Below are 144,179 nucleotides of genomic sequence, written 5' to 3' on the forward strand. Positions count from 1 at the left end.
ACTAGACAATGTTATAACTTTTGTTTTTCACCATCAAACAAAGTTAAGGAACCCAAGAGGAGAAGAATCGTCTATCACATTTACCTAGGTATGTGCCTTTTCTGCTGCTTTTCCTTCACTTTTGACGTTTCAGCTTTCCTTCTGGTGTCATTTCTCATCCAGAAACCACAGAACTGGTGACAGTGAAGTCTCGTGTGTTTTTCACCTAAGAATGTCCTTATTTCATCTTCATTCCTGAAGGATTTTTTTTATTGGACATAGAATTGTGTGTTGACAGTTTTTTTTAAATGTTCCATTTCCTTCTGGAGAGATCTGTGACTCTTTGAATCATGTTCTCCTATAAGTAAAATGTTGTTTTTCTCTGGTTGCTTTAAATGTTGCTTTTTCTTCTTTGCTTTTCATCAGTTTAATAATGATGTGTCTGGGCATGTATTCTTTGGGTTTATCTTGTTTGGGGTTTCTTGGACTTTTTGTGTCTGTGGGATTATGCCTTTTTACAAAATTGGCAGGGTTTTTAGCCATTGTTTCTTTATACATTTTCTATGCACCGTATCCTTTCTAAGACTTCTATGATAAGATTGTCAGACTATTTGGTATTTTCCCACCAGCTGATGATATTCTGTTCTTTTTCACCTTTAATTTTTTTCTCTGTGAAGGAAATGGCAAACCACTCCAATATTCTTGCCTGGAGAATCCCATGGACAGAGGAGCCTGGTGGGCCACAGTCCACGGGTCACAAAGAGTCGGACATGACTGAAAGACTTCACTTCCTTATTTTTCAGATTTTATAATTTCTATTGATTTATACTGAAGTTCACTGACTCTTTCCTCTGTCATCTCTATTCTGCTATTGAGTCCTATCCTGTGATGTTTTTACACTGGTTGTAGTCTTTTTTCCATTCTAAGATTTCCTTTTGGTTCTTCTTTATATCTTTTACTTCTTTTCTGAGATTTTTAATCTCCTCATTCATTTTAAGAATATTTCCTCCTATGTATTGGGGTTCTTTTATAATAGTTGCTTTAAATTCTGTGTTATCTAAGTATTGGCTTCTGTTAGCTGTCTTTTCCCGTACAAATCGAGATTTTCCCAATTCTCCATATGTGTTGAGTAATTTTTAATTGTTTCATGAACATTTGGATGATTATAAGACTTTAGATTTTGTCTATTTTTTTTTTAAATCAGAGCCTACCAGATTGAGTTCCACCCAGTCTTCCATGGGTTATGGTTCTAAAATAAGTCTTGTTTTCCAAGATTTCAGATATGAGCCTATGTACGCCACCCAATAACCAGTCTGAAACCTGGGCAATGGTCTATTTTGTAGCTCTCAGATTTTATGGTGTGCTATTCGAGGTCAGATCTATTCTTGTGCGTCTCAGGGGTGAGTCCAGAAGTTCACAAACAACTTTACGGTCGCTTTCCCTAGCGCTTCCTTCTCTCTGGTACTTTCCAGTTCCCAGGGGCTTCAACTTTCTGGCCCCTTAGCCAAAAAGCTGGTGCTCTACTTAGCCTGCTCTTCTATGCATTTCCCACAGCTGCATGTGTGTCCAGGCACAGAAATGGGAGGGCAAAAAGGACAAAATGCATTGGGAGTTTGCTCCACTCTTGGGCCCACAGCTCTTCTGATCAAAGGGAAGATCCTTCTCCCTCAGTTTTAGGATCCTTTGAGCTTTCATGCCCCTGGCATGACAGGATGGCTGGAGGTCTGGGGCACAAGAGAATGGAGAAAAGAAAAACAAAACAGGGGATTTCTCCACCACTTCTCAGTACTAGGAGACATGCTTCCTGCTCCCTAAGGCAGGACCTGAATGGGACTCTATAGGTATGTGTGCACGCTCAGTCACTTGTGTCTGACTCTTTGTGACTCTGTGGACTGAAGCCCACCAGGCTCCTCGGTTCCTGGCATTTCCCAGGCGAGAATACTGGAGTGGGTAGCTTCCTGACCTAGGGATCAAACCCGTGTCTCCTGCATCCCCTGCACAGCAGTAGGGTCTTCACCACTGAGTCACTGGGGAAGCCCCCTCTACTGGTACCAATGCCCATCTCTGGGTTTAGAGCTGTACTGAATCTAGGCTGGGGGTGTTCCAGAGGGGGGATAAATGGTAACTCATCAAGAGTTTGGGGATATTTCAGATTCTGTCTTTTTATAGTCTCTAAACTACCATTTGCTATTCAGACAGAGTAGAATGTGCTTCATTCCACACTGCCCCCCAGTTGGAGCCCAACGTGTTTTATCTCATGCACTTACTTACAACTTAAGATCCATAGGCCTCTTTAGCTTCCAAAGAGGTGCCTGGCTTAGTAAGGACTTTTAGTCAAAAGGGACAGACATATCAACAATGACTTGCAAATCAGCATTGTGCATGCTCAAGGGGAGTGGCCAGGACCTTTGGGAGCCCTTGGAGAGCACCTAGGCTAGTTTGGGACCAGGAAAAGCTTCCCAGTGAGCAGGGGAAGAACAGTGTTCTCAGCAAATGGAAAGTCACACTCATGAGCCAAAAAAGAATCAGAGCGTGGAAAGTGTCGGTCATGGTGCGTAGTTTCAAACGGCCAGGACCTGAACTTCCCTTGGCTTTTGAGACCACGGCAGAAGAGAATCACATTGTTTCATTAAACAGCATTGGTAGACTATTAAATTCAATGAAACTCTAAGTCCATTGGAAGCTGTCATCTTAATAATATCCATGAGAGAGGCCAGTTCTAAGTCTCCATCGCAGCTCTATACATAGACTCTGCTGTGTAGGCATTTCACATTTCAATAAAGAATCCATTCATTTTGTATGCTTGGCAACAAACTCTGTGGTGGGTATGTATACCTTTGAATAGCTATTTTAAGTTGCTGTTTCAGAGATCAAAAATTTGGTGAGGGAAAGCAAAATAGAAAAATTAAGAATGCAAAAGAACAAAAGGAGCCAAAGGAGAAAATTCCATCTTTTCATTAGTATAGACTAGAAGAACAACCACAAATAACAGATACAATCAGTATAATGCATTTCTCTGAGCTTTTTGAAAAATTCATATTTGTCGGAGCTGAGGATAGAGGAAGGAAATAAATATGATGAAGCAGAGGAAGTGTGCTAAGAAATAAAAAAGGAACTAGATTCCCAAGGTAGGTAAATCCAGCATGCAATAACACGGATTCAAATCCCCAAGAAAAACATAACACAGGCCTGTGATACGATATTCAGTGAGTTTGCCACAGAGACTGGGCTGAATCTGACCTCAGGCTTAGAGTTCATTTCACTACCATGCAACAGCAGGATATATTTGGGGGGAGGGCAGAGAAAGGACCTGTATTCATACTAGAGAGTTTGTTTTTTAACACAAGCTATGTCAAACCTAGACAGCGTATTAAAAAGCAGAGACATCACTTTGCCGACAAAGGTCCATCTACTCAAAGCTATGGTTTTTCCAGCAGTCATGTATTGATGTGAGAGCTGGATCATAAAGAAGGCTGAGGGCAGAAGAATTGATGCCTTCAAACTGTGGTGTTGGAGAAGACCCTTGAGTGTCCCTTGGATAGCAAGGAGATCAAACCAGTCAATCCTAAAGGAAATCAACCCTGAGTATTCATTGAAAGTGTTAGAGGAAACCCACTGACTGAAACCGCCCACGCTGACCAGGCACCACAATTATCATTTGCATGAGTTGTTTTATGACAGGAGGTCCTGGTAAGGGGCATGGAACTAATAAGCTACCACCAACCAGAAGAGTTCAGGAAAAGTCAAAAGGTGACACCAATGTGTCCAATCACCTCCCAGAATCCTTCTGGCTGGCATCCATTTTGGCTGAGCAATGCGTGGGCCACCAGGAAGGACTTTGAATCAGAATGCTTGGCCAAAGACAACCCAGAAACTAATCCCATCACCATAAAACCCGAGACTGCGAGCCACATGGCAGAGCAGTTCCCCTGGGTTCCCTTACCCTGCTGCTCTCCACCAGGGCTCCCCTTTCCAATAAAATATCTTGCTTTGTCAGTGTCTCCTTGGACAATTCATTTCTGAGTGTTAGATGAGAGCCCACTTTTGGGCCCTAGAAGGGATCCCCCTTCCTGCAACAAATGGTGACTCTGACAGGGACTCTTCTTCACTATGACTGACATCCTGACCACTCAGGGTACTCAGGGACCAGCTTGCCTGCTGATGGACCAGACCCAGTGACTGCAACTGGGACCCTTTTGTCCCTGGTCTCCTCCTGATGCAGACAACTGGCCAGAATGCCCTGACTGGGTAAGGAACAAGAGATTTTATTGACCTCTCTCCCCTCCTCTTTCTTTTCCTTAACCCTTCCTATCCTTCCCCTTTTTTCTAGCCCCCCAGTCCTGGATGCAGGAATCTGGTCAAAGGGCCTCAGCTGAGCTAATCACCTCCTCTTGGCAGAGAACTCGAATTCTGGTTCTGTTCTGGTTTCTCTTAGGACTGAGTTCCAGTCCTCCCTTCTCTGGAGGCCTAGAGTAAAGTTCCATAATGCCTGGGTTCTGCAGCTGGCAGGAGATGCCTGTAACATGCCTTTTGCCCCCCTCTCCCATCTCCTCCCCCTTCTTCTTTCAACCTGACTTCCTTTCCTCGCTTTGAAATCTTTGAAGACCCGAGATGTTTTCATTTACTCCATTAGTACTTGAATCTGAAGTTCTGTGTCTCTTAGGTGTTCTCAGAGACTGTAACCTTGTATTAAGAGAGGCTCTGATGAGGACTGCCAGGTCTGTGTGTGTGTTTATACTCTGTGTTCTGTGTTGTGATTTGCGATGGCCATTTTGCTTGTGTGGCCACCATTTGGTTTAGACCTGCTGCCATTTTGTTAGAGCTTGATTTTCTTTCCCTGTGCCTTGAGACCAGGGCCCTCAGGAACACTTATCTAGACCATCTCTAACTGCTGCGACTGAGGAAGAATGGAAAGCAGGCTTAAAAAATTTTATTGATTCCAACTATTATTTATAAACGAATGAATTTTACATTGTAATATCTAATTCATGACTAAGCTTAGAAAATGAAGCTAGATCTTCATTGTGTCTGTCTATATACATGTATGTCTCAGTATTTCTTTGTCTCTGGATGATATTTTTGAGATTAATTTGTAAATGAGCTCTATTTAATTGGCTTAAAGAAAAGTAAGTGCTTACAAATCAAATAATTCTAAATTAAACAATGAGTTCCAGGTTCATGTGAACTGGGAAATATTCAGTATTAAATTAAACCTGGCAACAGAGACATGTCTTTAGAACCATCAATAAGTATAATACTTCTGTTGTACCTAGGTTTACTAGAGGTCAAATAAGACTGTATTCTGTTACCAATCTGTCAACAAGAAATGTACCTCATTGTAGAAAATACTTTAGGGAAACTAAGATGTGTTTTCAGTAGAAGAAGGTATGGAAAAAATACTGAAAAGAGTTATGCATGATAAGGATTTTCTAAAATTGGATTACAATTAGTAGGATAAATGGATTTTCTTAGGAATGACACAACCATAGGAAAACTGGTTAGAGCTAACTAGGTCAAAGATGGTAGAGTCATTTTCACTAGACATTAAGCCTCAGTATATACACTCATTGTGACATAACAGCAAGCTAAATGATATACCCATCAGCACTGACTAAGTCTAACTAAATTGACTAAATGGTCTAAACCCTTTTGATTGATTTTTTTTGACAAAACTTCCTAAATCGAATTCTGTTGAAGTTCTTTCGACCTCTAGCTAACTTTGGGATACTTCAGAGGGCCCCTGAAACATCCCAAAGAGAGATATTAAGCTAATTATGCTTATCCGGTTGGTTAAATTACATGGGAAATATTATCAAATGAGTGATAAGTCCTCTCAGGTTATAATGTATGGTAAATATTACTAATATAGACATCCTAAAAATTTTATGGAATTCCTAACATTCTAATATGTCCTAGTATTCTAATGGGAAACCTGATGACTTCACAAAAGGTAACAAAAGGACTGAATGAACCAGTGAATATGCTTATAATTTTAACAGTTTCTATCTGAAAAAAATTACAGGTTTGAATCTGTGTTTTCCAAGAGTAGGGAAAACCTTCCCATCAAACTAATTTTGCGAGTAATTTGGTAAACATACACTATAAACAAATTAAAACAATTATATTTTCTATCTGACTCCTCCAGAGACTGGAAACTCTTTGGTTTCCAGTAACTTTGTCAGATGAGTTAGGAAGGTTATTTCATTAACAGGTACAGAAATCTCAAGGAATTTTTGAGAACTTGAAAAGGGAGGAATTCACTCTGTTAGGCAAAATCTGTGATAAGCCTTGGCATGACTTTCCTAGCCCTGGAAGGTTTTATTCTCAAAGTTCAGTCTGTGACTCTATAAAAGTTTCAGCAAAGCAAAAAGATCTATGATCAATTATGGTTATATAAAAGAGGAGATAAAAAGTTAGCTTAAAGCTCAACATTCAGTAAACTAAGATCATGGCATCCGGTCCCATCACCTCATGGCAAATAGATGGCGAAACAGTGGAAACAGTGTTAGACTTTATTTTGGGGGGCTCCAAAATCACTGCAGTTGGTGATTGCAGCCATGAAATTAAAAGACGCTTACTCCTTGGAAGGAAAGTTATGACCAACCTAGATAGCATATTAAAAAACAGAGACATTACTTTGTCAACAAAGGTCCATCTAGTCAAGGCTATGGTTTTTCCAGTGGTCATGTATGGATGTGAGAGTTGGACTATAAAGAAAGCCGAGCACCAAAGAATTGATGCTTTTGAACTGTGGTGTTGGAGGAGACTCTTGAGAGTCCTTTGGACTGCAAGGAGATCCAACCAGTCCATCCTAAAGGACATCAGTCCTGGGTGTTCACTGGAAGGCCTGATGCTGAAGCTGAAACTCCAATACTTTGGCCACCTGATGCAAAGAGCTGACTCATTGGAAAAGACCCTGATGCTGGGAAAGACTAGGGGCAGGAGAAGGGGATGACAGAGGATGAGATGGATGGATGGCATCACATACAGACATGGGTTTGGGTGGACTCTGGGAGCTGGTGATGGACAGGGAGACCTGGTGTGCTGCAGTTCATGGGGTTGCAAAGAGTTGGACATGACTGTGACTGAACTGAACTGAACTGAAATCATCAGGCCAAGTTTATTGAGACCAGACCTATATCACAAACAGTCTTAATTTGGTTATATTTGGTAAAAATGACAGTGATTTTAGGGAGAAAAGGGTGTTTCAATGAATGTTAAATCCCAGTTTGTTAATGGAGGTCTGTATCTAGTAAGACTCATTTCCTGGATAGTTCTTTGCTGTTATGTGATATTAATGTAAAATTTAATCGAATTCTTAAAGAACACCCTAAGTTTGTTTCTGAAGCTTATCAGTAATCTATCTTTGGATAAAGATCAGATGCCTCATGACCTGCAACCAGGACTGGAAAAAGACACAATTTAAGGAACTGTCTCCAACCTGGATGGAAGGACCTTTTTATCAAGTACTCTTAAGTGGTTCATGCACAGTGAAATTGAAGGGAAACTGACTCATAGATTAATTCCAACTTCCAAAGGCCCCTACACTGGACTGGTCTATAGAGAGGACAGCTGACCTGATCTCATCTTAAAGTGGTACTCAAACAGAGGAGAAATTGCACTACACCAGGATGAGAAGAATCTGACATTAGAGGCAGACAGCTTGCCCAAGATGCTGGACCTGATTTGTATGATCACTTATAATGTTTTCTTGACTTCTTAGACCTTTGCATATAAATCAAATGCTTTTCTATCATAGGCCTGATCCTATGCTAGTTTTAGAAATCAATCCAATTGTTGGGTCTGTGGCCAATTACCTGTGTCTAGTTCAGGGTTACCTTAGTACATTTCTCTACTACAAGGCTCTAACTGGTTGGCCCTGAGAAAATTTATTTTAAACAAAAATATATATAGTCATATTCAGGTCACTATTGATATTACTAGATGGGATCCCCTCACCTGGACAATTGGTAATGCCTGTTCTGGCCCTGGTCGCAAATTTGAGTTTTCTTCTAGTACTCAAACTCAATCAGAGCAACAAGCAAAGTTTCAGCAAAGGAAAAAATCTTCCACAGTTATGGGATGGATTTATATAAAGACCAGGCTATGGTAATTTAAAGTCTCCTCTATGTTGGAAACAATTAAATCACACTAAAGATAATCAGTCTAATAACACTAGGAAACTGGGCTATGTGCCTTATAGACAGTGCCAATATATAATTTCCCTGGAAGATAAAGATTTGTACAGAATAGATTAAGTCAGATAACCTGGGATATACTGGGCTACGTCTAATGGAAGTTCTTAGCTTAAGTCTTACTTACGACTTTACTAATACTGTTGGCTATGTTATTTGTATTTTGCCTGTTTTACAGAACTGCTGTTTCTTACACTGCCAAATGTGTGACTGAGGCCTCTGATAAAATAATACATAGTTCCATATGAGATCAATGACGGTAGCAGTGTAACTCCAGATATGGGAAGAAACAACAAGTGGGAATGTTTTCCTGGACCAAGAAGCTAGTAAGACAGGTGGTCCAAATAATTTTGGGTACTGGGTACTATTTTATGGCCTAGTGCAGTAATAGTACATTGCGTGGCCTGTCAACAACATCTTTGCCTGACCTGAGAATGAACATTCTCAGCACTGTGGGATGAAATGGTCATGAAATGAGCCCCCACCCCCCACCCCGCACCCCCTGCCTCAAAATCATGGTCAAATTTATGACCAAGAAGGGGCCCTGTCAACTGAAAAGTGACACTTGCCATCTACATCTACAAAGATTAAATCATGGCCACTGCAGCTGCTGACCTTCAACACCCCTGAAAGGAGTTCAGGATTTAAATCAGGAATGAGGCACTCTGTACTCTGGGAAAAACAGGCAGAACAGGCTTTCAGATAGTTAGATCTTTTCAGGAGACAATTTTATGAGTCCCAATTCTTGCATCTTCTCATACCTAGAAAAACACTGACATTGTTAATGGTGACATCTGCTTTGGCTATTAAAAAGAATTTTACAATTAAAAGTCAAAAGAGTAACTATGGTTCAGACGTCCAAGGAAATAACTAGGTGATACTATGGGTGCAATTTCAGACTAGACCTTTTTTGCTAAACGCTTGAGTTTTCTGAGTTGTGTCAGGTTTGGATGCCACCAGACATTCTCAAAACAATGTCTGCTGGCAGCTAGTAACTGCAACCTTGCTTTTTATAAAACTAGGCAACTGGCTACGTGGCTACAAGTCTCCCCGAAGTGCCAGGTCCAGACTGAGTTTCAGGACTATTCCTCCGAAAAGAAATGAGATTTATTTTGTCTATTAAAATGCCAGTTGTCACTCATCCAACTACTTCTAATTGGGTCTGTTACACCAAAATGGCAGACCAAGAGATTGAGATTTTAATCATACAAGATTTAGATCTGGGACTTGGCACTCAGAAATACTTCCAATTCAGAGTCTATTCTCCAAGCTGAGCCAGTCCTATGCCCCATTTTGGCAGGAAGCTACCACAGTCATAGTTGCCCAGTTCCCGGAATTAAAAATGCGCACGAGTCTGCGGGGCTCTGGAGTAGAGATCTGCTCTGTGTTCTCCGTTTCTTGTCTGCAGGATATAGGCTTCATTCAGCCTCCTTGACCTTCCCTGAGCTCCAAAGGGCGGATTCAAACAATTGCTAATCAGGGAAGGGAGGGGATACAGAAACAGAGGAGGAACAATCAGATGGTGGTACAGCCTTGAGAGAGGGTCCTGGTTCCCACTGAAAGAACTACGCATAATGCTGTCTTTGAGTTCTTCTGCAGAACTGGGGCCCCCACCCAGGTGGAGGATGGTAACGTCAGAATGAGCACAAGATTCCTGGAGCACAGCCCTGATGCCTCACCACCAACCAATCAGAAGAAAGTTCCACACCCTACAACCCTCACCCCAAATGTTTCCTTCTGTTTCTGGGGCCCAGGGATGACCATCCTTTTACGCCTCCTATTTGGCCCTTTCCATTTCATCTCTGACAGGGGCCAACACTTTCAAGCTAAACTGCGTTCTTACAAGGGTGAATGCTGGTTTCAGGCACAGAATACCTCGACTTAGATCAGATAGAGAGAGACTTCTGCTCTGCTAGGCAGGCCTAAGCCCAAGCACTATATAGTCAACAAAACCAAGACCAGGAGCTGACTGTGGCTCAGATCATCAACTCCTTACTACCAAATTCAGACTTAAATTGAAGAAAGTAGGGAAAACCGCTAGACCATTCAGGGATGACCTAAATCAAATCCCTTATGATTATACAGTGGAAGTGAGAAATAGATTTAAGGGCCTAGATCTGATAGATAGAGTGCCTGATGAACTATGGACTGAGGTTTGTGACATTGTACAGGAGACAGGGATCAAGACCATCCCCATGGAAAAGAAATGCAAAAAAGCAAAATGGCTGTCTGGGGAAGCCTTACAAATAGCCGTTAAAAGAAGAGAGGCGAAAAGCAAAGGAGAAAAGGAAAGATATAAGCATCTGAATGCAGAGTTCCAAAGAATAGCAAGAAGAGATAAGAAAGCCTTCTTCAGCGATCAATGCAAAGAAATAGAGGAAAATAACAGAATGGGAAAGACTAGAGATCTCTTCAAGAAAATTAGAGATACCAAGGGAACATTTCATGCAAAGATGGGCTTGATAAAGGACAGAAATGGGAGGGACCTAAGAGAAGCAGAAGATATTAAGAAGAGGTGGCAAGAATACACAGAAGAACTGTACAAAAAAGATCTTCACGACCCAGATAATCATGATGATGTGATCACTAATCTAGAGCCAGACAACTTGGAATGTGAAGTCAAGCGGGCCTTAGAAAGCATCACTACGAACAAAGCTAGTGGAGGTGATGGAATTCCAATTGAGCTGTTTCAAATCCTGAAAGATGATGCTGTGAAAGTGCTGCACTCAGTATGTCAGCAAATTTGGAAAACTCAGCAGTGGCCACAGGACTGGAAAAGGTCAGTTTTCATTCCAATCCCAAAGAAAGGCAATGCCAAAGAATGCTCAAACTACTGAACAATTGCACTCATCTCACATGCTAGTAAAGTAATGCTCAAAATTCTCTAAGCCAGGCTTCAGCAATACGTGAACCGTGAACTCCCTGATGTTCAAGCTGGTTTTAGAAAAGGCAGAGGAACCAGAGATCAAATTGCCAACATCCGCTGGATCATGGAAAAAGCAAGAGAGTTCCAGAAAAACATCTATTTCTGCTTTATTGACTATGCCAAAGCCTTTGACTGTGTGGATCACAAGAAAATGTGGAAAATTCTGAAAGAGATGAGAATACCAGACCACCTGACCTGCCTCTTGAGAAATCTGTATGCAGGTCAGGAAGCAACAGTTAGAACTGGACATGGAACAACAGACTGGTTCCAAATAGGAAAAGGAGTGCGTCAAGGCTGTATATGGTCACCCTGCTTATTTAACTTATATGCAGAGTACATCATGAGAAACGCTGGGCTGGAAGAAGTGCAAGCTGGAATCAAGATTGCCGGGAGAAATATCAATAACCTCAGATATGCAGATGACACCACCCTTATGGCAGAAAGTGAAGAGGAGCTAAAAAGCCTCTTGACGAAAGTCAAAGAGGAGAGCGAAAAAGTTGGCTTACAGCTCAACATTCAGAAAATGAAGATCATGACATCTGGTCCCATCACTTCATGGGAAATAGATGGGGAAACAGTGGAAACAGTGTCAGACTTTATTTTGGGGGGCCCCAAAATCATTGCAGATGGTGACCGCAGCCATGAAGTTAAAAGACACTTACTCTTTGGAAGAAAAGTTATGACCAACCTAGATAGCATATTCAAAAGCAAAGACATTACTTTGCCGACTAAGGTCCATCTAGTCAAGGCTATGGTTTTTCCAGTGGTCATGTATAGATGTGAAAGTTGGACTGTGAAGAAGGCTGAGCACCGAAGAATTGATGCTTTTGAACTGTGGTGTTGGAGAAGACTCTTGAGAGTCCCTTGTACTGCACAGAGATCCAACCAGTCCATTCTGAAAGAGATCAGCCCTGGGATTTCTTTGGAAGGAATGATGCTAAAGCTGAAACTCCAGTACTTTGGCCACCTCATTCGAAGAGTTGACTCATTGGAAAAGACTCTGATGCTGGGAGAGATTGGGGGCAGGAGGAGAAGGGGACGACCGAGGATGAGATGACTGGCTGGCATCATGGACTCAATGGACGTGAGTCTGAGTGAATTCCGGGAGATGGTGATGGACAGGGAGGCCTGGCGTGCTGCGGTTCATGGGGTCACAAAGAGTCAGACATGACTGAGCGACTGAACTGAACTGAGAGAGAGACTTCTGCTCTGTTAGGCAGACCTAAGCCCAAGCACAGCAGGAAGAATTTACAGAAGAAAGAGACCTCTGCCCCAATTCCCAAGTAGTATCTTTAGCATGAAGTCTCTCGGGGGGACACTGACTGAAGCCACCCACCCTAACCAGGCACCACAGTTACCATCTGCATGAGTTATTTTATGACAGGAGGTCCTGGTAAGGAATATGGAACTAATAAGCCACCACCAACCGGAAGAGTTCAGGAAAGGTCAAAAGGTGACAACACGTGTCCAACAACCTCCCAGAATCCTTGCTGGCGTCCATCTTGACTGAGTAACGTGTGTGCCACCAGGAAGGGCTCTGAATCAGAACAACTGGCCAAAGACAACCCGGAAATTAATCCCATCACCGTAAAACCCGAGACTGTGAGCCACATGGCAAAGCAGTTCCCCTGGGTTCCCTTACCCTACTGCTCTCCACCAGGGCTCCCCTTTCCAATAAAATCTCTTGCTTTGTCAGCACATGTGTCTCCTTGGACAATTCATTTCTGAGTGTTAGACAAGAGCCCACTTTTGGGCCCTGGAAGGGGTCCCTCATCCTGCAACTAAAGGATTGACGCTGAAGTTGAAGTTCCAATACTTTGGCCACCTGATGCGAAGAGCCAACTCATTGCAAAAAACCCTGATGCTGGGAAAGATTGAGGGCAGGAGGAGAAGGGGACAACAGAGGATAAGATAGTTGGATGGCATCAGTGACTCAATGAACATGAGTTTGAGCAAAACCCAGGAAATAGTGAAGGACAGGGAAGCCTGGCGTGCTGCAGTTATGGGGTCACAAAGAGTCAGACACTACTTAGTGACTGAACAACAACAAAAAAGACAATAAAGAGATAGTTCATTTAATTTATCTTAGGAAAGCATTTGCTGTCTCTTGCATTACAATCTGCTTGAAAATGAATATAGGGAAAGAGAACACATTGGGAAACTTTCATTTAGCTACTCAACAAACTTTTACGGAGCATCTACTACACATCAAGCCTGCACTAAGCTCCAGGGGTATGTGAAGGACTGAACTGTGTGCTCCAAACTCATGTTACAGCCTCAATATTCAACATGTCAGAATGCGACTCTTATAGAGGTAAATAAGGTTAAATGAGATCATTAGGGTGGGCCCTGATACAATCTGATTGGTTCTTTAAAAGAAGAGCAGATTTGGACCCAGAGAGACACTAGGAGCATGCACACACGGGGGCAAGGTCATGCGAGGGCACAGCAAGAAGACGCCGTCTTGCAAGCCAAGCAGACAGGCCCCCAAACCAGCCCTGCCAACACTCGATCTTGGACTTCCAGCCTCCATTTGTGAGAAGGTTCTGTTGTTTAAGCCACCCTGTTTGTGGTACTTTTGGAGAAGGAAATGGCAACCCACTTCAGTACTCTTACCTGGAAAATCCCATGGATGGAGGAGTCTGGTAGGCTACAGTCCATGGGGTCACAAAGAGTCGGACACGACTGAGTGACTAATACAGGTGGGACGTGAATAGAGGTTACAGGATCAAGAGGACAAAGGATCACAACACCCAGAATATAGGGCGAGGTGATGACCAAGCCCATGGGCCCATAAACAGAGCACACAGGGAGAAAAAAACATGATTCTAGGAAATAACTAAGAGAATCAAAGAATAAACTCAACTTCAAAACTGTCAACACCACTACCTCCTCTAGAAACTGGATCCATCCTGGGCTTGGTCAGACTGAAAAATGCCATCTGAACCTGGAACTGTCCCCTTGCTGACATAAGTCTCCCAGTCAAGGGGTTTGAGATCCTCTTGCCTTCCAGGTGTAAACCAACCCCAAGCAAGTACTGTAAAAAGTGCTAACAGTTTCTATCCCTCCTCAGCCTTGAACTTTCTCATGGTGGTGCCAGTAAACAAGTTGATCTGCATGATCAATAATCTGACTGACCCCAGAACATAGAGCACAAATTCAATAAAATGAAAATCATGAAGAAAATACGAGAGCTAGGGAGTACATCCTCAAGAATATTACATACTGGGAGAATATTGGCAATTGAATACTGGGAATTCCAAAAAAGCAGAGAACAATAATATGGAGAAGCAAACTTGAAAAACAATTAGAAGAAAACAGCTAAATAAAGACCAACTTTTGGACCAGAATGTAAGTAAACTCTAAGTACCAACAACGAAAGATAAATAAAAATCACTTGAAAAGCAAAAAAAAAAAAAAGAAAGAAAGAAAGAAAGGATCAAACCTGGGCAAAATCTGGTAAATTCCCAAACTCCAACTACTAGAGAACAAAAATAAATTATTAACATAAGGGATGTTATGATGCTAAAGCTGAAATTCCAATACTTTGCCCACCTGATGCGAACAGCTGACTCACTGGAAAAGACCCTGATGCTGGGAAAGATTGAGGACAGGAGGAGAAGGGATGAGATGGTGGGATGGCATCATCAACTCAATGGATATGAGTCTGAGCAAATTCTGGGAGACAGTGAAGGACAGGGATGCCTGGCATGCTTCAGCCTATGGGGTCCCAAAGAGTCATAAACGACTTAGTGACTAAACACATAGGGAAGGGAATTTGAATGGTACTGGATCCTCCTGGAAGCAGTTGGAGCCCCCGATAGCGGAGCCAGGCTTACAGCTTTTGGGAGATAAGACTGATCCAGGATCCCTCTGCCGGCTAATATCACACACACAGGAAGCCAAGAAAAGAGACTTTGGCACTTTGCAAGGACTTAACAAATTTCTACCCATGTCCCATTTTTAAGAAAAGATTACGAGGACTCGGGATTAGGGAAAATCAAATTATCAAAAAAGACACACAGGTGAGCTTCTGATTACCAATGAGGATGGGGGCAAAATGGGTAGAAGAGCTAAAGAGAAAAGAAACAAAAAAACTTGATTCATCCAGGAAAAATAAGGAAAGTAAAAATACACAAGAAGCTTTAGCATATGGTTTAAAAAAACAAAGAGAGAGATAAGATGAAAAATAAGACCGAAGATATCAGACATCTTAATAAATGTGACTAAATCCTCCACTAAATGAAAAATATTCTGAAATAGTTTTTTAAGATAATTTTATTGACCTATTTACCATTATTTTTTGGCTTACTGATTCTCTGTTGCTGCGTCAGCTTTTCTGTACTTGCAGCTCCCAGGCTCTAGAGCACAGGATCAGTAGCTGTGGTGCTCAGGTTTTTAGTTGCTCTGCAACACGTGGGGTCTTCCTGGATCAGGGGTTGAACCTGGGTCTCCTGCATTGGCAGGCAGCTACCTGAGCTACCAGGGAGGCCCTGAAATAGTTTTAAAGCACTATTTGTTATATGCTCTTTATGAGAAACAGCCAAACAAAATTACAAAGAAAACTTGAAAAGAAAGAGATGGGAAAATATACCAGTCAAGACTAAACAAAAGACGGAGACAACCTGAAGTTCAGATAAAGTGGAATTTAAGACCAACAGCTTTAAATACGATAAAAAGCAATGTTTTATAATGATAATAGGTACAACTCAGAATGTTATAAGCCATTATATATTCTTTATGACATTATTTCTAAATATATAGGCCAAAACTTTCCCAAAATTTAAAAAAAAAAAAGTAGGATATTTTAATGGCTCTCTTCAAAATTACCAGATCAAGTTGTCCAAGTGAAGACATGGAGACACTGGGTAACCAATAAGCTGCCTGTCATCTGCAGAGAAGTTCAGACTAAATTTAGAAAACTTCTTATAAATGATTTGACAAAAACGGACTGACGAGCGTATTAGTTCAGGCTGCTATAACAGACTGGGCAGCTTAAATGACAAGCATTCATCTCTCGGTGCTCTGGAGGCTGAAGTCCAAGATGAGAGGGCCAGATGGTCAGGCTCTTGGTAAGAGCTGATTTCTCGTTGCAGGAGGGGGAGAAAGAGGCCAGGGGCTGTAGCGGGGGAGGAATAGAGAGGGAGGCCTTTTGTCTCTTATAGAGGCACTAACGCTGTTCATGAAGGCTCCATCCTCATGACCTAATCACCTCTCAAACCCCGCTCCCCGCCCCTTCCCGGCCAATTAATAGCATCACACTGGAGATGAGAGCTTCAACATATGAACTTTGGGGGGACGCAGACATTCAGTCCATAACAATTAGGCCACAAAGGAAAAGGTAAAAATAGATAAAAACATCCTGTTCAGTGTGGAAGACCAAGATGATAAGAAAGGATGACCTGCTCCAAATGGATAGAAACACAACTGTATTTTATTACATAGCTGAGCTCAAAACCGAACAGAGACCAGAACAAAAGAGGGGTGACATAGAGCAGTGAGTAGTAGCCAAAATATTAAAGCAGTCCAAGGCCTCACAGAGTCAAACACGGGTCTGGACATCCGGGCTGGGATTGGGGGGCCATGCTGGAGGGTCAGGCGAGGTGGGGAGCCAGAGGAGGCACCAGCATGGAGCCACAGGTTACCAGGAGTGATCTGTCTCCAGAGACCAAACTATTAATAGAAGAACTCTCTACCCATGGATCCAGGAAGCTTATCTCAGGCCCAGACCAGGCCATGGCTGGAAAAAGAATGACCCATGGGTAACTGGAATAAATGAATATATGACAGCTTCCTCCCGTCACGAGATCAGAACTGTCCCCACACTCATTATCGGGGTGCAGGAGCAAGACTACTTCTTGGTGCCTAACTCTTTTACCTAATTATCGACTTCGACGTGTCTATGTGTCCTGCTTCTTCACCCGAGGACATAGCTGTTGGAGAAGGAGAAACCACACTGTAACGGGTTCTTTTCAGTGTTACTCCCCGCCCTGCTCTGCTAGCTGGAGGTCAAGTGCACCCTTCAGGAGACGGCATCTAAAGATGCCACCACTCCTGCCCCTTCTGTGCTCGGCATCTCACGTTTCGGAAACTCTCAGGAGGCAGGGCTTTGGGGACAGAAGAGCTGGGGCCTGCAGAATATATTCTTTGAACCTCAGTTTCCTCATTTGAAAATGGGAATGATAAGAGCTATTTTCGAAGATTATCATGAGAATCAAATGAGATACGTAGAATAACTATAATAAACAAATGAACGCTATCATTATTATTATTTAGATATAAATAGGTTCCTTGGTTTGAAGTAAAAATTGCCCCCGAGGATTTATTTTTGGTTTACATAGCTTGTTAAAATTCTTTTTTACTGCCAAATTTTAGTCCATTGTATGGATGTATCACATGATATTTATTCATTCATCAGTTGAATGACATTTGGGTTGTTTCTACTTTTTGGTTATTATGACTAATGCTGCTATGAACATTTGTGCACAAGTTTCTGTGTGGACATAAGTTTTTCAGTTCTCTTGGGTAGATTCCTACAGATAGGGTTGCTGAGTTATATGTATGTATGTATATGGTATATGGTATGCTATGGGGCTTCCCTCATAGCTCAGTTGGTAAAGAATCTACCTGCAATGCAGGAGACCCTGGTTCGATTCCTGGGTCAGGAAGATCCCCTGGAGAAGGGATAGGCTACCCACTCCAGTATTCTTGGGCTTCCCTTGTGGCTCAGCTGGTAAAGAATCTGCTGGCAATGCGAGAGACCTGGGTTCATCCCATGGGTTGGGAAGATCCTCTGGAGAAGGGAAAGGCTACCCATTCCAGTATTGCGGCCTGGAGAATTCTATGGACTATGGCTAATTTTTGAGGAACTGCCAGACTCTTTTCCAAAGCAGCTGCAGCAGCTTAAATTCCCACCATCAGTGTATGAGGGTTCCAATTTCTCCATGTCAGTAGGACACTTTAACCAAGGCACAGCTGAATTACAGAAAATAGGATATTCAGCATCCCCAGATCTTTCCTGGAGAGCATCACAAGTTGATAAGGATCTGCTTCCCTTTTATTTGTATAAATTGAAGCAGAAACAGTAAAGTTCGATCAAAGTCTTCCTCCTAAATTGTGCAGATTCCAGGCAAGGCAAGCACCCTCCTCTGTGATTCCATTTTCTCTCCCAGAAATGAAGACAGAGGCAGAAGCAGCTCATTAAAGTACCTGTTTAGTCCAACACAGTAGAAAATATGGTAAGAAAACGGTAGAAAACAGTTAAGAAATGCAGGTTCAAACCTAAGATTAGAACATGTTAACAAGGCTTCCTGTGACATACAGCCAGATCTTCTGCAAGTCTGCTTGAGCAACGAAGGAAGCTTCTTGGTTCCCAGGAGAGAGGTTTTTCTTATTCCCTTTCTAGGACTAAGAAAGCAAACACCAGGGAAGTAAGCTGGAGAGCCAAGGTGGCTATAGCCGAAGGGAGGTAACAAAACGCCTAGTTAAGTGATGTCTCCAACTGGTTTCACTAGGAAGCAAAGCAAAGGGAATAGGTCCAGACTTCTCTTAGCCAAAAAAAAAAAAACCAAAACACCCTTCATGCTCTAAACACTGTGCATCCTCGGAGACTATCACCAACCAAGGAAGCAATGGACTTTGTATGTGATGCATGGGGTCAGCCATACTTTGAACCGTATCTCTACTTGCATTGAATTGAAAGGGTTCATACAGAGAATTCTTTTGAGTGTAAAATGTAATTCCGTTGGTCACAGGCATAAAACCATCCCAGTACAGAATGACTAATCGGATGCTACACTTTTTTTCTACAGTCAACTACAGGAGGGGGGAAAAAAAAAGACACAATGGAGTATTCTTTGATGCGTTCCTTCCTCTGTGCAATTCAAAACACAAGGTGGCAGAGAAATAAAATTACAGATGCCGTAATGGAAAAAGACATGTCACTATCACGAAGCTGTATTATTCCATCCAAGAAAGAAAATAGGGGGCTAGAGAGCCTGTGCCTCTTCCTTTCAAAACCGAAACGTCATCAAAAGCAAACAGGTTCCAAAACACAACAGAGATAAAACTGGAATTTGCACCTGTGAAGACGGATGCCCCTGGGGGTGAAAGAGCCCCCCCACAACGGGTGTGCAGAAGCGTGGCATTTTGTTTTATTCGAGACACGACTATGAGGGGCTCGGACCCCAAACACTCCACAGTTGGGACCCACCGTGTGACAGGGCATCTGAGCCTTGGACCGGGGTCGGGTGAGCAGCCCCATCGCGGCGGAGGAGGAGGGTGTGGAGTCACTGAATCCTGTGTGACACCCAGGCCTGCAGGTCCGAAGCCCTCAGGAGCTGTGTGTTACCTTCTAAAGCCTGAAAGGGTGGGTCAGTGTCTCCTTGAGAGAGGGAGGAGGTTGCTTTCTTTTTATAATTTTCTTTACTTTTATATTTATTTATTTCAGTTGGAGGATAATTAGTCTACAAAATTATGATGACTTTTGCCATACATGCGTGTCCTCTCTCCTGATCCCTCCCCCACCTCCCTCCCCAAACATTCCTCCAGGCTGCCACAGAGCACCGCCTTTGGGTTCCCTGCGTCACACATCAGACTCCCACTCAGAGAGGCCTTGGTTCAGCTCAGTCGCTCAGTCATGTCCGACTCTTTGCGACCCCGTGGACTGCAGCACATCAGGCCTCCCTGCCCATCACCAACTCCAGGAATTTACTCAAACTCATGTCCATTGAGTCAGTGATCCATCCAACAATCTCATCCTCTGTCGCCCCCTTCTCCTCCCACCCTCAATCTTTCCCAGCATCACAGTCTTTTCAAATGAGTCAGTTATTCGCATCAGGTGGCCAAAGTATTGGAGTTTCAGCTTCAACATCAGTCCTTCCAATGAATATTCAGAACTGATTTCCTTTAGGATGGACTGGTTGGATCTCCTTGCAGTCCAAGGGACTCTCAAGAGTCTTCTCCAACATCACAGTTCAAAAGCATCAATTCTTCGGTGCTCAGCTTTCTTTACAGTCCAACTCTCACATCCATAAGTGACCACTGAAAAAACCATAGCTTTGACTAGACAGACCTTTGTTGACAAAGTAATGTCTCTGCTTTTTAATATGCTGTCTAGGTTGGCCATTGCTTTTCTTCCAAGGAGCAAGTGTCTTTTAACTTCATGGCTGCAGTCACCATCTGCAGTGATTTTGGAGCCCAAGAAAATAGAGGCCTAGAAAGTGAAAATGAATGTGTTAACTGCTCAGTCCCGCCCACTCTTTTGTGACCCCGTGGACTATAGCCCCCCAGGCTCCTCTGTCCATGGCTGCAGAGGCCAAGCTGGAGAATAGGATTTCAGAGGCAGAGGGGTCCAGGGGAGGTTAAGGTCCTCGTGCGAATGTGGGGAAAGGTGGCTGCTGCCCACTGGGGTGAGGGGGTAGAGCAGAGGGTGGCCAGGAACCACGTCTCTGTCTCCTCCAGGCATGATACTGGAGTGGGTGGCCATTCCCTTCTCCAGGGATCTTCCTGACCCAGGGATGGAGCCCATGTCTCCTGCATTGCAGGAAGACTCTTCACTGTCTGAGCCACCAGGGAAGCCCGCTGGCTGTTTCCTGAGAGAGGCCTAGAAGGAGATGTCAATGCCACACAAGGCGGGCCCTAGGTTTGCCTGTGTCTGTGCCTTGGGGCAGGGCAGACAGGGACCTTCCTCGGACACCCTGCCCCTTGGGTCACCTGTGTAATTCATATGATGCTTAAGCCTCTCGGGCGCTGACCTCCTTCCCTCCTGCCCTCACCCTGGAGGCTGTTGGCACAGCCTGAGTTGTTGGTTCCTCGGCTCACCTGTTCTCTCCTAGACCCTCGATGGCTCCCCTACAGAGCTCTGCCGCGACCCTGCCCCCACGCTGGCCCCACTCTGTTTAAAGGGGCCTTTCCTTGGCCCCCCACGGAAGTCATTCTCTGGCCATGGCCGAGGCCTGGCCCTCCCCAGCCCGGTCCCACCCAGCATCCCAGGACAGGTGCTCCTGTCGCCTCTGCCAGGCTCTGCCACCGCCAGGGAGGAGCCGTCACTGGCAGCTTCTCTGGCTCCTGGGCACCCTCTGCCTTAACCCCTCACCCCAGTGAGCGGCAGCCACCTTCTCCCACATCAGGACCTTAACCTCCCTTGAACCCTCCTGCCTCTGAAACCTTATTCTCCAGTTTGGCCTCTGCATCCACCAGGGTTCTCACTCCAGGATCCTATTCGTCCTGTCACTTGGAATTCCCTCCTTTTGATTCCGGCAGCACCAACTTCACCCACACCCAGTCCTACAGACCTCGCTCTCAGGTAGCCTCAGTTAAGGCTGGAAAAAATCCAGTCATCTTTTGCTCACCAAGTATTGGCTCATCATCAATTACACAAGAACTGACGAATCCTTCTCCTTTCGAGAATGACCAGAGAAACCTCTATTCAGAGAGAATCGGCGTTATGCTCTTAAAGTTGCTCTCCTAGCGGGACTTCGTCTCTTTCCTCTCGAAGTATTCATCTTCAAAAAGCGAAGCCTGGGTTCCCACAAAGACGTAAAAAGAACACGTGTCCAAGATGTATTTAACTTGTGAAAATTAGCCAATCAGAAGGATAGGAAAGACGGTGCAAAGGTCATTGGTGGAATTTCCTGACCTTTAAAAACAAAGCAGAATGTCAGAAGGATGGCTGGATCACTTGGCAGCTACTCTACCAAACTGGTGAATGCCCTAGATGCGAATAAACCATAACCTTTGTGGTTTTCGTTTCTAAGGGACAGAAATTGACAAGTTAACATGTCCCGCTACTGTGTCTTGGTTTCTCAGCTAGTAAATAGTGACAAAAGACACAGATAAATTCCCTCAAGAATTAAGTGATCCCTGGGTGAGCCTGTCCAACAATGCCCCTAGTTGACACGGGGAGGGCATGCCCTCTTGCCTTATTTCTGAGTGTTGGGTAATTTTTCTTGACCATCTCTAAAAGAAATTCTGAACTAGTTATCTCAAAATCTCCACATTTATTCCTTCTCGAATATAAGAAAAGGAAAAAAAAATCCTAAGTGCATCACTCACACTCCATTGGGCTCTTGATGACCAAACAATGGTTGTCACTTGGTGGAGTTTCCGACAGCGTGGCTCAGCAGGGGACTGGCATGCTGGCAGCACTGGCGTCACACAGATGGCCAGCAGCTCCCCCAAGACCAGTCCTGGCCAAGAGCACAGACATTGCGCGTCCCAGGGCAAGTTGTTCAGGAATGAACTCGGTAAGCTTATACTTTCATGGAGACATCATAGGATTGGAACTTCAAGGAACCTTCTGGAAAGTCTCCCCCAGATTTTCGAGGATGGATGGTGTTTCCTATATTTAGTTCTCCCAGGACTGAGCGAGCCCATAGTCAGGTCAGCCCAGGCCAGGCTCTCAACAGCCTCCCTAGCAAGGATCTCTTCTTCAAACTCTCAACCAATTCCAGGCCATTTCTTCTGCCCTCTGTGCAAATGATTTAGAAGTGATCAGTGGCTTCATCTAAAACCTCTTCACTTACTTCAGCTTTTTAAGCCCCAATTTCTTTTATGCTAAATAATCCAAACTGTTATGATCTTCTTAATTCTGTTATTAGCTGTGTTTTGCTGAGCCCTCTTGGGTGTCTCCTAAGACCTGGAAGAGCCTAATTAAGCTCCCAGGGACCATGACTTCACAAACCAGGTCTACTATCCTGTGACGTACGAGCTTTCTCGAAATCACGTTTGCAGAAAACACGGGAAAGTTGCTGTTGTGCTGTTTTGCTTGCTCTTTGTTGTTATTGGTAATATTTCGACTGTGTGCTTCAGCACATAACAACTTTTTTTTTTTTAATTAGCAATTATAGTTGGCAGAAAGAAGAAAATTAGAAATACCATCATGACACTTCTCAGGGGCAACTGCTGCCGGGAGGTTGCTGCCGGGAGGTTGGTACTTAGCACTTCAATCTTTGCTGTTCAGTCACTCTTGTCAGACTCTTTGCGACCCCGTGGACTGCAGCACGCCAGGCTCCCCTGTCCCCCACTATCTCCCGGAGTGTGCTCAAATTCATGCCCACTGAGTCAGTGACACTATCTCACCATCTCGTCCTCTGCTGCGTCCTTCTCCTTTTGCTGTCAATCTTCCCCAGCCTCAGGATCTTTTCCAATGAGTCAGCTCTTTGCATCAGTGACCAAAATACTGGAGCTTCAGCTTCAGCATCAGTCCTTCCAGTGAATAGTCAGGTCTTTTATCCCGATTTCTTAAGACGAGATCAGACCAGACTAGACTGCTCTAAAGCACCTTTTTTCATCCAGTAACAGCCGGGGTCCCACGCTCTCCTCCTGGTCGGGGCCGTCTCACTTATTTAGGGCTGTTGAGTCACCATTGCTACAACTCAGTTTAAAACAAAAGCAACTCCTAGTCTCGGAATCAGTCATAGCAGCAGGTCAAATTGGCTTAGGGGTCAAAACAAAATGAATCTACCAACACTGATTTATTTAACCCGAAGAAAAGCCAGCCCAGTAAGTGGGGAGAAACACCAGCAAACACTCAAGAAGACCTGGGCTGACATATTTATTCAAAGCCCAAACTCTCCTTAGTTCTGTCTTCTGAGTCCACCCAGGTTTACATGAGAGACCGTCTCTGGGGCACTGTGGCCCCACAGTGGGTGTTCTAGGCCGTCATGTAAGGGCCCCAACGTGAGCACCAGCAGGTCACTGCTGCTGTCCTAGACAAGCTTGCCAAATGCCTACCTGGTCCTTCTTTATGGATGATCCCCATGCTGGTTGCCCTTCTTCCAAATTGGTGCCAATCTAATGCCCTTTCTGTGCTCAGAATTATACCAGACACTGATTTTCTATTATATCCATGAGCTCTCACTGATATTATTAATCCTGGCCCATCCATGTATTTTTTGCTATCTTTGTAAAGCTGTGTCTCTTTTTTGCTACAATTCTACTTTCATGTTAAGTTTCTGTATCTAAGACACCATTTCATTTTACCTTCATTGAGATATCACTAATATTTTCTCATGCTGTTATATGTTTTTAATGGCAGCATAGTAAGTTGATAGGGCCTCCCTGGTGGCTCAGGGGTAAAGAATCCACCTGCAATACCGGAAACCCATGCAGGAGACAGAGGATGAGACGGTTGGATGGCGTCACTGACTGGATGGACATGAGTTTGAGTAAGCTTGGGGAGCTGGGGATGGACAGGGAGGCCAGGTGTGCTGCAGTCCATGGGGTCGCAAAGAGCTGAACTGACTGAACTGACACAGCTGAACGACTGAACTGAACTGATGCAGGACGTGCGGGTTCGGTCCCTGGGTCAAGAAGATCCACTGGAGAAGGAAACAGCCACCCACTCCAGTATTCTTGCCTGAAAAATCCCATGGACAGAGAAGCCTGTCAGGCTACAGTCCATGGGGTCACAAAAAGTCAGACACGAGTTAGCAACTAAGTTGATACACAATTTCTACAGTATCCTACTGTAGAACATTCAGGTGATTTTCAACATTTTGATTTTATCAAAGAACAATGTGGTGACTCTGTGCCAAGCGTGATTCAAAGCAAATGCTCACAAGTGGAATTGCTGAACCACAAGCCACGCATTTATTGGTGGTTTTTGTTACCTACTGCCAACTCACCCTTGGTAGGTCACGATTTTACATCTAACAGCTATTTTGCTGGACTCATCCTTATGCAGTTTTGACCAATCCATTCTTCCCGAGACATATGGACAACAGGGCCGTTGAAGCTGGCTCTCGGGATGGGAGGTTTCAAAGTCCAGGACACTAACTTTAGATTCACATGTTCTCTTGGAAAATTCCTCTTCGTTCATCCAACTGCAACGTTCCAGGCACCACTCCATGAGCCAGCTAGATAAAATCCACACCCCAACAGAGCTTACATTCCGTCTGAGAGGAGACAGTATGTGTGTGCTCGGTTGCTAGGACTTTTTGCGACCCCATGGACTGTAGCCCACCAGGCTCCTCTGTCCATGGGATTCTCCAGGCAAGAATACTGGAGTGGGTGGCCATTCTCTTCTTCTGGGGATCTTCCTGACCCAGGGATCGAACCTGGGTCTCCTACATTGGCAGGCAGATTCTTTACCATCTGAGCCACCAGGGAAGCCCAAACAATGTGTATATCAGATGGCAAAGTAAACACAGTGGTGAAACATATAGCAGGGGAAGGAGGAGGGGAAAGCAGGCGTGTGAACTGCATTTCAAAGAAAGGTGGTCAGGAAAGAGCCCACGGGGAAGGTGATGCTCAGCCAAGCCCTCAAGGAGAAGGGGGTGCGATGCCCCCATCAGGACTGGGCACTCCGATCGTGCACACAAGACGTGTGGTCTTGAGACAGTCGCTTAACTCCTCTGTACCTGCATTTTCTCTACATGGCGTAAGGATGTTAAGGGATCGAAAAGAATGAAGTAAGTTAATGTTCGTAAAATACGTAGAGCTGGCATACAACGGGGCTTCCCTGGTGGACCAGACAGTAAGAATCTGCCTGCTAGTGCGAGATACCTGGGTTCGGTCCCTGGGTCAGGAAGATCCCTTGGAGAAGGAAATGGCTATCCACTCGAGTGTTCTTGCCCGCCAGCAATTTCATGACAGCTTTGCTTGAAACACTGTAAATTTAGACACGCCCATTAAAAGGCAAGTGGCCGCAGTTCTCTGCAGTCACACAAGACACCTGATATAACATAAGAGATCAATGAACTAGAGCTCCATGACAGGGCACAAGATGACACTGTTGAAGGAAAAAAAACATGTTGCTGAAGCCTCCATATCCAGTCAGTTCGTTAAAACTCTAGTTGGTTCATTCAAAATCCACAAAGCAGTATTATGAAATTATGATAATATATGTACATATGGGATTTCCTGGTGGCTCAGAGGGTAAAGACTTCACCTGCAATGCAGGAGACCAGGGTTCAATCCCTGGGTCAGAAAGATACCCTGGAGAAGTGAATGGCTACCCATTCCACTATTCTTGCCCGGAAAATCCCACTGACAGAGGGTCCTGGCAGGCTACAGTCTACGGGGCCACAGAGTCGGACACAACTGAGCAACTGTGTACATATATATACATATATATATAGTAAAACATAAAAGATGGATATAACTGATACACACTGACTTGAGAATGATGGCTACTTCTCGGGAAGGAAGGAATAGATGAAAAGAGATACAAAAAAAAAAAAAAAAGGACTTCAACTACATCTAATATTTTATTTCTTGAAAATAAAGACCTGAAAGAAATATAGCAAAAATACATCTGTTCAATCTGAGTGATAATGACCTCAAGTCTGTTATAGTATCTTCTGTTCTTTTAGGGATGTTTGAATTTTTTTAAAGTAGACTATTTCTAGTGTATCAGTCCATGTACAAGTTTTAAGAAAGCAAGCAGCATATGGATGGTGCCATAAAGTGAGGGCAATCATGACTAGAGCATCATATTTCATGGCAATGGAGATTCAACCCAGAACCATCATGGGATGAGGAGGGATGAGGGAGCGTTAAGTAAACAGAGACTCCCTAGCCGTTTTGCAGATCAGACTATGTAACTCATTCCACATTATTATATTTACACTTGGAAAGAAATAAGTGGAAGGGCTTCTCTGGTGGTCGCGTGGTTAAGAATCCACCTACCAATGCAGGAGGCACGGGTTTGATCCCTGGTCCGGGAAGATCCCACATGCCTCTGAGCAACTAAGCCTGTGCACCCCAACTACTGAGCCTGCGCTCCAGGGCTCGGGAGCCGCGGCTGCTGAAGCCCTCACAATCTAGAGCCTGCGCTCCACAATAAGAGAAGCCACCACAATGAGAGGCCTGTGCACCACAGCTAGAGAGGACGTATTGGGGGGATAAGGGATAAGGGATAAGGCAAGCTCCCTGCTTGCCACAAGTAGAGCAAACCTGCACACAGCCACAAAGACCCAGTGCAGCCATAAATAAGTATATATATATATATTTTTTTTAATAAAGAAATAAACAGAAGAGGAACAAGCTTTCACAACACTGGCTATAATTGCCTACTTTACAAAATTAGCACCTTTAAAACTTGCGCTCTTGCTTTGTGAACAAATTTTTGCAATTGTTTTAAAGGTAATTAAAACGTATTTGATTCGGAGCATGTGATGAAAACCCTTGAGATATCATAGAGCCCAAGGAAGGGGGCAGGGGCTGCTCTACTGCCGATCTAATTATCCCTTTTCATGGCCTTAACTAAACCCACCAAATTGCCTGCTTCTAAGGCTGAGACACAAATGGACAGTGTCCAGGCTCTTGCTGGCCACATTGCCAAACCCTTCTGCCAAGGTTCTTTTCTAAGTGTTCCTTTCAAAGAGCAGGTCCCTGGCACACGTAGATGTGTGGCACTCTAGCGGATGGGAGCTGGTGAAGGAGAATTCAAGTGTAATGAGAAGGGAAGGAAGGACAGTGAAAGATGAGCCAGACACACAGAATAAGGACAAGGGTGGGAATAAAAATCTTCAGTGCAGATAAAGTTGGAGAATTACTGGATGACCGAAGAGGTGCTCAGCAGAAAAAGCACAAACCCGCATCAAATACAGTCCATTCTCATCGTCCATGCTGATTTAGAGACTTGGAAACCTCTGTTCCTAGGGCAAATGCAGGGCTAGGCTCCTGTGAGCCTTTGGTCACAACAGCTGTGTCACCCACCCAATAAATAACCTTGCTTTATGTGTGTTTCTTTTTACTGGCATCTTCGTAGGAGTAGTGTTCATCATTCAATCATATTGCGACCCCACTTACTGTAGCCCGCCAGGCTCCTCTGTCCATGGGATTCTCCAGGCAAGAATACTGGAGTGGGTTGCCATGCCCTTCTCCAGAGGACCTTCCTGACCCAGGGATCAAACCTTGGTCTCCTGAATTGCAGGTACATTCTTTACTGTCTGAGCTACAAGGAAGTCCCTTAATGACATCTTACTTAATATATGTTGTTGATCCACATATAGGAAAAGAATTCCCCCCTAAAAAAGTGGATATACAGATACGTATGACTGACTCACTTTGTTGTATACCTGAAACTAATACAACATTGTAAGTCAACTATATGCCAATAAAAGTTAAAAATATTGGACAAAGCCAACAGCACCATAATTTGGGCCTAAGCAAAGCCACCCTAACACATACATTTTTTTCCATAAGGCACATCCCAGCCTTTTTGTGCTTAGGGACACTAGACAGCATTTCTGCATTAATGGTGGATGGAGGGGACATTTGACACAGCAAAAGCACCAACAAAAAGCAGGTAAACGCAAGAATCACAACACTAAATTGACTGAGGAAGACACTTATTCACAGCATAAGAGCTGAAACAAGAAGTCACTTGTTCATCCTTGCCTGGGAACAGACACACTGAGAGACTCAAAATTTAAATTCACAAACAGAATCTTTGAATAATGAACCCCCTTCTCACCTCCCTCCCCGTCCATTCCTCCAGGTTGTCACAGAGCACCATCTCGGGGTTCCCTGTGTCATACATCAAACTCCCACTCAGAGAGGCCTCGGTTCAGTTCAGTTGCTCAGTCGTGTCTGACTCTTTGCGACGCCATGGACTGCAGCATGCCAGGCCTCCCTGTCCATCACCAACTCCCGGAGTTCACTCAGACTCACGTCCATTGAGTCAGTGATGCCATCCAGCCATCTCATCCTCTGTCGTCCCCTTCGCCTCCTGCCTTCAATCTTTCCCAGCATCAGGGTCTTTTCCAAGGAGTCAGTTATTCGCATTAGGTAGCCAAAGTATTGGAGCTTCAGCTTCAGCATTGGTCCTATAAATGAATATTCAGGATTGATTTCCTTCAGGATTGACTGGTTTGATCTCCTTGCAGTCCAAGGGACTCTCAAGAGTCTTCTCCAACACAATAGTTCAAAAAGTATCAATTCTTTGGCACTCAGCTTTCTAGGGAGAAGGCAATGGCAACCCACTCTAGTACTCTTACCTGGAGAATCCCAGGGACAGAGGAGCCTGGTGGGCTGTCGTCTATGGGGTTGCACAGAGTTGGACATGACTGAAGTGACTTAGCAGCAGCAGCTTTCTTCATGGTCCAACTCTCACATCCATACATGACTACTGGAAAAACCATAGCTTTGACTAGACGGACCTTGGGTGGCAGTTAATAGTAGCAGTTGCCCTCCATCCAAAAAGCAAAATCTCATCTTCCACAGAGGTACATACACTTTGGGACCCACAGGGACACACAGTGCTCCATCCAAGTCAGATCAATATGAGTTTATGGACACAGTGGAGTCTCCCACTTGGCATGGAGAGCTCAAGAACCCATTTTGTATTAATACAATCCTCACTTCTGGCATTATCCACTGGACAATGCATCCTTGTCTTTTCCACTCACAAGGCAACCACAGCTTAGGGTTAAATCTCCAGGAAATGAAGTGAAATCCCAATTCCTGCCTCAGAAGGGGCAAGCTTAGCCCCAAGTGTTCTGGAGAAAGCGGTTCAATTGCAACATGCAGATGACAACTCTGCTCCCTTGCAGCACCCAAAGGTCTTGAGGACTCTGGACACTTGGTCTGGCTTCAGGAGCTCAAGTTTTGCTGATCTTCCTGTTGGGTCAAGAGGAGCTGGAAGCATACCAGGTTATCAAGCTATTGCTGCTGGTACTATAAACAAGAAATCAACCCTGTATTCATCGGAAGGACTGATGCTGAAGCTGAAGTTCCAATACTTTGGCCATCTGATGCAAAGAGCTGACTCATTGGAAGAGACTCTGATGCTGGGAAAGGCTGAAGGCAAAAAGAGATGGGGGCGGCAGAGGATGAGATGGTTCGATAGCATCACTGACTCAGTGGAAGTGAATCTGAGCAAACTCCGAGATAGTGAAGGAGAGAGGAGCCTGGTGGGCTGCAGTCCGTGGGGTCACAGAGAGTTGGACACGACTTAGTGACTGAACAACCATAAATTTAGAGGCTGATTTAGGTAGTCATGGGGCAGCTCTCCCAAAACCAGACCTCACCACCACCCAGGGACTTGCTGGTCACACCATTTTCCTCCCATGGACTAACGGGATGCCTCATTATTTGTGTTTGGGTCTAAGTCACGTGCCTTAAAGCTTTGTTCTCAGAGCAAAAAAGAATGCTGGCAATTTAAGTGCAGCCAACGGCCTTGCTGGCCTCGGAGTCTCCGTTGGCTGTTTCCCCGTGGTCAGGTACAGCTCCTATTCTGTCTAGAATTAGAGCGACAGCCCCACCGAACCCCCTGGCAGGCTACGGGAACAACAGTCATCCTTACCCGAAGACGAAGAGTGTGCCAAAGAAGAGGCCTCTGAGAAACTCTCCCCATCTCTGCATCCCACCAGTCAGCAGGTTGTCAAGTTGCGGACAGAACACCCCAAGCCCCAGCAGACTGGGCAGTGGGACCTGGGCCGGGGCTGGACAGACTTGGAAGGACTCTTCAAAAGCAGCTCGTGCAATGGAGGCTGGAAGAAGAGACTGTCTGTGATCACACAGCCCGTGCGGGTCTCTAAGCCCAAGTGCTCTGCTCATCCCACTACTGCGTTTGCGTTTTCTCCACAGTGACAAGTCTCGCCAACAGGCCTGGACACGTGCCGCCACCGGCACACCAGCCTGTTCCCAGGCCCACTGTCCACTGCTGGAGGACACCCGGAAACCTTGCTCAGCCCTCCTGGCACTTCTCCGTGAGGAACTGGTAGAATCATTCGTTTCTCACCGAAGTGTGGGCGGGGGACTGGCCCATCGGGAGGCTCATTGCCTAAGAATACGTGCAGGACTCATTCTTGGCTCTTGGAAGTGGTCCCTCAGTTCGAGAGACCCTTGGCAGCCATGAAAGGCCTCTCCACCAGCTGATGGCAACTCGGAGACTCCCTCAATCTGCAGGGTGTCCCGCACCCCACGCCTCTCTTGCCATCGCACCACACCTGCCCACTCCCACGTGTTTCCAAAACACATTTTTGGCACCTTCCATCTCCACCACCCCTGCTCCACACGAGACGTCCCCTACCTGCTCAAAGGCCATCTTTGCTGGAACCACCCCCCCCCCACCTCCCCTCCACCCGCACTGCCACCCAGGACTAAGGAATCCAGTTCTTTAGCAGTTTGCATCTCATATCAGGGTGGAATAGTTTCCACCTTCCCCGATCTGTGAGAGCCTCGAGGTTAGGGTCACGGCCCACTCATCTTCGTATCCTGCCCAGGGCAGCGCCTGCCCTGTGCGTCGCCCATACACACACCCCTGAGGGAATGTGGAGAGGAAAAAGCTCTGTGGGAAATGACAGACGAGTTTGGAAAAAACAGGACAAAGGGAGGCCTGGTCTCCAGGGTATGCACTAACTTGCTTCTAGTGTTCTCAGGACTTCCCTTTGAAGACCTGAGATTAAAAACAGGTCGCAGGAGTCCCAGCTCCACTCTCCCCTCCTGCAGTGATGAAGCCAGGGGCCTTGGTCTGGTGGTGGGATGAGAAGGGCCCGGGGCGGAGGTCATTCAGAGCACAGTCTGGGCTGCAGGGACTGGCAGTGTCCACCTCTGGACAGGTGTGGTGTGCCCAAAATGGATGTTCAAATGACCAGCCCCAACTCTAGTGCTAATCACCTCGGGGTGTGCATGCGCGCGTGCTTGGCTGCTGTTGTCTGACCCCATGGACTGTAGCCCACCAGGCTCCTCTGTCCATGGAATCTTTCAGGGTTGCTATTTCTTCTCCAGGGGATCTTCCCCACCCAGGAAATGAACCTGCATCTCCTGTATTGCAGGCAGATTCTTAACCTGCTGAGCCTTCAGGTCGCCTCGGAGGAGTCACTTTTCTTAGCACTTGGGTGCCCCATCTGCAAAATGGGTATAATATGCACGTTAGGGCGCTGAGGAGGGTAAGGGAATAATACCCACACTGAGCTTTTGCTGAAGCTGTGTGTTGTGTCCCTCAGGTGTGTCAGGGTGGATGGATCACTGCTCTTCTGGAGTAGCTCACGCTTCCAACACTCCTCTTATCATCAGCATTTCACCTTAACACAAACCTGGTCTTTCGGCAAAAGGCTCGCTTGGGCTCAGTGGTTCTTCCTTGCGGACACTTCAGGGTACAGGACTTGATTGTCTCAAGGTCAGATGCTTGCCCAGTGCTTCCCTGACTCATGTCTCTGCGAAGCAGCTTCCAGGGCACAGCTGGGACTAGCTTTCTGGCCTACAGTCTCCCTCTCATTCTCCACCTTCCTGAGCCCACCTCGTGCAAAGAAAACAAAAAACAGTGCTTCTAGAAGTTCAATCCTGTTCAAAGTGGACCAAGAACAGGGTGACAAGTGTGAGAAAGAGGCCCCCAGAGGCAGCGCTCCAGAACTGTGGAGTCACCCCCAGGCCTGGCTTCTTTGGCTTCTGCGGTTCACTTCAGATGGCAGACTCCTATCCCTTTGCGTTTATTCTTGAGGGTGTGCTGTCAGCCTCCCAGATCTGGCCCCTGACTCCTCATCACACCCCCTCAGCTCAGAGGTCCAGGTGTCTGCAGGCGCTGCGCCCTCTGCCAGAACCACATCACGCGACTAGCTCCATATGCAGCGGGTCTCAGCGCCCCCCGCCCCCTCCCACCCACATCCTCTACCCTTTCCCTTCACGGCAGCACCCAGTTCTCTGCCTTCCCAACCATCAGCCCCCCAGGACTGTCTTTTTCACTGCTCCGTCCCCAGCACGCTGCAAGTCACCATCCACTGAAGGGGGTGGGCCACTCAAATGTCGCCCTCACCCACCACCCACGTGAACAGGAGGACCCCCCACCCCCAGCCCGGGGACAACCTGCACACGAGCCCTGCTGCAACAGGCAAGGGCCGCCCTCAGCGCTGAGAGTCCAGCTATGAATCAGCGCCTGGGAGGCGGGGGGGCGGCGGCGGGGAAGGGACAGTGGCTTCATTCCAGAGCTTCCCAGGAGGGGAGCTGCCACGCGCACAGCTGTCCTACTTAGCCAGCCTCCTTCCGAACACTCTCTAAACTGCGCCACGAGATTCCACACACCCGATGACCTGGACTGCCCAACAGCGTCCATCCATCTTCCTGGGGACCAGCAAGAGCAGGAGACGGAAGTGGCAGTGCCACCTCCAGGCCCCGAGGGTGGCCGCTTAACACCTGCGTGGCGCGTAGCATACGCTCAGCCCAGACACCCAGGTGCCTTGTTTATAACCCGAGAGGACAACCTCCACGCTACCAGAGGGATAAGACGACACGCCATCAGGGTCCCCAGCTCAAGATCTGAGCGGTCACTCGAAGTTGTGGGGGTCAAGGTCAAACCTCCTGGGAGTCTTGTTTCCTCATCCAGATAACAAGGGTACTGCTGCTCTATCACCGAGCTGAAGAGGCTAAATGAGGCACACACTGTGTGTGCAGCATGAAGCACACACGTAACAAACACCCTCTAGGAAAACGCAAGCTTGCACCTCGGTCATTAGCATCTGAGCGAAACTGCATCGAGACCCAGACGGTTTGGTAGAGAATCTGTGCTCCCTCCAGTCTTGGCTGAGCGCCTGCGCTTTCAGGAAATTCCTAATAAAACAGGAAGTAGCCCATTTTTCCAGATAATCTCTACTTTATCCCTTTTATTTCCAGTGTCCAGTTCTTAATGACCCTTTTTACTGAACTATTGCTCTTCAAAGAGACTTTCTTATAGCTTTTTATGCCTCTGGAGGAAGTGGAAGTTGGATGCTGTCAGGGCTCTTAAGAGAAAGGCACGTGAGGAATCCGATGATCCAGGGCAGCATCACTGAGGGCGGCAGCCCCAGGCGAGTTCAGAGCTGGGCGAGTCAGGCACCTGTTTGCTCATCTGCCAATGCTTCAGCGTCACTGCGGTTAGAAGAGGCAGAGGCCCAGTTCCCGCCCTCTCCACCCCTAACAGGATCTGTCTGTATAATCAGTACAACCGGAAATCCACCTTGGTAACTGGAGCTTCTCCCAACAACCTAGGTGCAGAAGCTTTGGGTTGCGGGCAGACACCCTGTGCAGGGCCCTGCTCTGTGAAGATCGAAAGGCTGGGCAACTTCTTCCAATGCACCAGCCGCTGGGAGGAGATAAGAGAGACTCTTTCATCTTCACCCATCCTCACTCGCCACGGAAGGTATCCCACTGCCAGGGAACCTGGGGCCTCAGCTTGCCAGGCCTGGGGCAGAGACCAAGGAAGTCAAAGTGTGAGTTGCTAATACATGTTCCACTCTTTGCGACCCCAGGGACTCTAGCCGGCCAGGCCCCTCAGTCCATGGGATTCTCCAGGCAAGAATACTGGAGTGGGTCGCCATTTCCTTCTCCAGGGGATCCTTCCTGACCCAGGGCTTGAACCTGGTCTCCTGTGTTGCAAGTGAATTTTTTGCCATCTGAGTCACCAGGGACGTACATGCAACTTGGTGAAGGAGAATTCTCACACTGGGGTGTAAATCCAGGCTCAGAGAAAGATTCTCTGGAACTGGCCAGATGTGAAATCTCAGTTGGTCTCCTGATCGGTTTTCTGGTGGGTTCAGAGAAGCGGTTGAGGCAAATTAGAGCACGCCTGCTGTGTTCTCGCCTGTCATTTGCCTCCCTGCCAGAGAAGTCAGAATGCTGGACGCTGACTTCATTTGCTTCCGAGTTCTACTAAAGCTAACCACATAGAATATACAGGACACCCAGGTAAATCTGAATGTCAAATAGACACAAATAGACAATGCATCATTTTTTTTTTTTGGTATAAGTGTATTACCATGTAATATTGGGGGCATACTTAATGTGAAAGCGGACTTGTCATTTAGCTGAAATTCACATTTAATTGGCCATCCTGCATTTTTATTTGCTAAGTAAATTAATTCAATCAATTTCAAGCAAAGACTGGTTGCTTCTAAGTCTCAAAGTATAACATTTCAAAAACCCAACTTCTCCTCTGCCAACACAGAGAAACTCTTTGAGCTTGTGTTTTTATTTCCAGGATTTTTTTTTTAAGGTCTATAAAGTATCAAATAAAAACAACAACAACGAAAAAGATGCATCTTCTAATAAGTGCCACAGAATTAAGAGTTCAGCGTGCCACGCCACAGGCAGTGGCACCAGCTAGCACTTCAGGCATCTCCAACTCAACAGCAATCAGCCTCCAGGTCATCAGAGCGGCGGGGAAAAGCGACGGGGTGCAGAATTCAGAGGTGACGACTTCCCCAAAGAGGTCTGCAGGGCTGAGGGGTGGGGAGCGGGCAGTGCTAGTGGCAGAGGAATGACAGGACGCAGTGCCACCGCCAACTGCCACATGGCACGCGCCCCTTCACCAAGAGCAGCGCCCACCGCAAGGACGAGGAAAGGAGCAGGCACTGCCCAGGGGTCAAGGAGCAGACGCACCCCACCTGCCCACACCCCGGCTTCTCCCAGGCTTGAACCTGGGCTCCTCCCAACACTGCCAGCAGTCTGGGCAGACTGGAGCTGTGTGTGAGGCCTCAGCTGGTGCACGGTGCCGTGGAGGACCAAGAGGCCAAGGGTCTTTTAAAAAATCACACAATTTCACTCAGATCGAAAGTGACGCATATAATACAGTGGTCTTAAAATTTTATTTTGCATGGGTATATACAGTGTGAATAACGACCATGCAATCCAAAGTAGTTTTTATAAGCTTTGCTCTTCAAACTGGGGTTAGTGTTGCTGTTGGGCAGGAAGTCCTCACTGACAAATTATACTCATGAAGTGCAAGCGAGGAGGACGTGCTGGTGCCAAAGATTACCAAGCGGCCCTAAGGAAGTCGGCCCCCAGTTCTCACAGCAAAGAGGACCAAGAGCTAAAAGTACCTCGGGAAAATCCAACAGCGCCAATAGCATCCTCAGATATAAAGATCAAGCCTGTAAATTATCTATCTGTGGCGCTCAAAAGTGAGAGAATTAAACAGAAGGCTAAAGTGTGGTGTGCCTTCTCACTTCCTCTTCTTGGTGGAATACAGCTTTTCTTCAAGTGGCACCGGGACGATCCCTTCACATTCTTTCACTTCCTGGGTCAGAGGGTGTTTTACAACATTTGGTCTAATCACGTCAATGTCTCGAGACAAGTGCTCCATTATGCTTTCAACAGTTGCTGTTGGTGCATAAAAGTCCACCAAGAAGTACCTGCAATAAAACAAACATGCGTGAACGGGCTGCATTCTGAAATACAGCGATTTCACTATCTTGGTCGATGTTTTCATTTTACTTTTCCCCACATAAAGACATCAACTACCCACAAACACAAATATCCATCTTTGTCACAACAGAAACTGCCAGCGGACCAGTTAAACACAAGTGCAGCAGCATGCCAGACCTCCCTTTCTGATTCACTCTACTGAATTTTCCAAACCGTGAGTTGACACTTTCTGTGAAAACATCTACAAGTCTTCTAATTTTCCAAAGAATTTTACAAGTGACTTGATGCACCTATGAGAACCATGAGCCATATTCACAAACAAGGAGAATGATTAAGAGAGGCCTAGGACTCATCATTCGGTACCTTCAAGAACTGACAAGGAACAAAAAGAAAACAACTTGAATCTTGTGGTGAGACAAAATAATTTAACATTTATCTACTCAGACCAGACTAACAGATAAGGATCTCTTACAGCTCACTGGTCTTAAAAGATCAATAAAACTTTATCAGTGGCTGTCTGCACGCAGACACAAAGGGAGACGCGCCCCTATCCCCTGCCCACCCTGCCCCTCAGTTCTAAAAATTTAAGCCTCCCTTGTGCTGTTTAGTTTGGGCCACAGTGCTGTTAAAGGGACAGTTTTCAGGGCGGTCTTTCAGAATTCTTCAGTGTTCCAGCTGGCTAAGATGACCTCTGACATCACTTACTTGGTTCCGGCCACACTCTCCTCCCAGGCATATTCCTATCAGAGGTCTCTGCAGGCGCTGTGCCTCTGCCGGAAATGCTCTTCGCCCAGGTCCACACAGCCCGCCCCTCACTTTCATCGCATCTCGGTCCAAGGGTCACCTTGGCAGAGAGGCCTGCTGGCCCACCCGCCGACCTTGGTCGCTCTCCCCTCCCTTTCTTGAGGCTGTGGTTCTGTTACCCCTGCTGACAGTGTGTGTGTTTACAGTCGGCCTCACTGCACTAAAACAGAATGGCCCTAGGAAGGACTTTGTCACTATACCCCCAGCACCCTGAACACAGGCTAACACTCATCAGATCCACAGAAATATCTCACCGTGATGTGTGAGCCTGAAGGGTGGAATTCTCACAGAAAGCAGGAAAGACCAAACTGAAAATGAACAAACTCAGCAAGGAAGAAAGTTATTAGACAAACTATGGCACTTTGTGTAATTCTACAAACTCAGCATTCAAAACTCCTAAGAAAACTTCCTAACTTCGCGTGTGACCATTCACAAGCCTAGTGGGAAAGTCAATCAAGTAAAAATAATTAAAAGTTAAAGAACAGAAAAACATATATCATGCAAAAACACTAATCAAAAGGAAGTTCAAGTGGCTACGGTAATATCAGACCAAGGAGACTCTGAACAACAACAAAAAATTATCAGGGGAAAAAGGAGACAATACAGAAAGATGGGTACACCAAGAAGACACAACAATCCCACACGTGCACGTGGAGATAGCAGCTCCCACACAGTAAGCAAAAGCTAACGGACGAAGAAAAGAGACAAACCCACAACTAGAGCTGGAAACTGCTACCATGCGTCTCAGTGACTGACAGATCGAGTCAGATACAGAAAGAGCAAGCGCACCCTCAACCAACTGGATCTGATATTTATTGAACCCTCCACCCAACAACAACAAGATATTACACATACTTGTTCTCAGGGCGTATAAAACATTTACTAAGGATGACCATTTTCTGGGCCATAAAATGAGTCTCAGTAAATCTAAAGGGACTTGAGTCATGCAGAAGATCTTGAGAAAAATCCCCCAAATACTTGGAAACTAAACACACATCTAAACAACCTATGGGTCAAAGAAGAAATCAAAAGGAAAATTACCAAGTACTTTGACTGAATGAAAATAAAACAACACATGAAAATTTGGAGAATGCCACTAAAGTAGTGTTAGCAATAAATTTACAGCACTACACATCTAGCCAAGAAAAGAATAAAGATCGCAAATGAATGACTTCAGCTTCCACCTTGAGAAAATGGAAAAAGAAGAGCAAATTAAATACAAAGTAGGACCAAAAAAGAAAATAAAAATGAAATAAAAATCAGAGCAGAAACCTCTGAAACACGAAAGAGAACATTAGTGAAACCAAACACTAGCTCACTGAGAAGATCGATAAAACTGATAAAACTCCAATCAGATTGATTAGGAAAAAGAGTTAAGATACAAATCACTGATATTTGGGAATAAGAAAGGTAAAATAACTACAAAGTTTACAGATACTGAAAGGATGATAAATGAATATCATAAAAAAATTTTACAATAAACTTGATGACCTAGCTGAAATTTCTTGAAGAAATACTATCAAAACTCACTCAAGAAGAAACAGATGACCTGACCAGCCCTATATCTATCAAAGAAATTAAATTTGTAGTTTAAAATCTTCCCATAAAGATTACAGGCACAAATGGTTTCACTGGTGAGCTCCACCAAATATTTAAGAAAAAAATATCAATTCGAACACAAACTTATCTGTGAAGCAGGAAAACACTTTTGAACTTGTCCTAAGAAGTCAGCATTACCCTGGAACCAAGATCAGACATACACTTTTTTAAAAAGAAAAGAAAAACAGACCAGTGTCTCTCATAAACATAAATGAAAAAATTCTAAATAAAACTCTAGTAAATTGACTACTATAATAAATAAAAAGAACAATACATCCCAACCAAGTAGGATTTAGTTCGAGGCAAGATTGGCTTAAACATCTGAACATGAATGACATCAATCATATTAACAAGCTAAAAAGCCATGTGATCACTCCAACAGATGCAAAAAGGATTTAGCAAAACCCTATATCCATTCCTGATAAAACCATCAGCATACTACAGAAAGATGGAGTCTTCTATGACCTTCTATAGAGCATCTGTGGAAAACCCCACATCCAACATCATACTAATTGGTCAAAGTCTAGGTGCCTTCCCCCTAAGAAAGCGAACAAGCAAAAATGTCTACTCTCAGTGCTTCCATCCAACATTTTACTGAAGTGCGAAAGAGTAAAAGCCATCTAGATCAATAAGGAAAAAGTGAAACCAACTTTTTGCAGATGTCACAATTGTGTATACAGAAAAATCTGAAGCTTATAAAAAAGATGTCAAAACTCTAGTTTAGCAAGAAACAAGATCAATAAACAAAAATCAACTGTATTTCTATATTCTAGCAACAAATAACCAGACCTTGAAATTATAAATGAAATATTTAGCAATAAATCTGACAAAAGATGTGCAAGACTTCTACACTAAAATTACAAAACACTGCTGAAAGAAGTTAAAGAAAATCTACATAAATGGAGAGGTAAACTTCGCTCATAGGTAGTCAGTTCAGTTCAGTCACTCAGTAGTGTCCAACTCTTTGCGACCCCGTGAACTGCAGCACCCCAGGCCTCCGACTCTCCATCACCAACTCCCGGACTTCACTCAAACTCACGTCCATCAAGTCGGTGATGCCATCCAGCCATCTCATCCTCTGTCGTCCCCTTCTCCTCTTGCCCCTAATCCCTCCCAGCATCAGAGTCTTTTCCAATGAATCAACTCTTCACATGAGGTGGCCAAAGTATTGGAGCTTCAGCTTTAGCATCAGTCCTACCAAAGAACACCCAGGGCTGATCTCCTTCAGAATGGACTGGTTGGATCTCCTTGCAGTCCAAGGGACTCTCAAGAGTCTTCTCCAACACCACAGTTCAAAAGCATCAATTCTTTGGCACTCAGCCTTCTTCACAGTCCAACTGTCACATCCATACATGACCACAGGAAAAACCACAGCCTTGACTAGAAGGACCTTTGTTGGCAAAGTAATGTCTCTGCTTTTGAATATGCTATCTAGGTTGGTCATAACTTTCCAAGGAGTAAGCGTCTTTTAATGTCATGGCTGCAATCACCATCTGCAGAGATTCTGGAGGCCCCAAAAATAAAGTCTGACACTGTTTCCACTGTTTCCCCATCTATTTCCCATGAAGTGATGGGACCAGATGCCATGATCTTAGTCTTCTGAATGTTGAGCTTTAAGCCAACTTTTTCACTCTCTTCTTTCACTTTCATCAAGAGGCTTTTTAGTTCCTCTTCACTTTCTGCCATAAGGGTGGTGTCATCTGCATATCTGAGGTTATTTATATTTCTCCCGGCAATCTTGATTCCAGCTCGCGCTTCTTCCAGCCCTGCGTTTCTCATGATCTACTCTGCATATAAGTTAAATAAGCAGGGTGACCATATACAGCCTTGACGTACTCCTTTTTCTATTTGGAACCAGTCTGTTGTTCCATGTCCAGTTCTAACTGTTGCTTCCTGACCTGCATACAGATTTCTCAAAAGGCAGGTTAGGTGGTCTGGTATTCCCATCTCTTTCAGAATTTTCCAGTTTATTGTGAACCACACAGTCAAAGGCTTTGGCAGAGTCAATAAAGATGTTTTTCTGGAACTCCCTTGCTTTTTCAATGATCCAGCGAATGCTGGCAATTTTGCCTTTCTTAAAACCACCTTGAGTATCTGGAAGTTCAGGGTTCATGTATTGCTGAAGCCTGGCTTGGAGAATTTTGAGCATTACTTTACTAGCATGTGAGATGAGTGCAATTGTGCAGTAGTTTGAGTATTCTTTGGCATTGCCTTTCTTTGGGATTGGAATGAAAACTGACCTTTTTCAGTCCTGTGGCCACTGCTGAGTTTTCCAAATTTGCTGGCATATTGAGTGCAGCACTTTCACAGCATCATCTTTCAGCATTTGAAACAGCTCAATTGGAATTCCATCACCTCCACTAGCTTTGTTCGTAGTGATGCTTCCTAAGGCCAGTTTGACTTCACATTCCAGGATGTCTGGCTCTAGGTGAGTGATCACACCATTGTGATTATCTTGGTCGTGAAGATCTGTTTTGTACAGTTCTGTGTATCCTTGCCACCTCTTCTTAATATCTTCTGCTTCTGTTAGGTGCCTCCCATTTCTGTCTTCTATCAAGCCCATCTTTGCATGAAATGTTCCCTTGGTATCTCTAATTTTCTTGAAGAGATCTCTAGTCTTTCCCATTCTGTTATTTTCCTCTATTTCTTTGCATTGATTGCTGAAGAAAGCTTTCTTATCTCTTCTTGCTATTCTTTGGAACTCTGCATTCAGATGCTTATATCTTTCCTTTTCTCCTTTGCTTTTTGCTTCTCTTCTTTTCACAGCTATTTTTAAGGCCTCCCCAGACAGCCATTTTGCTTTTTTGCATTTCTTTTCCATGGGGATGGTCTTGATCCCTGTCTCCTGTACAATGCATGAACCTCAGTCCATAGTTCATCAGACACTCTATCTATCAGATCCAGGCCCTTTAAATCTATTTCTCCCTTCCACTGTATAATCATAAGGGATTTGATTTAGGTCATACCTGAATGGTTTAGTGGTTTTCCCTACTTTCTTCAATTTAAGTCTGAATTTGGCAATAAGGAGTTCATGATCTGAGCCATAGTCAGCTCCTGGTCTTGTTTTTGCTGACTGTATAGAGCTTCTCCATCTTTGGCTGCAAAGAATATGATCAATCTGATTTCGGTATTGACCATCTGGTGATATCCATGTGTAGAGTCTTCTCTTGCGTTGTTGGAAGAGGGTGTTTGCTATGACCAGTGCGTTCTCTTGGCAAAACTCTATTAGCCTTTGACCTGCTTCATTCTGTATTCCAAGGCCAAATTTGCCTGTTACTCCAGGTGTTTCTTGACTTTCTACTTTTGCATTCCAGTCCCCTATAATGAAAAGGACATCTTTTTTGGGTGTTAGTTCTAAAAGATTCAATTTATTTAGATGTCTATTCTCCCAAACTGATCTAAAGAGCCAAATATATCCCAGTCAAAATCCTAAGACATTTTTGTTAGAAATTTACAACTGATTCTTAAGTTCATACGGAAATTCAAAAGACCAAGAACAGCCAACACAACTTTGATAAAGAATAAAGTTGAAGGACTAACATTACCTGATTTCAAGACTTACTATGAAACTATGGTAATCAAGGCAGTACGGTATCTGCATACAGATAAGACAAACAGATCAACAGAAAAGAGTTCGGAATTAAATCCATACACGTAAGTATATTGATTTGTGACAAAGGTGCCAAGGCAACTCAAAAAATAAAGGACAGTCCCTTTCAACAAAAGGTACAGGAACAATTTGATATTCACAGGCCAAAAAATGAACTCTTTGATCCATACTTGTACCATATACAAAAATTAACTCAAAACAGAACACAGATCTAAACATAAAACATAACGTTATAAAACTAGAAGAGAACCTGAGACAAAATCCTTGTGATCCTGCATTAAGCAAAGATTATTTAGACAAGACACCAAAAGCACAATTTCCATAAAAGAAAAATTTGACATTTTAGGCCTTGTCAAAATTAAAAACTGCTCTTTGAAAGAGACTCTTTAAGAGAGTGGAAAGATAAGCCATACACTGGGACTTGCAAATCTCATATTTGATAGAGGGCTTATTTCTAGAATATTAAAACCTCTCCAAGTTTAATTTAAACCTATTTCTAAAACTATTCTAAAAATGCACCGAAAATTTAAAGAAGCATTTCGCTGAAGATATACAATGGCAAAGAAGTGCATGAGAAGATGCTTAACATCATTACTCATCAGAGAAATACAAACGAGAATGGCCCAATGGACAAACCACAAAGAATGACCTATTAGAATGACCACAGCAAGTGCTGGTGAGCATACAGAGGAACTGACACTTTCATACACTGCCAGTGGGAATGCAGAAGGCTATGACTGACTTCGGAAAACAGTTTGGCATCCTCTTAAAAAATAAAACATTTATCTGCCATTATGATCAAGCCATTCCATTCCGAGATTTACATTCCTAGATAAGCCCAAAGAACAACTTGTATATCGATGTTTATAGCAGCTTAACTTTTAACAACCCCAAGCTAGAAATAACACAAATATTCATTAAGATGTAAACTGATAAGCAAACTGTGGTATATCCATAAAGTGGCATACTACTCAGCAATAAAAAGGAATAAACTATAAATAGATACCCGTGATGAATCTCATAATAATTTTGCAGAGTAAAAAAAACTACATCTTGATTGTGGAGATTTCATGGGTTTATACGTACGTGCAGTCCACTGTGTGTCATTTCTCTCTCTATAAAGCTGTTGAGTCAAGATTTGTTGAATGACTTGATGCAGAGTGGTGGGGGAGTGATTACAGCTGATGAAGATACCAAGTGTTTTTCAAGAAATGAAATATTAATAAAAACACCAATTCCTCCACTACCTGGGCAAACTTCCTGAAGCACTGCGTTGCACTTTTGCTCAATGAGGAGACCCCCATTTGGGCTAACTCTGAACGTTACACACCAACCTGGCTGCACTTTCCAAGGTTTAGCTCTACTTGGTTATTTCTACTACACATAGCAGGCACTAGTACTGCAATCACCCAACTAAAGAACTGTTCGTTTGTTCAACGGCTAATTACAGATTACTTATCTTGGTAAACCTCTGAATTAGAGCCTAAAAAATAAGCGCGGAAAGAGTTAGTCGCTCAGTCGTGTCCGACTCTCCGCGACCCCATAGACTGAGCCCATCAAGCTCCTCTGTCCATGGGATTCCCCAGGCAAGAATACTGGAGTGGGGGGCCATTTCCTTCTCCAGGGGATCTTCCTGACCCAGGGATCGAACCTGGATCTCTTGCATCGCAGGTGGATCCTTTACCATCTGAGCCACCAGGGAAGCCCAAAGTAAGTGTAATCCACCTTAAATTACCTTCTCCTTGTCCACCCCCAGCACATCACCCACTCCTCCAACCCCCAAATAATTATGCCACCTGGAGGCCAGGGCTGGGGACTCACTCACTCGGCGTGGCCTCCAGCACCTCTTCCCTTGTGATCCATTCGTTCCTTCATCCTGTAGTCATTAGAATGCCGTGGGTGAGCTGTGACCTCACCCTCTGTCGGTCAATATCCCACCGTGCTTAATTCTACAGCAGGGAGTTTTACTTTAAATACATACGCATCCTCTCTGAGCTCCCTTTTGCTCAGGGTCCCCTAGAAGTGTCCTCTTTTTGCTTTGCTCCACTTAAAGCCCTGATGGCCTGCTAAGTGCACTGTGAACTGCCATCTCCTATATGGGGGTAATCTATGGAGGGATATGCTTATGAGCAAGGGACTGACAGGCTCTGAGCACACAGCAACCCCCACAGCTACCACGACCAGCTCCCTAGTGTCCCAAGTTCCCTCCCTCCAGAAAAGTACACAGGGGTCTCTTGCGCTAGTGAGTTAAGCCTACCCTTCCTTATGGTCAAGTCATTCAAATACCATATCTGGGGTTTGGAAGTATCGTTTTCTTCTGTTTTCCATTCTACTAGGCATTTCTGTGGGCTTGCCTCCAAGTCTAAACAGTTTCTGAGAGAGAGTGTGTTTACAACAGCCAGCGACCAGCCCAGCCGCCACCAGTCACTTCTCATGCAGGCCTCCTGGGCAGGGCTCCCCGTCCACCGGCACTCGTCAGATAATGCCGAGAAATAACCCCAGCCTTTGGATGCCACTCTGTGATAAGGGGAAAGAGGATCCCCAAGGATGGAAACCAGAGGCCAGATGGATCAGAAACCTCTCATTTCACAAACGGAAAGGAAAACGTCTCAGGTAGAACTTTCTTTTGAACAGCTCCTGAAGAAGAGGGAGGAAGGAGACGCTCCACTTGGCGTGGCAACTCAGGGAGTGTGAGGAGTGGAAGCGTGCTGGGGTCGGCTGGGGCCCACGAGCCTCTCCCCAGCAACAACCGGCGCTCCAGCCGCTTTCAACGTGGTTTCCTACGCCATACCCTCCTTTGAATTTCACATCAATTAAGTCATTCGTTCAAAGTCACTCAGCTTACTAAGTGGCCACTGCCAGAATTCTAACAGCCACTGAGAGCTTTGGAACCTGAGGGTTACAGAGTCAGAGGACGGAAGGGCTGGAGGGGACCACGGAGACGATGCAGTCCAACCCCTGCCGCTGCTTTCCAGAGAGCTGAGCTGCACTGGGCCACAGGGTGAGAGGCAGGCTCCAGAGCCCCAAGGCTCCCCCTCAGTCCAAACTACAGCAGCCAGCCTTTTGGAGGGTTCTCAAGGATAAAGAAAAGCCCAAGAAAAAGGCCTGGAGAGCCTAAGCTTGGCTTTGTGGGGCAGGGGGGAGGCTCTGTGACTTCCAAACCCCCCAGCCTTCACCTTCTTTTTACCTATTCTGCCTTCCCTCTCCCAGTCACACGCGCCCAGCAATCAACTCGACAAAAGCACTGGCCAAGATGCAAATGGGCTTGTGCCCACAACCACAGCTCACTCATTTCACGCTTATCACCCTGCTGATCTACGCCCGGGGCCCACGTGGGCAAAGACAGCTTCCACTCCCATGCTCCTTATTACATCATGGAAATTTCCACTAAAAGGAAACACCACCACCACAGGGAAGGGGAAGCGCGGCTCACAGACAGGCAGGTCTTACTGTAGTCAACACTCCTGGGCCAGAGCTGAACCCCTGATCTCCACCGTCTCCCCCTGACCCCACACCCTAGGAACCAAGGTGCCCCTCCCCACCACAAGGGAGCCAAGCCAGGGTCCAGAACAATCTCTGTCTGTCTTAGCGGTCCAAGCTCATAAATCAACAGTCTAATGTGGCTTCTCCACACAGGGGTGTCCTGACCAGTTCTTGGTGGCTGCCAGGACACACTCTTTTTCTCACTGATTTGTCTCGGGCAAACTTAACCTATCAGTAACCATCGATGATGGGCAAAGCTCAGCAGACTAAAAGATGAGGCACTCATGGCCTCGACCTGAGTCTAGCTGGGGACAGAAGTCAAAGGACGGCTGTCTGGCGGAGACCCAGTCTTCCACAGCCCGTGCACGTATTCCTGTCCTGCCGAAGGCTGTGGAAGGAACGCAGCGGTCATGGACACTGAATCCTGGCTGCTGGGGTTTCTAACCACAGGGCACCTGAGGAATGACCGTGGGACTTTCTATCCGTGAGGATGTGAGGCTCAGCAACAGCCTACTCGGGCTTGTAGGCCTGGGCCACTCCTGATGCCTGCAAGGATCCTTCTCCCATGAAAGCACAGGTCCAGGACAGACCTGTAGAGATGGGAGTGTGGCTGACAAAATGACCTCAGCATGCCCTACCTCCCACTGAAATCCGCCATGGAGAGGCCATTCTGAAATTCAGATGAGAAGCTGTTCTCGTTGTTCAGTTGTTTAGTCATATCCGTCTCTTTGCGACCCCATGGACTATAGCATGCCAGGCTTCCCTGTCCTTCACCATCTCCCAGAGTTTGCTCACACTCATGGCCATTGAGTCAACGATGCCATCCAACCATCTCATCCCGTCATCCTCTTCTACCCTAATCTTTCCCAGCATCAGAGTCTTTTCCAATGAGCTGGGGTGTTTGCATCAGGTGGCCAAAGTATTGGAGCTTCAGCTTCAGGGCTGTTCTGAGGAAGACACCAAAAGAGGGGCTCCGTGTCTCCAGAGAATCTTTGCCCCTCCTTTACCCACAATGAGATTATCCATGTGGGCCGCCTGCCCTAAACCAGCTAGGCAGAGTCAGAACGCAGACCCCCAACGTCACATCACGTGGTGACTCTTTCGTCACCTCCATCCTCACGATAAGCTCCTCACTCAAGGAAGTTCAGAATTATGACTGTAACTGCCCAGCCTACATGGGCCCCAAAGCTGACATTTCACTAAGGGGGAAAAAGAGAAATCAAGATCTCCAAATAGCTAGTTCTCCCTTCTCCCCATTTACTCCAATCAGTGATTAAATCAATAAAATGAACGGATCACTTTGGAAAAATCCAGTGTAGTAATCTTAAGTCTAATCATAGTGCATAGTCCCAGCATCTTCAACCATGCGTTCAGTGGCACCAGGGAAATGGTTCTGTGTATCAGGGAGGCAGGTAAGTACTGCCCTTGCCTTCAACACAAAACCCGGTGGTGCTGGCACTTCAACGTGTGTTTTTCCCACGTGTGGTTCTAATTATAGGATCACTTTATCCGCGAGGCAGACACGAGTTTCATCCCAGCATCTCGCCTTTCTACAGAAAAGCACTAGGGTTTCATGCGGCACCAACTCTGCAAGACATAGAAGCCAGGAGATGACTGATATCAGGCAGGGAGAGAAAGGGGCTTCACTGGTGGCTCAGACGGTAGAGAATCTGTCTGAAATGCAGGAGACCTGGGTTCAATCTCTGGGTTGGGAAGATCCCCTGGAGAAGGGAATGGCTACCCACTCCAGGATTCTGGCCTGGAGAATCCCATGGATAGAGGAGCCTGGTGGGCTAGAGTCTATGGGGTCACAAAGAGTCAGATATGAGTGAATGACTAACACTTTCACTTTCAAGGAGAGAAAAGGCAAAAAAAAAGTCTAGTACAAGAGTTTATTTCTCATCACAGAGTCCCATGTTCCAAAGCTGGAGAAACGGGGGAGCTGTCTCGTGGGCAGAACTGCCCACGTCATCTTGAAGGTGATAATTCACCCTCTTGTGTATTTCTGAAGACACTCACTACAAAGCTCTCCACTACGAAACCCCACAGAGACCGGAGAAGACCCCATCAACAAGGGCTTCCCCAGGACGGGCTGAGCCCAGTGCCACCAGGATGCTCCAGCCCAGCCCAGTTTCTCGAGGGAGCCAGCAGCCCCAAGCATCCTTTCGGCTCCTCCTCTCTATGCCACGAGCCCGGGGACCACTCATTCGCCTCCTGACACAAGGCTCAGCTGGCAGCCAGGCCCTAGCCCACCCAAGGGGCGCAGGGAAGAAACATGCCTTCCTGCCATGTCCTGTATGGAAAGGGTGTATTTGGTTTTCATTTCACTTTTGTCTTCACCCTGCATTTACAAGTTTTCCATAAAAAGTGCCTGCTTGAATGTGAGTTACGTTCTTTGTCTGTCTCTCTCAGACACAGCCACACACGCGCTCACTGCCTCCCGCCCTCCACCCCCGGCAGACGAGTGGAAATTTCCACTGAAGCGCGCAGCCGCTCACAGCAAGTGGGGTGGGCAAGGGGGCGGGGGGAGGAGAGGGCTCTGCAGCCTAGCCGTGCAGCATCGTCAAGCCTTTCTGAAGAGAAGAAACAGATCCAAGTGAACAGCACTGCCTAGACTGCACGGGTTAAACCTTGCCGGATTCAGGCTTCCCTGAGGCAGTGGACTATTCGCCTTCAAACAATCCTCTGCGTGGAAAAGCCCCCATTTCTTTTGATGTCTACTGGGTCTCGTACATTTGAAAAACCACTAAACCTGCTGCAGAATGCTTACACATCTTGGGACACTGCCACCGAAAAAGAGAGCGAGACCAGAGCAGTCCTGCCTTGAAACCCCGTCATGAAGCACCTACACGCAAGAACGGGGTCAGGATGCTGGCCTGGGCCTGATGCTGGCAGCAAAGCGCAAGAACAAGGAAACATTAGCAAGCGGGAAAACTACAGGGGAGAATCAATCTCGAGAGAGAGAGAGGGTGCCAGCGCTCCTGGAGGACGCTGCAGACACATCTGGGGAGCAAGTCAGTAAAATTCCACTGATTCACCATAGAGCCAGTTATTTTTATCGTTCTGCTTACCCGTAAATAGAAGGGCATCTTATATGTAGGCCAGCAGATCTCTGCTGTAAGCACCTACTCACCTTTTACAGCAGATGAGAACAGAGAAAGAAGGGACAAAACAGGCCAGAAAAACCTCCTTCACTACTTAAGCATTCATATACACACGTGTTCTGGAGTCAGCCCAGTGGCACTGCAGGAAAATCAGACGCGTAGAGGACAGTCAAAGCCGGCAGGGGCGTTGCGGGGAGGGGGGTTCTTTTACACACGAGCTGAGGCCCGATGCTGCCATTCGGACCAGGGTTTCTTCTAAGGTTCCCTCTCCTGCATGAGGAATCGCTCTGAGTCTCAGTCCAGCCCCATCTAGTGGAAAGAGAGCCTTAGGCCAGGCCATGTGGCCCGGGAGGAAGACGCCATGAGGCTGCAGGCGGAGGGTGGCGGGTGCACGCTGCGCCTCGGTGCGGGGCCTGCCTCTTCTGAACAAGGGTCTAAACGAGCAAGTACGCCCGTGGCTCCCTTCCGAGCATGTCACGCTGGACCCTTTTAGACACCAAGGAACACGGGTAAGAATTTTCCACAACACCAAATTTGCATTTCCCAGAAAGTCGACACGAGTACCAAAGTGAGCGTGTGAAGGCACGAAGCAAAGAGAATCTGCACCCCCTGCCCCCACCCCCCGAGACCCAGGCAAAGCCCGAGCTGGGACTAAATCCCAGGCCTTCTTGGACCTTCCCCACCCAGCTCCTAACCCAGCTCCTAACCACGCTCCCTCCAGGGGTTTCCAGACACTGCCTGGTGAAACAGGGCTGGGGGGCTGGGGGCTGGTGACTGAGGCTGGAAGCGGCCATCTAGAAAGCTGGTCCAGGAGACCCAAACTCCCCAACCATCCCAACCTGCCCAAACAGTGACAGGGCGTCTAGTCAACACCTCCCAGTTCCTAATTTCACATCACCAGGGGACAAAAGTGATGCGTCCAACTCTACTGACCCTCAGAGATGATGAGTTTAAAAGTAAGTTCCTATGGATCAGCCTAGGGAACTTAACCATCAAGTTGTTCCAGTGAGAAAACAGGTCCCCAGTTATAAACAAAAAACACAAATTCCTGGAATGTAACCTGCTCCCAAAGTCAGGACTAAGTTAGTATTTGGAATACAATGATTACATTTTGGGCATAAACTGGTAATAGATTTGATATAATAATAAACACCGGGTACCAGCTCCTCCTTTTGGAACACTTTCGAAATCACCTACAAAAGCCTACCTCTCCCACCTAAGCACTCTCTCATTCTTCTTTCAGGCCTACTTGGCATGTGTGCAGCAGGGGTGCGGAACTGGGGGAAGGAGGTGAGGGTGGCAGGCGATCACTCAGCATGAGGGAAGTAACTGGAAGAGGGACGGCTGGCAGGCAGCCTGGCCGGGAGGACCTTCCATGCCGAGCCCCTGCCCCAACGCAACGCTGGTGCCCACGTTAGCAACAGGCAGGCAAGTCCTCAATTCAACTGAAAACTCCCTGAGATGGGGAACCATGACGATCACAAGAACCATCCTGAGACCTAGGGAGACCACTAGGGTGTATCACTTCTCCCCACAAAATGTAAAGGCAACAAGCCCTAAGACCCGCAGCACCACAACACAAAGTGGATCCTCGGGGGCACCAGGGCTCCCTCGTCAACCAGCCAAAAACCTGGCTCTCACACACCAACTTCAGGGTTCAAATCAGCACGTGCGTGCTCCGTTGCGCCTGACTCTTTGTGACCCCACGGACTGTAGCCTGCTCGGCTCCTCTGTCCACGCTATTTCCCAAGCAAGAATGCTGGAGTGGGTGTCACGGCTTCCTCCTGGAGATCTTCCCAACCCAGGATCAAGCCTGCGTCTCCTGCACCTCCTGCACTGACAGGCAGGTTCCCTACCACCGCGCCACAGGGCCCCACGAAAGCGGCAGACGCCGTTCACAGCCTCCAGGGCTGTCTGGAGAGAGACTTACGCTGATAACACATGTAACCGACAAGTCTGCTCTGTCTCTTCTCAACCACATCCTGAAAGCGAGCCTTGACTGTACCTCACACACCCTGGCACAAGGTCTGCTAAGCACACGTCTGTAATGCCTCCTCTGGCTATGCCAGTGCACAGGAAGAACTCTCCAAGTGAACACCGTGCCCACTGCAAGTGTCGCTGGGGTCAAGCACTATGGTAGGGCTGGCTGCAGCCAAGAGCACAGCAGACCGAAATGAAGCTCCCCACTACAGACACCTGGCACGTCGCTCAATTCTAAATCTCCGACCCGGGGAATCCAGACGACACAAGCCCCCCATCTCATTGCCAAGAGCCACTGTGAAGAGTATCAGTGAGTGTTACAAAAACAAAAGAGACGCAGTCAAGTAAAACTGAAACACGGAGGCACCTTACGGAGGAGACTCTTGCCATTTACACACTAAGGTATGTTGTCAGCCTCCAGGAGGATTAGATCATGCGAGGCTTCCCCGCTTTTTTTAAACAAACAAACCAACCTAGTGACATGTGGAATCTCAGCTCCCCAACTAAGGATCACACCCGCGCCCCCTGCACTAGAGACACTGTCTTAACCACCGGACCAGCAGGGAAGCCCCTGCCTCCCCCACCCCCTTTCTTTAAGGCTCCCCATATCTGACTGATCACACACAGCCTCCATTTTTTTGGTGGAGTTTATCTGTATCACTAGAATTTCAGAGACCTCACCTTGAAAAATATTACCTCAGACAATTAAACCCAACATACTGCTTTGTCCTCAGCAAAGCAAGCTTAAAAAACACGAACCGCCCCGCCTTCCCCCAACTGGAGCTGGGCAACGCCTTTCTGTGGAGATGTGAAACAGACACGGTCTGATACACGTTAAGGATGCTACTTCTCCTTTCCTGAGGAGTTTGAAAGTAAAAACAAACAAACAAACACCCCCACCCCCAACAATAAAGTCCTTAACTGTAAATGACCATGTGACCCCAGAGTCCTCAGGGGGCACAGGCACCTTGACAGGAACCCGGGATGTGGAGCCGCTGTTGTCAGCAGCTCTGGCTTAATTTCAGGTGAGCTCTTTTCAGAGCTGAATTTATTGTACCCATGAAGGAGACAGAGAACCACCCTACCCCAGCACGGCACACAGAGGCCAGGAAACTGAGTCAGTGCAGTGGTTCTCAAAGTGTGCTCTGCAGCACCCTGAGAAATGCAAATTCTAGGATGCTGGCTGCACCAGCCCTCAACAAGGTCAGAATCCTCTACGTGGAAAGGGGTTTGTGCTGTGCCTAGCTGCTCAGTCTTGTTAAGACTCTTTGCGACCCCATGGACTCTAGCCCACCAGGCTCCTCTGTCTGTGGGAACTCTCCAGGCAAGAATACTGGAATGGGTTGCCATGCCCTCCTCAACAAGGTCAGAATCCTCTACGTGGAAAGGGGTCGGAGGAAAGCATTCCTACTGTACATTCCTGCAAGTAAATAAGGAGGAAACTGGCTTCTCTCCCTGTTCAGTACCTCTCACCACAGAACCTCACTAGTAAGTCTTGGCCAAGTTTTATCGGCTTCTCTTAAAAAAAAGTGGGGGGTGGGGTGGCGGCAATAGGCAAAAGGATTCATAGCCTGGCTATTAAGACCAAACTCCTTTTCGGTTAAGCTAAAAAAAAAATTCACACACACAATCTCCATCGCTCACTGCTGTTATGATGGTGGAGAGGAATAAGCCACTGTGCATTTCCTGTTGCCTAGCAACGCCTCAGGCACGCTCTTCAGAGGTGCTCTCCAGAAGCTGAACACTAGCACAGAACAAGGGGAAGCAATCAAAAGATGGCACGTGCCGTCCGTGCCACATCTTGGCAGAAGGTTTACAGGTGAGGAAGAACACCCGGGGAGAGATGAGGCTCCGCCTGGGCCCGTCACACGCAGCGCACCTGCACAAGGCCACGACATGACGCGCAGCGTGTCCCACAGAGTGAATCTTTCGAGGTCATCTCATTCCACCTCTGTGGCAGCACGGACGGGAGAACGACCACCTGAGTTCCTTCCAGAGAAGCTGAGTGGCCTGGTCTAGGCCACACAGCTGGGAGAGCCAGAATCAGGTCTAGTCCAGAGAAGCTAAAAACTGATTCCCATGTCTCCATCAACCTACTTCTAGAAAACGCAACAATGTAAGACTCCTCCTCCAAACCAGAAACCAGGGGCATAACTTTAGAGACGCGTCAAAGCAATCCAACAAACAAATTGACCTCAGACAATTTCTCCAAGATAGTTACTGCTGCAAAATCGAATCCTTGACATGTTTGAGGAACTTGCTATGTAAGGAAAAAAAAAAATCCCATTACAAAATATTGTGATTAAAATTGGCTGGAGTAGGTAAGACCATTCTTCTATTGGGGATTTTAAGCTCTGGTTATATACATCGGTATTAAGAAGCGCATCTCACTTGCTATCTGCAACCTTCGTAATTACAAAGGAAGCGCTGAGTAGGTGGACAGCACATCACTCAATGAGGTGTTTTAAAGGCAAAAATTAAAGAACCGTCCGGGGAAGACAGTGCTTACGCTGACAACAAAGGGGTCCCACAATCAAAAGCTTATGAACGTCTTTTCCCTGGCATGGCCTCTTTTGGGGCTCTGGTTAGTTCATTGTGGGTGAGCGTACATGCATCCCATTTGCAACAGAACACTTCTGGGGTACACAACCTGCATGCCACCCAGCACAATGGGGTGGGACTGTGAGCGTCTGGTCACCTCTGAGATGAGCTCCACAGTGCTCCTGACGGGGCCCGTCAGAAGCACAGGTCTAGTGGCCCGCGGAGGACTTACCCTCCCCTGGTGTGTTGCTGACTGTGGGCCGACATCTTATAGGGGAGCGTGCGCTCACCCAGGCTCTCCAGGCTCCTCACCACAGCCCCTCTGTCCATCAGGGCTTCCAGAGTCCGCTTCAAGGCCGCAGCGGTCTCAGGCTGGGTTTTGTTTTGGTTTTTAAAAAGAAGAAGAAGGAAAAAAAAAACACATGAGAATCAGTGTAAGGAGCAGAATGATTAAAGTCTGGTCAGTTCCGATCATAACAGCTCTATTGGAAGGGATCTTTGGGTAAAATCAACAGAAACTATTTCTGGCTAACTTAAAGTTTTTTTGTTTTTTTTTTTTTTTTAAAGAGAGAAAGACACATTTATTGGAAGGATACGAATAGCTCACAGATACGGAGGAAAATCTGGAGAGGCAGGCCTCGGAGAGTTCAGGGACCACAGCAGCTCCAGGGGTCTGGGAGGCAGGGACTAACCAGTGGCTTCTTCAGAGCACCTTGGCCAGGGTGAGTCAGCACCAGTCACTGCCAGTCCTTGCAGCCCAGGACTCAATATTCAAACTCCGGGGAAAGGGCATCCTCTCGGCAGGACGCTTGGACTGGCCGTCCCACCAGAACCATAGACAGCCAGTGGGGAAAGGGGCTGTCTCCCAAAGAAAAAGTAAGAGACTGTAAACCAAAATGGGGAAAGGATGAGTAAGACCCAATCTCTGCCCGCATGGAGCTTACAATCTAATGAAGATATGAACACCAAAAACCCACGTTAAGAAGGCCAGAGGGCAAGACGCAGGAAGTGACACGGGGCCCAGAGAGCTCGTGAAAAGAGAAGACACACTCGGCTGGAAGAAGGGCTCCACTGAGGAAGGAGGTCTGGACGGAAGCCCTGAGAGGTGGCCACGGGGGACGCAGGAGCACACCACGCGGGCACTGAGGAAAGCAGCAGAGACAGAAAGGAGAGAGGAGACAGCTCGGAGCCCCACCAGACACAGAAACAACTGAGACCTGCGGCCAGGACCCAAAACTGCAGCAATGGGAAGCTCCAGCATCCAGAGACAAAGAGCTTCAACACTGTGGTGAATTTCTTTTCGGGTTTCTATGCACACGTATATACCAAAAGCTTTTGAAAGAAGAAACACTTCACAGGGGTAAACTTAGGAAGGCACAACTAAATAAAGGAAGGTGGAGAATGGGGGAGAGATGAAGCCAAAGAGAGGCCCCAAACACAGTAGCTGGGAGAACAGGGTTACTGTTAACAGCTAAGGAAACAGCTGACCTCTCAAGATGCGAGCGTTCAGCTGAAAACCTCAGGGCAGGCTCTAGGGTTACACTTTAGCGTCGTCAGCAGAGAAGGGCTACCCAGGAGCAGGGAGGGCACAAGAGAGGGCATGGGGCGAGCAGGAGAGACCAACAGCACCTTGGGAAGCAGAGACACTCAGGGGCCAAGACGAGGATTCCAAGTGAGAGAAGCAAAGAGCAGCAGGAAAACCAGACCAGCCCTGTCGCAGAAACTAAGGCAACAGGCAGCTGCCAGAGAAACAGCATGGAGAAGGAAACGCCACAGTACGAGGCCCACACAGTCACTCAACAGTCTTGCCAGAAGCTGGACTGCCAAGGTTGAGACATGACGGAAAGAGGAAACACCAGAGTCTGAGGGGCAGACAAATTTGAGCAGTGGCTGAGAAGAGAAAGCAACAAGCAAGTCAGCAGTTAAAGGGGAATGAACCAGCCAAAGGATAACAAGATGGATGTTTTCATACACTGCCAACACAACGTGCTGCATAACTGCTATACGACCTGCCCAGTGTTTCACTGTTACATATATTTAATCTTCATCAGGACCAAAAACAAAGGAAGCAAAGAAGGTTTACAGATTTGGCAATTGGGCCTTTGAGAGATGCCATGACTTGGAGACCATGTGGCCGTTAACAACTGGAAGAGCCTGATGCGAAGAAAAGGAACACTGAGAAAGCTGAGTCAGAGGAAGAAGGTCCGAGGACAAGGACGTGACAGTCAGACGTGAGTGAAGGAATGCAAGCAAAGAAATCTTGAAACGCAGGAGGGAACTTCAGAAAAGGCTACCTTCCGGTGGCTTGTTTTGGATCAAATGAAAAGAAAACTGCAGAAAAAGTTTAAAGTGCACATCCTAGTAACTGAAGAAAACCCACCACATACCTGTGTAATTTCTTTCTGACAAATACTGCTAAAAAGCTGTGAAAACACTGTTAATTCAAGGTTTAGAAATAAAATTTCTACTTGAATTTCGTATTGTAGCCCACTAGGGATTTTTTTTTTAATTCCTACTAATGAAAATTATGTGTATTTACATATTTAACCAACCTTATGATAAACAGAAATTTCCTGGGAAAAAAAAGGGGGCCAAAATCTCCTTGTATTAATTAACACTGGGTAAAAATCTATGGCAATTTCTCCATAGACACTTTTGTATAGCTCTAATCAAGCGGAGCCTAAATTCTTCTCACATTTCATTAGTTCACAGACATTTCCATGTTCTGCGGAAACCTCATATCTAACAGGAGGGGAATATTTCATTTCATTAAAAATGCTATTTCTTGACTTGGTATTATATCAATTAACTTATGATAAGACAGATGAACAGTCTATACAAATTAAGAATGGGTAAGGGAAACACACACACTCTGACTAATTACAGTCTTCTGACTAGCTCCTCAAATCATAAATTTTAATTCAGCTTTTCCTGATTAGAAAGGAATATATCTCAATGCCTCTTGCCTTGTTTAAACTCCAACTGAAGAGTTTACAGTATGAAACATGGAGCACCTCTTCTGAAGTAAGAGCTTGTAAAATCAAAGATTTTCTTCTGTCCAAAAAAGGGGAAAGGCTACCTAACAAGAATGTAGCTCGGGAAAACATCAAAACACACTCTAACTTTGGCACATCAAGGTCAAATGGCCAAATGGCAGACTGCTTGAATGGCCACATTCATTTCACTGTAAATCATGTTACCAAAAGTTTAAAAAAAAAAAAAAAAGATGAAGGAGGGGTTAAAAGTCTTCTTGTTTGTGAAGAGAGTTGCTCAATTTGTCCTATATACCTGCCTCATCAACTGGAAGTCATTGGTCAGCAAACCAGGGCCTGAGGGCTAAATCTTAGCACGCAGAATTGCAAATAAAGTTTTAGTGGCCCATAGCCAGCTCAGGCGTTTTACATAGTGCCCATGGCTGCTTCCAAGCTAAAGCAGGCTTGAAGTTACAGCCAAGACTGTATGGCCTGCAAAGTGGACGCTAATCTGGCTGACCTCCGCTCCACAGTGTTACTGGGCTGAGGGGAAGTGGGTAAGACCTCAACCCGCTCTCCCTAAAATGTGCGGCAGCCAGTATGGTGAGCCTGGGCCGCTGAGCTTCAGACCACGGGTTCCCCGGGCCAGGTCCTCAGGTGGACACGCTGGGCACCAACGTGCTGAGGGACATCAGCCTCACCGCACAAGCACGCCAGAATGCAGACGGGTTTCTACAAAATCCACCACTCTCCATCCACCGGCTCCTTATCTAAGCAACCCATGAGCCCAGGCATCCAACTTGCCTCATTTGGTGAAACTCGGGAGTCTATTAAAATAAAAATGTTAGGATTCTTAAAAAAAAAAAAAAAAAAGTTCTGTTCAACAAAGCACAATGTTCAATTTGTAAAAAAAAAAAAAAAACAAACCAACAACAACGACAAAAACATGGTCTACAGGAAGCACGGGACCTTGCTGGCGTAATTCTCATTTACAAGGCTTCTGAACCCTTTAATTCCAACTATTCTAAGAGAGGTTGTGCGCACGTGCTTCTTGCAGGCTTCTCTCACCCTATCTGTAAAGCAGCTCCTTAAGACTTTCCTCCAACCCACCATATGTCAATGAAACACGGTTCTGTTACGGCACAGATTGGGAAGCCGAAAACGTTCACTTGAGAAAAAAAATATGGAAAAGAAACAGTGAATGAATGTGAATGGGAACTAGAAAAACTGAATTCCAGTCACAATTCCTTCACTAATGCTATGCAGCTCTGGATAAATGACTGAAATCTATCCATTTTAAAGCTGTGCCTCAGTCTCCCAGGTGCTAAGTTAGTGGTTCTCAACCACTTTTCTGTCTCTGCTGAGTTTCACACAAACAGTATTTCTGCCACAATTCTCAAAATATCCTGGGGGCACATAAAAGTTTCGTGTGTACGTGTGTGTTTTTACCAAGTCTTTTCTCCCAGTGTTCCTCCTTCTGATATCCTATCATCCAGAGGTGCCCATCCCAACCCCAGGCTCTCTCTGTCATTCTCCCTCCTGCCTGGAGAATCCTATGGACAGAGGAGCCTGGCAGGCTACAGCCCACGGGGCAGCAAAGAGGACACGCCTGAACGACTCTCACTCACTCCACTCATCGATTCAGTACAGCAATGCAAGATTCAGGAGAGCACGCACATTTGCCCATCCTGTACACGACTGTTGACAACAGTCCGTATCGCTAGAACAGGCGCTAGAAACGGGCTGTTAAATAAATCAGCGCACCTCCTCCCAAGGGGGCCTCTTCCCCTTACCTATTCCCAGTTTTACCCCGCACGGACACGAAGCTTCCTCTTTCTCTAAGACAGTCTGAAGCCGCTTTTCACACACAGCACAGCTCGCTGTCAGGGCAGTGACTGTAACAGCGAGGCAACATGTCAGTGTTGGTGTTTTCTGCACCTGCCTCACGTAGCGCCAAAGTGCTGCTCACACTAATACTACAGCTTAAAAGAACCCAGGGTTCACTTAATAGAAGTGAAACTAAATAGCTCACGTACTTCAGGAATAGGAAGTTCACACGGACATACTCATAAATGTTAAACTTGGACTGTTCTAATAATCTGCTGGTAAGATATAGGATTATCCAAAAAACTTACACTAAACAATACTTTAAAAAAGAAAGTTCATCCTAGACAAAATTAAAACTTAATTAAGTTAGAATTTTGAACTATTATTAATTACCGGAACTACTAGTGTTCAAGCTACTGAAAAAGACATAGGGAGAAACTTCAAATATTTACAGGGCTACTATGTAAAAGATAGACATGTTTTGATTGGGCCCTAAGATTTAGACTGGAATCAAAAGATAAAAATTACAGAGAAACAGAGCCCTGATGTATAAGAACACATTTCTGAAAATTACAGCTCCATGAAAGTGAAGCAGGCTGCCTTGTGAAGCACTGACCTTTCCATCACTCAAAATGCAAAGACATCAGGTGACCATCAGATCACTCCTTGGGCCAGGTGGAAGGCTAGACCTGTCCCAGGCAAGAATCCTGGAGTGGGTTGTCATTTCCTCTTCCAGGGGATCTTCCTGACCCAGGGATGGAACTTGCGTCTCCTGCTTCGCCCGGCTGACTCTCTAGCACTGTTGTCACCTGGGAAGCCCCCTAAAGCCCCCGCTGAGATTAAATTCCAATACTGCTCTGGCACCACTAATCATTCTGAAGGACACTATGAAGTAAAATGGCATTTTTAAAACACTCCAATTGCATGGTGGTAAGGAATACACTGACTACGAGAAAAGTCTGGTGGTGGTGCCTAGATTTATACTAAGGCAACAGCTGTTTTACCCACTGTTGTCTTTGCACCGATCCCCTGAAAAGGTCCCTGGGATGCCCAAGGCTCCTCAGATCACAATTTGAAACCTGCAGCTCTAAGGACTCTGATGGGCAATGTTGCTATAATAAACAAAGAACAAGGAGATGAGGAAAACAAAGGAAGGGCATCTCCACTTGCCATTCAGCAGCATTTTTTAAGCTAAGAGTTCACGGGAGTACCATGAGCAGCACCACAGTCAATGGCCAGTGTTTAACCAGTTAACGGCCAGTGGGATGAACATATTTTCATCCCAAAAGAGAAGCCTGTCAAAAAAACTATCTCATAAATTAGACTCTCCGGCAAACACAGCTTTGAATCAGTGGTATACGCAGCTATCACTGTAACACCCTCACGTCCCACCGGAAAACCATACAGAATAGACAGTATTTTTTTAATAACATTTATTTATTTAGCTGCACCAGGCCTTAGTGGCAGCATGTGGGATCCAGTTCCCTGACCAGGAATGGAACCTGAGCGGTCTGCACCAGGAGAGTGGAGTCTTAGCCACTGGACCACCAGAGAAATCCCCGGGAATTCACAACATTTAATGGCGTACAGCACCCACTCATATCTCACCTTTCTCACTCTACAAAGAGTAGCCCAATTCCTGGGAGCAAGGAGGATTTAGGGAAGGCAGAGCCAAGTCAGAAAACTGGCAAAACCTGTGAAAATGTAAATGTAAAAGCCTTTCCCATCTTTGTTGCACCTTAATTCCAAGGTTTGTCTCCTTAAAATAATTTCCTTGAAATTTACATTTCCAAGTAGAGATACTTGTGCCTGGAAATTCTGCATTGAGATTCTCACAACAGTTGGAAAAACAAAATCTGTGAGCACCTTCCAACAGAAGAGCCAGGTTCCAAGGAAGCTCTGTCACTGGCAGTCCTGGGTTAGAAAAGGGAGCAGACACCACTTACCTCCAGTGGGTGTGAAGGGCCAGCCCTGCCTAGCATCCACAGAGCCCAACTGTGGGTATGAGTCCATGCGAACTGTTTCATCAAATATTTTTTATGACTCAAGAAAATCTCTTTGCCCCACAATTTACTGAATCAAGAGCTGCAGTCCTCCCAGTAACTAAGAATTAAAACTGTTAAGTACAAAAGCTATTTTAAAAATCTGAATAAAATTCAGTAAGGACAAATGTAAACACTAAAAAAAAATTTTTTAATGTAAAGATATATAAATACATGCTGAAACATGATTATACGTATCTCTAATGGACTATTATACACTATATAACTTGTAGGTTAAGTGGCTAGAAAAGAGAACTTTTAAAGGTCAAAGACAGAAAACAGTTTAGAGATCTTAACTGCTCTACTACTTTGTCCATGAATCATATTTAATAGACCATTTTTTAAAAATGTAAAATAACTATGAACAAAGACTCAACAGACTTTAAAAGGCAGAGGAGAGGATGGGAGAAGAGACGGGAACCAAAACACATCAAGTGTAAGAAAGTAACAAATACTGTAACGCTGCGAAAAACGATTTCTTTTCCTGTGCCTCTGCTGTGTACTACACAAAACCAAAAATACCTCAGAATTTAAAAATATTGTTAAATACATTCACAGTTCAGACATTCCAAGTGGTCATTTAGCCATTAAAGCAAAAGCGCCCTAAGAGCTGCTGAAGAATGTGCTAAGTGAAAAAGCCTTCATGATTACAAGATTCAATGTTTCACATAATCATCTTTTATGGGAAACAATTATTGTGGAGGGGGACATCTAGAAATCTCTACTGGAGAACAACTTTAAAATAATCCTAATGGCATAAATCAGCTGTAGAAGGTGCAGACATTCACATCTGGAAATGGAGTGAGAATAAATTGGATAGATCTCCCATACATACAACACTCTGTGGGTATCAGAAATATAGGTTGAACCTTGTGAAACTGCCATTTGGGGAGGATCAAGCAGTCCAAATAGTGACTATTTCCTAAGGTTCAACCTCATATTTACCCACCCACATTCCTCTCCGAGTGACTCCCTCAGGACAAGGATTTCCAAGTCACTCATCAGGTAATCCACCTCCAAAAGAAATGCCACAGGATAAGAGACACAGAGCCCCCGCCCTTCAGAGGGCTGTGAGGGGGCTGCGCAGACACACACGAGTAACTAACAAAAGGGAAGGGGAAACACTCCTGGCGTGGGGGGGGGCGGCGCACGGTTTGAGCTGGCAGACTTCACCCAGACTCTGATGGCTGAGCACCTCTTCAAGAAGTGGGTGGAGGGTTAGCTAGGGTCCTCTCAGAGCACATGTGGGATAACAGCTCAACAAGCAGCAGGTTCTGATGGAATCTGCCTCTGGGACGGAATCCATGTGGGCACTTTACTCAGTACAGGTGGAAGCCTTGCTTTTGTCCACTCACAGCCGTTTTTTGCCTAGAACAATTAAGACTTCAGTTTCTTTGAACACACTTTTGGTAAAAACGTAAACTTTCTGGAGGGCCATTTGGCAATATGTATTAGTTTAAAATGTGTACACCTTCAATCCTACAGTCACTCCTAGGAAATTAAGAAAACTACGATACCCATGCACAAGAATTTAGCTACCAAAATACCACAAAATTATTAGGACAGTGAATAGATGGAAACATAGTTGTCCATTAATAGGAGTCTGGTTCAATAAACTATTTTCACTGACTGAACAAGTACTATGCAGCCATTAAAAAAGTGCTGACCCTAATATCCTTAAATACTGACATAAAATCATTTTAATAAAATAAATAAAAAAATCAGCATGCAGGGTCAATACACAGCTTTTTCCAGAAGAAAAAAGTACTAAAATATACATATATAGCTTCTGGATGAATATACACCTAAATTCTATTACTTTTCCTTAAGTAGTAAGATAAGAGTATTCCAGTCTCTTAACACTTCATTGTATTACCTAATTTCTCTTAAAATGAAAATGAAAAGGTGTTTTAAAAACAAACTTTTAGGATGGGGGTGAAGGGCAAATTCAGTTTTAAGAAGAATTTCTTCCCCTAAGCCTATGCCAACTGCTGTCTTCTTAGATGTCATAGTTTGTGAATTCTGTGTCAAAGCCTTGAAACTATGCGTCAACACTGGGAACTCCACCGACTCCATATCCATACACATTTTAAATATTTTAACAATCAGGCTGGTACAGATAGCTTTTCCAGGTTTACTGGAAGAGTCTTGCAAACTGTACTTCAAGCATCACGAGCGCTTACAACTGGCTGCTCTGTCTTTGGGGAATGAGAGGGAAAACTGGATCCCTGAGATCTCTGAGTCTAGAATCAGGGCAGACGGAAGAGATGCGATGGGGAAAGGCCAAGTGTGGCCTTGAAAAAGACAACAGCCAAGGAAAGCGAGAGAATGACAACAGTTAAGACGAGCTGCCCATTCGACGGCCGGGCAGCCATGACTGAGAGTCTTGAGGATCTGAGGAAAATAGAAAGAACCCAGGGAAGAATGGAAGAAAAAAAAAATCAGAGGGGTCAGTGTCCAATGACTGCCAAGTTCAGCACAGATGAACGCTGTGCCGACAGCAGAGCAACAGTGAAGTCGGGTCACGGTCCGCGGCACAGTCGAACATGTGGGTGTAAAAGGGTGAGCCACAAGACTGGCACCATGCCTTTAATTCACAAACTGGACTTACCTTAAACGCAGCGGGCGTCCAAAGGACCCCTGCAGCTAGTCTGTGCAGAGACATCAATACCAGCATTGGTGTCAAAGGTTATAAATGAATAAATTCAAAGAACAAGCAAGGAGGAAGCCGTGACTACAAGAGAGCCAGAGAATGGCTACCCACTCCAATATTCCTGCCTGGAGAATCCCATGGACAGAGGAGCCTGGTGGGCTACAGTCCATGGGGTCGCAAAGAGTCGGACACGACTGAGCGAAACACACGAAATGACTAGTTGTCGGCCATGTATGTGCCTGGGTTATCAGTAAACATGGGCTTCCCTGGTGTCTCTGACGGTAAAGAAATCTGCCTGTAATGCAGGAGACCCAAGTTCGATCCCTGGGTTGAGAAGACCCCCTGGAGAAGAGAATAGCTACCCACTCCAGAATCCCTGCCTGGAGAATCTGAACAGAGGAGCCTGGCAGGCCCCAGCACATGGTGTCAGAGTTGAACACGATTAAGCAACTAACACTTTTCTTTTCATTTACCAGTAAACGTGAGTAGTTCAACCGCAATGTAGTTTTTGTTCCTTAATAAACTTACTTGTGTCCAAGGTCTCAACTCAAAAAAGAATGTCATTCAGAGGTCACTTAGGGCCAAAGTGGGGGCTCATTTGCCCATAACCAACCATTCCCTTTGTGATTCGGGTAAGTCAAAGGAAAAGGGTGGAATCCCCAAGGCATTGCTCTAGATCTTATCAGAATCATCTGGGGAGTCTTTAAAGGGCACTCCATCTCACCCTCAGATACACTGATTCAGTTAGACTGGGGGTTCAAAAACCTTGGGCATTACAATTCTTCAGAGCGCCCCAGGTGTGAACAAAGGTGAGAATTACATTCTAGTAGCAAGCTGGCTGGCTTCTCATCACTCCAAAGATGAATGATCCTGGCTGAACTATAGTTAACAGAGGATTTTCAGCAATGCTCTCCTCCAACTTTAAGAAGCATAAAAGCTCCACTTTCCTCACAGTAATAATGGAACCCTCCCTGAATGTGAAATGACAATTTTAATAGGTGACTACTTGTGGTTAATACTACCTGAAAAGGTAGGAAAATGCCAAAATTGAAGTATCCATGTTTGCTATTCTGAGAACATTCAAAACCCACAACCCTTTTAAAGCTAGGAGATTTCCATTTCGGTCCTCCTCATTCCCCCTCCAGACGCACTTACAGATGAATAAAAGATGGGAATCAAGAAGACTGGCAGGAGTCCTGGTTACCATGGCAGCAAGCAGATGAAACGCCACAGCTCATGAAACTGATAGTAAGGCATCAGGTGGACAGCATGGAGCGGCACCTGGCTTACTGACTGCTCTCCTTCATGCACAATTCAGTGCACGGCCTCCGCCTTATATTTCAACCCGTTCAGGGAGCAGGAGGGGACGCAGCACTGGAATGACAGGGAGACCAGGGAGGTAAGAATCAGCAAAGGGCTTTGACAGTAGAGAACAAGGGTTATCAGCAGAGTCAGTTTAGCTTCTGTGAATCTTCTAAGTGTCACTGTACGTATGGGTTTAGCAAAAATATCAGCCAACTGGTTTAAGGGAAATTTTTTAAAAATACACCTCGAGAAGAGGCGGAAACGCGGGCTTTGGCAAGAGAGTCACATTTGCGTTATCTTGGTGAACAACAGACCCAAACCGTGACTATCCTGCAGTGGTGCTTAATTCAAGCAGTGGGAGGAAGGTTCTTACAGGACTACGTTGCTCTAAAGAGAAGACAAAGGGCTTACAAGCACAGAGGAATTCAAGAAATCAAAATACCCTTCAAGAGTCAGCTACTTCCAAGGAAAAGTGTGCCTCCCCTTCCCTAATCCTGCGTGTGTGTCTCACTCCACACGCATCTTGAGAGTGCCATTATTCAGGACACCCTCTTCCCCAACCACGCCCCTCCAAGTGGCTTTCTGTTCCATCGTCACCAGATGCTGGAGATCCGAAGAACCTGGCGCACAGGATGCAGTCAACAAATGTCTGATGAATAAGTGCTTCAGAGAATATGTGGAAAGACAGACGGAAGTTACCAACTGTACTTAATTCAACTAGAACGGAAAAATGGCTTCAACTAAAAAATGAAATAAAATTCAGGAGAAATAAGATCTTCATTGCAAAAAGGCAGACAGCACACACACACACACATATACACAACTGCACATTATACATAGTGTGTGTATATAAAGGCAGAGACGCATGAGAAAGTTAAGTGCATCTTGTTAGTCAAAATCAGAGATGTACAGTCAAGGAACTAGAACAAATAGGGGGAGGGCGGAAATACAGACACAGTGGGAGACTCAGAAAGATGCCTCCAAACTGCTGAAGATTCTTGGGATGCAATAAAACCAGTGGACATTTGACTCTTCCAGTGTACCAGAGAAGATTACAGCAAAACTGAGACTCCAAACACCTAAGGAAACTTCTGTTAATGAGTCAGCAAGGCCCATGTAGAGACAATAGTATTTTACAGCATGACAATAAAATCTCAAATGAGAGCCAGAAGGAATGAAATCCAAAGTTAACGGCAGGCCTCATTCTGTTCTACTTCCTTTTCCTGTCAGTCTAAAATCAGCAGCATCTACCCTGGAGCACTGCATTCAAACTTGGAGCTCATGCATAGAAGCTGTAACTCCCAAGGCAAGCAGAATCCCTCTGTTCCCACTGTGCTGCTGGTTGACAACATGTTCTTTCAGGATAAGGCAGAAACAGGCAACAGGCCCTGAAATTTCGAGCTTCAAAAGCTAAGAGAAGAGTGGATACCAGGATTCCCCAGCAAGTTGGGAGGATTCAGCAGCAGCATATTTCTCACCCTCTTAAAACCCTTTGAGAACTCCTGTTAAACAGTGTTGCTGTTAACACACAACTCTACAAGAATGAGGGAGAGGAGGGGAAACAGCAATACGATTTTAGGAAAAAGAAAGCAGGTGGAGAAAAAGCACCAGTGGGGAAAACCAAGAGTCAAACCATATTTACACTGTAGAATTCCCAAGACCTGGGGACCGGCAACACTGAGTACACCTCTGAAAATGCGGGTGAGTCAGGAACTAAAATAAAGCTGCTTCAAAGTTTATGGAGTAGCTGGACCCCTAGATGCATGTTTGGAGGCTGAGTCTCTGGAGTGGATAAAACAGAAAAATACATGGACTGGAGGGCACAGACACAGCTGTAAGAGGCGATATCACGCACACTCAGTCGTGTCTGACTCTGTGACTGTGGCGTGGACTGCAGCTCTCCAGGCCCCTCTGTCCCTGGGATTCTCCAGGCGAGGATACTGGAGTGGGTTGCCATTCCCTCCTCCAGGGGATCTTCCCGACCCGGGGACTGAGCCCACACCTCGTGTCTCCTGCACTGTCAGGCGGATTTTTTCCCCACTGTGCCAGTAAGCACTCAAGAAACAACGGGACGTGCCACAGAGAGCCCAAACTAGCCTGAAGGGACACCTGTTAGCCAAATCTGGAAACATCTGAGCAAAACAATGACAATGATGAATCATAACCTGCTAAATAAGGCAGTACATGAGTTCAAACTGATAGATAAACGGGGAGAAGAGGAAATTCTTGACTTCAGTATAGTAAAAAAAGAAAAAGAAAAATCACTGTTTTACACCACCAAAGGAATAACTTGCTAAGGCAAGAATTATCAATGGATGCCAAAACTATGGGCTAGTTTGATGAGGAATAATGAGTTATTTATGTGAACTCTGTGAAAGCCACTCAGTCGTGTCCAACTCTTTGCAACCCCATGGTCTATACAGTCCACGGAATTCTCCAGGTCAGAATACTGAAGTGGGTAGCCTTTCCCTTGTCCAGGGGATGTTCTCAACCCAGGGATCAAACCCAGGTCTCCCACATTGCAGGCGGATTCTTTACCAGCTGAGCCACAAGGGAAGCCCAAGAATACTGGAGTGGATAGCCTATTCCTTCGTCAGCGAATCTTTCCAACCCAGGAATTGAACTGGGGTCTCCTGCACTGCAGGTGATTCTTTACCAACTGAGCTATCAGGGAAGCCCAAATTAGAGTTTATCAGGGAAAGTGAAAGTTAAGTCGCTCAGTTGTGTCCAACTCTTTGCAGGCCCATGGACTGTAGCCCACCAGGCTTCTCTGTCCATGGGACTTTCCGGGCAAGAATACTGGAGTGGGTTGCCATTTCCTTCTTCAGGGGATCTTCCAGACCCAGGGATGGAACCCAGGTCTCCCACACTGCAGACAGACACTTTAACCTCTGTGCCACCAGGGAAACCCAGCGAGATAAACTCAATTATCTCCCCCACAACTTACTTATTACCAAAAGGGAAGATGTTAACTAGACAGTGGAGAGACACAGTAGGTACCACTTGAATCAAGTAAAAGTCAATGTCAGCAATAATGAGACAACACATCACACACCTCCCAATGTGAGGCTTTGTGGACCTATTATTATTGCTTATGTTGTAGTCAAAGCGTAACCAAAAATGCATAGTGAGTCAAGTCATGAGAAGAACAATCCTAAATAGGAGTGGAATTCACAAAATGACTGGCATCTAAACTTCAAAAATATCAGTACTACGAAAGACAAAAAGAACACTGAGAAACTACTGCAGACTAAAAGAGATAGACATTAAAGCTTAAGGCAATGAACTGGTTTCCAAACTTAAAAATTAAAAAAAGTTGCTATAAAAGGACATTTAACAGAGTAACATTTGAATCAAAGCTTAAATTAAAATATTGTACTACTGTTTTCAGATTTTGATAATTATTTTATGCTTATATGGGTGACTGTCCTTGTTTTAACCCCAAGTACTTAAGAGGGTTAAAGGGGAGTGAGGTCTGCAACTTATGTTTTCAAATGGTTCACGAAAGCGTCTGATGAGAGAAATGACCAAGAAGCTGCGGCCAAATGTTAACTACTATAAACCTGGATGAAAATGTTTCCTGGGTTCTTCACACTATCCTCACAATTGTCCTACAATCTGCAATTATTTCAGAATTAGAAGTGAAAACACTGAGCACATTTTTATTCACTCTGTTTTATATTCTCAGTTAATACTTGCGACTCCATGCTTACCAAGGTGAAGAGCAATGAACAGTAGGGGAACGCACTGGAACTCTTCATGAGCCAAGAGAAAAGGAACTGAGGCACAACCTCGAAGACGGACGTGTGTTCGTACTGAAAATACTCAGCCACAGAAATGTAAATTTTTCATTTTATTCAAAGTTGGTACAGAAGTGCTAACGTTCCCATAAAATAATTACTATACTTCAGTTACAGGACAAAATACCACAGAAAGGAATATACTTTGCAAGAAATGTAGTTCATCTTAAGTTTCCAAATACTTTTAAAGGCTAATGCAGCAGCTGGCAAAATAACACACAGTACACAAAGAACAGTGTATTTTACAGAGTCAGTAATGAAAACTGACAGCTCTTTAGCAGATTTGCTTCATTTTTTAAAAATAATAACACTTTTAAAAACACATTAAACCAAGATCATACATGTCTACAATTTAAAAAATCAGATTGTATACAATAGGTTAGAAGAGTCAAGTTAGAACTGTCATGTATGGTTAACAATCCTAAATCTACAATTCCAATTGTATTCCTTTCAATATGGAAGTTACCTGGTTTATACCAAATTCTACTTTCTGTTCGGAACTAAAGCGTTATACAAAGAGATGGACTTGGTAAGTCAGACCTTAAAAAAAGAAAAACACACGCTGCAGACAATGAAGGGTACACTGGAAATCAGTTTACAATTCAAGAAACTCACCAGTAACTCAACAACTTCATTTAACATCACATTTGGTCTACAATGCATAACTGACAAAACCACCCATGCACACAACACACAGCCCAGCGCAGACTGGTCTCTCACAGAACGTGTGCACAAAGCTTTAAGAGGCAGGACACTGGGAAAGACAGTTTTCAATGTAGACATCTGTTAAAAATGCATTAATACTTACATATCAAAATTACTAGACAGAAGGCAGCAGTACTCTGCTGACATTTGGCTTAAAAGTAAAGGAATGAATGAAGCAATTTCACAGGATATTAGAAAAGGAATTGGTTTTCTTCTTGAAGAAGACTACTAACTTTTGCACAGCAACTATTTTTGATATCCACCTTATCAAAAGAAAAAAAAAGGAGAAGCAGCAGCAGCAGCACTGAGAACACAGTTCATATGTGATTGCCAACATAGGTCCGGGCAACCAAAATGGAACATTCAAGCAAAGAAAGGGTAAATCCTTGCTTTCATTTCTGAACTCTGTTGGCAATCCATCAACTGAAGCAATCGTGGTGGGGAGAAGCAGGGCAACAGATTCCATACCATCATCTGACACTAATGTAATATGCCATTATTTAAAAAGAAAATAATAAAGCTTTTGCATTTTAACAACCCCACAGAAAAGTCCATGAGCAAAAAAGACTAGCTGATCTGTTTGCCACTCAAAAGAGATCTCACAGTGAAATGAGAAGGTTTTGATTGTATGTATTTACACCGTGACAGCCACGTGCACCTAGACTAACTAAAGCAATCGTTCATGGAAATTAGAAAGATATTCTGAAAGATATATCAGTGAAAGATATTCTGCCCAAGGAATCTTCAAAAGCATCCTTTAAGTTCTTAAAAACAATTGTAGATTTAAAAACAAAATTTAAAGGTACAGAGCACATTCTATATAGTATATAGAACTAACAGGTTACTACTGCTTTGCCTTATCACACATGGCTAAGCCAAAGATTTCCTCAAACCTCTCCTTTTCCCTGTATTTCTTGTTCCTCTCAACTCCACCAAAGCCTGAGGTGCTACATTCTTAAAAACTGCTGTAGGGACACAACTACTGGCTTTTTGCTGTAGGCCATACTCTCTCCCTCAAAAGTGCTCAGGTTAATTCTTCTAAACCATGTTGTAGTCCACACCAGCTTGAATCTTCATTCCACATTATTATTTAAATTGACTATCCCTAAGATAAATATATGAAACAGAGGAGAGTGGGAAAAAGGTAGTCACTTCTCTTCATTCTTAGAGTCTTCCTATCTTTTGATGTATAGGCAAGATCCAAGAGAGAGATGTATTTATTCATTGCCGATAAACAGGGACTAACTATTCAGATGAAGAAAGTGAGGAGTAAAATAAGGGCAATGCCGAGTGCAAGAAAACACATTATTTTTTCTTCCTTTGCAGGCATATTCATAGATTTCACCTAACCTAGTCTTGTAACACCACAGGCAAAAGAATACAATCAATGTGAAAAGCAAAGAGTAGTTCATCTGGCAGATGTCTCACTTTGTTTGATGCTTGTGATCCCTGGATCGAATTCTGCTCTATTAAAATGAAGGGTAGTCAGGCATATGAAAAAATAACTTCATTAAGACTATTAAACTTACACGAAGATTAAAGATTAGTATTTGCCCTATTAAAATGTGAGATTTCTCCATGTTCTCAGGGTGCTATTGACAGGAGGTAAAATTTCATACAGATTTATGATTTAAAAAAATAACCCAAAGGCTCTACAGCTTAAAGCAGAAGTTTGTCAAAATGTTCCACCCACCAGAAACCTGGAAGCCTGTTCCTGTTTCTCCAGTTCAATGGTAGGAAGAGCCCACAGGCCCCATTGCAGCTGGTAACCCCCCAGGACAATTGCAGCAGTCTTGACACTAGTATTCTCTCCTCCACCAAAGCGGTACACAGGTCCTCAGACTAAACACTGACTCTCTCGTGACAGGAGCCCCAATTCAGGTACCTCTCACTGTCCAGGCCTTGCTACCTCTCCCTGTCCAGGGCTTGCAACACTGCGGTGCTCATCCTGACAACTCCAGAGATGACCCATGGTGGGCTTTTTAGGCCGGGCACTTGTGGGATACTAAGAACACTGTCAGCCTTGTGCTTTCCACACGTGGACTTACACACACGAGGGAACATGGTTTGTGCTTTCTATAAAACTTACTTTACGCTTTTTTATCATGGAATGTGAAACTCTTGTCACATATATGTTCTCAGACATGCCTACCCAACCTACACTGGAAAATGATAAAAGTTAAAACATACTCACAGATAAGTAACCTTAATCTTTAAATAAGGATATAAAGAAAGCAAACACAGATGAATAAATAACATTTAAGCTGCAACACAAGCTAGACCTACCTGGTTCTTTGAACCTAAATAAAGGCTACATGTAAAATATGTAAATATAAATGTATTTTCTTTACTAGTCATCGCAAAATTTAAAAAGAGGAATTATGTAAGAGTTATGTATCAAGAAAGGGAAAGGTGTGAACTAGCAGATATATCAGCAACCAAAAGGCACTAATCAAAACATAAATTTCAGAAGCTGATTATATTAAGGAATACCCTACAGAATGGCCTGTGCCAGTTTGGGTCCTAAAACAAAAAAGTGAGTTATTAGTGAACACTCCACTTACAGAGGTACAGGCGACACTGATATACTGAAAAATTACCCAGACAAGTTTGTCCAGAGGCAATAAAAAAAGTAAACACTCCTTTATCCAGCAGCACTAGGGTACAAGGTGAATTTACCAGGGCAAATACAAGTCTCCAATAAAGATGTGGCTATCTACTCTCGCTCTGTGCTGTTGCCGAGACCACTGACAACTGTACTTCCCTCACTGAGAGGGTTCACTCTCTGTAAACTGTCTGGGGGGCGGGGGGCGCGTGGCTCCATTATCGGGGAAACAATTACAATCCAGGGCTTCTCTGAGGAGAAGGCACTGCACCTACACTAGCAAGAATCTGAGGCCACTGTGCTTTGTTGGATTTATTCTAGCATCCCTCTACCCAAACACACCATAAATCCAGGTAGCCAAATCGAACCTCAGAAGTCATTACGTAAATTAAGGTTACTGGTTTAAGTCAGGTCTCAGATTATGGTCCTCCCTCCAAAAAATAAAGTGCGTGAGATGAGAAATGATGCAGATATAGCAAACCTTGGTGTTTACTTCTGAACAAAAGCCTGCATGCCAATGGTTAAGGCTATTAGTTACCAGACAAATGGGGTGCTTAACCCAAAACAAAAGGCTAAACCCTATCTTTTATAAAGGATTTGAGAAGGAAACAAATACATAAAATTATATCAATTCACATAACATTCCTTTAAAGGTGAATCAGTAGTTTAAAGCCTTATTCCCAGCATTGGAGAAAGAAGTTTAAATAAAAACATTTATATGACAACATGAATAATGGTGTGAGACTCAGCACTGGCAAAGTCTATCAATAATTTTGAACCTTAGCTAAATTCTGTTCTGCAGTCAAAGTAACTGAAAGTAACTCTTCCATCAGAGGTGAGAGTTTGACCAAAAAAAACACACCAAATTAGGCGAAGTTAGCTTAATGGAGGAAAATGGGGTTTGCAGCCCTGAGTTAAGCCAACCAAGAAAACCAAGCATAGTGATTAAAAGATTACTTCTTACATAATCCAGCTTCACACCTAACTAGTACAGAAGAGTTTCTCTATATGCCAACTGACTAGGTTCCAGCTTTTTACCTTAATTGCTGCAACAAGGCTTTTTAGCATCAAAACAAACTCCATTCCTCTCTACATTGCGATACCATCATTTCCAAGGGACTGGTGTGAATTTTAACTACTTCTGCCGAGTTTTTGAAAAATGAGCTTCAAGAATAAAATTCTGATGAATTATTAGTATTAGGGCTTTTGTTATTAGTGAACACAAAGTCTGAAAATAAAACTCTGGAGCATTTACAGTTTAAGCTAATAGATATTTTAGTATATTTAAACACAACTACTATTTAGTGAATCATTCTCTGGATCCAGGCCTTCAAATCTGGGGCACAGCACCACTTGTGCACACCATGGCAATAAGCCTGAAAGTGAATTAAGCTGACAAAAGATCAAAATAGGAATATGTTAAGTGTTCAAACAAAGAATAGGTGAATAATTAAAGCAATGTGAGAGAAGACAAATCAAGGGGAAAACCAGTCTCTCTGAATGGTAGGTGGGCCAACACACAAACAGGAGTAAGTCCTATCTCTGACGTCTGCTCAGGCTAATGTCAACATTAAAAGGACAAGCAACTTAACACCCAGCTAATGAGAAATCTTATGAATACTGAAGCCTAGGGCTGCTACACCCAGGTACTTCTCAGCATCTCATCTAGTAGTTTTTCCGACTTCTTCAGAAAATCTTGTCCTGGTGGGTCTCTGTAGTCACATAATTTAACAGCAACGGTCTTTAAACATCTCTCAACCCAAACTGGGAAATGCAGAGGTGTCACTGCTAAACACCTGTGTGGTCATTTTCAGCCATCATAGCTCAGATGGAAATGACACAGGGGAGTATAGCGTAAACAAAGCAGTGCCTAACTGTCTAACAGCCAGTAACACAGCAGGTCTACAGGGTGGTGACGAATGAAAGTAACCTGCACTGCGTGATCGCTAAAGAGAGAGGATCCACAAAACTCAATATAGAGAAGATAACAATGGACTGAGAAATGCAGAGACTTAAAGGTTCTAACCACCCTGGACAAGACTTTCGAGCCCCTACTCAGGCTCAGGTTAGAGAACTGAGCAGCAACCTTCCTCCTCAATTCTTAAAATGTGAAATTTCATCAAGCAACAGGCCCCTGTTAATTACTTCATGTGCCATCCCTAAGAGTTAGGGCTTTGTGACCCAGGCCAGCCTCTTTCTGCAAAAAGACAATGGCGCCTTTGAGCGAAGTGAAAAAGAAGCCTTGGGAGATCAGACCTGCTGGACCGAGGCCAAAGGACACAGCAGCACGGCTACTGCTTGATGCTTCTCTAACCAGAGATAAGAGTGATAACCTCACTAGGAAAGACAGGCTGGGGAAAAGATTGGCTCTGCTGTTTCAAAAGCCACTTACTATCTCAGGGTAGAAGGACAAAATATTCTTCAACAGGGAAATGAGACGTCCCACAAAGGAACCCATAATCATTCTGCATGCCTGGGCAACAAGCTCTTCTCATCAGATCTTGAGACTAAGACTGCCCGAGAGGACAAAATCTAAGAACTGGGGATACCAGATGAGACAGTATTTTTCTCCACCTTTGAATACCAGTGTCCTCACTTCATTCTGACTCTTAGCTAACTATTTCAGTCAATCACTCTTAGCCAGTTCTCAACCTTAGCTTGAGCCAATAAGAAAATATATACATGTTAACGTCTAGGTATCAATGTCATCACTTAGGACCCATTTAGTGTAAAGTATGACTATTTTGCTAGCTTTACGAGAGACTATGTATCATTCCATGATCATTCTAACGAAGTAAAGACTGAAGAATGGCCCCTTGAAATGAAGCGGCAATCAGGAATTCACATACAAGCACATTATCTATTACTGGGAAGCAATAAGAAGGGCAAGCTTCAGGGACTTCAGTCTAAATAAAGTGATGTTTACACTGGCAAGAATAAACAATCCTAATGGATATGCTAATAACCATTCCTTATTTACAAACATTAGTACTCTAAACTTGGCCTACTGCTATATACACACAAGTAAGACACAAGATGATGTATGTTATGTACCATACTAAGACAACAGCAGAGAGAAGGCAGGGGGATGCTAAGACCCCAACTACTAGGAGTCAACATTAAACAAAGGTGGGGGGGGAATCCACTTAGACACTACCTATTCATTTATGCTTTTAACAGAAGGGATAAGAAGGCTGCTCAGCCAATATGTCAAACCTCACTGCTGAGTTACACAGCAATGTGTTCAAAGAAAAATTTTAATTTCTACAACTTAATGGCAATTTGAAAAATCTAAGATCCTATTATTTCCCCAAATACCAAAAGGCTGTCTCAAAAGAACAGTTCCTTTGAGAAAAGAAGAGGACAAACCACAAGTCCAGATTTGGACACCTGGCTTTCTGTTCTTCCCAACAGACTTTGTAACCTTGGATATGTCACAGCCTCGGCCTCCACTCGAGGACGGTCCTTACTTTCATTTGGCCCCCAGCTTATAAACCTTAAGAATGAAACTAAAAAAATTCCGCAAGGCACTCTAATAAGCTCTCAGAAATCATACTATTCAAACACAAATTATTTTTTCAACTACAGACTCAGTCCATCACAAAGCCTCCTGGAGATGGGAAGACATTATGTTACCTAATAATTTCTAAAAATCAACTCTGAACTAATCAAGTCCATCATAATGAACTTAGTTTACAAATACAAAAAAATTTAAAGTCATCATGACTGAGTTTTGATTCAAAATCTACAAAAGTATCTAAAAAAGTAATAATTTTCCCCTAAAGAATACAAGGTTAATAAAATCATGCAATTTAAAAAATATCAGAGGTTACAGAAAAGTCAAAGAAAGTAGATACAAAATTAGTTTCCTTCATCTGCCATGGAGGAAAAAGGACAGCATGCACAAAGAAGGACATCATGTGGAGAGCTTTTCTCAAACGTCTTTTGTACCCTGTGCTCATGAAGGGGAATCCACCCGTGAAAAATGGATTCTCTTCCAGGAACGCTGAAACTGGATACAAAGCCATGCCAAGACAGAGGATCCTACAATTACACAAGTCCTGGAATCTCCATAGGACACACTACTAAATCTGCAGAAGTTCTCTTGAATATGCTATCCACTCTACAGATAAAGACTATACTGCAACCCACCAGTGGCAAAGCATGCACTCTTTTTGAGTTTTCTGTTACTGATGGCCTGTTTGCAATGAAATATCCTCATGCTCTAAGTCACTGTAACTGTTTAAACAAAAATGCAGAGGCTGTGTACATATGTTGTCTTAAAAAAAAATTGGAAAAAACTTATGAAGGATATACATTATGATCTCAGAATGAATTTTCACTCTAAAAACTCAACTTCAATATATCACCATCTAATCAAGTGGGGCAAACCAACACAAAAGCAGAGTTAATTTTTCTTCAAATTTCCAGACATATTTTCCAAATGGATCCACTCAGGAAGGTTAACTAGTTAATAAAGAATGTTACCAAATGAAAAGAACAAAACTAGAGAATTAATGGTGTACAAGGAATCACCTGTTCAGCTTAGCTGATCAAACACTGCTTTAGGGGATGCTAATTTTCAAACTATATAAACAATCTTAACTTGGTCAGTAAATCTGGGGATCATCAGCAACGTTAACTTCATTTTCTCCCCCCCATAATCATTTACAATACAGTCATGACATACAACTTTATAAAGACAAGACTACTTATGATCATTTGAGTGCGGTTCACTTAAACTTCAGAGGAGGAAAAAAAAGAAAAGAGAAAACAAAAAACAGCTGGAACTTTTTCCCAACATTCCATATACTGGTGGTACAGGAACAGCTACAAGAAACATTCCTCTTCCTTTCTTCCAGCATACAGAATCCATAGGCTCATGCTAACAAAACGAACCTGGCAAACGAACTTGCCCTGAAACAAGTACTCCACAAGCACATGTTAGATTTTCGGTACATAATGGATTATACAATGTACAAATTCAGTTCTTTAAAATGGGAGTAGGGATTACAGAGACAGAGAAAACGTTAAAATGAGCAAGTCTTCTATTTCAGGGTAAGAAGGCCTACCAAGATTTGGCAGTGCAGACAGTGTATCTTACTCATGATACCTTAGCATATAACTCTGCTCTAAGTGCTCTATGAGAATAATTGGTCTCTCCTTACTTTGGTATGGAAAATTTTAAACCACATTTGCACAATTCAGTCTGTTTAAACAAGTTTTACTTCATTTAGGTTGAAAATTTACTTTCATCCATCTCTGGGAAAATAAAAGTCTTGCAAATAGATGATTTTTCTGCTAAGTAAAATTTGGCTAAAACCTACAGCGTAAACAATGCCTGAGAGATGCAACAGTTACATAAGTTTGCAGGGTTTTTGTTGTTGTTGTTGTTGTTGTTGTTGTTGTCCAAAGACCAGTATTTTCTTAAGTTAGTGTCTCATCATATCCTTAAAAGTTCATAAGGAGAAATAAACAAACATGAAAATTCCAAGTGAACACACAGCAAAAAGTCCAATATTGAGTATTACTTTAACTTGTGGAGGTTCTTCCAACATTTGTAAACAAACAGCCTCCTCCTCCATCAGGTCTCTGAGACTCCTCTTGCTGAGGCTCTTACTTTTAAAGCCACAAAACCAATCGATGAACTTCCAGTACCGGCTTCCGTCCTCTGCTTCTTTCTTTCTCTCTTTCTCACCCATGAGAGCTGCCTGCCCGTTGGAATACGCATCCACGGGTGTTTCTGCCTCCGAATGACCTAAGGAAGCCACTGGGTTGCCCTCCTCTCTGCAGGTCACCAACAGATTAACATCTTCCGGCTGCAGGCCCTTGATGCTGTCCTCAGACTTTCCGTTGGGGATGGCGTGGTTGATGGCCTCGCTATTCTCACTGCATCTCAGAATGCTCTTCTCTTGCATTTTGTATGGTTCATCTTTCGGGGAGCAGCTCTCCTTGACCACCAGGCTCTTCTTAGACCAAAAGGTGGTGGTGCGAATCTGTTCCTTCGTAGGAGGTGGTGTGAGAAGGCTAACAATTACAGTAATGAGTCCTGTGATCCAAAACAACGCTGTGGCCACATACATGTAATGGATGTCTTTAATGAAGACTGGCCTGTTATCAGGTTGGTCACATTCCGGGGCACGGTAGGCAAAGGCCAGTGTCAAGCGGACTGCTCCAAGGATAAAGCCTGCCATTCCACCATAGAAAGCCCCTTGTTCATTGCAGCGCTTCCAGAAAATCGCCAGAAGGAACAGGGCTGCAACTGGGGGCGTCAGGTAGTCAGCTACCTCCTGGATGTAAAGGTACATCTGGCCTCCTTGCATCTCCACGATGATGGGCACCCACGCGATGCTGATCACCACCATGAAGGCCACAAATATCCTGCCCACGATCATTAGTTCCCGGGAGCTGGCGCTCTTGCGGATGAGTTTGTACACGTCGAGGGTGAATATGGTGCTGGCGCTGTTGAAGATGGAGTCCAAGTCACTCATCAGAGCGGCGATCATCACGGCCATCATCAGGCCCCGGAGGCCCACGGGAACCAGCTTCATCACCAAGCGCGGGTAGGCAATGTTAGAGCACCCGGCTCTGCTCCCACACACCTGCATGCAGTGCTCGGGGTTGATGCAAGCTATGTCATCGGCAAACAGTATCCGGGAAATCATTCCGGGGACCACTATGATAAACATTGGCAGAAGCTTCAGGAAGCCGGCCATCAGGGTAGAGCCTTTGGCATGAGCAATGTTTTTGGCTGCTAGGACCCTCTGCACGATGACCTGGTCAGCACACCAGTACCAGACTGAAGCAGGGGTCTGCCCGAGGATGAATCCAGGCCAAGGAACGTCTTCATCTGTTGGGTTCCGCAACATTTTCAGTGCGTCTTTCTTGGGGTGGACATTACAAGAATTTGTGTTTGAAAGGTTGTACGTCAGCAAGATGGAAGTGACATTGGGTGAGGCCAACATGTACCTTCTCTTAACTTCCTCAAACCCGCCAATCTCCATCATGCTAATCACCATAAGTGTGAGTGCCCCAACGATCATGAGCAGAGCCTGCAAGGTGTCTGTGTAGATTACTGCGACAAGGCCTCCGGTGACGGTCAGCAAAGCGGTCATGCCAATGAGCAGGATGACAGACACATAGAGGTTCCAACCCAAAGACTCCTGGATAAAGAGGGCACCCGAATACAGATCCACTGAGAGCTTGGTGAAGATATAGAGAATCAGAGACAATGCTGCGAAATAGACCTGAATCCTATGGCCACCAAATCGCTTGGACAAGTATTCAGGCATGGTGTATACCCCCGACCGGATGTAAATCGGGATGAAAACCCATCCCAGAAGTTGCAAAAGCAGCAAGGCATTGAACTCCCATGCGCCCACTGCAAATCCACTTGCCGCTCCAGATCCTGCCAGCCCAATGAAGTGCTCACTCCCAATATTGCTCACAAACAGAGAGGCACCAATTGCTACCCAGGTCATAGAGCGCCCCGCCAAGAAGTATCCACTCACGGTGCTTCTATTAGATTTCCACATGGCAAAAAACCCAATGCACATGACCAGGATAAAATACAGGGCCACTATGGCAATGTCTGCTGTCTCCAGGACAGCCCTCATGTTTGGTAACTTTGCGAATAAATGCGTCCAATGACAGAAGTGTCCGACTTTTTATTTACTCATGAGTAACCCCAGCCAAGTCTGGAAACCATACGTGAACTGGACTACACAGAGCAACACAGCAGGTCAAAGTCTTTGTCCTTTGGTTTGCTGTCTTGATGGTGGTGGTTGTGATAAACTTTGAAGGAGACAGTTTAAATTTTCCTCCGCTTCTTAATTGGGATTGAGAACTTAGCTCGTCCTCTTAATCCACTCTCCACAAGACCATCAGCATTTACTCAGGGGCTGGAGGAGACATTCTGAGTTGCAGCTAAGTCTAGTGAAGCCTACTGTACCAACCCTGCAAGGCAGCAAAGACAAAAGACAAAGATTGAATTAGAGGAGGGGCTCACCAAGTGATGAGGAAACTTTCAGTCTAACAAAACGGCGCAACAAGACATTATTTAAAAAAAAAAAAATTTAAATATATATACTTTAGTTCCACAGGAAAGAGCAATCCATGCTATCACTTAATTGCAGGGAGAATATTTATCATTTTGAACTGAAAACAAAAATATACTGTCCTAAGTAAGTAGTCTAACTTCTCTGCAACCAACAACTGCCCACCGTGACACTGCCCTTTCTTCTTTTACTGTGGTAGTCTCAGACTGGAAAAGCACCGAGGTCGTAAAGCAACCTGGGGGAGGGGGACTCTAATTATTCATAATAAATAAGGTCACCTAAATGAATCTTCAGTCTTCCCAGGTGGCTCAGTGGTAAATAATCCGTCTGCCAGTGCAGGAGACACAGGTTCGATCCTTGCGTCGGGAAGATCCTCTGGAGGAGGAAATGGCACCCCACTCCAGTATTCTTGCCTGGAAAATCCCATGGACAGAGCAATCTGATGGGCTACAATCCACGGGGTCGCACAGAGTTGGACACGACTTAATGACAACAAAATCAATCTTCAGACACTGCTGCGTTCTAAGAGTAATATATTTTGTAGCTAAGTTAGGGTCCTAGATAGAACAGGTATCTACTAGGTAGTATCATCCACTCCCACACACAGTATCTAGTATTGCTTAACCTAGGTAGACTACTGTCACAAAATCTCGCTGAATTCCTACTACAAAGGTCCATCTGCGCTAGTCATCACACATTACCCTAGAAACTTGACATGGCTCCTGCCTCAAAGGGAAACCAGATGTTCCATACAAAGACAGGAACATACAATTTATAAACAACCCTAAATTTTTATTCTGCTAGCTAGAAGGAAGACACTGAAAAAAGAATTTTTTCTTGTTGAACGGTATACAAGGCAAGGAGAGGAGGGAAAAAGAGAAAAATTTTCTGGAAGACTGAAAAACAACATCATTATTGTTATATCTCCCAAACCTAAACAAAATAGACATCTGTAAGCCATTAGGGAACAAATTATTGTCAATATTAATCAGATTTTTTTCAGTCCTGGATTAAGAAAATCACCAAAAAACCGACATTTAAATTTACCTAAAATTGAGTTTATGAATATGACAGGTTTTCTCCTGGAAAAAGAGGTAAATTCTGAACCTTCAAAGTAATTATAATTGGAGCTGAGGAACAATATGAAAAACATTTTGTTATTCAACCTAACGCCTTCCACATGTTAACTCCTAAAGTGATTTCTCCTTTTGAGGTAAGGCAACCTCAGAGTGCAATGTTTTTCTATGCTTGACAAAGCAGATGCTTTTTGATGAACCTAGATTATTTTCCTGTAAAAATTAGTAGCAAAGTCATCAAGTCCTATAAATGATACTAAAGCCATCTCTTTTCAAAACAGACCACAGTACTAGTCACTTAGCAGCACACCTCTTAAGGAGCTAGAAAAAAAAGCTGAAATATAAATGCTCTACCATATTAGTTATTCAGTCTAATTAATAATAGTGCCACACAGAAATGTCTTAAACCCTTCTCTATGCCTTTTTGAAGCTTAACACACTACAACAATCATACTTAAAAAAAAGAAACTGACTAAAATCCTTCGTCCTAAAACTTGGCGTCAATAATGACTGGCATGAGTAAAACTGCCAGAAACAAAAACAAAAATACACTAAAAGCTGGGACTTGTATCACTTTATTCTTGCCAAATCCTGAAACTGGTAGTATTTCTATGACTACTTTCTCTGACCCTGAAACATTCAAGTTATTAAAAAAAAAAAAAAAAAAAAAACTGGATATTTAGGAAGAATTACCTAAATTTCAAACAAAATCTAATCAAATAACTAATAAGCAATTATTTATAAAGGGCACCTTTAGTGTTTCAGTGTAAGAATTAGGTCCTCAACTACAAACAAAACTGTAGCTGGCAGTTATGAGATTCTTCCCTGTCGTCAGCAGAGCTCCCACTGCCACCCAACATCCAGCCATACCCCTGCTAGTCTCTTCCAACTTCACACAGATAACCCTAGTTCACTGGTCCGAGGGCCATTTCAAGTGTCTCTCTTCTCAACGGCAGTCACTGGCCATCTCCTCAAGAAGAGACAAACACCCAGTATGTTTATTTTTGTTTGGAGGGAAGGTGGAGTTGGGTACGCATTGTAGTGGCCACTACAGCAGCTTATTCGTTCAAAGAACAAAGCGCTCAGACACAAAATAAGCCCTTCCTTCTCCGATCACTAGGAAGCGCTGGAAATCGACCACACAGTTTCCCATTGCCAAACATGATGCAAGTCAGACATCTAACCCATACTCTGCTCCCTGATGAACGCTTAGGCTGGTCTAACCCCTAACTTCCCGAGAACAGCAAGCGGGCCAGCTAGAGAAAAGATGTTCTTTCTGCCCAGAGCAGGAGTGGAAGGAAGAGGTAAACACTAGCTCAGGGCTTGAGTTCTCAACACTTTCTGCCTCCTCAGATCCTTCAAAAGCCACTGCCGGCAGCCCCCATGTCACAGGACACTGTGACAGTCTGTGGACGGATTTAAGATTTCTCCAATTTAAACAAAAAACATCCAAAAATCAGCACCTAGTAAAGACTGGAAAAGGAAAATAAAAATAGGTCAAATCAGTTTATAGAAAGATGTAAAATAGGACCCCCTAGACTTTAGGACTTTAGACTTTAGGACCCCATAGACTTTTAGACTTTAGGACCCCATACAATGCAGCCAAATTCATATCTAGTCATTAAGAGATTATCACAGGCTTGAACTTCAGCCTTTCAGAAAATGAACTGTGCAATTCCTAAAAATGGTCTCAAATAAAACATACAGTATGTTTTGCATATTTTTTTCTCACTCTTTTTAAAAACCAAACATTTCTACAATAAAAATATGATGAACACTATCCAGAGTTCCTTTACTGTTAGAGAGAAGCCACATGGAAAAATTTTTTCTCCAGCTGCTAAAAGGTGCCTTTAAATTTATGTTTTCGTATTTCTAGGACTAAGCTGGTTCACAGTTGAGATAAATCCCTTAAGTGAGAAATGTAGGACAAGGAATAAAGTAGGTACAGTGATGATAAGCATGTGAGCTGGGTCCTTTGTAAAAAGTGCGTTTTTAAGAAAACAATCATAATGTAAGTAATAGTCACAGAATGTATAAAGAAATAGTCCCCTAGTTATAATGGCCACTGTAATAAATTTAGCCAATTTCAATCAAACACAAGGGTGTCGTGAAACAGAGAAACTCCTGCCAACAGGAGGGGGTTTCCTTCTCAGAAAGCAGTGTTTTATTGGAAGTTCTGCACAAAATTAGAATACAATCTTGGTACATGAAAGCACTATTTCATGTACTTGGATGAACTAAATTACAACTGAAGAATTAATCCAGATAGAGAAGCATACATAAATATTTGCTGTTTGAACTAGAAAGAGTCAAATAGGAAAGACCAAATTAACATCAGCTATTAAACTTCTTCATAATATATCAAAACATAATTAGTTATAATGACCAAATCTAACATCTCTCTTCTATTATCTAGGGAGACCATACAATTTATCTTCCAAACTAGGAAGTTATTCTGGGACACTCTGTCCAGAATAGGATGTATGGTCACTCTAGAAAGAAAATCATCTGCCATAGAAACCAAAGAACAACTAAAACAATTCCTAAAGCCGTCAGGGCTCCAAGTCACAATCAACTCAATGAGGCCTGTGGACTGACAAGGAGTAGAACACAATGACTCTCAAAGTGACCAAGCCACAATCTTTTTAGCTTTGGGCTCAAAAAGGACAATCTCAACAGGCAGAATCCAGCACTGTCAAAAGTAGGCGTGCCAAGTCTTGTGCATTTTCTGACCCAACGGTTTGATAAAGAGTAAGTAACACCTAGAACGTATGTCACCTTGCCCAGTGCAACAGACAGACAGCTGTTCAGTGAATGTCACTTCACCATCTACAACTTGCACAACTGGAAGTGGTGCTATAAGCCTCTTTCAAAGTAAACTGCCAACGACACCCCGGGCATTTGAGGAGCTTCTCGTGCTGTGCTTGCTACATGTTCAGTCGCTCAGTCATGTCCGACTCTTGCGACCCCAGACTGTAGCCCGCCAGGCTCCTCTGTCCATGGGCTTCTCCAGGCAAGAATACTGGAGTGGGCTGCCATTTCATCCTCCAGGCCAACTCTTTAGGACCCCGCAGACTGTAGCCCTCCAGGCTGTTCTGTCCATGGAATTTTCTAGGCAAGAATACTGGAGTGGGTTGCCATTTCCTTCTCCAGTGCATGAAAGTGAGAGGGAAGTCACTCAGTCGGGTCTGACTCTTCGCGACCCCATGGACTGCAGCCTACCAGGCTCCTCTGCCCATGGGATTTTCCAGGTAAGAGTACTGGAGTGGGGTGCCACTGCCTTCTCCGATGTAGTCCTATAACAGTCCCTAAAACTTTTAAGGAGTCTGCCCTTAAATTTCTTTGGCAAAGTATTTCAACTATGCCTACAATCTCGTTGAGCTTTTGGAAGTATATAAGAAATGTTCGAAGCCCTGAATTAAACTCAAATGGCTTATTCTGAGGGTTTATACTTTGAGGGTTCCTAGTCCCCGTGTCCCATTACAGGGGAGGGAGGTGAGGCAGAATGAGCAGGGATTAAAGCCCCAATCCAGCAGCCTCAACCAAGCAGAACAGCTCTACTTTCAGCAAAGTACTGGTGGGAAGGGGATTAGGAGGTACGGCTTCCCAAGTAAACGAATTCTTCAAATAAAATCTTCTTCACCTAGCAAAGTTCATAAACCACCAAACTTATCACTTGATCCATATACAAAAATCCCCTGAGATGTAGTCATTTTAATTTGCTTCTACCACTGCAGAAGTGTGGCTCACAATGGGTCTTTTTGGTTTTGTTTGTTCTTCTAAAGAAGTCTCAGAGAATGAAGGCCTTTTGGGTATGGGGGCAACTTTGAAACTACCACTGGTTTCAACCTTTATTGGATGATACTAGAACATGTGTATGGAGCAAACTCCAATAACCTATTTCTTTGAGAGAAATGAAAATGTAAAATAACAGAGTTGTAGTGCCTATGGTACCGTATCATGTAATCCCAATGACTAAACATTGGTGTTAACTTTGAACGGGGAAGAGTTCAAGAGGCTCAGCGCAGTTTGCTTATGAAAAAAAAAAAAAAGATTATCATGTAAGTTATACATAATGGAGATTAAAAAATAAAAACTTGGCACTAAGTCCTGACACCTTGCAGGTACTGTGCTTAAAGTGCTGTCTTCATTACTTTAATCCTCACAATAATTGTGAGAGAAGTACAATTATTATGATATTACACACAAGAAAACTGAAACCAGTGAGGTAGTTTAACACCCCAAGATACAGTTATTTATGTTCACATCTGGATTTGTACTCCCATCTGTGTCTAAACTGCTTCTTTCACTTAATCACTACACAATACTACCTTTAATGAAAAAGAACAATTTATTAACAGAAACAATATTAAAAGATCATTCAATATCATCAAAAAGTTTTAAAATATTTGAGCTTGCAGAGAAAACACCTGAGGTGTATAAATAACAAACGCTAACAGAAGAGACTGCAAAAAGTGCATAGGATAAAGTCCAACTTAAATATCTATGTCTGATCATACATGATGGATATATATACAAAGAAAATAAAGAGATTAAAACAAAAAGAAGTCCCAGGTACAGGCTTCCTATGTAAGTAAAAACGTGCAGATCAGAAAATCCAGCTAGAAGACCAAGGTTTAACCAGTTTCTCAACCAAGACGAAGGCTTTTGCCTCTATTCTCTTTTTCAGTGTTAGAATTTAAAAATTAAGTCTCAAAGTCTATTCTACACCTGACCTTGTTACCATGGCTATACGAGTCTCAGTCATCCTTCTTTCTTCTGCTAACTTCCTTCCTCTGCTAACTTCCATCTTTAAGACATTAGATTGAAAGAGTCAGCTCTATGATCTATAAACACGAGTTCTCATAGTAAAACCTACAGACCACTTTTCTTACTGAATCAACTGTTTGTAACCACTTATCCTTTTCCCAGGGAGTATATATAATTTGGCTCATCGACTCTGAAACTATTCCACTGAATTCTTCCTCATCTCAGAGAATGTCAATTCCATCCTTACTCTTATTGCTCCAGTCAAGAATTAACAGCGATCCTTGAAGGCTTGGGCTTCCCTTGTGGCTCAGATGGTAAAGAATTCAGCTGCAATGCAGGTGATCCAGGTTCAATCCCTGGGTTGGGGAGATCCCCTGGAGAAGGGAAAGGCTCCCCACTCCAGTATTCTGGCCTAGAGAATCCTACGAACTGCAAAGACCATGGGGTTGCAAAGAGTCGGACATGACTGAGCCACTTTCACTTGAAGGCTTGCTCACTTTCCCTCCACCCACACACAATCAATCCATCAGCAAAATCTGCTGACTTTATCTCAAAAGTAGACCCACAATCAGAACAAATAATCTCAACTGCTAGCACCCTGACCATTTCCCTAACCATCTCCATCTCTCCTTATCCTGATTTATTTCTTCCCCCACAGCACGCAACACCTTCTAACATACTTTAATAAATCTTCCTTATGTTTACTGTCACCTCATTCAGTTCAGTTCAGTCGCTCAGTCGTGTCCGACTCTTTGTGACCCCATGAACTGCAGCACGCCAGGCCTCCCTGTCCATCACCAACTTCCGGAGTTCACTGAGACTCACGTCCATCGAGTCAGTGATGCCATCCAGCCATCTCATCCTCTGTCGTCCCCTTCTCCTCCTGCCCCCAATCCCTCCCAGCATCGGAGTCTTTTCCAATGAGTCAACTCTTCGCATGAGGTGGCCAAAGTACTGGAGTTTCAGCTTTAGCATCATTCCTTCCAAAGAAATCCCAGGGCTGATCTCCTTCAGAATGGGCTGGTTGGATCACCTTGCAGTCCACTCACTACCAGAATGTAAATTCCATGACAGCAGAGACTAGTCTCTCAGGTTCACAGATGTGGCTGGTCTGTCTCGAACATCATCTTACACACTATAGGGCTCAAATGTTTGTTAAATGAATCCAATATTAATGAGCAAGCACCTGATCAAGAGTGTTAAACTTCCAATAGTCTATACAGTCATCAACAACTGCGTTTTAAAGCAGTAACAGAAGGTAGATTAAAAGGCCAAGAAGTAGGTGAGCATTTCCTCCTTGAGCAAAGTGATTTGCAATCTCAAACAGCACTGGTTGAGCGTGTACAGAATGACAAGGTAAATCAGACTAGGCAAGCATGCTGCGCTCTGTTCAGATAAAAACACAATAGAAATCTGTCTGGAGCCACCATCTCATCTACCTACCTACATTCCTTCATTGTGCTAACTCCACTTCGGAACGTGTCCCAGATCTCACCTCTGCAGCCATCAACGGCCACTTCACCGAGAGCAGTGACACGTGCTTCGTGTGTTACAGCTGTTTCCATGCTGGTGTGGGCAAGCAGCACCTCCCTCAGCTCCCTCGACACAGGCCCCAGCGTCCTGCTGATGTCAACGCAGGAAGAATCTTTCCCATCTCTGCCTCTCCACTAACACTTGAAGGGTTCATTAAAAACTTACTTTAATAACTAGCACTTCCCAACTCAAGTAGGCACCACTTTTATACAACATGCACCAGATCATTTAATCCTCACAAAATCCCCCAAGAGGTAAGCATGATAACTGCTCCCAATTTACAGATGAGAAAATTTGAGGACATAGTAAAAGAATTACTAAGTAAGTCCAGAACCATCCTCTGTGAAGTAAAGATGAAGAATGTATCCTTTCACGACTCTCCCCAGGAAGATATACATAAAAAGTAGAAATAAATACAACTCAGAAAAAAAAAAAAATCTGCTAATCAATTCACAGGAAATGATGCAATCTGGGAATCATCTTCTGTAATCCCTAATGAAATAAGGTTCTGAGGCAATGGTTATGGTTGATGCTAAAAGGTGAAAACGTCTGACGGGGACTTCAGAATGGATGGATGAAGTTGACAACAGCTGCCTCCTGACATGATGCTATACCCCAGAATTCCTGCAAAAACATCAAGTAAATACAACCTGTCGACTCTGCTGGGATTCAGATTTAAGGAAGTCAATTGCAGTGACACATCTAAGACAATTTAGGACATCCGTATATGGATATCAGATGTTGAGGGATTACAGTTAGTGGCAAAAAGGCACTGGTTTTTGTTTGTTTTTAAGCCCTTACCTTTTGGATATATACTAAATATTTACAGGTGAATTTTTATATCTGCATTTGCTTTCAAGGACTCCAGCAAAAACTGATTTAGTATTTGCATGCACATACACACGTGTGTGTGTGAGCTGCTCAGCTGTGTCCAACTCTTCGTAACCCCAACTGATTCAGAATGATCAATAAATGCTAAATCCAATGGAAGACTGCTGGAGAAAAGAATATTCAGTCTCAAGTTTGTCACTCCATAAACCACTTAATGATTTCTAAAGGAAGAAAACTACATTAATAATAGAACAATCTGGTGGATATCACCCATACCAAATGACTGCGTGACATCCTCAGAGTGGGACAAACTGACCTGTCTCCTGGTATAATACTTTGATATCCCTGTGTAAAATTCCTGCCAACAATGTTTAACCTATCTCTAATCATGAGAAAGCAACTAGACAAATTCAAATCGAGGGACTCTCCAGACCAGAGGGCCTGGACTCTTCAAAGTGACAATGTCTTTAATGACAAAGAATGGTTCAAGATCTATTCAAGACCAAGGAGACTACATAACAACCAAATGCATGAACCTTGATTGAATACTGAATTAAAGAAGTAAAGGCTAACACTGGAATAAGGTAAACTTGAACACAAACTGAACATTCTGCAATTGCATTGCAGTAATGTCAAACCTGATTGTAATGGTCATGCTATGGTTAGAAAGTCCTTATTCCTAAGAAAGGCATGTCAACAATACCTGCAACAGATGGTACAGATAAAGAGCCAATAGGGCAAATTTTAATCCCTAGTTATCTAGGGGAAAAGCATACAAGTGTTAACTGAATGGTTCTTATAACTCTTCTAAATGTGTACAATTTTAAGATGAAAAAATATAAAGTACTCCAGCAAAAAATAAACGAATAAAAGGAAGGGGTGGTGGAGATAAAGCAAGAGTGGTAAACACTGATAACTGTTGAAGCTGGGTGATAGGTACAATACAGAGATTCGTTGAACGAGTTACTTCTGTGTATGAGCCCAGGTCTTAATTCTCACTTCTACAAAACAGAAAAAAACACATACTTCAAGTCAACATCATCAAAACAGATTACTATTCAAGGTAGATTACTAGGTAGAAGTCCTGTGAGAGAGAAGCAAGCATTCAACAACCACCATATACTGTCAATTCTTTCGGGAGAGGCTTGGAGACGACCTATAAAATAGAAGCCTGCTAGGCTGAATGCATGTTGATAGAATCACTCCAACAGGTCTGCCCTCATCTCTGCTCTTCTGCCCACAGCTAGTGGCCAAGGCTCGCTCCCCCACTGAAGTCTCAGCCTTGCCTGAGCACTGGAACAGAAATACCTTACGCCACACTTTGTCCCCTTATCTTGATGTTTCTCTTCACAGCACCTACTCCTCCGTCTCCCTCATTAGAATGCAAGCCCCAGGAAAGCTGCAACTTTTTCCTATAGTTTACAACACATGGTAGTGGTAGGCACTCAAAACAGATGTGAAACACTTTCTTTGATCTAAAGCAACTTTTTAGCTCTAATACTATTACAGTGGATGCAGTGATCAAAAGTTTAGCTTCTAGCTTTGAGACTGCCTTTAGAATCCTAACTTGGCACCTTACTGAGCTGTGTGGTCACGAGTACCTTTCTGCTTCAGTGTTTTCGTGTGTAAAACAGAGAATACACACGCATACACACACATATAACACACACACACACACAATACACACATCTTGCTTAAACCAGCCACTGAGGATTAGGTATTACAAGCCATAAGTTTGACAGATGTGGGGCATCCAACCATGTCAACTTGTGGTGGTTTACCTTCATGCTTTCCGTTCGTATCTTACTTGGTTTCAATTTTACGTTCCTAGAAAAACTGTTCCTAGAAGAAGAGAGGCCAAGAAGTTTCTCATTTTTCCATGAGACTGAGGCCAGAAAACGTAAACACAAGAGTCTTCCTGGTAAACCAGATTCTAACTCCCAGGAGGCCAAGTCATAAAACAGAAGATCCTGAAATTGGGATGATTCCTCAGGCAGATGCTTTTGGTTAGAAAACTTTTAAATCTTCTAATCTTCTCAAAGGTTTGGGGAATACAGGATTTTCAAGAAATAAACAACAGGACCATAAACAGGCTAACAGTTTTTGGAAGGAATGGTCGAGATCATGCCCTGAACAGAACCTAAGAAGTGAACATAAAACTGAGGCATGGTTTTGTAGATTACAAATCCAGCTGATTTTTCTCTTACATTTCAAAGACAGAACAAGTAAAATACAGAGAAATAAGATCAGAAATGCTTTCCTTGGATGTCAGAAGGCAGGAGATTTTGAAATTGTAAGTAGCTTCCAATTAATTCATCCAAATCAGGTAAAATATTTAATAAAGCAACGGGTATTAGGAGGAATTTCTTCACTTTAATCTTCTTAAACTGGATTTGCACAAACTCCTGGTCCTCAGAGAATGCCTCATAAGAACGGCATTCCTGAAACCAATCAGGCTACTCGAGTCAATGTTACAAAACTGCACTCTCATGTCACTACCAACAAAACAGAAAACAAACAGTATACTGGTACGAAAGAATGAGAATTAAAACCACCTACTACTGGGTCATGTATTTATCCTGGTTGAAGCCAACTTTTTTAAAACAACGCTTAAGTACACCTTCCCTGTAATATATGCCTGACAAAGATCCTACCTCCAAACTTAGTTGACCACCACACAGCCAAGGTGTTCTCATACTAAACTGCTGCTGCTGCTGCTAAGTCGCTTCAGTTTCCGACTCTGTGCGACCCCATAGATGGCAGCCCACCAGGCTCATAGCGATCTGGCTGTTATAGCTGCCCTTGGGTTTCTACACCTGACAAAATCAAAGCATTTTAATGGCCAAGGAGACATTTTAAACATCGAAGTCTAAACAAAGACAAAACCAGGAATTTTTTTTTTTTTTTTTTTTGGCAGCACCATGGGGCTTGTAGGATCTTCATTCCCTGGCCAGGCATAAAACCCGCACACTTGGCAGTGATAGCTCGGAGTCCTAACAACTGGATCACCAGGGAATTCAAAACCAGGAATTCTTGATGCTAGGGCAGAAACGGGCAAACGCCACTTTATGAGCATTGAGTGCTTCAGATGGAGGTTTTAAGAAGCCTCTGCTTTCACCTGCGATTCCATTTTTAAGCTCTCATCCATGTCAATCTCTACTGAAATGTTCCCAAAGTGGGTAGGGATTCCCTTAACTAGGGCACTGTAATCACAATAAAAATGATGAGGGAGATGAGTGGGAACAAGTCAACTGGACCCTGGACTTGAAAGCTAGGGAAGAACCAACTGGACCCGAGTTTATTTGCAACCTGCTGTAGAGTACCTGGAGTGGGAGTAGGGAAGCTACAAAGACACAGAGGGAAAGTCAGTCAGGGTAACGACTTGGCTTCCGTTCTATGGAAACATGAAGACTGGCCAAACGTTGTAACGTCACATCATCCCCTGATCTACACTCTGACTAGAGGAAACACCTAATTTTTTTTCATAGTAATACTATATTCCAAGGGTCATGTGTCATATAAACTAACGTGAATTTCACAGACATACCCTGAGGAAAAATGTCATCTTCTAGATAAAGCAGACTCTTTCAAGAAGCATTATTTCAAACCTGTAGGACTTCAGTACAGCAGTTGTAAACCAAACTGTACTAAAGCTTCCTTAAAATAAGCAATCACCCATATGTCTAAAGACAAAGTGGACTATGAATACCAATTTCTAACAGTTCATACTAAGTCATACCTCGGTCTTTGTTTGACTCTCTGAAGTCTGTACGCTTGGCCGAAATGGGCACACATAATCCACTAGTCCAAATAAACTGATCCTCCTTTTAAAGACCTGGATGTGTTTGCCATTTACTATTAGTCCCATTTTAAATCAATGGTCAATTAACTAGATGGGTTCTGTCAATGTGAGCGGCAATTTCTGTAGCCTAAATCCTGAAGGAGGTCCAAAGGCAATTAAGGATGTCTTTAAAGAACATCTAAAACCCATTATCTAAATCAGAAATTATAAGATGTTAGCCAAACCTGACCAACAGACACATTTCCTTAGATCCATGGTGCCTCAATACCATGGTGCAAACATCTAAAAATGTAACAAAGACAAAAAGTAACCCCCAAAAATCAACTTCCTGTAATATGGAGTTGTGGCTAAGAACAGGATAGAAAAAGACAAGCTGGCAAAACCAGGCCCGCACTCCCCATGGCAATAATACACAGTGGTAGTAGGCACCAGCACCACCAGCATGAGCAAGCATGCACACGCACGTGCACGCATGCACACACCCCTGTAGCAGCTCCACCATTTTGCCACAGGCCCACTGTCCCCTTTCAGTCTTTGAATTACAACATTACAAACTCCAACAAAATAATCTAAGCCTAATTCATACTTACCAGTTTTAACATACCAAAGTCAAGAGAATTCAACACACAACCTTTCTATTTCTCAGACAACTTTGTTAACAGTTTTCATTGACTCATGGACATATTTACTTCACACTGCCATCTCCAAACACAATGAAAATGATTTTAAAATTACCAGCATTACTATTCAATCTTCTTAGTCACATTCTTATCTCTTCATCCACTATTATACACTCACACACATTTCTCCAATCTGCTTCATAAGTGCTCAATATCCTGTATCATCTAGTATCTCATTATGGAGCTTCAGAATAAAATAATCCAGTACAAAAAAAGTCACAAATTAAGTCTGAAACAAAGTTGGGCTTAAGAGGCTGATAGTTAAATATACATCAAAATAAAATGTGCATTCTCTTATAAATGGTCTTGACGATTTGGATCATAGGTACCTCTGGCTTACAAGATAATTATTTAAAATTCAATCATGTTAATGACATATATACATTCCAGCAATATATACTATAATGCAAAATACTGTTTTAATTCCTTTATAAAATCTGTACCAATAGGAATGGAAAAAAAAAACTCTTTAAAAAATCAACTATTAAATGGAAAGATGTAGTCTTATGATACATTGCTCCATCAAAAATTAAAAGTTAGAAAAAAATAAATGAAAAGAAAAATACTAAAGGTATCACATGGCAACAGAAATCGATTAGGCTATGATCCACCAGCTCCATGTGTCGATTTTACTGAAACAGGGTCATCCCTGAAGTTTCAGCAGCAATTCGGCAAACAGCAACCAAAATTTACTTGAAGATTAAGATACTAAGCTTTCCCCTCACCTGCCTCAAATCATTTTGAGACTTACGAGCCTATCTAAAGTAATTCTTCTCTTTAGATTTGCTTTGCTTTCTCCAACCTTTTCCTCACTTAAAATACACCTAAGTCTAACTAAGTTCTAGTTATACAAGGTCAGATGAGAGACAGAGATGAAACAACGTCCAGCTTCAAATAGTTTAGTTCTTGATGAGGAATCCCAGTGCACTCAGCCTGGAAAAGGCTGACAGCTGCTGAATCAACACTGCACATGTGTCTGACAGAGAGGCTGTTCCATGCAGTGGAGTTCATTCACCAGACGCCTCACATACATTCTACATTTCACGGATGCAAAAGCTCAACGTTACTTAATTAGCATGCAAGCTATTAGGAAGCATGGCTCATGTTCACTTCTAAAACTTTCATGTTCAATTCAAAAACTTTTGAGCAAGTGCTATATGTCAGGTTTGACTCAAGTCTTGGATTCTGGTAGCTTACACAAAATTTATTTTCCGGAGTCTCTTCATTAATAAAGTGGGAATAATGGAAAATTACAATAAAGTTTAATACCTTGCCTGAGAGCACAAAGGTACCTTAATGACATACTGAACACCTACTGCCTCCAAGGTTATGTTACCAACTTATCTTCAAAGACCCTCCAACTGACGGATCACTCCCATTTCACAGACAGAAATGAGGATCCAAGAGGGTTACGATTCCTTGTAGGTAGGTGCCAGGAACCAAATCCAGGTTCATTGTCTCTAAAGCTCTTTCTGCTGCCCCACTGTCAGTTCTTTGTTTATTCCAACATAACACAACCAGGACCTTCATTTCGGATCTTTTGCTCTTCTATTTATTGAGAAAACAAAAACTGGAGCACTGACTGAAGCGGAAGCATCTGTATCCAAAACAATCATACATAACAGCATTAAGTAAAAAAGGGATTAAAGCTGCAAGAGGAAATTAAAAAAAAAAATCATACATACCTTAAACATTTTACCTACATTTAATACATAAGTGTATTTCCCAATCTTAGTATGGAGTCAAGCCCTTGAGAGAATGGGACTGATGACGTAGAGCTCCTTGCTGAAGTTCCTTCTGCTTGATCTAAACCGTTATCTATAAATCCATCATCTACCATCTCCATTCCAGTTTCACCAAAGTGCAAAGCTTTAAGGAGTCCTTGTAACACAGTCTACATAATCATCCTGGACTATTGTTATCTTCTCTCCACCACTTTATGACAGCTACATCTGATTCTACAGCCATTATTTTAGGGACTCACCTTCAGCTTGTTTTTCCAAAGAATCCAACTTGGTTTTCAGGAGAGGAAAAAAAAAGTTTGTACTCATTTCATCAGTTTACATATTTAAATTATTATAAGAGCAAGATTACCTGCCATGAAATAGTCGTGGAAACCAACACAACTTCTGGTAAGCATACAACTCCCTCAGTGCAACGTGCACTGATCCGAAAGCAACTTACTAGCACCAGAGGTCAGCATGCTGTCTCATAGTCAAGAACTGCTTTAGACTGATGGGAACAGGAAGCCCCAAGGCAGCTAAGTAAGCATCAACCTTGTGGGTAAAACAGAGCACACGTGAAACAGACCTGTCCCTCAAGCACATGTAACCTACCAAAGGGGATGTGAAACATTCACCAGTAAACTGTAACATTAACAAGAAAGCTGTCCACAGGATAAGACACAGAGAAACACCATGCAAATTCAAAGGAAAGATTACAATTCATAACAGTGCAGGTCCACAGTATTTGTTTCATACACCAACTGAGTCAAAATGAACTTGAGGTATGTTTTCTTGGAGATGATCATTCCAAGAAAAGCAGTGTCACACAGGCACCAAAGGAAATTAAAGGGAATGATATTTATAGGGATATACAGCAATTTTCTTTACTCAGGACTGTACAAAAATGGAGAATGAAAGAAATTAAAGGATAAGGTTAAAATAAAAGACTAGAGTCGTATCACAGGTGGCCTTGGATGCCAGACTTCATTCCGAGTATCTCTGAGAAAGAGCACATTTCTGAATGCGCTGTAATTTGGCAATGGTGTTGACAGTCAACTGATATGGGAAGGTGATGAAGTAATCAAAAAGGCATCACCACAATGCTCTGTAACAATGGTTTGTATTATTTCCCTAAAAATGCATCCCAATTTAACTCTTTCAAAGTATTTCAAGAACTTGTATCTCTGCACCCCAGAAAGCATATTTATAGGCATGGATTACCCTCCCCTCAGCAGTATGTTAGAGATCACCTAAGAAACTGCAAGAACCCAAGCAAGAAACCTAAGCAGCTCAGCTAGGGCAGAGAAGAGACTATATGGGAATGAGACTGCAGGAACAAAGAGTTGGATTGGTTTAGCCCCATGTGACAGAAAACAGGAGCCACAAACAGAAACAACTCAGGCAAGTTTGGGGGTAGGCAACTCATTAAGTTTGAACCAAACTGAGTTAGCAGCGCCATGGGAATATACTAGCACAGAAAAGCACCAAATGCCAGAGTTCTTGGCTTGTTACCAAAGAAAGGCAAACCATATGAAGGTCAAACCATACGAAGGCAAAGGTACAGTATAGAAAGAGGAGGGAAAGGAAGGGATCAAAGCAGAAATCCCAGGATATAGCACCGTAAGAAGTTAAGACAAATGGTCAACCTAGGAAATTATGTCTGTTTCCTCTAAATCAGGGGTCAGCAAGCTTTTTTGTTGTTGTTGTAAAGGACCAGATAATAAATATAAACAAATGAACAGGGTTATGTTCCAACATACCTGTATTTATGGACTCTGATATTTGAATTTCATATAACTTCCATAAAAACTTTTAGTTTTTTCCCAACTACTTAAAAATGTAAAATCCTTCGTTAATCCTACAGGCCACACAAATGCAGGCAACAGGTCAGATTTGGCCTGTGAGCCATACAGTTTGCCAACTGCTATTTGGAGCACAACAAGGATATTAGGACTGGATTAACTGTCTTTTTCCAAACTTCTGATGGTAGTTTTTCCTTCAGATAAATTAGTAACTTACCAGATATTCATTAAATGTTAATGACTTCTTTAAATCTGACTAATTCCTTCAATTTGATTCCCCTGAGAAAGACTAACTACATGTGTTGGCAAACAGTCCCTGTTGGTTTAGAATTGCCTTCCACTGAACAGATGCATTCCTCATGATGAACAGATAAATCCTACCTGTACTACAAATACAGTGAAGGTACTAGATGAAAAACATTACTCTAGAATTTCTTCAATGCTTTCAAACTTAAAGTTTTCCTTGGAGTGATTTTATAATCTAAAGGTTGAGAAGCTTCAATGGTAGTCTGCATTGTGAAAACATCTAGATTTTGAAAGGCAATAAACATCTGCATTGAATGTGCGAATCACAAAGAAAAAGAAGAAAGTTTGGTGCAGAAAGTCAACTTATGACCAGCAGTCTTCACACATACAAACCATGCCTGGTGAGGAAGGCTTCCTCAGCCCCCAGCCACTCCTTGTGCCTTAGCTGTAGCTCAGGGGCAGAGACAGCATTCCTTCTTGAATCGCTTGCTGCAGCAAGGAACTGGGAACCCGAGAAAACTTTAGCGCCAAGTCAAAGTACGACACTGCTTGCCCACAGGCTCAGGTCTTTCCTTACTGGGTAGCTGTTTTAAGCGATCTGATTGCAAGTAGACAAGGCACACAGGGTGGTTACTGAAGATAAAGGAACCAGCTAAGCTGTTATGGGCATGCTGGTGAGGAGGGAGGAAAAAAAAGACACAAAACAGTCATCTGACAACTAGAACAAGGATGTTTCCATTTGAACTTGTCTGCCACCACCTGACAGCAAAAGTACCACTAGTTCCTAGTTATCAAGTATTGCCAAGCAAGCCAAGCTACAATGACCTACGGGTGGCCAGTCTCATACTGAGTTCCTGGTTAGACCCTATGCCTCCAGAATTATCTAAAATGCTAACAGTTTGCGGAAACTACATTCACAAGACGCTAAACTTGGGGTACAACTCTAGAATACACTTTTGCCAGGTCTTCTAATCAAAAAAGCTTGACTGAAGAAAAATATGACAAACTCTTTCCTGCATTATCAGAAAACCTATTGCGTTGTACAATTATAGAAACTAGAATATAACTATACTTCTATTTCTAAATGTATAAAACCCAAGTCATAAACTCAGCACATCATAAAACTCTTTACTTGCAAAGAACTATTTCAATGGGCTACCTTAAAATTTTAAATATAATCTGACTTTCAATGAAATTAAATATGAAAGATACTGAACATAAACTTGTGAAATCTGTTTTAATGAAAAAGATTTTCAAAGTAGCCATCTGCTTTTACTTCTGTTTGAAAAAATATACAAGAGGATATATAAATGCTATTTTATTGTACACACCTGTATTTACTTAGAATTAAACTAAGAATTAGAACTAATTATTGTTTAAACCATTAACCTTTAAATCTTCGTGGAAAAATTCCTGAGTAGCAATGAGAAGAGTTCAGGAAAAAATATTTTCCCCGGAATTTTACAACTCTAAATATTCCAACTGGTTATCATCCTTTGGGCAAACATGATCACATGTTAAGTGTTCCTAAACTAAGTAACCAAAAAATATAAATGTTCTGCATAGATCTCTTTTTAACCTCAAAATTCCTCTTCCTGAGCCTATCCCAAATGTACAAATTTTTCTACAAAGTTCAGTTTTTCGACACAGTACAAGGCTTTAAAGTTAAAAAACTGTTGATTCCTTCTTTTACCTAGCTTAAATGAAGTGCCAATCTTTTATATCAAATTTCAAACTGAACTTAACAGACATAACCCATTTCTCAAACTCTCAAAGAGAACGGACCTCAGAAATCAGAGTCATATCTCACCCACCAAAGTCATGACCTCTCATCTCCTCTACCTACCTAAACTTCCCACAGTAAGAGGTCAGCGGGAACGTGGAGAAAACTCATCATCTCACAGGTACTTTGTTAATTTTTCAGTTGTTGGAAAATGTCTTCCAGAGGCTGGACTGAGACTGCTTGCAGTGTGTGGTCTTTCCTCTGCAGCTGTGTCCTTCCACACTACAGCCTTGAATACTGTGTTTGCAAGAAGTGAATATAACTCTCATAATGCTAATCTATGACAAGCTTCTCAAAACCTTTTTATTCTGGAGACCCTTCTACATTATGGTCTAATACTGGTCTAAGCATCCACCTTCTCAAATGGCTTTAATCATGACCTTTAGAAGTCTAATTTCACCACATCCATGACTTTACTGCATCAATTTTCAGAATTAAAGTTATCTACTTTTCGCACCAGATTATGGAAATAAGACAACTTTATATATACGTGTTTAATAAAACTCAAGCTAAATGGTACCTGCAAATAAATTTCTTCTTGGGAGGTCTGGCATCTACATTCCTAAGTGCACAGACTTGCAAGTGCAAAAAAAGCAGACTCACACTGACTCCCAACTGCAAACAGAGAAAACGTCTAAGTGACTAGTTCAATAAGCATTCATTCTGCGTATTACACCCTGAAATCTTCCAATAGGGACTCGTATAGAGACTGCTACAATGCAGTGGGGCTCCAACACAAGAAATGCTATGAAAGCCTCAACACAGTACCTGCCTCTTAAATTCAACACCTCTTCTATGCTCAATTTTAAGGACTCTGAGCTAGGGAGTCAGAGGAAATGCAAGAGTTGGAGAAGGAAAAGTAATACACCCTAAAGAGAGGAGGAATGCTCTTTAGGCCTATGGGGGTGGTTTAGTCACTAAGTCAGGTCCAGCTCTTTTGCAACCACATGGACTGTAGCCCACCAGGCTCAAACACTCTTCAGGCCTACAGAATACCCCCACCGCCCAAAAGAAACAGAAAAATCTCTCTGGGAATCTATGAAAAGACTGCAAAAATTAGTCTCAACATCCACATCTAAGAATTACCTAGAGTATTCCCTCCATTCCAAAATACATAAATGACTTGAGGGAGGTGGAAATTAAGTCATCAAAAAGGTACACCGTAAGAGACATACACATTTCAGAATCTAAAAATATAAAAGACATGCTACTTAAAATTGGAGTTACATACAATACGCTACCTATAGCAGAACCACAAAGCCACTGCATGTTAGAAAGGTTTCCCTGAAGCCTGTCAAAGCTCATCGTAGCACTTTTCATTTATTTCCCCCAAAGTATTGATCTTATTTTAGAACTCAATTTTCCCAAATTGAAAGCAAGCAGAACTTGGAAGACAGAAGTTTTGTGTTACTCAAATTGACAACCTACTCAAAAGCAAGTTTTATGAATACAAAAAAGAGAGGCTTTTTTTTTTAATCGTTTAATCTTACTTTATTTAGGTCAAGGATCTCTTCAACACAACTTCATCATCATCGTTACAATGTCCTTATCTGCAGCCATGGAGGCCTACGCCTCCAGGCAGGAGTTCACCTTGATTATCTGCAAAGCACCCCCTGCACACACACTTGCCAGGATTTCAAGAAAGGTTAACTGAATTATTTTAAACTGCACTATGTAGCTTATCTGGAATAAAAATATGTGTGCTCCACACCACAGATGATTGAATAGTGGTTGATACAGGATACAAAAAAAAAAGTATATAACATAATAAATACATTTAACATACTAGAAGCTCTGTGAACAAATGTACAGTACTCGGCAGCTATGCTAAAGACAAAGAAGAGTTCTGAATTTTCATTTCAAAGGTTTATAGAACAAACACACACTATACACATTGACTCATGATACTTGCTTTCTCCCTAAAACAAGGTGAAACAAAAGAAATTTCAATACATTTCCTAGGTTCTGATACCTCCTAACAGGGGTAAGTTAAAAGGAAGATTTTTTTTCATTGTTCCTATTCTCTTAAGCACTACATTTTAGAGCGAAGGGGGCCAAGAAAGCGGTAATACTTAAGAGGCTAAACAATGCAACCTTATCGTCTCCCAAATTCAGGAAGAACAAGCTTGAGGCCACAACAGCATGCCTGACCAGTCTCTCCAGACCTGATCCAGAGACACTGGTGCCTTCCCAGCTCACAGTGTGCAAAGAACGTAAAAATTTCCTAATCTCTGGGATTGGTAGTTTTCCAATAGCCCCAAATTTAAGTACCACCTAACTTTCTAACAGCTCGTTTTCAAAACTGACCCGAAATATAAAATGTGCCCAAGTCTCTGGCGCTGTTAAGAAGCTAGCTATGTTCTCTAAGTCCAAACATCAATATTTTGTTGTTGTTGTCGTTATCTATACCTGGAAGGGAAGGGGTGGGGGGAGAGGGGGGGAAAAAAAAAAAAAGCATACACCACACGCTACGTTACCAAATTCACAGAAGAATGGGGGTTTCGGCGACGGCTTGAGGAGCACCTGACCCAGAACAGAGAACGAAGAGCGGCTCCGGGCTGCGAGGTCCCTGTCCTTGGCCACACCATTCCCTGGAGTGGAACGGGCTTGCAGGATCGCTTAGCATCCCTCCAAATCTGAAATCCCCTACCTCAAGAGCAATCAAAAGCAGGGCGGGGGGAAGGGGGGGAAACACAAGTTTCTTCCGGAAGGCGCAAAAATAAAAAATAAAAAGTAATAAGGCCACAACTTGGATGAATGAAAACTGGGCTAAGGGCACCCGGAGTAGGACTGCCGCTGAAGTCAGAAAAAGAGAAAGTCAAAGAATTTTTTTTTTTTTAACGTGAGAGCCGGTTCTACGCGACAGTAGACCAGACACAACCGCGCGCGCACGCGCGCGCGCGCGCGCACACACACACACACACACACACACACACACACACACACACACACACACGCTTTGGAGAAGGTTTTATTGAGCACGGACGGTTCTGGGGCGGCCGGCGGGCGCTACAGTGGAAGGCGGGCGGGCCGGCGGGCGGCGGAGGCAGTCTGAGGCGAGTGGGAGGCGGCGGAGCGGGGCCGGCGACGAGGCAGCTTCGCGACGGCGGGCGCGCGGGGGGCCCCGGGCTCCGGGCCCGCGCTGGCGCGTGTCCTCCCCGCGGACCTTCTCACTGGGATCCCGAGGGCCGGCCCGCCCCCCCACCTCCCGTCGCCCGCCCGCCCGCCCGGCGAGGCCGCGTGCGAGGCACACACCCTCCCGCGCCGGCACACCCCCGCCTCCCGCGCGCACGCGGCCTCGCCGGGCCGGCGGGGGCCTCCCCCCCTCCACAAGCGCCCCCTCAAGCAAGAACGCCCGCCGCCCCGGTCCCCCCGCCTCCCCCCTCAACCTCCGGCCGCGCGGGGACTGAGGGAAGGGGCGGCGGCGGCGGCCTAGCGGGGAAGGCGGGCTCTGAGGAGAGATGAGGTGGTGGGGGAGGCGGTGGGAAGGTCACTTACCCGCTGCATGGCTTTCAGGATCAAAGCCAGCTCGTAGCGGGGCATGCCCGAATGGACGGCGCGTGGCTTCCGCACCGAGCCGGCTCCCGGGACACCGGAGGGCGGGGGTGGGCTGACCCGCGCGGAGAAGCTGACGGGCTTGACTAACCGGGCCGGAAGGCTCCCGGGCGGCGACAGCACGCTCCGGCCGCGCGAGCCCGGGCTTAAAGGCGCTGGCAGCTGCGCAGACGGGCTGCCACGCCCCCTCGGCGGGCCACACCCCCCACACGGGCGCCAGGCCACGCCCCCTCCTTAAGGCGGCCGCGCCGCGCCCCCATCGAAAAGCCCGGCTCTCAGCGGCGCGCGGCCCCCACCGGGGACCCTCCCCCGCCCCTTTCCCGCCCCACCCCAGCCCCCAGTCCCGGGGCAGGGCCCGCGCGACTGAGCGGAGATGCGCCGCGGGGTCTCTCCGGCCGGAAGCCGCCAGCAGCCACCGATCGCCACCCCCCCGACCCTGCTGCTGCCGCGCTGGCTACGTATGCTTCTCGAACCAGCTGGAACTTTCCAGGCCTCCCATCTCGTCCTGGGCGGAGGGCGAGCCTGCCCCCCCGTGTGCGCGTGCGCTGCGGTGCGGTGCGGTGCGGCGCGGTCCGTGCGCGCGCCCGCGCGCGCGTCCCTATTCCGGGGCGCGAGGGGCCTGGTCCACGGCCGCGCTTCTCCGCGCGGGAATGTCTGCGGGACACGGGGTTCTCTTTCCCCGCACCCCCGCCCCACCCCCGGCCGCTCACCCAGATTCTGGAACGTTCTGCGGCTTGGATCTGCGCCCCCCCCCCCCACCACACACCACCACCCCCTACTCCGCAGGGGGAGCTACCTGGGTGGGCTGCCCTAAGCGCCCTTGCCTTCAAGCTCTCCTTTTCCAGCGTGGCTGTCCAGGGGCGGCTTCCCGGGACCCCTTCGCCGGGGAAAGTGGGCGCTCGGAGCCGGCAGTGGCTGGAGGGCTCCCCTATTCGCCCCATCCCTCGCGGGCTGCCTGACCTTGGGGCCGGCTCCTGGATAAAAGGGGGCTGTGAAGGGCACCTACTTTCTAGGGGCCGTGATAACCTGCGAGTGACTTGATGCTCATAAACCGCTGAGAACGATGCCTGGCACACACTGGCATTTGTTGTTGTGTGCGCATAGCCTGACCCACGTGTTGTTGCTAAGGACAGGCTAATACTCCGGCTCAAACCGATATTCTTTTCAATGTTTACTGGGCGTTCACTTACAGAACTCAAGCTGAAAGCTTGGACAGCCATTTAGTAACCGTCTGGGATCGTACGTGCCCTGGACGCAGTGCCACCCCACCGCCCAAACATGCACACAGCTCACTGCCCAACAGCCTTGGCTGTGCTCGCCCTGGCACGTGGTGGTGGTGGTGGTTTAGTCGCTAAGTCGTGTCCAACTCTTGTGACTGCATGGGCTGTAGCCCGCCAGGCTCCTCTGTCCGTGGGATTTTCCAGGCAAGAATGCTGGAGTGGGTTCCATTTCCAGACCCAGGAATAGAACCAGGAAGGGAACCGGGGGTCTCCTGCGTCACAGGTGGATTCCTGCATTGCGGGCGAATTCTTTACCAACTGAGGCAGGAGTTGGACTCAGTGCATCTTGCTCAAGCTGTGCTCCTGATACCCCTGCAACTGTCGCCCCTGCCCATGCTTGCCCCATTAAAAGGGTCTGTAGGCAAGATGTTTGTCAACATTTCGGTGCTTTAATAATAGGGAAAGCTTACTGAGCACTTACTATGCGCCAGGCACCACAATGCGGCTTTTATATGTGTGTTATTGGTGCAGGCTACTATCCATGGGGTCGCAGAGTCGGGCACGATTGAGCGACTTCACTTTCACTTTTCACTTTCACTTTTGTCAGTCTCCTAACAGCTCTAGCTCTATGAGGCAAGAACTATTATGGTAACCCCTCCTTAGGGATTTAGAAACGGGCACGCAAGACCAGCCCCAGGTCTGATAGGAACAGGGACCGAGTTTGGAGCCAAACTATATGGAGGCTGAGCTCATGCAGTTTTGCAGTAGGTCTACTATGTATTCTGTGTAAACCAAAATTGAGATTCCATTTACCACCTTATCCAGACATCTTATTGGTTCTTATCCCCAACCTCCCATCCACCACTAAAGGTAAGGATGGTTTGAATACAACCGCTTCTGTGATACCTGGATTTTGACATTTTCTTTGACCTCTCCATCACCTTGTCCTTTCAAAGAGAAACCGTGGAGGCAGTAGTACAAATTACCTGGTTAGTGTAATTTCGCCTTTGGTTGAAGAGAGTAGGATAGTGTAAATAAATAAAAAGAAGGAAGTAAGAAATTTCTGAACCTTCAGAAGTGAGTCAGGTACAGATTTCCCAGGATGGTACCTACCTCAGCTGTCCCTCCTGATATCAACCACATGTCCCAGTTTAAATGAGAAAATGTGGATCCCCAAAGGAATATGCCAAGCCAAAGACCAGGGCAATACCATGAGCTGACTTCAACTTTTAGCGTCTCCTCTAGAGTTGCTAGAGGAGATTTCCTCTAGGGAAATTTCCCCTAATGCCCAGGGTTGCTTGAGAATCTGGTTTCCTCCCCTCCTCCTCCCTCTAACCTGAAAAGTAGCATAAGGAAATTAGCCTGATTGAATAATGTTTCAACAGTCAGCACCCCCAACTCTCCCAATCTGGTGACTGCCTGAGGGCTCATTGGTTTCTTTTGAAAAGGAGAAAAAGGAGTTGTACTCCTTTAATTACTTGAAACGTTGATTAAAACATGCTTACTGCAGTTGAAACATGTAAATAAGAAAATACATTCAGTAGCTGTTTACTATGCCTTCTTTTTTGGTTGTTAGTAAATTTTCTGCTGTGTGCTCAGTCGCTTTACTGTGTCTGACTCTTTGCAACCTCATAGACTGTAGGCCGCCAGGCTCATCTATCCATGGGATTGTCCAGGCAAGAAAGTTGGGTTGTCATATCTTTCTCCAGGGGATCTTCCCCACACAGGGATCGAAACTGAGACTACTGTGTCTCCTGCGTTGCAGGCATATTCTTTTACTGCTGAGCCACTGGGAAAGTCCCCATTAATACATTTTCAGTTCAGTTCAGTCGCTCAGTCGTGTCCGATTCTTTGTGACCCCATGAATTGCATCACCCCAGGCCTCCCTGTCCATCACCAACTCCTGGAGTTCACTCAGACTCACGTCCATCAAGCCGTCTCATCCTCTGTCGTCCCCTTCTCCTCCTGCCCCCAATCCCTCCCAGCATCAGAGTCTTTTCCAATGAGTCAACTCTTCTCATGAGGTGGCCAAAGTACTGGAATTTGAGCTTCAGAATCATTCCTTCCAAAGAAATCCCAGGACTGATCTCCTTTAGAATGGACTGGTTGGATCTCCTTGCAGTCCAAGGGACTCTCAAGAGCCTTCTCCAACACCACAGTTCAAAAGCATCAATTCTTCGGCACTCAGCTTTCTTTACAGTCCTACTCTCACATCCATACATGACCACTGGAAAAACCATTGCCTTGACTACAACCATTCAAAGAAATTTTTAAACACAGTAGCAGAATACTGGGGGGTTCATTTTAAAAAAATAATAAAATCATAGAGAATGCTGCTGCAAATTGAGTATCTTCCTATGATAGCTGTAAGTGTTAATTCACCAAAAAAGATTTTTTTGAATTTTGTACTATTTGTAGACATTTAGTGGGCTTCCCGTGGTAGCTCAGATGGTGAAGAATTTGCCTGCAGTGCAAGGAATCCAGGTTCAGTCCTTGAGTTGGAAAGATGCCCTGAAGAAGAGGATAGCTGCCCACTCCAGTATTCTTGCCTGGGAAATCCCATGGACAGGGGCAGCTGGTGGGCTACAGTCCATGGAGTAGCAAAGAGTCAGACACAACTAAGCGACTAACACACACACACAGAGAATCATTTAGAATTATAAAATGTTTCTGCAATATTCATTTATTAATTTTAAAAATTGCTCTGACACTTAGAAATAAGCTTAACCAAAAAGGTGAAATGTCAATGTACTGAAAACTACAGAACACTAATGAGAGAAATTAAAGCAGACACAAATAAATGGAAAGAGATCCATGTTCATGAGTTGGAACAATTAATATTGTTAAGATGCCGGTACTACCCAAAGCAATCTACAGATTCAATGCAATTTTTATCAAAATCTCAATAATAATTTTAGAGAATTTTGGAAAAACAATCCTAAAATTCATATGGAATTTAAAAAACAAAAAAAAAAACTGAAAAGCCAAAGCAATTTTGAGCAAGAAAAACAAACCTGGAGGCATTGTACTTCCTGATTTCAAAATAGTACTAGCATAAAAACAGACATATATACCAGTGGAACAGAATAGAGTGACCAGAAATAAACTCACAAGTATAAGGTTAACCAATGACCTTCAACAGGGATCCAGGAATACATAATGGGAAAAGGATAATTTCTTCAGTATATTGTGCTGGAAAAACTGCATGTCCACTTGACTTGTCTTATACCTTTCATTATAGGGGACTGGAATGCAAAAGTAGGAAGTCAAGAAACACCTGGAGTAACAGGCAAATTTGGCCTTGGAATACGGAATGAAGCAGGGCAAAGACTAATAGACTTTTGCCAAGAAAATGCACTGGTCATAGCAAACACCCTCTTCCAGAACACAAGAGAAGACTCCATACATGGAGATCACCAGATGGTCAACACCGGAATCAGACTGATTATATTCTTTGCAGCCAAAGATGGAGAAGCTCTATACAGGCAACAAAAACAAGACCAGGAGCTGACTGTGGCTCAGATCATCAACTCCTTACTACCAAATTCAGACTTAAATTGAAGAAAGTAGAGAAAACCGCTAGACCATTCAGGGATGACCTAAATCAAATCCCTTATGATTATACAGTGGAAGGGAGAAATAGATTTAAGGTCCTAGATCTGATAGATAGAGTGCCTGATGAACTATGGACTGAGGTTCATGACATTGTACAGGAGACAGGGATCAAGACCATCCCCATGGAAAAGAAATGCAAAAAAGCAAAATGGCTGTCTGGGGAGGCCTTACAAATAGCTGTGAAAAGAAGAGAGGGGAAAAGCAAAGGAGAAAAGGAAAGATATAAGCATCTGAATGCAGAGTTCCAAAGAATAGCAAGAAGAGATAAGAAAGCCTTCCTCAGTGATCAATGCAAAGAAATAGAGGAAAACAACTGAATGGGAAAGACTAGAGATCTCTTCAAGAAAATTAGAGATACCAAGGGAACATTTCATGCAAAGATGGGCTTGATAAAGGACAGAAATGGGAGGGACCTAAGAGAAGCAGAAGATATTAAGAAGAGGTGGCAAGAATACACAGAAGAACTGTACAAAAAAGATCTTCACGACCAAGATAATCATGATGATGTGATCACTAATCTAGAGCCAGACATCTTGGAATGTGAAGTCAAGCGGGCCTTAGAAAGCATCACTACGAACAAAGCTAGTGGAGGTGATGGAATTCCAATTGAGCTGTTTCAAATCCTGAAAGATGATGCTGTGAAAGTGCTGCACTCAGTATGTCAGCAAATTTGGAAAACTCAGCAGTGGCCACAGGACTGGAAAAGGTCAGTTTTCATTCCATTCCCAAAGAAAGGCAATGCCAAAGAATGCTCAAACTACTGAACAATTGCACTCATCTCACATGCTAGTAAAGTAATGCTCAAAATTCTCCTAGCCAGGCTTCAGCAATACGTGAACCGTGAACTCCCTGATGTTCAAGCTGGTTTTAGAAAAGGCAGAGGAACCAGAGATCAAATTGCCAACATCCGCTGGATCATGGAAAAAGCAAGAGAGTTCCAGAAAAACATCTATTTCTGCTTTATTGACTATGCCAAAGCCTTTGACTGTGTGGATCACAAGAAACTGTGGAAAATTCTGAAAGAGATGGGAATACCAGACCACCTGACCTGCCTCTTGAGAAATCTGTATGCAGGTCAGGAAGCAACAGTTAGAACTGGACATGGAACAACAGACTGGTTCCAAATAGGAAAAGGAGTGCGTCAAGGCTGTATATGGTCACCCTGCTTATTTAACTTTTATGCAGAGTACATCATGAGAAACGCTGGGCTGGAAGAAGCGCAAGCTGGAATCAAGATTGCCGGGAGAAATATCAATAACCTCAGATATGCAGATGACACCACCCTTATGGCAGAAAGTGAAGAGGAGCTAAAAAGCCTCTTGACGAAAGTCAAAGAGGAGAGCGAAAAAGTTGGCTTAAAGCTCAACATTCAGAAAATGAAGATCATGGCATCCGGTCCCATCACTTCATGGGAAATAGATGGGGAAACAGTGGAAACAGCGTTAGACTTTATTTTGGGGGGCCCCAAAATCATTGCAGATGGTGACTGCAGCCATGAAGTTAAAAGACGCTTACTCTTTGGAAGAAAAGTTATGACCAACCTAGATAGCATATTCAAAAGCAAAGACATTACTTTGCCGACTAAGGTCCATCTAGTCAAGGCTATGGTTTTTCCAGTGGTCATGTATGGATGTGAAAGTTGGACTGTGAAGAAGGCTGAGCACCGAAGAATTGATGCTTTTGAACTGTGGTGTTGGAGAAGACTCTTGAGAGTCCCTTGTACTGCATGGAGATCCAACCAGTCCATTCTGAAAGAGATCAGCCCTGGGATTTCTTTGGAAGGAATGATGCTAAAGCTGAAACTCCAGTACTTTGGCCACCTCATTCGAAGAGTTGACTCATTGGAAAAGACTCTGATGCTGGGAGAGATTGGGGGCAGGAGGAGAAGGGGACGACCGAGGATGAGATGACTGGCTGGCATCACGGACTCAATGGACGTGAGTCTGAGTGAATTCCGGGAGATGGTGATGGACAGGGAGGCCTGGCGTGCTGCGGTTCATGGGGTCGCAAAGAGTCAGACATGACTGAGCGACTGAACTGAACTGAGAGAGAGACTTCTGCTCTGTTAGGCAGACCTAAGCCCAAGCACAGCAGGAAGAATTTACAGAAGAAAGAGACCTCTGCCCCAATTCCCAAGTAGTATCTTTAGCATGAAGTCTCTCGGGGGGAGTCGTTAGGGGGAACACACTGACTGAAGCCACCCACCCTAACCAGGCACCACAGTTACCATCTGCATGAGTTATTTTATGACAGGAGGTCCTGGTAAGGAACATGGAACTAATAAGCCACCACCAACCGGAAGAGTTCAGGAAAGGTCGAAAGGTGACAACACGTGTCCAACAACCTCCCAGAATCCTTGCTGGCGTCCATCTTGACTGAGTAACGTGTGTGCCACCAGGAAGGGCTCTGAATCAGAACAACTGGCCAAAGACAACCCGGAAATTAATCCCATCACCGTAAAACCCGAGACTGTGAGCCACATGGCAAAGCAGTTCCCCTGGGTTCCCTTACCCTGCTGCTCTCCACCAGGGCTCCCCTTTCCAATAAAATCTCTTGCTTTGTCAGCACATGTGTCTCCTTGGACAATTCATTTCTGAGTGTTAGACAAGAGCCCACTTTTGGGCCCTGGAAGGGGTCCCTCATCCTGCAACTAAAGGATTGATGCTGAAGTTGAAGTTCCAATACTTTGGCCACCTGATGCGAAGAGCCAACTCATTGCAAAAAACCCTGATGCTGGGAGAGATTGAGGGCAGGAGGAGAAGGGGACAACAGAGGATAAGATAGTTGGATGGCATCAGTGACTCAATGAACATGAGTTTGAGCAAAACCCAGGAAATAGTGAAGGACAGGGAAGCCTGGCGTGCTGCAGTTATGGGGTCACAGAGAGTCAGACACTACTTAGTGACTGAACAACAACAAAAAAGACAATAAAGAGATAGTTCATTTAATTTATCTTAGGAAAGCATTTGCTGTCTCTTGCATTACAATCTGCTTGAAAATGAATATAGGGAAAGAGAACACATTGGGAAACTTTCATTTAGCTACTCAACAAACTTTTACGGAGCATCTACTACACAGCAAGCCTGCACTAAGCTCCAGGGGTATGTGAAGGACTGAACTGTGTGCTCCAAACTCATGTTACAGCCTCAATATTCAACATGTCAGAATGCGACTCTTTAAAGAGGTAAATAAGGTTAAATGAGATCATTAGGGTGGGCCCTGATACAATCTGATTGGTTCTTTAAAAGAAGAGCAGATTTGGACCCAGAGAGACACTGGGAGCATGCACACATGGGGGCAAGGTCATGCGAGGGCACAGCAAGAAGACGCCGTCTTGCAAGCCAAGCAGACAGGCCCCCAAACCAGCCCTGCCAACACTCGATCTTGGACTTCCAGCCTCCATTTGTGAGAAGGTTCTGTTGTTTAAGCCACCCTGTTTGTGGTACTTTTGGAGAAGGAAATGGCAACCCACTTCAGTACTCTTACCTGGAAAATCCCATGGATGGAGGAGTCTGGTAGGCTACAGTCCATGGGGTCACAAAGAGTCGGACACAACTGAGTGACTAATACAGGTGGGACGTGAATAGAGGTTACAGGATCAAGAGGACAAAGGATCACAACACCCAGAATATAGGGCGAGGTGATGACCAAGCCCATGGGCCCATAAATAGAGCACACAGGGAGAAAAAAACATGATTCTAGGAAATAACTAAGAGAATCAAAGAATGAAACTCAACTTCAAAACTGTCAACACCACTACCTCCTCTAGAAACTGGATCCATCCTGGGCTTGGTCAGACTGACAAATGCCATCTGAACCTGGAACTGTCCCCTTGCTGACATAAGTCTCCCAGTCAAGGGGTTTGAGATCCTCTTGCCTTCCAGGTGTAAACCAACCCCAAGCAAGTACTGTAAAAAGTGCTAACAGTTTCTATCCCTCCTCAGCCTTGAACTTTCTCATGGTGGTGCCAGTAAACAAGTTGATCTGCATGATCAATAATCTGACTGACCCCAGAACATAGAGCACAAATTCAATAAAATGAAAATCATGAAGAAAATACGAGAGCTAGGGAGTACATCCTCAAGAATATTACATACTGGGAGAATATTGGCAATTGAATACTGGGAATTCCAAAAAAGCAGAGAACAATAATATGGAGAAGCAAACTTGAAAAACAATTAGAAGAAAACAGCTAAATAAAGACCAACTTTTGGACCAGAATGTAAGTAAACTCTAAGTACCAACAAAGAAAGATAAATAAAAATCACTTGAAAAGCAAAAAAAAAAAAAAGAAAGAAAGAAAGAAAGGATCAAACCTGGGCAAAATCTGGTAAATTCCCAAACTCCAACTACTAGAGAACAAAAATAAATTATTAACATAAGGGATGTTATGATGCTAAAGCTGAAATTCCAATACTTTGCCCACCTGATGCGAACAGCTGACTCACTGGAAAAGACCCTGATGCTGGGAAAGATTGAGGACAGGAGGAGAAGGGATGAGATGGTGGATGGCATCATCAACTCAATGGATATGAGTCTGAGCAAATTCTGGGAGACAGTGAAGGACAGGGATGCCCGGCAAGCTGCAGCCAATGGGGTCCCAAAGAGTCAGAAACGACTTAGTGACTAAACACATAGGGAAGGGAATTTGAATGGTACTGGATCCTCCTGGAAGCAGTTGGAGCCCCCGATAGCAGAGCCAGGCTTACAGCTTTTGAGAGATAAGACTGATCCAGGATCCCTCTGCCGGCTAATATCACACACACAGGAAGCCAAGAAAAGAGACTTTGGCACTTTGCAAGGACTTAACAAATTTCTACCCATGTCCCATTTTTAAGAAAAGATTACGAGGACTCGGGATTAGGGAAAATCAAATTATCAAAAAAGACACACAGGTGAGCTTCTGATTACCAATGAGGATGGGGGCAAAATGGGTAGAAGAGCTAAAGAGAAAAGAAACAAAAAAACTTGATTCATCCAGGAAAAATAAGGAAAGTAAAAATACACAAGAAGCTTTAGCATATGGTTTAAAAAAACAAACAGAGAGATAAGATGAAAAATAAGACCGAAGATGGAAGAAGCACAAGCTGGAAGCAAGATTGCCGGGAGAAATATCAATAACCTCAGATATGCAGATGACACCACCCTTATGGCAGAAAGTGAAGAGGAACTTAAAAACCTCTTGATGAAAGTGCAAGAGGAGAGTGAAAAAGTTGGCTTAAAGCTCAACATTCAGAAAACGAAGATCATGGCATCCGGTCCCATCACTTCATGGGAAATAGATGGGGAAACCGTGGAAACAGTGTCAGACTTTATTTGGGGGGGGCTCCAAAATCACTGCAGATGGTGATTTCAGCCATGAAATTAAAAGACACTTACTCCTTGGAAGGAAAGTTATGACCAACCTAGATAGCATATTCAAAAGCAGAGACATTACGTTACCAACAAAGGTCCATCTAGTCAAGGCTATGGTTTTTCCAGTGGTCATGTATGGATGTGAGAGTTGGACTGTGAAGAAGACTGAGCATCAAAGAATTGATGCTTTTGAGCTGTGGTGTTGGAGACTCTTGAGAGTCCCTTGGACTGCAAGGAGATCCAACCAGTCCATTCTAAAGGAGATCAGTCCTGGGTGTTCTCTGGAAGGAATGATGCTAAAGCTGAAACTCCAATACTTTGGCCACCTCATGCAAAGAGTTGACTCATTGGAAAAGACTTTGATGCTGGGACGGATTGGGGGCAGGAGGAGAAGGGGACGACAGAGGATGAGGTGGCTTGATGGCATCATCAACTCGATGGACATGGGTTTGCATGAACTCCAGGAGTTGGTGATGGACAGGGAGGCCTGGCGTGCTGCAGTTCATGGGGTCGCAAAGAGTCGGACATGACTGAGCCACTGAACTGAACTGAATTAAAACATTTTATATGGTATATATTTACGATTTGATTAGCCAGAAATTATAATTCATTTTCAACTAAGTTTTTGTGATAGGGAATACGTGGTGCAGTGGTAAAGAATCCACCTGCCCATGTAGGAGATGTAAGAGACTCAGGTTTGATCCCTGGGTCGGGAAGATCCCCTGGAGAAGGAAATGACAACCCACTCCAGTATTCTTGTCTGGAGAGTCCCATGGACAGAGGAGCCTGGTGGGCTACAGTCCACAGAGTCGCAAAGAGTGAGAGACACCTGAGCACACATACTACATTACATTTTTAGAAAAGAAAAAATAAGAAGGGAAGTCAAGAGAGTTCCCTGGTGGTCAGGGGCTACTCTGTGCTCTCAGTGCAGGGGACGCAGGTTCAATCCCTTGTCACGAAGCTAGATCCCACAGGTCACAACTAAAGATCCACGTGCCACGACTAACACCTGGTGCAGCCAAATAGAAACCCAGATGTCAAAATCTGATCCTTTTCCAAAAAAGTAACTTCAGTAAATGCCCTAGGCCAGTATAATCACCTTTGCCTTCTTCTTTTATATTCCTGTGTAAGGAGACTTGACCTTAAGTTCACACGAGATCATTAATTCTCAAAGATACCTCAAAGATAGACCTGAGTTTGTAACTACAGCCCTTAGAAAATGAAGAAATGTGAATGTTTTCAATCAATGGAGAAAAAAAATCCCATGGCGTCACCAAGTCATATTTAAAACTGTCAATCATTGCTCTCATCAGCCTATCAGCTTCTCCATGGTGAAAAAGGGAGCCACCATTTCCGGCAAATTCGAGCTCCGTCTCCCAAATCCCTCCTCACTGAGACCTGGGACTGTTTTCATCACTAATTGCTCAGAGCCAGACTGTGGCCCTGTTCTGTATCTCTGCCTGGCTGCTCAGTACCACCTTTGTTCCTCATACAGTGGCTCACACGCAAGTCTCAACATTTCAAATTTATCTTGTTCCTAAATGTTTTACCAGTGATCCAGTGAAAGAAAAAAAAAAAAAAGTGTTAGTCATTCAGTCATGTCCTACTCTTTGTGACCTGTGGACCATAGCCCACCAGGCTCCTCTGTCCATGAATACTTGTCTCCCAGCAAGAATACTGGAGCGAGTTGCCATTCCCTTCTCCAGGGGGATCTTCCTGACTTAGGGATCAAACCCAAGTCTCCCGCATTGCAGGCAGATTCTTTACCGTCTAAGTACCAGGGAAGCCCTGTGAACCAGTAATGTTTCCTGTCCCCCACTCCCCACACCCTTGCCCCCACGTTTAGATCCTTTTAGCCATGTTAATTTGCCTGCAGTTGTCTCTCTTCTCAGCAAGCCTCCTGGAAATATCTAGACTGATCTTTACCTCTCTCACCCCATCAACTTGCATGTGCTATTGGTTGTGTGCCTTGCAGAATGAAACACTGTGGGCAACGTACATTATTAGGTCGGACATTAGGCAGTTCCCTAAACATTTTCCTCCCTTTTGATATACCAATTTCAAGTTATTTTTTAATTTTGAAAAAATAAGGGCTTTTTGTTTTTTTGTTTTTTGTTTTTTTAGAAAGAGGGACAGCTCACCTCTGGGCTTCACTTACAAGGAAAGATAAAAAGATAAAGCAAAAGTTTGCCTAAATGGAATATCGGAGAAGGCAATGGGACCCCAGTCCAGTACTCTTGCCTGGAAAATCCCATGGACGGAGGAGCCTGGTGGGCTGCAGTCCATGGGGTCACAGAGTCAGACACGACTGAGCGACTAAGCAGCAGCAGCAGCAGCAGCAAATGGCATGTTCTCTTATCTTCACCTTTGCCTGCCCTCCCCTGCACATAAATTATGGGATGTTTGTGGGAGACCTTCTCCTTAGCACAGGATCTTTTTTTTAGGAAACAAATACTTAATGTATTTTTAAATTTTATGACTATAAAGAGACAATACTTCCTGTATCTCCACTTACTGAAGCAGTTAGTTTTTCTTCTAACTTTATTATGAAATATCCTCAACTGCCTATTGGAGGCCTATAAGTGTTCTTAATGTTAAACGGCAATAATGTGGGAGGTATTAAACAGCTTTGTGTTCTTTCTCCATAAGTGCAAAGTCCAAAAGAACACATATAGGAGGATTTTAGATTAACAATAGTAAAATGAGCAAAGGCCATGAGCTGGAGAAGGTTGCAGATGGATCAGACAGCATCTGCAGGGATCTTAGAGGGGCCAGGCTTCCGGGGTGAGGTGAGAGCACCCGGAAAATAAACTAGGGGGGCAGTCATTCAAGGGGAGGCCTGCTCAGCACAGAGGAGTTTCTCAGCTGCAGGTAACTGGGGCTAAATGGATTCAAAGGGAGCAGGTGTACAAGTGTGCACCTGTGTAAGCAGGAACACACTCAGAGGTCACCGTGAACCGGGCTTGTGGAGGCTGAAGGAAGGAGTATGAGGGGTGGAACCTGCCAGATTGGGAGACTGATAGGCTATTTGAGGGGCAGCTAGAAAGGCAAGGGTCAAGAATAGCAAAAACATTCTAGACTGACTTTCCCTTGTTCTGGTCATACTCGCGGGTGCTGTTTCCTCAGCTCCTAATTCATCATGCTTCTATTACAACTCAGTGTGTTGGTGTTTTTCCCTCTGGTTGTTCTATCTTCATAGCAAGTGTATATAATCTTCTGTAGAACCCAGGTGATGTCTTTTACGGCTCAAAATAGTCTCCCTCTTCAGAGAACTTTAACCAAAGGAAGGAAGATGATATTCCTGAAGCCTACACGAGAAGCACCCCCGAAATGACCTGGCCACCCGAGGAATGTCGAAAGGTGGATGTTGTGACACCACGGGTCAGCACTTCCCGTGGTAAGAAAGTCAACATGCAAGCACCATCTCAAAGTCTAGCCCCCTGGGAGGAGCATCGCCCCCTGTGTTGCTTGGGCTCTGTTGACGGACATTGGCGAGAATGTCCCCATTATCGTCAGACAGGACTGAAGAGAGATTTAGTAAAAGAAGCAAAGCACATAGGCACTAGATTAGAAGTCATAGCGATGCAGCTCCCTGCTGACTCAGGGTCTAGTTTGCCTTGGCAAAACAGATCTATGCCCTTGATCTGAACTTCATTGACCATCCTTTTACAAAGGAAGAAGAGGACAGCCAGCTGAGAGGGTGTAGGAGGCAGAGGGGATTCCAACAGAGAACATGTTCAGAAGGTAAATGATTATTTTTACTGGAGAAGGTATTTAGTAAGTAGCCAGCTTCCTCAAAAGCTGCTATGAGGAAGATTCTGTACTTTAGAATGTATCAAATCTAGATAGAATGTTTTCCTATTAGATAGTATCTATTTTTTCAGATTGCCCATATTTTTTGAGAGTCTCCAAAAGAAACTCATTAACTTTATAATGCTTGACGTTCTTTTCTTTGAAAGTGAAAACTGCTCACTTGTGTCCAGCTCTTTGGGACCCCGTGGACTGTAGCCTGCCAGCTCCTCTGTCCATGGGATTCTCCAGGCCAGAATACTGGAATGGGTAGACATTCCCTTCCCCAGGGGATCTTCCCAACCCACAGATGAACCCAGGTCTCCTGCGTGGCAGGCAGATTCTTTACCACCCGAGCCACCAGGGAAGCCCAAGAATACTGGACTGGGCAGCCTATCCCTTCTCCAGGGGATCTTCCCGACCCAGGGATTGAACCAGGGTCTCCTGCATTGCAGGCAGATTCTTTACCAGCTGGGCTACCAAATACTGGAGTGGGTTTCCGTGCCCTCCTCCAGGGAAACTTCCCAACCCAAGGATCCAACCCAGGTCTCCTGCATTGCAGGCAGATTCTTTACCGTCTGAGCCTTATAAAATCATAGCATATTATTAGCTTCTACACATAAACCTCATTCCTTGTGCTGCTGTGCTGTGCTAAGTCTTTTTAGTCATGTCCAACTCTTTGTGACCCTATGGACCATCAGGCTCCACTGTCCATGGGACTCTCCAGGCAAGAATACTGGAGTAGGTTGCCTTGCTCTCTTCCAGGGGATCTTCCCAACTCAGGGATCAAACGCTGCTGTCTCTCAGGTCCCCTGCATTGGCAGGTGGGTTCTTTACCACTAGCGCCACCTGGGAAGCCCAACCTCTTTGCTTACAGAACTGTAAACCAAAGGCTGGTTTGCAAACCCTAAGCAGTGGGCCAAATCTGTTCTGCTGTCTGTGTAAATAAGGTTTCATTACAAGAATACAGCTAAATGACTTTTTCACACATTTTCAAGGGGCTGCTTTCATGCTATAACTGCAGAGTTGTTCTCAACAATTTTACAGGCCACAAAGCCTAGAACATTAAGTATCTAACCTTTAACAGAATGTTTGCTGAACGCTGTTACAAGATAAAAAGACACACAAGAAACATGCCAACAGGATACAACCTGTGGAAGTTTTCTGAATCCTGATTTGAACAAACCAAAGATAAGAAAACATTTTTAAGACAGGAGAATGGACATGGGCAGATAGATTATAAAAAAGAAATATTGTTAATTTCATCAAATTGGTCATATTTTAAAAAATAAATAAAATGGCAACAATAGCAACCATTTATGCTGCCAGAAGGAAAATAATTTTACTCACATGCAATTAAGATTACAGGATAATTGGGAGCCATTAGGTGGTTCCTCCCGCATTACATCAGCTTGAACTTTCGGCCTAGGTTTACTGAGGTCTTAGAAGAACATGCAGGAATTTGGGGTTAGCTATAAAGTTCATTCAGGTTTTTCCATAAGATGTTACCAAAAAACCCAAAGAGACTCTTTGGATTGGCCAATATCTTGGGAATTCAATTCCTGACTTGAATAAAGAAGTTCACAACTGACCTTAAAATCAAATACATAATCACTAAAAAAAAAAACTTCCCCATGTTAACCAAACACTCATCTATAATATTATTGCAGATGGAACAAGTCTTTTTAGCGATAAAGAATCATTACATATAGCGCTATTATTAAATGATTCCTACAAAGGGTGAACTTTTGGGATGATTCAGTTCAGTTCAGGTCAGTCACTCAGTCGTGTCTGACTCTTTGCGACCCCATGAATCGCAGCACACCAGGCCTCCCTGTCCATCACCAACTCCCGGAGTTCACTCAGACTCACGTCCATCGAGTCCATGATGCCATCCAGCCATCTCATCCTCTGTCATCCCCTTTTCCTCCTGCCCCCAATCCCTCCCAGCATCAGAGTCTTTTCCAATGAGTCAACTCTTCACATCAGGTGGCCAAAGTATTGGAGTTTCAGCTTTAGCATCATTCCTTCCAAAGAAATCCCAGGGCTGATCTCCTTCAGAATGGATTGGTTGGATCTCCTTGCAGTCCCAGGGACTCTCAAGAGTCTTCTCCAACACCACAGTGAAAAAGCATCAATTCTTCAATGTTCAGCTTTCTTCAGAGTCCAACTCTCACATCCATACATGACCACAGGAAAAACCAGAGCCTTGACTAGACGGACTTTAGTTGGCAAAGTAATGTCTCTGTTTTTGAATATGCTATCTAGGTTGGTCATAACTTTTCTTCCAAGGAGTAAGCATCTTTTAATTTCATGGCTGCAATCACCATCTGCAGTGATTTTGGAGCCCCCAAAAATAAAGTCTGACACTGTTTCCACTGTTTCCCCATCTATTTCCCATGAAGTGATGGGACCGGATGCCATGATCTTCGTTTTCTGAATGTTGAGCTTTAGGCCAACTTTTTCACTCTCCACTTTCACTTACTTACAAATCCTTTCACTTGTTTTTCTTTACCCCTCTCCACCAAAATGTCCAGCATGTAAATGAGAGGGCCCTTAGGACCCAAAATTACAGTTCACCTGCTGCTGCTGCTGCTGCTGCTAAGTTGCTTCAGTCATGTCTGACTCTGTGCGACCCCATAGATGACAGCCCACCAGGCGCCCCTGTCCCTGGGATTCTCCAGGCACGAACACTGGAGTGGGTTGCCATTTCCTTCTCCAGTGCAGGAAAGTGAAAAGTGAAAGTGAAGTCATTCAGTCATGTCCGACTCTTAGCAACCCCATGGACTGCAGCCCACCAGGCTCCTCCGTCCATGGGATTTTACAGGCAAGAGTACTGGAGTGGGGTGCCATTGCCTGCTCCGACAGTTCACCTCCATCAGTAATATTCCTGATTGACGTTGGAGAGCAGCCAGCTAGGGACTATCCTCCGGTTACAAATGATTCTGTGATTAAGAAATGACAAGTCCCTGGATGCAGCAGAGCAGAGCAGTTGGCCTGATGGTGAAGAAGACCAGCCACTGGCTACAGCGAGGACCAGGCACCCTCCTCCTTTCCCCAGCTCATCCCCACTCACCTGGATCTCTGAGGCACATCCTCACGCCAGGCCGAAGGATCTTTCTGGAAATAGATCTCATTCCGTTTCTCCACAGTTTAAATACTTCAGTGGCTCCCTATTGCCCTCTGGTTCAAACTCCTCCATCTGCGGGGGCCTCCGTCTACCTCTGTCACCTGCCACTCCTCAGCTCGTCACCCCACTGGGTTTGCAAGTCCCTAACCCCTGCATACACCTCCCCTCCTGTCCTTTGCTCTCTGCTTGGAACACACTCCACTTCCTCCACGTAGCCTACTCTTATCCTTCTTCCTTTTTTAAAAAAAAGAAAAAGCTACGAGTTATACAAACAGAGATTGCATGAAGCACATATGAAGAATTTAGGGAAAAATTATTCAAGACAAGCATCCTGGATTCCCACATCCCAGAATCCTCTTCTATGCCTCTCCAGAAACATAGCCCCAACTTGCCCCCACTTTCTCTGCTTTTCTTTTCTTTCTTTCCTTTTTTTTTTGTTTTTGATATTTATTTATTTTATCACTGCAGATCTTAGTTACAGGGCTCAGGCGTAGTTACTTTGAGGCATGTGGGGTCTTGGTTACCGAACCAGCGATCAAACCCTGCACTGCAAGCACTGCAAGACAGATTCTTAATCACTGGACCACTAGGAGCGTCCCTCCTTGTATTTCTTTATGGTCTTACCATCTATGCATACATTTCCTAAGCAGTATCTTATTTCTGCCTCCTTTTAAAATGTTGCGTTCGTGACTTGATTTCCAGCCCTCAACATTGTGTTCGTGATCCAAGTTATTGAGTGTAGCCGTAAATTCACTTCCTTTCCTTGCTGATAGTATTTCATTGGCCCACGAGTCTTCTGTGCTGCTGATGGATGCGGACTGTTTGCTTTGTGGGTGCTGAGTACCAGTGATACTGCTGGGCACATTTTTGTACACACAGACTAGAGCATCCATGTGCATGGGCAAAGCTCTCCTCTAATTGCCATCCTCAGGGGTGGAGCGCTACCTGCCAGGGCATGTAAAGACTTCCGCTTCCTACATACCACCACTGGCTTTCACAGGTGGTGGTACCAGTAGGCACCTGCATTAGCGGCACGTGTGGATTCGCTAATTCCTCTCTCAGCTCCTGTGTCAGTTTTGACTGCTGCACTGCAGAAAAGGAAAGGAAAGTGAAGTCACTCAGTCATGTCCGACTCTTTGCTACCCCATGGACTGTAGCCTACAAGGCTCCTCCGTCCATGGGGTTTTCCAGGGAAAGATGCTGGAGTGGGTCGCCATTTCCTTCTCCAGGGGGTCTTCCGACCCAGGGATCGAACTCGGGCCTCCCCCATTGCAGGCAAATGCTTTACCGTCTGAGCCACCAGGAAGCGCTGCAGAAAGCTTTGCCCTCACCCTAAAGGTCTGGATTAGATGCCTTTGTGCTCCTTTAGCCCCTGTGCTCACCTCATGGCCACACGAATCTGACCCTATGGCATATGCCTGACGGATGTGAAAAGATGCTGCTCGGCTCCCTAGCTGCTGGCCCCCGGGACCCCCTGCTCCACTAGTGCTAAGACCACACGTCCCTCAGCCTGCTCTCAGCCCAGGACTGAGCACAGAGGGGCTACCATTCCAGGCTCAGTTCTATTACCCCCAGCACTCCTCTGATGGATGACACGGGCTCAAGGACTTCTCAGTGAGCTGGCACGTCCTTTCTTGGAATTGCACTGCCGCACAACGCTCTCTGTCCCCACCTCCTTTTCCCCACCTTGCACAGCTGTCCTGTAATGCAATCTGAAAGCTCTCCCACCTTCTCTGGTTCCCTCCTTCATAGGTCTGTCCTTGACAGGCATTTCCTCCAAGAAATCTCTTACGTGAACATGTTTCTAGTGTCATCTGAGGGCAGAAGAAAACTGCTCGGCCCAACCTTGATACCTCTTTTATTTCCATGGGTGTAGTCCGAAACTGTACTTCCTTAATTAAAAGGTGTGGCCAATGTGCAGCAGTGAATGAAGGAGCTAAGGTTCTCTTTCTTTTCAGGAGGAGAAAGCAAAGTCTCCTCCTAGGTCATTGGCTTGGGAATGCTCTGACCTCTCATTCCACAGTTCAAAAACCTCTGAGCACAACCCCACCTATCAGACTTGTGAGAATCCTAGAAAGGGGAAGGGGCCAGTCATCAGTGGCCTCCCAGCTGGTCTCCTGTGATCCCCACCTACTGGTGTTATACTTCAAATAATTCCGTCCTTGAGTGTGAGCCAGATTTAAAGACTAGCTTCTAGAGTAGTGAATACAGCAGAAGTGACAGAAGATGACTTCGGAGATTAGGTTATAGAAAGACTGGGGCCTCCATTATAGTCTCAGAGATGGAGTAGAAAAGACGCTAGGTTCTGTATCAGAAGACTTAAGTGCAGTTTTTCTCTGTGTGGCATGGCCAATACTGATAATACCCCTTTTCATCTTAAGTTCTTTATCTGTTAAAAGGAACAATAATACCTAACTAGCTCCTATGATTGTTTCATACAGGAAGTTATATAAGAGAAAACTCACTGAATGTTGCTTTATATACCTTTTTTGGACCAACACAATGATCACAGCAATCTGATGAGTGGATACTCTCATCATCCCCATTTTATAGATGAGTAAACTGAGGCTATGAGTAAACAGAGATATTAAAGAATTTGCCTAAAGTAATATCTGAAGAAGGGAAAGGCTACCCACTCCAGTATTCTGGCCTGGAGAATTCCAAGGACTGCATAGTCCATGGGGTTGCAAAGAGTCAGACACGACGGAGTGATTTTCACTTTTCAAAGTAATATAGCCAGTGGGCTTGCCTGTTGGCTCAGCAGTAAAGAATCTGCCTGCAATCCAGGAGCTGCAGGAGATGCAGGTTTGATCCCTGAAGAAAGATCCCCTGGAGGAGGGCATGGCAACTTATTCCAGCATTCTTGCCTGGAGAATCCCATGGACAAAAGAGATTGGTGAGCTACAGTCCATAGGGTCACAAAGAGTTGGACATGACTGAAGCAACTTAGCAGCATGCACAATAAAGCCAACAGTGCTAGAGCCAGGATTTGCCCAGAAGTAATTTGGCTCCAGAGTCCACATCATGAACACAACCCTAAGTACTTTATCTAAAACACTATAGGAATATAAATCCTGTGTGACATATTGGTGTAAAGATAGACACAACAACTGGAGCAGATAGAGTCCATAAACAGACCCACACACATATGGTTAACTGATTTTCAACATGGTTGCAAAGGCAATCCAGTGGAGAAAGGATCTTCTTTTCAACAGATGATTCTGGAGCAACTTAATGTCTTTATTTGAAAAAATGAACTTCAATCAGTACCTCACACCATAGGCAAAAGTAACTAAAAAAATTTATCATAAACCTATTTAGGTAAAACTTAAAGCTATAAAACTTTCAGAAGAAGAAAATCTTTGTGCTGCTGCTGCTGCTAAGTCACCTCAGTCGTGTCTGACTGTGCGACCCCACAGACGGCAGCCCACCAGGCTCCTCTGTCCCTGGGATTCTCCAGGCAAGAATAGTGGAGTGGGTTGCCATTTCCTTCTCCAACACATGAAAGTGAAAAGTGAAACTGAAGTTGCTCAGTCGTGTCTGACTCCTAGCGACCCCATGGACTACAGCCTACCAGGCTCCTCCATCCTTGGGATTTTCCAAGCAACAGTACTGGAGTGGGGTGCCTTCTCTGAAAATCTTTGTGACCCTGAATTCAAGATTTCTCAGTTGCAACACCAAAAGCACAACTCATGAAAGAGAATAGTGATAAACTGGATTTTATCAATATTTAAACCTCCTACAACTTGAAAAGACATAGTTAAAAAGGAAGCCAGGGACCATGAGAAAATATTTCCAGGTCATATGTATGATAAAAAATTGTGTCCAGAATGAACAGAGAAACTTGAAACACAACAGTAAGAAAACAACTCAATCTTAAAAATGGACAAAAGATATGAACAAACACTTTGTCAAAAAAGATGATGAATGAGCTCGTGAAAAGATGTTCTTCATTAGTCATTAGGAAAATGCTAATTGAAACCACAGTGAGCTACCACTCACTACAATGGCCTAAGCTTGTTTTTTGTTTTTTAAAGCAACTGTTGGTTAGGAGAAGGAGCAACCGCAATTCTCCTACATTGCTGATGGGAATGAAAATGGTGCAATCATTCTTGCCATTCTTTAAAATGTTATACATAGACCTAACCTAAGGCCCAAGCATTCTACTATTGGGTGTACCTCAGTACACTGTACCTTAGGTGTAAATACCTAAGATGCATGAAAACATGTGTCCACATAAAAAGACTTGTATAAATGTTCACAGCAGCTTAATAGCCAAAAACTCGAAACAACTAAACAACTCAAATGACCATCAACAGACAAATAAATTGTGGTATGCTCATGCAATGGAATACTACTCAGCAATAAAAAGAATAAGAGTGAGCTATTGATCTATTCAACAACATAGGTGAATCTCAAAATAATTACGTGGAGTGAAAGAAACCAGACAAAAAGAGTACATACTGAATGATTCTGTTTATATAAAACTGTAGGAAATTCAAACCATAGTGACAGATAACAAATAGCAGTTGCTTGAAGGCTTGAAGTAGAAGTGAATGAGTCTATGAAGGGGCATAAGGAAACTTTGGGGAGGAGATAGATAGATCTATTATCTTGATTAGGGTAATGGTTTCGTGGATGTATACATATGTCAAAACTTAACAAGTGTGTGCAGTTTTGCATATCAATTATAACCCAAAAAAGCTGTAAAGCATAAATCACTCACAATATTATTATAGCCTAAGAAGTAATTGTAAGTCATTGCCTGACTTACCTCTTCCCTCATCTTCTGCTTCCTCTTCCCTGAATTCCTGGATAAGGAGTCAAGACCATATTTACCTCTGGTATTCATATCAATTAAGGGAGGAAAAAGTCCATGTGGAAAGAATTTTGTTACGTTCTACAGGAGATACAAAGTTGGATAAGAAATAGTTCATGTCTTCAAGAAGTTATAATCCAGATAGAGAAAATATAAGTATGTTTAAAGTTAAATTAACAAAGTATAAATATCGATTCTAAAAAATAGAAAACATTTAAAAAGCAAATGATTAAATGCCTTGTGAAGCATACAGGCAAACAATTTCCAAAGAGTTACTTTGGGCTGGGATGGTTCAGGAATGTTTCGTGTAGGATGTGGGATCTGAGCTGGAATGTGAAGAATGGATAACATTTAGATAGACAGGAGAAGTAAAGAGAATAAACATAAGATGTTTTGATGGGGTCAGAGGATGGTGACATTGAGTGAATAAGTTGGATGGGAAGAAAGGCTTTTATAGAAGAATCACAGAATTTAACTGTTCAAAAGTAGAACCAGAGTTGGAGGGTCTTGAGGATCAGGCAGTCTAAACTCCCAGCCTTTATTTCATCTTAACATGAAGAAGAACGCGTGAACTAGTGAATCTTTCAGGGTTGGAGTCATTCAGCAGAGAGTATATACGCATATGTGAGGAATACAGAGATAACTTCCCTGCACAGACAAGTTCTTCCCAATCACAAGACATGGGTCACAAATTCACAGGCTTCGCAAGAATCATTAGGGGTGGCCCTGGAAATTTGTCTGATAGTATCTTGGTTTCCTGGAGGTGGTGCCTGACTTCCACGTGAGAGTCAACATGATTTTTCCCCTAATCCACCCTGCCTTCCTTCAGCCAGGGAATGGATGATCTAGGTGCAACCATAAGACTCTCTCACGTGATTCTGACTCCCGAATGAATGACTCAGGGACATGAGGAGCAGTTAGAAGTCATTCATCATTCTGGTCAGACCTTGGTGTGCTCCAGGGCTGTGGCTATTCTTCCTGCTAACCAGCAGTCCGGATACTATTGATCCCTGGCCAGCGCTCTGTGTGCTTGTTGCTCAGTCACGTCCAACTCTTTACCACCCTTTGCGCTGTAGGCCACCAGGCTCCTCTGTCCTTGGGATTTTCCAGGTAAGAATACTGGAATGGGTTACCATTTCCTCCTGCAGGGGAATCTTCCCAACCCAGGGATTGAACCCTCATCTCCTGTGTCTCCTGCACTGTAGGCAAATTCTTTGCCTGCTGAGCCACTGGAGACAAGTACTCTGGTATATGGTTAATTCTGTGATTCACCCCCAAATACCATTCCAGCAAGTTTTGTTTGTGCCTAAGACATTAGAGTCTGTTTCTATTGCTTAAAGCCAAGAACCAGAACTGATGCGGAAACCTTTGGATCTTAGTGCTTCACTTCCCTACATGCTTTACTGGCCTTTCTTCAGCCACCTGGGATCATATGGAGCAGATGGAGCTATTCTCTTTTCCACCCGAGTTCTTCTTAAGTCTTGTGACAGCTCTGCAACCTAGCCTAGCCTTTTCCCTCCCTGGGCTAAATGGTCTGTGTTCCTTTGGGCGCATCTCATTTCGTATGAGCTGGATTGCTTCACTGGCCTGCACCCTTTTTCCAAGGGTGCTTCACATCCACATTCAGACCTCTGAGATTCAATAAATCTTTGTTGAACAAGTGTTTCACGAATTTAAAGTTTTACTTTTGGCTGCACTCCCTTTTGTAGAAAACTATGTAAAGACTGTGTTATGGTTAAGGGACCGGCTCAGCTACTGAAACAGAAGTCAAAATAATAGGGACTTAAAGAAAATGGTTTATTTCTCTCACATGGAAAGGTCTAAACGTAAGTAGGTCTGGGGACCCTAGCTCTTTCTAGATTTTTGATCTCTATTTACAATACATGACTTTCATCTTGAGTTCCAGCATGACTGGACCTGCTGCCAGAACCACGTTCAAATTCCAGGAGAAGGAAGGGAAAAAGAAGAAAAGGACATTCCTTTAAGGAATGTTCGGAAAGTTACTTCTGTCATGTCCACTCCTTGTTTATGGGTCAGAACTTAGTCTTATCCCCTTGCTTTGCTGTCAAGAGGGGCTGGGAAATGTAGTTTCTCCTGGGAGGGAATGGTGAACTAACAGCTTTAACTGCAGACTATGTAATGCAATTTGGGGATCTCCCAGTAGACTAAGTATAATGAGATGCTATACAAGTCACAAGTGGTTAATTGACTGTAACCTTCTTACACCAGTTCTGGGCATTTTGTAAGTGAAGAACTGACTCACTGGAAAAGACCTTGATTCTGGGAAAGATTGAAGGCAGGAGGAGAAGGGGACAACAGAGGATGAGATGGTTGGATGGCATCACCAACTCGATGGACATGAGTTTGAGCAAGCTCCGGGAGTTGGTGATGGACAGGGAGGCCTGGCCTGCTGCAGTCCATGGGGTTGCAAAGAGTTGGACATGACTGAGCCACTGAACTAAACTGAACTGTCAGAAGTCACAAGTGGTTAACTGACTGCGACTTTCTTATACTCAGCATTGGGTATTCTGCAAGAATTATCAGGCCAGAGTTACTCTAATAGATTAAGTTTTAGGCAAATACAATTTTGTGAACTTCTCAGGGGACACACCTTGGACCAGTACTTATAATCCTAAGGTCAGATCCGCACCAGAAAGTTCCTCTCATTGAGACAACCAAGTAGCTATTTCTTTTTAAAATAAAACCCTTGAGTTTGCTTCATATGAAGAGTTTAATATCTTTTCAGGCGTATTAGATAACATTTTTTGGTTACAAATAATAGAAACTGACTCTGTTTTGTTCAGAAGGGAGAGATGAATTATTATTAGTGTACCAGATGTCTCCCAAGACTCAAGGCTATGTGCAGCTGACTGGGCTTCAGGAACAGACTAGAACCCAAATGCTCCCCATCTATCTTTGTTTCAGTTTCTCTGCCATGAGCTTGATTCTTCTGTCTCTAAAAGGACCCTTTGCCTCTGCTCTCCAGTCTCCAAGAGTAGACGAGAGCTAGTCCCAGTTCCTTCTTCTACAGATGATCCTTCTAGCCACCTAGAGAGAGTCTGAGGCTCTCTTTCAACTGGCACTGTTATTAACCTTGCTTAGGTTAGCGGTCACCTTGGACCAAGGAGGACCAAATCATATCATTATGACAGCTAAGATAGCTCTGAACTCTGTAGATCTGGGGATTTGGAGTGGGGAGAAACAGTATGCAGCCAAGAGAAGCCTAGACAAGCATCCCAATAGGCATCTTGTCCACCCATGTGTGCGTGGAGGGTTATCATAAGCAGAATGAAATTTAGAAATATAACCGTGAGATCTATGACACTGAGACAAACTGGAAACGTGATGTAATGAATGGGGTTAGGGAAGCATCTGATTCTCTCTCAAGACATTCTTGGTTGTAAACGACAGAACCTACCGAAAGGTTCGTAAACACGGCACTTGAGATTTCTTTAATGTCTGATGAAGGCTCTTACGTGCCAAGGATCAGGCTTCCCTGTGGCTCAGTGGTCAAGAATCTGCCTGCCAGCGCAGGAGACATGGGTTCAAGTCCTGATCTGGGAAGCTCCCACGTGCCACAGAACAACTGACTCTGTGCCCCACAACTATTGAGCCTGTGTCCTAGCACCCGTGAGCTGCAATTACTGTGCCATGTGCCTCCGCTACTGAAGCCTGAGTACCCTGGAGCCTGCGCTCTGCAACAAGAGAGACCACCACAATGAGAAGCCCACACAGCACAGCTGGAGAGCAGTCCCCTCTCGGCGCAACTGGGGAAAGCCCACCTACAGCAACGAAGACCCCAGTACAGCCAAAAATAAAATAAATAGATGCAGAGAATCACCTACACACCTAAAACACCTATTAATTGTTTTAATTAATATTCAAGTTGTTGGATTTTTTAGATTCCTGGCACTTATTTATCTTAGATTCCTTGTGCTTTGGAGAAGGAAATGGCAACCCATTCCAGTATTCTTGCCTGGGAAATCCCATGGGCAGAGGACCCTGGCGGACTGCAGTCCACAGAATCTCAAAGAGTTGGACATGACTTAGCAAATGAGCATGCCTAGTACTTATTTATCTTATAACTGGAAGTTTCTGCCTTTCGGCTATCTTCATCAAATTCAACTCCCCCCAGCAGCCACCCCTGGTAACCACAAACCTATATTTTTGTCTTTGAGCTTGTTTGTTTGTTTTTGAGGTATAATTGACCTACAAAACTGTGTTATTTCCTGTTATACAACATAATGAGTTGATATTTCTATCTATCTCAAAGAGATCACCATAAGCCTAGTTATGATCTGTCAGCATATAAAAATGTTACATAATTACAAAGATATTATAATTATTCTCCACATTGTACATTTTATATCTGTGACTCATTTATTTCATAAATGGAAGTTTGTACCTCTTAATTTCTCTCACTTCTTTCTTTCCTCCCTCACTCTCTCCCCTCTGGCAACCATCTGCTTATTCTCTATAACACTGTTTCTGTTTTGTTTTGTCTGTTCATTTGGTTTATTTTTTCAGATTCTCCATATAAGTGAAAGTGTGTAGTATTTGTCTTTTTCTGCCTGATTTGTCTCACAGAGTATAATACTCTGTAGGTCCATCCACGTTGTCATAAAGGACAAGATTTCATCCTTTTTTGTGGCTGAGTAATATTTCCAAACATCACTCACACACACACACACACACACACACACACACACACACACTCCATATCTTCTTTATCCATTCATCTATTCATGAGCATCTGGTTGCTTCCACAACTTGGCTATTGTAAATAATGCTACAATGAACATAGGGGTGCATATACCTTTTCGTGTTAGTGTTCTTGTTTTCTTCAGATGAATACCCAGGAGTGGAATTGCTTGATCACATGTTAGCTCTATTTTTAATTTTGGGGTGGTCTCCATACTGTTTTCCATAATGGATGCACCAATTTACATTCTCACCAACAGTGCATGAGGACCCACCTTACTCCAAATCCTCTCCAGCACTTGCTGTTTCTTGTTTTTTCTGATAATTGCCATTCTGACAGGCATGAGGTATTCTACACTAATGGAAGTTCAAAGAAAGCTGGAGTAATAATACTTACATCAAGCAAAATACATTTTAAAACAAAGACTGTGACAAGAGACAAAGAAAGATATTATATAATGATCAAGGGATCAACCCAAGAAGAAGATACAGCAACTGTAAATATATCTGTACCGAACACAGGAGCACCTAAATACATAAAGCAAGTATTAACTGACAGAAAGAGAGAAATTGACAATAACACAGTAATAATAATAGGACTTAACACCCCACTTACATCAATGTCACAGATCATCCAGACAGAAAAATTAATAAGGAAACACTGGTTTTAAATGACACATTAGGACTTCCTCAGCGGTCCAGTGGTTAAGAATCCTCCTGCTAATGCAGGGGACACAGGTTCAAACCCTGATACAGGAAGATTCCACATACCGTGAAGCAACAAAGCTCATATGCCACAGTTACTGAGCCTGCTCTCCAGAGCCTGCGAGTTGCATGAACTACTGAAGTCTGCGTGCTCTGGGGCTCATGCTCCACAGCAAAAGAAGCCACCACAATGAGAAGCCCACACATTGCAGTGAAGACCCAGCACACAGCCTCCTCCCTCACGTTAGACCCAATGGACTATGTATATATATAGACAGAGCATTTCATTCAGAAGAATACACATTCTTTGCAAGTGCTCCTGGGAATATTCTCCAGGATAGATCACATGCTAAGTCACAAAACAACTCTCAGTAATTTTTAAGAAAATTGAAATCATATCAAGCATCTTTTCCAGACACAATAGAAATCAACTATAGGAAAAAAAAAAAACACAAACAATTGGAGGCTAAAAATGTGCTACTAAACAAGCAATGTTTCACTAAAAAAAAAAAACAAAGAAGAAATTCAAAAATACCTGGAGAGAAATGAACATGAAAACACACTAATCCAAAATCTAGGGAACACAGTAAAAGTAATTCTAAGAGGGAAATTTATAGCAATACAACCCTGCCTCAGTTCAGTTCAGTCGCTCAGTCATATCCAAATCTTTCCGACCCCACCGACTGTAGCACACCAGGCCTCCCTGTCTACCACCAACTCCCAGAGTTTACTCAAACTCATGTCCATTGAGTCGGTGATGCCATCCAACCATCTCATCCTCTGTTGTCCTCTTATTCTTCCACCTTCAATCTTTCCCAGCATCAGAGTCTTTTCCAATGAGTCAGTTCTTCACATCAGGTGGCCAAAATATTGGAGCTTCAGCTTCAGCATCAGTCCTTCCAATGAATACTCAGGGCTGATTTCCTTTAGGATGGACTGGATCTCCTTGCAGTCCAAGGGACTCTCAAGAGTCTTCAACAACACATTTCAAAAGCATCAATTCTTTGGTGCTCAGCTTTCTTTATAGTCCAGCTCTCACATCCATACATGATTGCTGGAAAAGCCATAGATTTGACTAGATGGACCTTTGTTGACAAAGTAATGTTTCTGCTTTTAAATATGCTGTCTAGGTTGGTCATAACTTTTCTCCCAAGGAATAAGCATCTTTTAATTTCATGGCTGCAGTCACCATCTGCAGTGATTTTGGAGCCCCCCAAAATAATGTCACTATTTCCACTGTTTTCCATTCTATTTGCCATGAAGTGATAGGACCAGATGCCATGATCTTCGTTTTTTGAATGTTGAGTTTTAAGCAACTTTTTCACTTTCCTCTTTCACTTTCATCAAAAGAGGCTCTTTAGTTCTTCTTCACTTTCTGCCACAAGGATATGGCTTTCTGTCATCTGCATATCTGAGGTTATTGATATTTCTCCCGGCAATCTTGATTCCAGCTTGTGCTTCATCCAGTCCAGCACTTCTCATGATGTACTCTGCATATAAGTTAAATAAGCAGGGTGACAATATACAGCCTTGACGTATTCCTTTCCTGATTTGGAACCAGTCTGTTGTTCCATGTCCAGTTCTAACCGTTGCCTCTTGACCGGCATGCAGATTTCTCAAGAGGCAGGTCAGGTGGTCTGATATTCCCATCTCTTTAAGCCTACCTCAGAAACAATAAAAATCTCATAATAATTTAACCTTATGCCTAAAAAAACTAGAAAAAGAATTACAAACCAAAAACAAAGTTAGAAGGAAATAGATCATAAAGATCAGAGTGGCAATAAATGAAATAGAGGTTAAAAAACAATAGAAAAGATCAAAGAGCCAGTTCTTTGAAAAGTTAAACAAAATTGGTAAACCTTTAGCTAGACTCTTCAAGAAGAAAAAGTCAAATCAGTAAAATCGGAAATTTAAAAAAAAAAGAAGTTACAACTGAAACCTCAGAAATCCAGAGAATTATAAGAGATTAGTACAATTATGTGCCAATAAAATGGACATCCTAGAATAAATGGATGAATTCCTAGAAATGTACAATCTCCTGAGACTGAACCAAGAAGAAACAGAAAATACAAAGGGAGACTAATTACCAGTAATGAAACTGAATCAGTAATTTAAAAAATTCCCCAACAATGTAAGTTCAGGGCCAGAAGACCTCACAGGTAGTATTTATTATTTCTTCAGAGCTGTTTTCAATTCATAGAAAACTTGAACAGAAGGTACAGAGATTCCTCATAGACTCCCTGACCTCACACATACATAGCCTCCAGCACAGTCAGCATCCCCCACCAGAGTAGTACTTTTGTTATAACTGATAAACCTGCGTTAACACATCATCACCCAAAGTCCGGAGTTGTATTAAAGTTCACTCCTGGTATTACACATTCTATGGGATTGGACGAATTTGTAATGCCATGTTTTCACTGTTACACTATCATACAGAGTATTTTCACTTCTCTAAAAAGCCTCGTGCTCTGCCTATTCATCCTTTCTAACCCACGGCAATCACTGATTTCTTTTTACTGTCTCCATAATTTTACCTTTTCCAGAAAGTCACATAATTGAAATAATTCAGTGTGTAGCCTCTTTAACAGAGAAGGCAATGGCACCCCACTCCAGTACTCTTGCTTGGAAAATCTGATGGATGGAGGAGCCTGGTAGGCTGCATGCAGTCTGTGGGATCGCAGAGTCTGACATGACTGAAGCAACTTAGCAGCAGCAGCAGCCTCTTTAAACACAATACCAAAGGCACGATCTATGAAAGAATAACTCAGTTGTGAAATAGGCCAAAGACCTTAACAGACACCCTATCAAAGAAGATATACACATGGCAAATAAGCATGAACATACGCTCTACATCATGGGTTACAGGAAAATGCCAATTAAAATGATAGGAAAATATCACAACACACAGATTAGAATGGTCAAAATCCAGAACACTGAGAGCATCAGATGTTGGTGAGGATATGAAGCAATAGGAAATGTAGGAATTCAAAATCATACAGATCACACAGCCAGTATGGAAGACAGTATGGTGACTTCTTATAAACTAAACACATTTTTAACATATAATCCAGCAATCGTACTTCCTGGTTTTAACTCCCAAAGGAGTTAAAAACTTATATCCACACAAAAACCTGCACATGAATGTTTATAGCAGCTTTATTCATAACTACCAAAATTTGGAGCAACCAAGATGTCCCACAGCAAGTGAATGAATGAAGAAACTGTGAAGTAAAATGGAGCCACTTTTATAAAAAGGTTTTTAAATGAAGCTGAGAGAACATTAAGATCATACATACTCATCCTCCCCAGGTGGAGCCATGAACTTTTGAACTAGGCCAAAACACAATTATTCCAAGGACTCTGCAAAAACACCTGCAACTTATCACATTAATGACCTTTTTCTTCCCTCTAGCAATCAATCATGTCTAGCCAAGACTTCTGCTTCCAACTCCAGATAAAATTCTTTGTAATGCAAACTTCTCTTCTTTACCTTTAAAAGCCCCTGACTTTTACTCCCCAGTGGGACTCTGTTTGGATTGCTACCTGAACTTATGTGTCTCGAACTGTAATTCTTCAATCCCAAATAAATGCTTTTTGTTTGATTATTGCCTCCTAAGTTTATTTAGGTTGACAAAACTATGGTACATCCAAACAATTGGATATTATTCAGCAATAAAACATACATGGACTGTGAAGCCTCGAAAAGACATGGAAGAAATGTAAAGGCTATTAGTAAGTCTAAGATGTCCATCTGAAAAGATGTTAACATCTTTAAAAGGTAGGATTTTTGTAACCATTTACGTTTAAGTGGTTTTGTAACCATTTATGATTGAAGGGAGAAATATCAATAACATCGGATATGCAGATGACCCCACCCTTAGGGCAGGAAGCAAAGAGAAATTAAAGAGCCTCTTGATGAAGGTGAAAGAGGAGAGTAAAAAAGCTGGCTTAAAACTCAACATTCAAAGAATGAAGATCATGACATACGGTCCCATCACTTCATGGCAAATAGATGGGGAAACAGTGGAAACAGTGTCAGACTTTATTTTCTTGGGCTCCAGAATAACTTTGGACAGTGACTGCAGCTATGAAATTAAAAGACGCTCCTGTGAAGAAAAGCCATGACAAATCGAGACCATGTATTCAAAAGCAGAGACATCACTTTGCTGACAAAGGTCCGTCTAGTCAAAGCTATGGTTTTTCCAGTAGTCATGTACGGATGTGAGAGCTGGACAATAAAAAACACTGAGCGCCAAAAAATTGATGCCTTTGAACTGGTGTTGGAGAAGACTCTTGAGAGTCCTTTGGACTGCAAGGAGGTCAAACTAGTCAATCATAAAGGAAATCAGTCCTGAATATTCATTGAAAGGACTGAGGCTGAAGCTGAAGCTCCAAAACTTTGGCCGCCTGATGCAAAGAACCGATTCATTGGAAAAGACCCTGATGCTGGGAAAGATTGAAGGCAGGAGAAGAAGGGGACGACAGAGGGTAAGATGGTTGGATGGTATCACCAACTCGATGTACTTGAGTTTGAGCCAACTCCGGGAGCTGGTGATGGACAGGGAGGCCTGGCATGCTGCAGTTCATGGGGTCACAAAGAGTTGGACACGACAGAGTGACTGGACAGCAAATGTTTAACACATAATTTTTTCTTAATTAAAATAACACTAATTGCTTCCACTTTTCTCTGATTAATGTTGAACTGACTCTTAAATTTAATATAGTTCAGTTCATTTGCTCAGTCAAGTCTGACTCTTTGCGACCCCATGAATCACAGCAAGCCAGGTCTCCCTGTCTATCACAAACTCCTTCAAGTCTGTGATGCCATCCAGCCATCTCATCCTCTGACGTCCCCTTCTCCTCCTGCCCCCAATCCCTCCCAGTATCAGAGTCTTTTCCAAAGAGTCAATCCTTGGCATGAGGTGGCCAAAATACTGGAGTTCCAGCTTCAGCATCAGTCCTTCCAATGAACACCCAGGACTGATCTCCTTCAGAATGGACTGGTTGGATCTCCTTGCAGTCCAAGGGACTCTCAAGAGTCTTCTCCAACATCACAGTGAAAAAGCATCAATTCTTTGGTGCTCAGCCTTCTTCACAGTCCAACTCTCACATCCATACATGACCACAGGAAAAACCAGAGCCTTGACTACATGGACCTTTGTTGGCAAAGTAATGTCTCTGCTTTTCAATATGCTATCTAGGTTGGTCATAACTTTCCTTCCAAGGAATAAGTGTCTTTTAATTTCATGGCTGCAATCACCATCTGCAGTGATTCTGGAGCCCCCAAAAATAACATTAGCCACTGCTTCCACTGTTTCCCCATCTGTTTGCCATGAAGTGATGGGACCGGATGCCATGATCTTCATTTTCTGAATGTTGAGCTTTAAGCCAACTTTTCACTTTCCTCTTTCACTTTCATCAAGAGGCTTTTTAGTTCCTCTTCACTTTCTGCCATAAGGGTGGTGTCATCTGCATATCTGAGGTTATTGATATTTCTCCCGGCAATCTTGATTCCAGCTTGTGCTTCTTCCAGTCCAGTGTTTCTCATGATGTACTCTGCATACAAGTTAAATAAGCAGGGTGACCATATACAGCCTTGACGCACTCCTTTTCCTATTTGGAACCAGTCTGTTGTTTCATGTCCAGTTCTAACTGTTGCTTCCTGACCTGCATACAGACTTCTCAAGAGGCAGGTCAGGTGGTCTGGTACTTCCATCTCTTTCAGAATTTTCCACAGTTTCTTGTGATCCACACAGTCAAAGGCTTTGGCATAGTCAATAAAGCAGAAATAGATGTTTTTCTGGAACTCTCTTGCTTTTTCAATGATCCAGCAGATGTTGGCAATTTGATCTCTGGTTCCTCTGCCTTTTCTAAAACCAGCTTGAACATCTGGAAGTTCACAGTTGATGTATTGCTGAAGCCTGGCTTGGAGAATCTTGAGCATTACTTTACTAGCATGTGAGATGAGTCAGTTGTGTGGTAGTTTGAGCATTCTTTGGCATTGCCTTTCTTTGGGAATGGAATGAAAACTGACCTTTTCCAGTCCTGTGGCCACTGCTGAGTTTTCCAAATTTGCTGGCATATTGAGTGCAGCACTTTCACAGCATCATCTTTTAGGATTTGAAACAGCTCAACTGGAATTCCATCACCTTCACTAACTTTGTTCATAGTGATGCTTCCTAAGGCCCACTTGACTTCACATTCCAGGATGTCTGGCTCTAGGTGAGTGATCACATCATCATGATTATCTGGGTCGTAAAGATCTTTTTTGTACAGTTCTTCTGTGTATTCTTGGCACCTCTTCTTAATATCTTCTGCTTCTGTTAGATTCTCCTAAATAAGCAACCCTATTTATAAACTTATAATTTAATTTCCTGAAACATTTTATGTGCATTTAAAATTAAAATATATCTGTCTCCCTAAAGCACTTCAAACATCTGCCATGACAAACATATAAAACTGACAAGTGAAATCTTTCTACGTTTTTAAGCAATTACTGAAATTTAATAATTTAATCTACTGAGTGAAGTTTCTTAAGACTCATGGTGGATGACTGCCAAATATTCTCTATTGTTCATTCTGCCGTTTCTTCCTTTAGCTAGAATCCCTGGGTTTCAGCTGGACACATGTCCACGCAACAGTAGGGTGCGTTTTGCAGCTAGTGTGACCATGTGGCCAGAGAGACATGAGCAGACGTGATGTGTGCCCCTTTAACATTCTTGCCCTGGACTCACTGCTTTCCCACTTTCCTTGGATGTAGTGGTGTGCCAACACTATCCAGGTTGATAAAGATAACCCCTCAGGCCATGGCAGTGCCAAAGTACAGAAGGACCCAATTTCCCAGAGCCCTCACATAGCAAAGTTGCTTGGTCCAGTGCTCTGGACCACACACCACCTGACTGTTATAGGAGCATGAAGTAAACTTCTATCATGTTTTGGCTATTGTACTTTAGGAAGCCCCTTCCCTGATAGCCTAGCTTATTCACAAATGAATGGCTTCCCTGATAGCTCAGTTGGTAAATAATCTGCTTGCAGTACAGGAGACCCTGGTTTGATTCCTGGGTCAGGAAGATCCGCTGAAGAAGGGATAGGCTACCTACTCCAGTATTCTGGCCTGGAGAATTCCATGAACTATATAGTCCATGGAGTCGCAAAGAGTTGGACACAACTGAATGACTTTCACATACACAAAAGAACGAATTGTTCTAAAACATTTATGTCATACAGTATTACAGTCACAGTCATAATGCAGTATTGGAAACATCATTACATTCTTTAAAAAACACTAACCTATGAACATAGGTTGATACACAATTTCTCCAATTACAAAGGAGAGGGGTGTTCTGTAAGATAATGTAATTCTTCTGAAAGTAAAGTGGTAAAACAGTAATAAAACTAATGTATTACTAACTTGATGTTCACTATCACTCACCCTATGTCCACGTAAGGAGAGGCTATCCACTTCTATATTAGTCTTGTCCGTGATGTTCTACATGATGAATACTTAGGCCATGATCATGGCATGAAAGTGTTCCACACAGTTCTTGAGGCACAGTTATTAGATTTTCATACAAAGACACTCACACACAAAAGATATGTTCATGAACTGTATGGCTTGATGATTGTTTGCTGTACATTAAGTGGAAGTGGATCATCATAAAAGTCTTTGTCCTTGTTGTCTTCATTTTCAAGAGGCCAAGAAGAAGAGGAGGAAGAGGCAGCAGAGGCAGAAGAGGTGGAGAAGTGGGGAGGGGAGCAAGGAAGTACAGACACACACGGTGTAACTTTTTGGAAATACATCCTAAGTTCTATCTGACTTCTTTGCTTTTTCATTTCTCTAAAAGTGTTTCTACCAGGTTCTGATCATGCTCCCACTGTTTGTTTTAGTTTTGTCCATAAGAGGATACATGTCACAAAAGAAGTCAAAAGCAGTCTTCAATAATCAGAACTCTTCTATTCTTCTGCCAGATTATCTGACATCAACTTCTTTCCTGGCGCTGTCTTTTCTGTCTTCATCATCCGGCACTCATCTCCATCAAGTCACCTTCTGTTCATTCCTCTGGTGTGGTGCCTATTAGCACTTGAATTTCTCCAAGACCCATATCTGGGAACCCTTCATCCCAACTTTTTAAAAAAATTTTTCCATATCCACAATCTCTTTCATGATTTCCTTGATTGGCTCTATCATGAGTCTTGTGAAGTCATACACAACATCTGGACACAGTTTTCTCCAGCAGGAATTCATTGTTTCAGGCTTGATGGCTGTCACAGCTTTCACTACAAAAACGATGCCATCTTCGATGATGTAATCCTTCCAGACATTCATGATGGTCTTTCTATTGGGGGTCTCTTCTACAGCATTGACAATCCCTTCCACAGAGTACTAGATGTAATGATCCTTCAAGGTTCTTATGATCTAGAGGCTGAATTAGAAATACTGTGTTTGGTGGCAAATAGACCAATTCAGTACCTTCATGGTGAATTCATGGCGTTCTGGGTGGCCAGGAGCATTGTCCAATAACAAAAGAATTTTAAAAGGCAGTCCCTTACTGGCAAGGTAACTTCCTAACTTTAGGGATAACACATTGGTGGAACCAATTCCAGAAAAAAGGGTGGTTGTTCAAGTTTTTTTTGTACAACCAGCAGTCCTGATCAGAAACCCAACTGTATTTGCACAAAACACTAGAGTTGGTTAGTCTATCACTTCCTACCTTAAATCATGGTGCTCACTTCTCTTCTTTACTAATAAATGTTCTTTGTGGCATTTTATCCCAGAATAGGGCACTTTCATCTGCATTTAAGACCTTCTCAGGCACATTTCTTTCTCCTCAATGATGTCTGGAAGGTCATCTGCCTCTTGGTCAGCAGAAGTTGCTTCTCCTGTTATCTTGACCTTTTGTACGCAAAGTCTCTTTCTAAAATGATCAAACCATCCTTTGCTGGCATTAAATCCTCCTGTTTTAGATCTTTCACCTTTCTTTTGCTTTAAGGTGTCATATAATGACTATGCCTTTTCTCAAACTATGTTAGAGTCCATAAGAATGCTAATCATGCTTTCTCACAACAGCTGCATTTTCAATACCAGATAAAAAGATACTTCATAAACCTCAAGGTTTTCACACGTACTGATGTAGCTTTAAAAAAAAAAAAAAAAAAAAAAAACCAGAGTCCTTACATTGGATTCATTTATCTTGAGATAGTGGGCCACTGCCATCTCCATGGCACATGTCAAGCAAGTCAGTCTTTTCTTGTAATGTCATGGCTTTCCTCTGCTTCTTGGGAGCACTTCCAACATCACCAGTGGCACTTTGTATGGGTCCCAGTGTGTTATTCAAGGTTTACAGTATTGCACTAAACCCAGTGAAAAGTGAGCCAGAACCATGGTGACTTTTTACTTTGAAACACATTATATTGGAGAGAGGAACTGCTCACTTGGAGATGATAAGCATCACATGGTGTTTTAACCAGATATCACAGCTCTGAGCTCACATACAACAGAAGGGGGCTATGAAACTGTTACAGGAGCGCAGTATGTACCGCAGTTCATTTTACGCAGTTGTGATTTATTACTGTATCTTTACAGTTGTTTATATTTCTCTTAGAAGCAAACGGTACCATGTTTGGTGTGTAAGTGTTGGTGTACATGCTTTGATAAAATTTAACTCTTTATAATAGATTTTTGCATATTTTATAGTAATAAATGATCAAATTGACTGGCATTTATGTGTATTTTGTACATTCATGACTTACCTTTTCCTTTCTGTCTTTTTTTCTTTCTTTTGGCTATGCAATTTACAAAAAAAAATTATGTAAAATTTTCAAATTATTGCAAATAGCAAGAAAAATCTTCCAATGTATTTATTGAAAAAAACCCACATATAAGTGAACCTGTGCAGTTTGAATCTGTGTTGTTCAAAGGTCAACAATATTTCATAGGATCACAATAAACTGTGGAAGATTCTGAGAGAGATGGGAATACCAGACCACCTGACCTGCCTCTTGAGAAATCTGTATGCAGGTCAGGAAGCAACAGTTAGAACTGGACATGGAACAACAGACTGGTTCCAAATAGGAAAAGGAGTACGTCAAGGCTGTATATTGTCACCCTGCTTATTTAACTTGTATGCAGAGTACATCATGAGAAACACTGGACTGGAAGAAACACAAGCTGGAATCGAGAATGCCGGGAGAAATATCAATAACCTCAGATATGCAGATGACACCACTCTTATGGCAGAAAGTGAAGAGGAACTAAAAAGCCTCTTGATGAAAGTGAAATTCAGAAAACGAAGATCATGGCATCTGGTCCCATCACTTCATGGGAAATAGATGGGGAAACAGTGGAAACAGTGTCAGACTTTATTTTGGGGGGCTCCAAAATCACTGCAGATGGTGACTGAAGCCATGAAATTAAAAGACGCTTGCTCCTTGGAAGAAAAGTTATGACCAACCTAGATAGTATATTCAAAAGCAGAGACATTGCTTTGCCGACTAAGGTCCGTCTAGTCAAGGCTATGGTTTTTCCTGCGGTCATGTCTGGATGTGAGTGTTGGACTGTGAAGAAAGCTGAGTGCCGAAGAATTGATGCTTTTTCACTGCGGTGTTGGAGAAGACTCTTGAGAGTCCCTTGGACTGCAAAGAGATCCAACCAGTCCATTCTGAAGGAGATCAACCCTGGGATTTCTTTGGAAGGGATGATGCTAAAGCTGAAGCTCCAGTACTTCTGCCACCTCATGCGAACAGTTGACTCATTGGAAAAGATTTTGATGCTGGGAGGGATTGGGGGCAGGAGGAGAAGGGGACGACCGAGGATGAGATGGCTGGATGGCATCACGGACTCGATGGACATGAATCTGAGTGAACTCCGGGAGTTGGTGATGGACAGGGAAGCCTGGTGTGCTGTGATTCATGGGATCACAAAGAGTCGGACACGACTGAGTGACTGAACTGAACTGAAGATATCTTCAATTATAAGATGCAACATTATTTTAATATCATTCAGTTCAAATCAGTTTCTCAGTTGTGTCCAACTCTTTGTGACCCCATGGACTACAGCACGCCAGGCTTCCCTGTCCATCACCAACTCCCAGAGTTTAATCCTGGAACTCTTAATATCATTAAGAAAGGAGAAATAGCACCATTTATAATTATATGATATCATTGACTGTAGAATGCACTCCAATTTCCAAGATGCTAAAATGGAGAAAATACAGCAGTACTCTGGTCTTGATTAGTTCATTTTCTATTCTGATCTCCACATTTTCCAAAGGTTACAAAATCACTAACCCAACAACCAAGAAGAGGATATTTGCTATCTCAGGCCAACTGAGTCTAGTTGTGAAAAATTCAGGACCTTGAAGTAGTTACAGATTCAAGTTTTTGGTAGAGACGTGAAGACTGGTAGTGGAGGTGGGAGCGTGGTAATTCTAGAATGATTCTTCCTGAGCAGCTGTGAAAACTAAGGTTGAGATATTAGAGTTGGAATCTATCTTCTGGGTCAAAAGGAATTTCCTTGCCTACACCTTTCACCTACAATTTTGTTTTCATTAACACTATATCATGTATTCTCCGGGTGGCTTTCAAGTTTCTCATTTATACTATTTTAATTGAAGCCTCTTTCAACTTTTTGTTCCCTGATATGAGTAGACATACCCTATAAATATATGCAGACTCACACCTACATACAGATAGCTGATTGCAGCTCATCACTTATCTGTAAGATGAGAGTTAATTGAATGCTGACATTCTTTTTATGTTTTTGCCTGTCTCATTGACCATCATTTCATAATTGTTACAACGAAGAAGCAAAACCCAGGAATTTACTAAAGGATTCCAGAGTGTATCCTAGAATCCAGAAACAGAATGTGAAGCTGAGGCTACTAGAACTAGATGAGGCTAAGGAACTAGACGTGACAGTCTTGGTGTCTCTGGGACTACATATATCCTCTCTGCTCCAGAAGTATCTGATGCTGTCTCCCCCTTCCCCCACCCCATCTTGTCTCTCTGCTTTTCCACCCAGCCCCAACTCCCACTGTGGAAGGTGGCTGTCCCATAGCCCAACTTCCCTGAGCACACGTGTGCTGAGTTCAAGTGATTGTTGACATTGACCATCATCTTTGTTCTGAAGAAGGAAACTCACTTGAGATCCACCTTGGGAGATACCTCCACCTTGAATCCAAGGGAGTGTGGCCATGAATTTCAAATACTTGATCCTCAGGAAAGAGCTGTCCTCGGCGGTTTGGGGATAATAGAACTTGCCGGCAAATGGTATGGCGCCAAAGCTAGACTTTCTGAATCCAAACTCATGGTCCCACTACTTCATGACTGTGTGGCCTTGGCCAGGTGGGTGGATTTTCTGGGTCTCAGTTTCCCCATCTACAACACAATCAGGCCCAAGGCAAAGGATGGTGTTGAGGATTATACGGTAGCATGTGGAAAGCGTGGGAAAACCTGCCTGCCATGTAGGAAGTGTTTCATAGCTGTTTGCTGTGTATTCTGATCAAAAAGACAGACAAGAAAACAGATGGATATTGCATAAATTTATTCCCCATCACAGGCTCTGGAATTACTGTATTGACTAATTAACCTATCTACCTACATTCAACCTAAATCAGATTCTCTGGTTTGGCTCCCACCTACCAAGCCTGACGAGGGACTCTATCTCAGTCATGATTTGCCCCTGGGGTGTTCATTCTCCAACTAGAGCAAAGGGATGCATCCAAAAGGAGCAAAACCCCAGGCCAAGCACTAGTGTGGAGTTCACTGATGGATTCACCATGGAGTGGTCAGTATACATGCTGGGGGGCTGGACCCAAAGATGACCCAAACCACACACCTTTCTGCCTCCTGAAGAAAAACATAAAAGGTAAAATCAGCAAGGCTTATTGATTGAGTGGACGTGGAGGATGAGGCAGAAGAAGTTGTCAACAGGAACTGCTGGGCTCTGATTCTCTCATTGGATGGACACTGGTGACATTTAGGGAGATGACATGAGAGGGAAATCACAATTTCTATTTAAGGCAAAAAAAAACAGGCAGTTTGGTAGTGTATAGAGTCAGGCTGCCCAGGTTCCCGCCCAGTTCTGCGCCCACTAACAGCACATCCAGGCAAGCCCCTTGGCCCCTTTCTCAGGTTTCCTCTCTGACAGTGAGGAAGGCAGTGTCGTGAAAATGAAATCTGTGTCCATGTGCGAAGCCTCTGAGACAGAGCTGGCTCCATCAGCATCGGCCTACAGAACATAACGGGTTGGTGGTGCCTCTGGGACGTCAGAAGGATGCAGGCTCCCCGGAGCAGGGGCTTAGTCTAACTGCTGCTGGTCCTGGCTCCTGTAGGACGCCCAACACATAGAGGGCATCCAGTAAGTATCTGTAGGCAGCACAAGCCTGCCTTTCTCGCATTTTGTCCAGGGGAAGGCTCTGGGTGTCAACCTGTGAGTCCCGGGATGGGAGGTCCCGGAGCCCTTAGCTCAGTGAAGCTCCTGGGAACAGAGACGAGAGGAAGAAGAAGAGCATCAAACTCGAGGCTATGGGTTCCGTTTGGGACACAGATCACGGCCATTTCTGCCCCTAGGCCCCCTCCCCGTACGGAGTCCCATGACATGCTTAGTCGTGTCTGACCCTTCTCCAGGCTAGGCCAGAATACTCGAGTGGGTAGCCTTTTCTGTCTCCAGGGGATCTTCCCAACCCAGGGATCGAACCCAGGTCTCCCAGATTGCAGGCGCATTCTTTACCAGCTGACCCACGAGGGAAGCTAAGCTAAGCCTCAGGGGGCCTAAATTAAGAATATTCTAGGAGGAATTCCAAGACAGCTCAGTCTTCAGACAAGCGGCAGCCTCCCCATCCTAGTGTCGTGTGGAGGAGGGGGGCGTCCTCCTTTCTTGGGTCCACAGCTGTGCAAATGTGGACCCCGTGGGCGTTTCACGTCCCTGATAATCCAGCCCCCACAGTGCCTGCGCGCCTGCTAAGTCGCTGAAGTCGTGTCAGACTCTTTGAGACCCCATGGACTGTAGCCCGCCATTCTGCTCTGTCCATGGGATTATCCAGACAAGAATCCTGGAGTGGGCTGCCATTTCCTTTGGTGTTTTATGTCCCCAGTAATTCGTCGGGCAGAGAGTCAGCTCTAACCCGGCTGGCCGCCCTGTTCCTGTGGTCCAGCCCTGCTTCACCGCTCCACCCGGTTCCCCATCCCCCTTCCTGCCTCTGCCGCCACCCGCACACCTCCCGGGTGGAGAGACTGGCCTCGGACCCTGCTGCTGCTGCTGCTGCGCCTTCCTGGGCCAGCTGTCTGCTGGCTTGCCGCCCCAGAGTCTCCTGTGATACCATCCCCCTGCCTTTTAAACTGGAGGATAGTTGCTTTACAATGTTCCATTCGTTTCTGCTGTAAAACGAAGTGGATCAGCTGTACGTGTATCTGTATCCCCACGGCCACCACCCCAGCCCCTGCCATCCCACCCCTCTAGGGCACCACAGAGCACCAAGCTGAGCCCCCCTGTGCCATGCAGCCCCTTCCCACAACAGCAGGTCTAGGAGCGGGCTGCCATGGCCTTCTCCGAATCTTAATCTCTCCGTTCCTCCCACCCTTCCGTCCCCACCCCCAGCTGTGTCCTCAAGTTCATTATGTCTTCGGCTCTATTCCGGCCCTGTAAATGGGCTTCTCTGTATCATTTTTCTAGATCCCACATATATGTGTCCATATGCAACATACGTCTTTCTCTTTCTGACTTTGCTCTGTATGGATGGCCTGGGAGTCCACTATGGGTGAGTCGGGGTGGGGTGCTAAGGGGCTCCAGACTGGCCCCAGGAGACTGAGTGCTCCACCCTCAGGAGTGTCCTGGGGTGTGACTTCATGACAGGTGTCGGGGACAGGGTGTGGGAACGGCCCTCAGGAACTTTCTGGTAGTTTTCCCTGCTCAGTGTGCTCTTCACAGCCTGTGTTTAATAGCTTTTGCATATTCTGAATGCCAACACCCCAGGACAGAGCCCTGCCTGCCCCACCTGGAGGAGGGGGTCTAGTCTCCAGGGGACACCCTGCCTAGAAGGTTCGAGCCTACTTCCATGAACTTCCCCAGATCAATAGACAAAGCCCAGACCACAGAGGACAGAGGGAGTCGAAGGAAGCCCGGGACAGCTCTGTTCTTCAAAAGCCTGAGAAGAGAAGATAGCTTTCTGATTAGACTTCAGGGCTTTTAACGTTATTTTTATTATGTGTATTTTTCATTGCTAGATCAAATAACCTCATTACAGATAAATTGAGAAATAGTAAAAAAAAAAAAAAAAAAGCCCGTAATCCTACAATCCAAACCCAGCCACTGTTGACATTTTAGAGTTTCCTTTCTAGACTTCTTGTGCATTTTTATTTACATAATTTTAATCACACTACACGCATCATTTTGTATTTTCTTTCCTTCCTTAATATCTTACCAGCAACATTTTCAGGTTCTTTAATTATTTTTGTGGCTATTATAAAAACTGTTGCACTTCCCTGGTGGCCAGTGGCTAAGACTCCACACTTCCAATGCAGGGGGCCTGGGTGTGATCCCTGGATAGGGAGCTCGATTCCACATACTGCAACTAAGACCCTCCAGAGCCAAATAAATATTTTTTTACACCGATGTGTTATATTCCATCCAAGAAAATGCCATTGTCCTCGTAATCATTCCCCTGCTTTTGGCCATTTCACTTCACCATTTTTCATGCTTCATTTTTTTTTTTTGATTGTAGGCTAATTACTTTCCAATATTGTATTGGTTTTTGCCATACATTGACATGAATCCACCACGGGTGTAC

General features: G+C 44.0%; 2 protein-coding genes across 3 annotated transcripts; both read right to left on the reverse strand.

Moving 5' to 3' along the window:
• On the reverse strand, positions 35,574–101,174 carry MRPS6 (mitochondrial ribosomal protein S6). Its single transcript, XM_018056868.1, has 3 exons — positions 101,001–101,174; positions 53,522–53,661; positions 35,574–36,155 (listed from the first exon to the last, which is right to left on the reverse strand). Exons 1-3 carry the CDS (start codon positions 101,043–101,045, stop codon positions 35,966–35,968), a joined length of 375 nt encoding a protein of 124 aa, XP_017912357.1. The 5' UTR covers positions 101,046–101,174; the 3' UTR covers positions 35,574–35,965.
• Positions 67,929–101,100, reverse strand: SLC5A3 (solute carrier family 5 member 3). 2 transcript variants are annotated; one of them, XM_018056774.1, is made up of 2 exons: positions 101,001–101,100; positions 67,929–79,154 (listed from the first exon to the last, which is right to left on the reverse strand). In XM_018056774.1, the coding sequence occupies exon 2, from the start codon at positions 78,812–78,814 to the stop codon at positions 76,658–76,660; it is 2,157 nt and encodes a 718-aa protein (XP_017912263.1). In that variant the 5' UTR covers positions 78,815–79,154; positions 101,001–101,100; the 3' UTR covers positions 67,929–76,657. The 2 variants fall into 2 exon arrangements, with proteins under 2 accessions (XP_017912263.1, XP_005674721.1); XM_005674664.3 differs by lacking the exon at positions 101,001–101,100 and adding an exon at positions 79,534–79,585.

The sequence above is a fragment of the Capra hircus genome, chromosome 1 (assembly GCF_001704415.2).
Source record: "Capra hircus breed San Clemente chromosome 1, ASM170441v1, whole genome shotgun sequence".
Classification (NCBI taxonomy): domain Eukaryota; kingdom Metazoa; phylum Chordata; class Mammalia; order Artiodactyla; family Bovidae; genus Capra; species Capra hircus.

Excerpts from the sequence above, each read along its gene's own strand:
- SLC5A3 (XM_018056774.1), bottom strand. The coding sequence starts at position 78,814 with ATGAGGGCTGTCCTGGAGACAGCAGACATTGCCATAGTGGCCCTGTAT.
- MRPS6 (XM_018056868.1), bottom strand. The coding sequence starts at position 101,045 with ATGCCCCGCTACGAGCTGGCTTTGATCCTGAAAGCCATGCAGCGG. Across the intron at positions 53,662-101,000 it reads TCCTGAAAGCCATGCAGCGG|CCTGAGACCGCTGCGGCCTT; the intron begins GTAAGTGACCTT and ends AACAAAACCCAG. Across the intron at positions 36,156-53,521 it reads CAGCAACACACCAGGGGAGG|GTACTTCTTGGTGGACTTTT; the intron begins GTAAGTCCTCCG and ends GTTTTATTGCAG.